Genomic DNA, 105615 nt, shown 5'->3' with positions numbered 1-105615 from the left:
ATAGTCCCCGATATAAGTCGTTTTTATTTTTCTGTGTGGTCTTGTGCCATGGTGTTTGTGTGGAGACCAGAGGACAACTTCCTTTCTTCTTCTTTTTCTTTTTGTTGTTGTTTTGGTGTTTTTCAGGACAAGGTCTGTGTGTAGCCATGGCTGTCTTGGAACTCACGCCGTAGACCAGGGTAGCCTTGAACTCAGAGATCTGCCTACCTCTGCCTCCTGAGTGCTGGGGTTAAAGGCATGAGTCACAAGGCCTAGCCTCAGAGGACAACTTTAAAGAGTGGTTTTCAGCTAAGTGGGCATGGTGACACACACACCCAGGAGGCAGAGGCAGGCGTATCTCTGTGAGTTTGAGGCCAGTCTGGTATACAGAGAGAGTTTCAGGGCAGCCAGGACTGCACAGAGAAACCCTGTCTTGAAAAACAAAACAAACAAGCCGGGCGGTGGTGGCGCACACCTTTAATCTCAGCACTCGGGAGGCAGAGGCAGGTGGATCTCTGTGAGTTCGAGGCCAGCCTGGCCTACAGAGCAAGATCCAGGAAAGGCGCAAAGCTACACAGAGAAACCCTGTCTTGAAAAACAAACAAAACAAACAACAAAATAGTTCTCTTTCCACCCAGTGGGTTCCAGAGATCAAACTCAAGTTGTAAGGTTTAGTAGCCAGCACCCTTACCTGATGAACCATCTCACTGACCCCAAACCTCTTCATTTCTAACTTAATCCCATCGTAGTTGAGAACAAGATTGTGTGACTCCTATTCAGCATGGGGACTTGCTGAAGGCCGACTCTATGGTCTGTCCCAGAATGTTCCATGTGTACCTTTGTTCTGTCCTTTGGAATGTTCTTCAGAACTCTTGAGTCCAGCTGGTTTACAGTGGCCGGGCTTTCCTCCTTGTGGTTAGTTCTGTCCACGACTGAGTATGGGATGTTGAAGTCTCTCTCCAACTAACATAGCAAGTTGTATAGTTTCCCTTCAAGCCTGTTTAGACTCCCTGACTCTGGGCTGTCCTTGGGAACACACCTGCTTGATGGCCTGATTGGCTGGCTTATAGACTGTTACAAAATGTCCTTGTCCCTAGTTAGAAACAAAATGTCCTCATCCCTAGTTAGAATTTCTGTCTCATACTTGGAATAGTCACCCTAGCTCACATGGTTTCTTATTCTAAACTTCCATTTTAAAAATTTATTTTTATTGCTGAGCCCGAATCCCTGACAGAAACAAGTTAATAAATAAAAGGTTTAGTTTGCGTCACAATTTCAAGGGAGTTCTGATCCATCATGGTGGAGAACACATCGGAGCTGGCTGAGGATAGCAACAAGCTGCTGGACCGAGGGCGCTGTGACCGACCGCCCAAGGCTTGCCTTTGGTCACCTGCTTCTGCCAGCCAGGTCCCACAGACTTCAAAATAGTGCTTTGAGTGAGTTGGGAACCATGAGCTCAAGAGCTGAGCCTGTGGAAGACAGTTGAATCAAACCATAAGCCAGGAATGGTGGCACACATCTGTAATCCCCAACACTCAGGAGGCTGAGACAGGAGGATTGCCATAAGTTTTGAGACCAGCTTGGTCTACACTGTGAGTTCTAGGCCAGCCAGGGTTACACAATGAGACCCTGACTAAAACAAAGCAAAACAAAACAACAAAAATCAAAATGCCGCTCCAATGTTGACCCAGCCCCTCCCCCTCCCCTCATGTCATACAAATCACACCTTTATGGACAACAGTTTTGCAATTATTGCTTTGTGTAGTGAGTTGTCTTTTTTGTCTTGTTTTTGTTTTTCAAGGGAGTTTCTCTGTATAGCCCAGTCTGGCCTCAAACGTAGAGATCTGCCTGCCTCAGCCTACCGAGTGCTGGGATTAAAGGCGTGCGCCGCCGCCGCCGCCGCCGCCGCCGCCGCCGCCGCCGCCGCTGCCGCCGCTGCCGCCGCCGCCGCCGCCGCTGCCGCCGCCGCCGCCGCCGCCGCCACCACCACCACCACCCAGCTGAATTTTCAGTTTTTCTTATCTAGAAGTATCTTCATTTGACCGTCTCATCTTTCCAGTCTCTAGAGTCTCTAGGTGTCTGCAGAAGGTCACGCTGTGAGGAGGGAGTCCCCACCCTCACCCCAACTCTGTCTCAACCTCACTCTGTGTCTGCTCCCTGGCTCCACAGCTTACTAACAGGGTGACCTTGGGAAGATACATCCTGTGCCATGCCTCAGCTTTCTCACATCCAGAAAGGACATCATGATGGCACTGAGCTTGAGGGTCGGAGGTGGGATTTAGGGCAAAGCTCTCAGGTGGGTTCTGAGCACTCAGAGACACCAGTTCTGAGCTCACTCAGGAGCTGCAGCTGCAGAGCCATGACTGAGGGGAACCCACAGGCTTACAGATACGACACAGAAAACGGGCAAGTCCTACAGTGTCCTTTGGTGATGCTGCTGGGCCTGAGATGCCTACGGTGACAGCTGGCTAAGTCTCCTGGCTGTGGGGTAGTATCTGAGGCCACTCTGAAGGCTTGAGAAACAAGGAGCCTCTGCAGGTATTGCAAAATGGGCGCCTGGGGGCCTCTTGCTGATGTTGGGATGGAAGTGTGGGGACAGCACACCACCCACTCTGTGTGCCTGTCTCATACCAGTCTCCCAGGACACAACAAGCCACCAGAGAAGAGATTTCCTCTACCCTGCCACTCAGCCCCGCTACCCTCCTCACAAGGACATGGATCTCACCATGTCCATGCCAACGCTGCCATGTCCCTCTCCCCATCAACAAGCGAGACGCTGGTTCAAGCCTGAGAAAGGCCATTTATTTCCAAGATATAGACTGTACTTTTAAGACAGGACTTTCAGAAGCAGGAATCTTAGTTATCGCCTAGAGAGGTGGTGTGTCATGGACACAGTGGGAGGAGCCATGCAGACGTAGGGGCTTTATCCAACACTGTTACAACACTTTTTAAAATGAGCAAAACATCTTTAAAAATCCTTATAAATTCTTTATAATATGTTACACATTAGAGACAATATTTACAGTAAGGGAGAGGGGGAAGAGACTTTACAGCAAATCCTTGCAGAAACCAAGGAGACCGACAGACGGGGGGGGGGGGGGGGGGGCAGGCTGGCAACCCCACCGGGCTTCCCTGGAATGTGGGGGGGGGGTTAGGACAGTGCTCCAGGGTTTATTTACAATGTGGGGGAAGGGGGGCTGGGTCCCACCCACCCTGCAAGAACAGCCCAGCTGGGACCCTCTAAATCAATGTGTTCTTCCTGACTGTTCCCTTGAAGGGAGAAGGTGAGTCTCCTGCTAAGCTGTGGAAAGAGGGTGAAATGGAGGAAGGTGCCAGCCAGCTGCAGGGGGTCCTGGACACTCCAGAGACTGGGGAGCAGGCAGGTCCACAGGTCAAAGAGCTTAGAGGGGTGACTTCAGAGGTTGGCAAAGGGTGTGAGGAGTGACTTGGTAGTGGCGGGGTTCAGTCTTGCCTCTGGAGGGGCCTCAACCCAGTCTCGGGCTCTGACAAGCTTGGGGATGAGGTGCCCACCAAAGGTCCTGGCTTCGGGACAGGTGGGGAAATGAACGGGTTGGGGCAGAAGTTGCTACTGGAAACACCTTTGCACAGTGACTACACACACTCACACACACAAGCCCCCTCTCCCATGGACACCCAACCCTACACATCCGCTCCCCAGACATTCATCCTCCTCTCCTTGGCTAGGAGCTAATGGGGGGGGGAGAGGAGGGCAGAGGACAGACACAAAAACCCGGCTCCATCTTTCCTTCAGTATGGAGAGTGGGCGGTCCACCCACGCTCCACTGTCAACAAGGGTCCCTAAGTGGACTCACAGAAAAGGGCCACTCAGTCCTTTATCCAAGGGACACGAATCCCAGCAGCCCCTTCCCTCTTCTGAAGACTCCCTCTTCGATTCTCCTCTGCCCATCCCACCAAACTCCAGCCCGCGGCACCAGCCCCGCTCTTCCTCCCCACCCGACCACCGGACAGGGTGTCACAGACACTGGTGGAGGCGGGCGGCGGCCGAGCGGCGCGGGGGCAGGCCCTGTAGGTTCCCTAGGTCCCCCGATGGCAGCGAGGCGGCGGATGAAGCCCGTGCCTTGGTGGACTCCAGGCTGCTGAGGCCAGAGTCCTTGTTGTCACTGTGCGGTCGAGCGCCCGCGGGCTCCGGGGCGCCCCCTCCGCCCAGCTCCTTCCACTCGTTGAAGTTGAGGTCGGTCAGCGGGCTCTGCACCACCACCGTGTGGCGGCGCCAGCTGCTCCGGCGCCGCCGGGTCTCGGGCGACAGCGGGCGCCGGAGCCGCACCGCCAGCATGTCGTCGGCGGTGCCGCGGAGACGCAGCCGCAGGGCTTCCACGCGCGACGGTCGTGATCCGAGCGCCGGGGCGGCCGCCGGGGGCCGAAGCGACTCCTGGCTGCTGGACGACGCCGAGCCTGGGGGCTCGGGACCGCGGGGACCCGCCCGGGCCGTGCCCGCGCCCGGACTCTCTCCATCCGCGCGGCTGCGAGACAGGCGACGGCGCGCCAGCGTGTCGCACGGCATAAGATGGTGTGAGCTGAAGGACGGCCGGCGCGCCAGGCGCCCCCCGGGGCCCGCGCCGCCCTCCGTGTCCGTCTCCACGTGGCTCAGCTCGCTGCGCTCGTCGTCCGCCTCGTCGCCGGCGCCCGCGCGCCGCCCGCCGGTGCCCGAGCACACGCTGCGGTCCATGGTGGACAGGGTGGAGTAGCCCGAGACGATGGAGCGCGTGTCCGCCGCAGGCCGCTCGTCGGGTGCCGTCGGGGGGCTGAGGCGACCGGGGGCCTCCTCGGCTGCGGGGCCGGGCAGCTGCTCCTCGGGTGGCTCCTGCGTCCCTGCCGCCGCAGCCTTGTGTGCCTCCTGCTCGGAGTCATCATCGGTGCTGCTGCCCAGGCCCCGCGCCTCCCGCCGCTTTTTCCGTTTGCGGTTGACCGCAGAGATGAAGGAGATCGCCAGCATCTCCCGGGCGTAAGGCTCTTTCTTGGGGACCCACGAACCCTGTGGCAGGAGGCAATGAGGGCAAGGAGGGACTCATCACCTGCATCACCTTGCACAGTCCTACTCCCCACATGGCATCCAATTACCATGTCCAAAACAAGCCAGTCCCCACACCAGTAGGCGAGAAGTTTGCCGCCCACTCCGTGCCTGCTGGAGCGTCACCATCAACCAAGGATCACCACCGCCTGCTCTCCGTAAGTCAGTATCCTCTCTGATCCGGGAGCTGGGGAGGGTCCTCTCCAGCCACTTCCAGATACACTCTTCAGACACTCCTTGTCAGTGTGTCTGGTTATGGGATGCCCCACTGTAAATGCTAATGCTTCGAGCACACTACTCCTCAGCTGGTCTTTCCTTGGCTACAAGCATCTATCCTTCTCACTCTCCACTCACCCCACCTGAGATCCTTCCTTTCCAGGGCACCACCCTGGTCACTTCTGCCATTTCACCCGCCAGTCTCCAACCCTAGATCAATTCAATGGCTTCTATGTAGCTCTGGCTGACCTCACTCTGTAGACCTGGCTGGCTTTGAACTCAAGAGATCTGCATGCCTCTGCCTCTCCAGTGCTGGGATTAAAGGCGTGTGCCACCACGACCAGCTTCCAACTCTTGAGTTCCTTCTTTCTTTCGTCTTTTCCTTTTTTTTCAGATTTATTTATTTTTAGTTATTTGTGTGTGTGTGTGTGTGTGTGTGTGTGTGTGTGTGTGCGCGCGCGCGCGCGCGCAGCTGAGCTCAGGTGCCTTAGGAGGTCACAAGCACAGAAGCCTCCTGGAGCTGGACCTGTAGGTGTTTGTTAGCCCTACAATATGGGTCTTTCCAGATTCTTTTTCTTAATTTTTTTTAAAAAGATTTCTTTTATGTGTTTGCGTGTGTGAATGTATGTGCACCATCCATGCCTCTTGTTGTGGAGGACAGAAGAAAGCATTGGATCCCCTGGATCTGGAGTTACAGTGAGTTGTGAGCTGAAGTAGAGATCAAAACTGGGTCCCCCAGGGCATTCAGCAAGGAAAGAGGACATCTGCAGATCCCCTTGATGACCGAGAACATGCCCAAGCTTGCCTTGCCTATCTATAAGTGAGGATGGAACAGAACTCAGAGGTCTAGTAAAGATGGCATGGAGTTGGTGTGAGTGGGTGGCTGCAAATGTGAACTCACACACTAGTGACTGAGGAACTCACTAGAGTCTTGGATGTCCAAGTCAGTCTATACGGATACTTTCTGAAAAGCACGCTGTGGATGTTCAAGGCTCTGTGGCTAAGCAGGGGCCTCCAGAGGAGCCACCAGCCTAACGCAGGGATTAAGGAGGCCCAGAACCTGGGGAGGTGTCATGTCGACTGTGGACAGGTGTGGTCACGGGGGATAATGAGGAGGACTTCTGTCCAGGGCCTCTTACAGAGGACGTCCCTATCTGGCACTGAGCTAGCTAGGCAGAGCAGTTGCCTTCTGAGGCTTCGTCAGCCCACTTCAGACTTGACTCGGCTGAGGCCCTCACAACCCACCACCGGGGCCCTAAGGCTAGCCATGTTTCCTCCTTCCTGTTGCTACCCCTGGGGGTACCTTCTCCTGCCTCCAGGAGGGAGGTGGGGGTCGGGGGCTGGGGTATGTACCTCAGCCCCACCTCTTCTGATACAAGCCTCCCTCTACCCACAGGGCTTTGCATTTTTGCTCTGAATTCGTCTCAGTTAGGCTTCTCATGTCTGTTCATGCATTCTCCCCACTCCCCATCCCCCAGAGATCTGAATTCCACCCAGCTTCTGCTCCCACAGTGTCCCAATAACCTACCAGCTAGTGTTGTTCGCTTATTAGTACAATGCTGGAATCCAGATAAGCCCTGCTTGGATAGGAATCTAACTGCTCTGCTGTTTTAATTCTTGAAGTGTGTGTCTGTTCTGTGGTGTGTGTGTGTGTGTGTGTGTGTGTGTGTGTGTGCCTGCCTGTGTCTGTAAGTGTGGCCTGTGGGGCTGGAGAGATGGCTCAGAGGTTAAGAGCACTGTCTGCTCTTTCAGAGGTCCTGAGTTCAATTCCCAGCAACCACATGGAGGCTCACAACCATCTGGCGCTCTCTTCTGGCATGCAGGTAAACATGCAGACAGAACACTGCATACATAATAGATAGATAGATAGATAGATAGATAGATAGATAGATAGATAGATAGATAGATAGATCTTAAAAAAAATGTGTGGCCTGTGGAGACCGGAAGAGGGTGTCAGATCCTGGGACCCAGAGTTACTAGTGGTTGTGAGCTAATCAATGTGTGGGGACTGGGAACTGAACTCAGGTCCTCTGGAAGAGCAGTAAGTACTCAACCACTGAGCCGCGTCTTCAGCCCCTCAGCTCCTTCTTGTATCCTCAGCATTTGGTACAACGAGGCTATGGGAGGTTCAGCTGAGATCTGTGGCATGACTCCTGACAAATATTTCTTAGATATTGGGGAATGCCAGTGTTACACACTGAGCTGAGGAGTCCTGCCTCTTCGACCCCCTGGAAGAGATTTTGGAGAACTGGTAATAGGTTTTTGTGTGTGTGTTTCTTTTTTAAATTTTATTTTTTATTTAATATATATATAAAATTATTTAATATATGTAAGAGCATGCCTGTATGTTCACCATTGAGTGCAGTGCCCAAAGAGGGCATCAGATGTCCTGGGGCCAGAATTACAGGCATGTGTGAGTTACACCCCAGCCGCCATGTGGGTTCTGGGAACTAAAGTCAGGTCCTCTGCAAGAGCAATCAGTACTTCTAATCTCTGAGACATCTCTCTCCAACCCCTGTGGTATTATTTCTATGTAAGCAACATTTATTTAGATTTGTTTTTATTTTTGTGTATGTCTGTGTGTGCCCGTGTGTGTGCCCGTGTGTGTGTGTGTGTGTGTGTGTGTGCCATGTCTGTGTGCGTGCACTTACATGTGCGTGCATGCATGCAGGAGCCTGGAGGCCAAAAGAGGGTGCCAGATCCCCTCGAGCTGGAGTTACTGATGATTGTGCGCCATCAGACGTGACTGCTAGGAACTGGACTCTGGTCCTCTGAAAGAGTAGTCCATGCTGGACAGCCGAGCCATCCCTCCAGCCCCGATGTCCACTTTAAATAAGTATTTAAATACTAGACAAATACAGTTGTGGGTCACTCCTAGTGGGGATGAACTCTAAGAAACACGTCGTGAAGTGATTTCATCCTAGTATGTACTTACATAAACCCGACAGTGTTAGCCTGCTACACACACAGGCTGTATGGAGCCACTTTTGTATTACGTGGCCCACTATTGACTAAGACGTCACTGTGAAATAGGAGACTTCTGGGTTTTTTTTGGTTTTTTGAGATAAGGTTTCAGGGTTTCACTGTGTTCACTGTGTAACAGCCTTGGCTGTCCTGGAACTCCCTTTGTAGACAAGGCTGGCCTTAAACTCATAGAGATCCATCTGCCTCTGCCTCCTGGGTGCTGGAATTGAAGGTGTGCATCACCGTTGACTTTTAATTTATATTACTGTGGTGGTTTGAATAAGAATGGCCCCATCGGTTCATGCATATTTGAATGCTGAGTCAGCAGGAAGTGGCGCTATTTGAAAGGATTAGGAGGTGTGGCCTTGTTAGAGCAAGTGTGTCACTGGGGGTGGGTTTCCAAAGCCCATGCCAAGCCCTGATTTCTCTTTCTGCCTGTGGATCAGGATGTAATTCTCAGCTGCTGATCCAGTGTCTGCCTGCAGGCCACCATGCTTCCTGCCATGATGATAATGAACTAAACCTCTGAAACTGTAAACAGCCCCCAGTGAAACGCTTTCTCTTATAATAGCTGCCTTAGTCATGGTGTCTTTTCACAGTGATAGAACAGTGACTAAAACAACTATTTTATAACTAAGAGTCTATAAAATTGGATAAATAGATTACTTATTTAAAATTAAAAAAAATAAGCCAGGTGTGATGGCATACACTTGTAATCCCAGTACTCAGGAAAAAAGCAGGAATTTGGACTACATAGAGAGACCCTGTCTCAAAAATGAATGAATGAATGAATGAATGAATGAATGAATGAATGAATGATTTGGCAGGTAAAGGAATTTGCCACCAAGCCTGAGGACCTGAGATCAATCCTACAGGACCCACATAGTGAAAAAGTTGCCCTCTGACCTCCATACACACACCATGGCATATACACTGCAATGCTTAAGTGTGCACAGACACACACAATAAATAAATGTAATTAAAAAATAACAACAACAAAAAAAACCAAAACATTTTCCACTTAAAATATTTGGTAAAATTTACCACTAGAGCCATTTGGACCTGGCATTTTCTCTGTTGGAAGGTTTTGGGGTTTTTTTACACTTTGTTTTTTTTTTTTTTTTTACAATTAAATGCAGGACTATTTAGGTTATTTCTTATGCAACTTTTGGTAGTTTGAATTCTTCTAAGAATAGGTCTATTTCTTTTAAGTCACTGAGTTTATGGGCACAGAGTTGCTTATAGTATTCTCTGAGTGTCTGTGTGGTCTGTACTGATGTCCTGTGTGGTTTGTACTGATGTCCTGTGTGGTCTGCACTGATGTCCTGTGTGGTCTGTACTGATGTCCTGTGTGGTCTGTACTGATGTCCTGTGTGGTCTGCACTGATGTCCTGTGTGGTCTGTACTGATGTCCTGTGTGTCTGTGTGGTCTGCACTGATGTCCTGTGTGGTCTGTACTGATGTCTGTGTGGTCTGTACTGATGTCCTGTGTGGTCTGCACTGATGTACTTATGTGTGGTCTGTAATGATGTCCTGTGTGTCTGTGTGGTCTGCACTGATGTCCTGTGTGGTCTGCACTGATGTCTGTGTGGTCTGTACTGATGTCCTGTGTGGTCTGCACTGATGTCTGTGTGGTCTGTACTGATGTCCTGTGTGGTCTGCACTGATGTCCTGTGTGGTCTGCACTGATGTCTGTGTGGTCTGTACTGATGTCCTTTGTGGTCTGCACTGATGTCTGTGTGGTCTGTACTGATGTCCTGTGTGGTCTGCACTGATGTCCTGTGTGGTCTGCACTGATGTCTGTGTGGTCTGTACTGATGTCCTGTGTGGTCTGCACTGATGTCCTGTGTGGTCTGCACTGATGTCTGTGTGGTCTGTACTGATGTCCTGTGTGGTCTGCACTGATGTCTGTGTGGTCTGTACTGATGTCCTATGTGGTCTGCACTGATGTCCTGTGTGGTCTGCACTGATGTCCTGTGTGGTCTGTACTGATGTCCTGTGTGGTCTGTACTGATGTCCTGTGTGGTCTGCACTGATGTCCTGTGTGGTCTGTACTGATGTCCTGTGTGGTCTGCACTGATGTCCTGTGTGGTCTGCACTGATGTCTGTATGGTCTGTACTGATGTCCTGTGTGGTCTGCACTGATGTCCTGTGTGGTCTGTACTGATGTCCTGTGTGTCTGTGTGGTCTGCACTGATGTCCTGTGTGGTCTGTACTGAAGTCCTGTGTGGTCTGTACTGATGTCCTGTGTGGTCTGTACTGATGTACTGTGTGTCTGTGTGGTCTGCACTGATGTCCTGTGTCAGTGTCTGTGTGGTCTGTCGATGTACTTATGTCATCCTTAGCATTGTAATTTGTGCCATCTCTTTATTCTGTCCGTCTGGTTAGAAGTTTATCAATATTACTGATTTTTTTTCCCCACAGAAACAGCTTGTAGTTTCATTGATTTTTCTTAAAAAAAAATCAATTTCATTGATTTCTCACTCATCTTATTGTTTTCTTTCTTTTACTTTGTTAAGCCTTCTCAGACAGTGCCACACCCCACCCTTTTTGGTTTGGTTTTGAGACAGGATCTTGCTATGTATCCCTGGCTAACCTGGAACTCAGTATGTAGCCCAGGCTGCCCCTATCTGCCAAGTGTTAGAATTACAGGCATGAGCCACCATACTCAGCTTCCCTTCCCCTAGGGACCTTAAAGCATATTTATCACAGCAGACATATTTGCTATTATTTCCATTTTACAGAGCAGGAAGCTGCAATCCAGAAAGAATTACCCCAGCATCCTAAATCTGAGTGGTGAAGCCAGGACTCAAACTCAGGATTTCCTGCCTCCAGATCCTATTCTGATGACACACTGCCTCTCAGCCACCCAACTCTAAGGTCAACCCTTCTTTACATCAGATGCCTCTCCAAGCACCACCAAGGTTAATATCTCAGCTTCCCCTGGACACTCAGTATTTCCCACCTTCCTTCCCACGGGACCCTCAACTTTCCCTCTGGGTCTAACTACCATTCTGATTCTCTTGACCAAAAACCAAAGTGGGCCACTTGTCCAGGCAGAACACATTTAAGGAGTCTCGGCACTAACCTTGGACTTGGCTGAACTACAGGTGGTGGAATCTGTCGGTAAAAGAAAGGAAACCGAATGTCAGACCAGGAAGGACAAGTGCGGGTCATAGTAACACATTTTCCTCGCCTCCAAGGTCAGAGGTGAAGGTGTTCTCCCAGGCCCTAGGAGTCCCATTGGTTCTGCTGGCATTTTCTGTGGGATGGCCCAGAGCAGAAGATGATGTCAGCCACCACTTCCTTTAGAGGCAGGAAGTGACATCAGGCTGTGGGCCACTGAGTCTTCACTTGCCCAGGGTTAAGGACAAAGGGGGCTTTTCTTTGGGCCTGGCTCCCCTCCCCCCCTGCCCCGTCACTCTGAAGCACTGGAGAGAAAATGCCAGTATCGGATGCAGTCCACAGAAATCACAATGGTGCGACACAGCACATCACAGATACTCTGAAGACCATGGAGACCACACAGTGCAGAAAGAGGTGTGTGCCCCACTCCCACCACATGAGAAGGAAGAGGGACCCGCACCAAGTGATCGAGTGAAGGAGCAGAAATGAGGTGGGAAAGACACGGGGGACAGTGGACTGATGACAGAGCCAACATCTACCTGCCCCTAAGGGGCAAGGTCCCTTTTAAAGCCAGTCAAAACCGGTACATCAGGGGGACTGGAGTCCCACTCCTTGGTGTCTCCAGGATGGAGAAGGAACCAGATAACAAAATCCGGCATTGCGAGCAGGTGCAGTTAATCCACACTCTCTGGCAGGCAGGTTAGCGGCCCCTCCCCAGCCCCCTCCCCCTGCAAACGGTGAGAAGAGCAAGATGGCTGACCACACTTTGACACACATGGGGCAGGCCGCAGCGGGTGATTAGAAGAGACGGGGGCTCGTCTACCACCCCACTCCCGGTCCCAATGTCATAACCAGGGCTGCTGTGGGGCCCTCTCTCTGGGACAAGAACTGGACTTGCCAGGGCAGTGTAGCCAGACATGAGCTAGTGTCTGGGACCGAGAAGAAAGGGGGCTATTCATTTGCCTCTGAGCGCAGAAGCCATCCTTCCTCTGGACCAGGAGTTCCAGGATGAGTGTCCAGGGCCTGACCTGAGATAGGAGTTGTCATTTTAGAATGGCTTCTAGGGGTGGTATCGCTGGTCCCAGCAGAGGCTGGGTCCCCGGACAAGTTTTGCTCATCTTGGTCAACCGGAAGTGTTTGCTCTGCACAGGGAAGGCCACGGAGCTGGGGGCTGGGAAGGGGAGCCAGCTGGTGGCGGGGCAAGAGGTCTGGCTTCCTCCCAAGAAGGGAACACAGGGATAGGAGGAAGCAGGGTGGAGCCACGGCCCGCTGTGGACCGGCACTGCCAACTGCTATGTCCGGCTGGGGTCCTCACTGCTGGGGACATGTCTACCACTCACGCCTGCCCAGCCTTCTTATAATCACCCGCCACTGTTAGTGACCGAGGCCGCGACACCGCACTATACCCTTTAAATCTCCAACAGGTCCGCTGGAGGAGGAGGGCAGGAGAAGAAGAGGGAGGGGGGGACGGAGGTGGTGGGAGGAGATTGAGGGGAGAAGAAGAGGAGGGACAGGGTGCAAGGAGAGAAGGAAGAGAAATTAAAAAAGAGGAATGCACCCAGAAGAACGCCGCCAGCTGTGAAAATGAAGACTCAGGAGAGAGGCCAGTGAAGACGGCCAAACACAGCCCCGCCCGGGCCTGGGGATGCTGAACACACAGCGGGATTTTCCCAGAGAGGGGAAAGCCCACTATGGCTCATCTTGGGGTGCTGCCAGGCCGGGACCCTGTGGGGGGGCAGGGAAGATGAACGTCTGGCCAGATATCTGGGACCCCCTGGAAGGCAGAACCACCCCATCTCTCCCCTCTCAGGTTCCTGCACTCACCTGAGCCTGGATCACTGGGGGGCACTGTCCTGCCAATGTTGGGCAGGAGGTATTCGATGTTGGGCACTGACTGCGGCTCCTTGTCATCAACAGGGGTCTGCAAACAGGAGGAGGGGTCAGCCAGCCGCCTCCCAGAGGGCTAGCCCGCAGCTCATCAGAACCTCATGACGGGATCCACCACTCCTCCATGGTGGGCCGTCTCCTCAATGGGAACATCATGAGACTAGATCTGACAGGTCCCATGGTGCTGTTAGGTGTCGCCCCACCAGGATGGAACCCCAAAGACTCCCTCAGCTGAGAACAAGGGCCTTGTCTCTCCCATCAGACTGGACTATCCTACACGCTAAATACTGGGTTTCCTCAGAGTCTGACCTGCATCTCCCCCCACAGACTGGTGCTCCTGAAGGGAAGGGCTGTGTCTCCTCCATCAGACTGCAGGTGCCTTGGCCCAAGGATTCTCTCTTGCTTCAATCTTTTTCTGTTTTGTTTTATTTTTAAGATTTTACTTTATTTTAACCTTTTTATAGGTCTAGGTAGTTTGACTATATATATCTGAGTGCAGATGGCTGTGAGTGGCCACTGGGGTCCTGCACTCCAACCTGGGTCCTCTGGAAGAGCACCAGATGTTTTTAACCACTGTGCCATCTCTCCAGCCTTGTTTATTATATATATATATATTTAAGACAGGGTTTCTTTGTGTAGCCTTGGCTGTTCTGGAGACAGGCTGGCTCACAGAGATCCACCTGCTTCTGACTCCCAAATGCTGGGATTACAGGCGTCACCACCGCTCAGCTGCCTCTTTTATTTTTAATTACATGTAACTATCTGGGTCTGAGTGTGGGCTTGTGCACTTGAGTGCAGTGTCCATGGAGGCTGGGTGTGTGGGGTGGGGGTGGGGGGCATCAGAAGTTCTGGAGTTGGAGGTGGTTGTGAGAACTGACTGTGGACGCTGGGAACTATATTCAGGTCCTCTGCAGGAACATTGGGTGTCCTTAACTTCTGAGCCATCTCTCCACCGCCACACCCATTTGAATCTCTCTCTCTCTCTCTCTCTCTCTCTCTCTCTCTCTCTCTCTCTCTCTCTCTCTCTTTCTCTCCCCCCGCCCCACCCCCCGCCCCGGGACAAGGGTCACCTCAGACCATACCCCACCCACCCTCTCATCACTTACTCTCTCTCCTTTGTCCTCGTCATCACTGAAGAACCAGTCTGACTGCAGAAGAGACAAAGGACAGGGTGACATTAGCAGGGGAGTCACAGTTCCACAGCAGCCCTGAGGGTGGCCAAGTCCTAGGAGAGAGGACTCAGACAGCTCCACAGCTGTGAGAAACCCTTAGGGGGAGACAAAGGGGGGCCACCATGTGGGAGGGAAATAGATCAGAGCTAGGGAGAGTCCACCACAAGCCACTTGCTTACAGGCTTTTCGCAAACTGGTCCTGGGTCCCTCACTATGGCATCCGCGCCCCCATAGCCAGACAGAAGGCCTGGGCAGCAGCGCCCTCTAGTGGGCACTGGGTGCACTGACTGTGTCGGGGAGCCAGATGGCAGCCGTAGGGCAGCATCTCCTACCCTACCATCCCTGCCTGGCTAGGCACTGACACCTGGGTGTCACACTCTATCCAGTGAAGGAAAATACCTGCAACGGTCTCAACTTCCCTCAGAGACAAAGAGGCAAGAGCTTTCTCATAAATGCCAAATACACTGGACGTGGTGGCTCATGCCTGTGGGGAGCCTGGGGCTAGAGAATTGAGTTCAATGCCAGCCCCGGCTACACTGTGAATTCCAGTCCAGCCTGGCTACAGAAGTCCTTGTCAAACAAAACAAAACAGGTTAAAAGATAAAGTTAAAAACAAACAAAAAACAAAAAACAAAAAAAAAAAAAAAACGGGATCTGAGAATCCAGAGGTTCAGACTACTTACAAATGACCGAATTACATTTCCAGCAGCAGAAGATGGAGGAAAGCAAGGAATGTTTCCTCTCTGTGCTGAAGGAATACCATTTTGAAACTAGAATTTTTATTTATTTTTTTAAGGGTTTCTCTGTGTAGCCCCAGCTCTCCTTGGATTCTGTAGCCCAGGCTGACCATGAACTCACTGAGATCCACCTGCCTCTGCCTCTCAAGTGCTGGGATTAAAGGTGTGCACCACCACAACCCAGCTGAAACCAGAAATTTTATATCCTCCAACAATCTCATTTAAATTTTATGAACAAAACCAGGCATACTGGTGCATACCTACAAACCCAGCACTAAGGAGGCAGAGGCAGGAGGATTGCCACAAGTTTGAGGCTAGCCTAGTCAGGCCAACTAGGGCTACATGAAAGAAAAAAAAAAAAGGAAATTGTAGCATATATGTTGTCGTTTTTTTATTTCTTGAGACAAAGTATTATGTAGCTCAGACTGGCCTTCAGCTCCTGAGCCCCTGCCTCCACCTCCCAAGTGAACCACCACACCTGGCTCTAAAATAGCTTAAAATACTTGAAGGACAATTAGGGGCTGCAAAGATGGCTCTGTAGATAAAGTGCCTGGCTGACACAGTGAGCTCCAGGTTCAGTGAGAGACCTTATTAATAACAATATGGAGAGTGATAAAGCAAGATACTGTCCATTTCTCATCTCCAGATGTGCACACATAGGCAAATGCGTCAGCACACACAGATAACAACAGCACACAAAGATTCACAGACCTGCAGGAGACTAGAAAAGTATACACAGGGGTTATAGAGATGGCTCAGTGGTTAAAAACACTGGCTGCTCTTCCAGAGGACCCAGGTTTGATTCCCAGCATCCACATGGCAGCTCACAATCTGCTCTAACTCCAGTTCCGGAGAATCTGGTGCCCTCTTCTGGCCTCTGCAGGCACTGCACACACATGGGTACACAGACACTCATGCAGATAAACACCCATACATATAAAATATTAAAATACATATATGCAAAAATATTGATTCCTTTAGCAACTCAATAGACAAATCTGAACTAGTGAACATACTTGGAACCTTGCCCTCAATTAGAGAAGATACATTCTTTTAAAACATAAACCCTGCAGTGGTGGCATACGCCTTTAATCCCAGCACTTGGGAGGCAGAGGCAGGCGGATCTCTGAGTTTGAGGCCAGCCTGGTCTACAGAGCGAGTTCCAGGATAGACTCCCAAAGCTGCACAGAGAAACCTTATCTTGAAAAACAAAAAATCAATAAAAACATACACAAATCATTCAAAAGTCAAGCCTACCCTGGGCCAGTGTGGGATTCCAATGGCGCTTCAGAGTCTGAACCGCACAATCCGTATCCTCTACTCACAATGGAGGAAAATAAGAACTAGTGATAATTTTAGAAGCGCTAAAGCCCCTTCCAGACTTCGCATATGGAGAAACATGTCAAGTACACAGAGTGACATCAGAACACCATTACCCATGAAAACCCAGGAAGAGAAACCCTCGATGTCCTTCAGTCCAAATGGCACTTAGACGTATTCATGAAAGAAATCAGTGATAAAGTGGAGTTTCTGAGGAGAAGTTTCTCTCTACAGAAGATGTTGAGAGTAGGCAAAGACCAACGACAGAGCAGAAAAACATATTTGCAAAGAGACAGCCATAAAGGCCTCATATCAAAATACAAGACTCTTCAACAAACCTGGAAAATAAACAGACGTGGGCCAGACCTGGACACCCCACCAAGAAAACACAGATGACAAGGCAGGGGTGGGGTGGGGGGTGGGGGGCTCGGAGGCAGAGCCCTTGCCTCGCATGCGGGAGGCCGTAGGTTCAATGCCCAGAAGGCAAACTTGTGAATGAGACCCCACATCAGACATCCTCGGGACCCGCAGATTAAACAACACAGTACCCATGCGGTTGTCAGAAGGAGGCCAGTGATCCTGACAACACCCATACTGACAAGACCTGCAACAAGGCTCGGTGCGGCGGGGTAGCTGAAGCAGGAGGATCCCTGTGAGTTCTGTGAGGCTGCCCAGTTCAAGACCAGACAGGGCGGGGACGAAAAACAAAGGAAGGCTAGAAAAACAGCCGCTTTCGGCTTTCGTTCATTGCTGGGACGAGATGGCAGGCCACTCTGGATCGCACTCCTGGTTGTTTACTAAGCCAACTACACTCTTCACGTGACCTGGCAGGTGTGCTTGCGTGTGTTAACCCAAGGGATGGAAAGCTTAAGTCCACACACAGGTGTGCACAGCTGTCTGAAGCAGCTGTGTTTGTAATGGCTAAGACTCAAGGGCAGTCAAGCTGTTTGCTGTGGTTGGGACAGGTCCCTCCTGGGCCCAGGCAGTAAAGGAAGGCTTGGTCTCAGCTGGCTCCACTTTAAGAGGTGGGGCCTTGTGGCACACCCCTGCAGGGGAGGGTGGCACCCAGCCTACCTGTCTCCCTCTCTCTCTTTGCCCCTGGCTAGTAAGGTGAGAAGTCTTCCTCCTCTCTGCTCCAGCTACAGTCACAGTGTGGTACCTCGCCAGAGGCCAAAAGCAACAGAGGTACTTACATGAACCGAAAACCTCAGAACCGGGAGTGAAAATAAACTTCTCTCTCAACAAGTTAATTATCTGCGATATTTCACTACAACGACCGAGAGCTGACTAATAATATCCTTCAGGAGAGGAACACATGCACAAACCATCATATACCCAATGGGATTTTATTCAGCAGCAGAGCCAGGGATGCTGGTAATCTCAGCACTTGGGAGGCAGAGGCAGGAGGATGGATGCAAGTTCCAGGGCAAACTTGGCTTACTCATCAAGATCTTGTTTCAAAAGCAAACAAGCAAAACAGCAAAAAGAAAAGAGGTACTGAGTCATGAAAAGACTCGAGGTGACTCGTCTGCACCCCGGAACCGCTGCTCTGTCACCAGTGGGCTTCCCAGTTACCAGTGACTCCGGCTACACAACAGTGTGGAAAAGGCAGACTGTGGGCACAGTGTAAGAACAGTGGTTACTGGGTTGTAAGGGGGATGCAGGTCAAGCACACTGGAGGGCCAGGGCTCTGGCAATGACTATGTGATACTACAATGACGGTCACATGCACATCTGTCCAGACCCACAGCACATACCGGGGGGAACTCTAATGCCAACTATGAATGCCAGGAGGTGGTTAAGATGAGCTGTCCGAGTCTCAGTGGTGCTGGGCATAGAGCCCAGGGCTGTGAACTGAAGTCTTCTAGTAGAACCGGGCTCAATACCCAGCACCCACAGGGCAGCTCACAACTGTCTGTAACTTCAGTTCCAGGGGATCCGACATCTTCACACAGACACACACGCAGGCAAAACACCAATGCACATAAAATTAAAAAAAAATTTTTTTTATTTTATTTTTCAAGACAGGGTTTCTCTGTGTAGTTTTGCGCCTTTCCTGGAACTCACTTGGTAGCCCAGGCTGGCCTCGAACTCACAGAGATCCGCCTGGCTCTGCCTCCTGAGTGCTGGGGTTAAAGATGTGCACCACCACCGCCTGGCTAAAAATAAATAAATTCTTAGAAGAAGGAGGAGGAGGAGGAGGAGGAGGAGGAGGAGGAGGAGGAGGAGGAGGGGAAGAAGAAGAAGAAGAAGAAGAAGAAGAAGAAGAAGAAGAAGAAGAAGAAGAAGAAGAAGAAGAAGAAATAGTAAACTAAAGAAAATTGTGACCTTGTATCCAGTTGTCAGAAAATAGAGGCAACTGAGGCAGATGAGCTAAGAATCCTACTTAATGGAGCTAAGGGGTAAAAACCAGAGACTCCTGAAGATACAAGAGATAAGAACAATCTTAAAGTGGGCAAAAGTAAAGTGTGAAGTAAAAAAACATTGAATTTTTGTTGTGGTGGTTGAGCCAGGGTCTTACAATGTAGCGCAGGCTGGCTTCAAAGTCACAGACATCTTCCTGCCTCAGCCTCTGGAGTGCTGGGATGCAGACATGAACTACCCAAGCATACCAAAAGATGTTTAAAATGAGATACACAAATCTTTGACAAGTGTGATCAAGACAAATGAAGATGGGCTGGAGAGATGGCTTAGTGGTTAAGAGCACTGGCTGTTCTTCCAGAGGTCCTGAGTTCAATTCCCAGCACCCATGTGGCAACTAACAACCACCTGTAACTCTAGTTCCTGGGGATCCAACACCCTCTGCAGACATAATTCAGGTAAACACCTATGCACATAATAAACATTGGAAAATGAACAACTGAGATATGCTGGAGATTAAGCTCAGTTGCAGTACTTGCTTAACATGTCAAAGTCTTGGGTTTGATCTCTAGAAAGGCATAAACCAAGAGGCAGGAGGACCAGAAGTTCAAGATCATCCTGAGCTACTTAGCAAGTTGGAGGCCAGCCTGCTTATGGGAGACAAGTCTCAAAATATAAACATCCCGTGAAGCCTGACAACAAGGGGCGATGCCAGTCAGGGAGGCTGGATTTGACCCCCAGTCCCAGGGTAAGAACCCCAAAAGGCAGCTATAGAAAGCCAGGGAGTTGACTGTTAACAGTCTAAAAAGTGGTCACATTCCAGAGGCAGAGGCAGGCAGATCTCTGAGCTCAGGGTCAGCCTGATCTACAGGGTGAGTTCCAGGACAGCCAGGCTACACAGAGAAACCCTGTCCTGAAATAAAACAAACAGACAAACAAAACAAAACAAAAACTCCGAGTCTGAAAAGTGAAAGTGGGGGCTGCTGTAGGCTCAGTTCAGGCCAGAAGCACAGACCCCACCCTCAGTGGGAGCTGAGAAGAAGCCCTGAGCCTCAGATTCACTCGTGATTCGTCTCAGCAGCCGCCTGTCTGAATTCACTGCTGCAGAACCTGAACTCCAAGGCGTTCCTTCACATCAGGAGCTCCATCCCGCCAGCAGGGGGAGTATCGCTGAGGAGGCCTTAAAAGGTGGAAGAGAGTCCTCCACCTGGGCAGATCTCTGCACTGAGGTTACTTCCCATACCCCCAACAAACACATCTGGGAGACCCCCACCCTAGGGGTCTCAAGAAGGCTAGAAAAATCTGCCCATCCCACAGGTGGCAAAGCTAAGTGTGGCTATAGACGGGGTCAACTAAAGGGAAGAGATGCTCTGGCAAGAGCTTGTCCAGCACAGACTCGATCGACACCAGCGTAAACCCTGGGGAAGGCAGCTGACCATGAGGCCAGCCGACACCGCCTGCCCAGTGCAGAGAACTGGCAAGTTCCAAGTTTTGGGGAGCCAGGAGGTGCTCTCTTTAGTACCCCAGTTTTTCCTTTTAACGCTTCTGTGCTCCCCACCAGACGCCTCATCCCCCACTCTTCTTAAAAAACAAACAAGCAAAACAAAAAATTGAAACACAAGATAAAATCAAAATGCTACCAAAAAGCATAGAGGAGAGCTGGGTGGTGGTGGCGCACGCCTTTAATCCCAGCACTCGGAAGGCAGAGGCAGGTGGATCTCTGTGAGTTCGAGGCCAGCCTGGTCTACAGAGTGAGTTCCAGGAAAGGCGCAAAGCTACACAGAGAAACCCTGTCTCGAAAAACCAAAAAACCAAAAAACAAACAAACAAAAAAGCAGATAGTAGAGGAAAACAGAACAAATGGGAAAAAGAAGAAAGGACACGGAAAGATTACTCATCATAGAAAAGAAATGTTGCCGGGCGGTGGTGGCGCACGCCTTTAATCCCAGCACTCGGGAGGCAGAGCCAGGTGGATCTCTGTGAGTTCGAGGCCAGCCTGGGCTACCAAGTGAGCTCCAGGAGAGATGCAAAGCTACGCAGAGAAACCCTGTCTCGAAAAAAACAAACAAACAAACAAAAAAAAAAAAAAAGAAAGAAAAAGAAATGTGCAAACAAAATTAGAAGTGTGTGGAAAGGAATAAAAGATAGAAGCATACTTTTTAAATACAATGGAGAGGACACTGTTGGAAGTGTGCTGAGAGGAGAAGAGGCGGGCCAGGCAGCACTCTGGCCCTGCCCCGCGCACCGCTCCCCGGCAGCGGCAGTGAACTCAGGAATCTGTCCTCATGTTGCAAAACAGACATCTTGTCTGAAATAAGTCTTGGGAGAGGGCCAGGGCGGTGGCTCCCGCTCTCTGAGAGAACAAAGCAGGAGGGTTCATTGCAAGCTTGAGGCCAACCTAGTCTGCATTGCCAGGGCTACACAGCAAGACCCTGCTTTCTGTTTGTTTGGTTTTGGTTTTTCGAGGTTTCTGCATAGTCCTAGAACTCACTCTGTAGACCAGGCTGGCCTCGAACTCACAGAGATCCACCTGCCTCTGCCTCCTGAGTGCTGGAATTAAAGGTATGTGCCAATTTTTTTTAAAAGCTCTTGTTTTCTTCTTCTTCTTCTTCTTCTTCTTCTTCTTCTTCTTCTTCTTCTTCTTCTTCTTCTTCTTCTTCTTCTTCTTCTTCTTCTTCTTCTAGTTACCTGATATTTATTTATTCATTTGTTTATTTATTTATAGTTTTTAGCACAGAGTTTCTCTGTGTAACCCTGGCTGTCCTGGAACTCCCTCTGTAGACCAGGCTGGCCTTGAACTCAGAGACCAACCTGCCTCTGCCTCCTGAGTGCAGAGATTAAAGGAGTGAGCCACCACCCTATCCCACCCCACCCCAGCTAATTTTCATTTTTTAAAGATTTGTTTCTTTTTATTTTATTTGTATGTTTGCCTGCACACACATATGTGCAATTAATGTTTAAAAACATTGTGTATTGTGTTTGTGTGTGTGTATATATTAGAGAATATTTTGCGGGGAGTCTATTCTCTCCTTCCTAAGGATCCCAGGGATTGAACTCAGGTCTTCAGGCGTGGCAGCAGGCATCTTTACCCATTGGGCCATCCCACTGGCCCTGAATTTGTGTTCAAACTTTCTTAATATTGGGAAATCTTTGTATTTTCTGTGTCTAGCATGGTTTGATTTGCTTTGTTTTCCTTGTTTTTGTTTTTTGTTGTTGTTTTTTGAGACAGGGTACCTCTGTGTAGCCCTGGCTGTCCTGGAACTCGTCTGCAGATGAGGCTGGCCTCAAACTCAGAGATCTGCTTGTCTTTGCCTCCCGAGTGCTGGGATTAAAAGTGTGCACCACCACGGCCTGGCTTCCAGCATGGTTTGACATTGTTGCTTTTACAGTAACTGTTTCCTCTTCTCTTAGTGGCACTGGGGATTGAGCCCTCAGGGGATCTTCAAATAACCCAGCAGTGACATCCAAAACACAATACAGAAAGAAACCAGGAAACATGAAAAAACTGCCAATAAACTTTTCCAAATGCAGATATTCTGAAATAGGGCTGGAGAGACGGCAGTGGTTGGGGGCACTTGCTGCTCTTACAGAGGATCTGGGTTCAGTTCCTAGCACCCCCATGGCCAACACCTCTGTAGTTCTAGTTCCAGAAGCTTCCATACCCTCTGCAGGCATGTGGTGCACATACATACAAACAGGCAAAACATACACATTACATATATAGTATATACATACATATATATGAATGAGATACTGTAATAGTAAGATGCTAGATAAGTTAATTAGAAAAAATAATCAGTTATTGAAAGAGGACGAATAACAGACAGATAAACTCAATTTAGGATCTGGTGAGGAGAGTCAGCAAAGGAAAGGAAAAGGTTAGCAAAAAAAACAAAAACAAAAACAAAAACAAAACCCAAACAAACCAAACCAAACCGAAAAAACAAGCCGGGCAGTGGTGGTGCACACCTTTAATCCCAGCACTTGGGAGGCAGAGGCAGGCGGATCTCTTGTGAGTTCGAGGCCAGCCTGGACTACAGAGTGAGTTTCAGGAAAGGTGCAAAGCTACACAGAGAAACCCTGTCTCGAAAACCAAAAAAGAAAAAAAACAAAAACCAAAAAACCAAAAACGGATTTGGGAAAAACAGAACTGTTGGAAATGAAAACCCGATGAAAGCCACAGTAGGAAGCCGAGCCGACGGACTCAGTGGAGCAGAGAAGGAGCGTCAGGGATGGAGGATGCGCAGGCTAGTTTATGCCAACAACACAAACTAGAGGCACTCTCAATGGAGAAAACGTCCACATAAGATTGGCCTATAGGCAAGTCTGTTGGGCATTTTCTTGATTAATGATTGATGTGGGGAGGCCCAGCCCACTGTGGGTGGTGCCTCTCCTGGGTTCTATAAGAAAGCAGGCTGAGCAAGCCATGGGGAGCAAGTCAGTAAGCAGCACTCCTCCATGGTCTCCGCTTCATTTCCTGCCTCCAGGTCCATGCCTTGACTTCCTTTGATGAAGGACTGTGATGTAGAAACGTCAGCAAAACAAGCTCTTCCCTCCCCAGGTTGGTCATGGTCTTCCATCACAGCTACTGACTAAGACAGAGGACAGATGGACAAAATACAACAGTCTAACAACAGAGGAAAAACCTGAGCATGACCATAATGGCTAGGAACCCTGACTGGTGATCAAGAGACCAAACCAAGGCAGTCACAGGATAGAGCTGAGATTAAAACTCAAAGCATACAAACTCTATTCCTTGAATGCAGCAGACAATTGCCAGATCCAGAGAACAAATGGACACCCAAAGAGAAACCCAAAAAAGCGGGAAGAACCTCTTCAAGATAGATAGATTACAGGCAACATGTAAACATAAAAAGAAACAATACTGTACGCGGTAAGGGGAAATGTGAACTCATCTACATCAGAAATACACAGACGCTCTCACCAGCTAGCCAGAAGCGAGCAAAGCATGGAACTGTGCCTGTCCAGCCTGAGAAGCATGTAAAGAGCGGCTAACGGGGGCCCAGCAGAGCTACTACTTACATTAACAGGAAGTAAGAACATTTCAGGATGCACACACTACAGCAGTTCTTGACAGACATGCCAGCGCTGCAGTAGACACAGGAGTCCTCTCCACAGAGGGGAAGAGAGCCTCAATTAGGGGAACACACGAAAAAGTAACTCTCATGAGGAAGAGATACACAAAGGTCCAGCAATAAACCTGAAAAATCCTTAATAGTACTGGGGAGCAAAGACAAACAATAACCCAAGCCGCCAAATGACAAGAATTAGTAAACACCACTCAGTTATAGCCTTTCATGTAAATGATCTCAACCCATTAATAAAGAAACAGAGACTAGCTGGCTGGATAAAAAAAAAAAAAAAAAAGATCCAGTTATCTGTTTCCAAGAAACACACTTCATCGGCCAAGATTACTACAGACAGAGTCAAAGGACAGACTTCAGTCCATCAAGCAAATGGGAGCTGAAAACACTAGGGTAGCAATTCTAGTATATACTAAGTCAACTTCAAAACAGAGTCAGAAGAAACAAAGAAGAAACAGGCTGGGTGGCTGACTCAGTTGGCAGAGCGCTTACCCAACATGCACAAGGCTCTGAATTCATTACTCAGCGTGGAAAAAAAAAAAAAGCCACTGTCTTTGGACCAGAAACATTAATAATAAAAATTATTTGAGTTGAGGATGTAGTTCAGTTGGTAGCATGCTTGCCTTGCATGAATGGGGCCCCGGGTTTGATTTCTAGCACCACAGAAACCAGACATGTAGTATACACGGAGGTTCAATGTCACCCTGGCTATGTAGGAAGTTTGAGGGCAGCTTGGGCTACATTTTCAAGGGATCCAACACTCTCTTCGGACATTCTTGGCATAACATCCATACACACAAAATTTTTTTTATTAAAAAAGATGGTCTAGCTGGGTGGTTGTGGTGCACACTTTTAATCCCAGCACTTAGGAGGCAGAGGCAGGTGAATTTCTTCCAGTTTGAGGCCAGCCTGGTCTACAGAACAAGTTCCAAGACAGCAGAGCTACACAGAGAAACCTTGTCTTGAAAAACCAACCAAACAAACCAACAAATAAATCAAAAAGAGGCTGGAGAGATATCTTGGTGGTTAAAAGCACTTACTGCTCTCCAGAGGACCTGGTTTGGTTCCATTACCCATGTTGAGCAGCTCACAGGCACCTTAACTTCTGCAGACCCTACACCTTCTTCCAGCCTCCATGGGTCTGTGTGCACATACACACATAAACACACATGTACACATTATTTTTTTTTTAAATCTAGCTGAGCATGGTGTCTTTAATTCCAGCACTTGGGAGGCAGAGGCAGGCAGATCTATGAGTTCAATCAAGGCCAGGCTGGTCTGCAGAGTGTGTTCCAGGACAGCCATGGCTACACAGAGAAACTCTCTCTCAAAAAAAAAAAAAAAATCTAGAAAAAAAATTTAAACAACACTATAGATCAAATGGGCTTAACTGGTAACCACAGAATATTCCTTTCAACAGATATGGAGGACACCTTCTTCTTATGGAGCCTTCTCTAAAATGGACTACATTCTAGGCACAAAGCAAGTCTTAACAAATATAAAAGATTCAAAATAATTACATATATCTTATCAGATCAAAATGCAATAAAGATTGAAATCAACAGTAAAAGAAAAGACACAGATACTTGGAGGCTGAACAATACATTGTCTAGTGACTCACTAGGAAACCAGGGAGGGAATCCAACTCAATTTCACACCAGGCGGTGGTGGCGCACGCCTTTAATCTCAGCACTTGGGAGGCAGAGGCAGGTGGATCTCTATGAGTTTGGAGCCAGCCTGGTCTACAGAGTGAGATCCAGGAAAGGTGCAAAGCTACACAGAGAAACCCTGTCTCGAAAAATAAAACAAAACAAAACAAAAAAAGGAGAAAGAGGGGGCTGGAGAGATGGCTCAGAGGTTAAGAGCACTGACTGCTCTTCCAGAGGTCCTGAGTTCAATTCCCAGCAACCACATGGTGGCTCACGACCACCTGTAATGAGATCTGGTGCCCTCTTCTGACCTGTAGTCATACATGCTGTATACAAAATAAATAAATAAATCTTTAAAAAAAAAAAAAAGGAGAAAGAGAGAAAGAAAGAAAGGAAGGAAGGAAGGAAGGAAGGAAGGAAGGAAGGAAGAAAGAAAGAAAGAAAGAAAGAAAGAAAGAAAGAAAGAAAGAAAGAAAGAAAGAAAGAAACTTTACAGCAATAATAAGTAATAATAAGTACTTCATTAAAGATAAGAGGGTGCCAGCAAGATGGCTCGCCTGGTTAAGCTGCTTGCCATGCAGACCTAGTAACCTGAGTTCAGTCAACCGACGGGACCCACCAAAAGAGAGAAAGAAGGAACTGATGCTACAAAGTTGCACTCCTACCTACACACACACACACACACACACACACACACACACACACACACACACACACACACACCACAGCACCTGCGCACTCCCCCCCCAATAATAGTAATTTTTTTCTAAATCAGAAGGATGTGCCTCAAGGTCTTATGCAAATGAGAATAATCCAAACACCAAGCAATGGATGTCAACAAATGATGCAGATTGTAGAGAAACAAATGAAATAGAGACTAAAAGAGCAAAGGGATGGATAAAATAAAAAGCTGGTTCTTTGAAAAAGATAAATTAGCCTGGTATGGAGGCACACCCCTGTAATCCCAGAGGATCAAGAGTTCAAGGCTAGCCCCAATCACATAACCTGGGCTACATAACACCCTTTTCAGGAGTGGAAGTAAAATTTATACAACTAGGGAAAATCTAGAAGAGCTTAGGAAGTACCTTTGAAAACTTACATTCAAACAAACAGACTGGGAACCACAAGATGATATAAACAGATCCATGAAAACCATCAGATTGAAGCAGTAATAAAATGCCTATCACTGCCAAATTCTACCAACCTTTTAAAGAGCTAACAACACTCCTGAAACGGTTGGTCCCCCAAATAGAAAGGGGAGAACACCACTGATGTCACCCCACAAAGCCAGAATATACCGATAGCAAAACGGGGCAAGAATCCAACACAGAACACAACTACAGACCAATCTCCCCGATGAGCAGACACAAAAACTCTCAACAAAACACTTGCAAGCCAAACTCAAGAATACATTAAGAAGATCACATACCATGACCAAGGTGGTTTCATCCAGATGTACAAGGGTCAACATGTGCAAATCAATAAGTGTAATACAATGTGTAAATCTATAATAAGGACAAAATGATGTGATCACCTCAATAGATGTAGAGAAGGCCTCTGACAAAGTTCAAGATCCCTCATGACCAAAGTATGGCACAAACTGGGAACAGAAGGAACATATATCAACATAGAAAGTCCATGTGTGACACACATAGAGCCAACATTATACTAAATGAGGGAAACTGAAAGCCGTTCCCGTAAAATCAGGAATGCAATGAAGTGGCCATTTCATCACTCTCATTCAGTATAGAAGTTGAAGTTTTCACTAGAGCAATAAGAGAAAAAAATGAAGGGATACAACCATGAAAGGAAGATGCCAAAGTATTCCTATTTACAGGCAATATGATCCTACATTTAAAAGTCCCAATAGACTCCACCAGAGGACTCTTGGATCGGATGAACACTTCTAGCAAATAATAAAATGAACAGACAAAAAGCAATAGCCAGTCTATATATCAGTAATGAACTCACTGAGAAGAAATTCTGAAAAAAAATCCATTTAAACAATAAACAAAACAACAACAACAACAACAAAAAACCCAAAACACCAAAAAATCACCAACCCTAGGAGGGCCCGTGAGATTGTTCAGAGGGTAAGCCACCAAGGCTGCAGCCTGAGTACAGTCCCAGGGACCCACTTGGTGGCAGGAGAGGGCTGACCCCAGCAAGCTATCTTCTAACCTCTACAAGTATGCAGCGGCACACATGCCATCTCCTGCCCCGACACACAGGTGGGCACAGGTGCTCACTGCCAACCCTGACAATCCAGGTCCAACCCCAAGTGCCCATGGTGGAAAGAGACAGCAGACTCCTCTAAGCTGTCCTCTGACTTCTGTACGCATATGCAATAGCACACAACCGTGGCACACATATGCCCATGTGCACACATACACACAAATTATTTAATTAATCATTTTTAAAACTCTAAGAATAAACGCAACCAAGCAGGTGAAGAAAGATCTCTACAATAAGAATGGTAAGACACTGAAGAAAGACCAGAAGATACTAGGAGATATTAAAGGTGTTTTTGTGCTGATAAATTGGCAGAATTAATGCTACAAAAATGGCTGGGTTACTAAAAGCTGTGAATAAATTCAACACAATCACCATCCAATTTCCAATGACATTCTTCAAAGAACCAGGAAAAAAATAAGTATAAAATTCATATGCAAGCCAGGTGGTGGTGGCGCGTGTCTTTAATCCCAGAACTCGGGAGGCAGAGACAGGCGGATCTCTGTGAGTTCGAGGCCAGCCTGGACTACAGAGCGAGATCCAGGACAGGCACCAAAACTACACAGAGAAACCCTGTCTCAAAACAAACAAACAAACAAACAAACAAACAAACAAGTTCATATGCAAGTACAAAAGACTCCAAATACCCAAAGCAATCCCAAATAGAAAGAGCAGTGCTGGAAACATCACAATTCCTGATCTCACACTATACTCCAGAGCCCTAGTAAGGAAACAGACCAAGGATAGGATAAGAGGACCCAAGTGGGCAATGTGGTGCATCCGTATGACCCCAGCTCCGGGAAGTAGAGGCCGGAGGATCAGGAGTTCAAGGCCAGCCTCAAAAAAAGAAAGGAGGAGGAGGAAGAAGGAGGAAGGTTGAGAAGAGGAAGAGGAGGAGACAAAAAGCAACCAGTACTGTTGAGGATGTGAGGAAAGAGGCTTCCTCACTGCTGGCGGGGACATAAACTGGTGCAGCCACTTCAGAAGTCAGTGTGGAGATTCCTCAGAAAACATAAAACTGAAAACAACTTGCATAGCCTTGTTTACCACTGCATTTTTTCATGATAGCTAAGAAAGGAACCAGCCTGGATGTCCACTACCAGATGAATGGATAACAAAAATGTAATACACACACAATGGAATTTTATCTAGTCATAAGGAAAATAAGAATCATGACATCCACCAGAAAATGGATAGAAGTGTAGTTTTTTGTTTTGTTTTGTTTTTAATGTTTGTTTGGTTTTTTTGTTTTGTTTTTCAAGACAGGTCCTGAGTTCAATTCCCAACAACCACATGGTGGCTCACAACCATCTGTAATGAGATCTGGTGCCCTCTTCTGGCCTGCAGGGATATGTACAGACAGAACACTGTATACATAATAAATAAATAAATCTTTAAAAAAAAAATTCTATGAAGTCCAGGATGGCCTTGAATTTGCTCTTCCTGCCTGGCACGGGCCTCTTTCCTATTGTCACAATTGACGAGACAGCCTGGCATGGAGGGCTGGGGGCCACTCCCAACACTCAGGAGGGCACAGTCAGACTGTGACGCGGCTTAGTGGGAGAACTCTGCCATAGCACGGCCAAGGCCCTGGGCACCATCCCTAACACAGGAAGAAGACAAAAATGCCAAGGCTGAGAAGTGTTAGGGTCCCACAGTGCTGGATAAAAGACTAAATCCCCCACCACAGGCTCTGGATGCCAGCTGACTCGGGAACACAGCAGGGCTGTGGGGTGACCTCCACCAAGCACCTGGGGCTGCGCTCCTCTTTGCTCTGTGGAAGTCTTGTTCACCCTTCACTTCCCACCCTGGATGCCTGGAGACCCCTTCCTGCTGGCTGCTCTAGGCTTCCCGTGGTGACAGGAGCCCCTGTCGGAAGCCATTTTGGCTGAAACTCCAGGTAGAGTCAATGTTACCCACTAGTTCCGGCGGTCACTGTCTGGCCAGGGCTGACCAGCCTCTACAGCCTACCCCTGCCAGGGCTCTGCCGCTGCTGTAGAGAGCCCCTGGACTCTCAGGTGGGTGGCCGAAGGGGGCTGCAAGGGCAGAGCCTGCTCAGCATCAAAGATGTCCCCAGGCCTGGGAGGCGAGAAGGGAAGGTCGCCAGCTCAGCTTTTTGTCAGAATGAATCCCTGGGTGGAAAGCCCAGCCGGCCGAGCCTCAGAGATCCACTCACTGCTGACTCATTCGCTTAGCAAACAGAGCGTTCACCAAGCACACCCTAGGCCAGGCGCTGAGACCGACATGCACTCCTGTGACCCCATCCCCCACCCCAGGCACAGACGCTGCCTCTGGAAGAACAGGCTTGCTAAGGGCCTGCTTCCTCTCTTTTTTTTTTTTTTTTTTTTTTTGGTTTTTCGAGACAGGGTTTCTCTGTGTAGCTTTGCGCCTTTCCTGGAACTCACTTGGTAGCCCAGGCTGGCCTCGAACTCACAAAGATCCGCCTGCCTCTGCCTCCCGAGTGCTGGGATTAAAGGCGTGCGCCACCACCGCCCGGCCCCTGCTTCCTCTCTTAAGGCTGCTGTTCCAACTCCTGTGTTGACCACAGACCTCAGGCCTCTGGCAACTTCTCCAGACACCGCACGGCCAGAAGCCCTCCTTCCCAACCATGGCTCCTCTTGTGGGAGTCTCTGGAGAGCCTGGTTCTCGAGAACAAAACCTTCCCAGGACACAGGAGATTCGTGGTACCGACAGCAATTTTAGGCTGGGTGGGGAAGAGGCCACAGTGCTCACTCCTGCAGCCGTGGCCCTGACCACGGGGTGAAGGATGGATAGGCAGGCCACAGAGTCAGCATGATCCAAGTCCGCTGCTGCCTCATTCCCTGACCTGAAGCCTCATTCCTCAGCTCTGGAAGCGGGGAGGTGGGAGGGAGCACAGACTTGGGTAGACAGACCTGTTTGAAGTCCTGGAGATGCCATCTTTTGGTGCGCGACCTGCAAGTCACCACCTCCCTGAGCCCTGATTTCCTCATCTATAAAATGGGGTTAACAGGGCTTCCTTCCTGTGACCAATGACTAACCTTACTCCTTCTGCAGAAGAGGACTCTGGGCCCACACTTTGTGGCTGTCACAGATCGGTAAGTAGGAAATCTTTTGATTCACAAAATCATCCCTGAGTCCCTAGAAGGCAGCAAACTACCTTTTGGGTGGGCTTCAGAAGACAGAGGCCTCTATCGCCCTCTGCTGGCCACTCTGGTTTCTTCATCCTTCCTAGACAAAAGCAAGGATCCACCATAGTGGTTCTCAACCTATGGGTCACAACCCTTTCATGGGGTTACCTAAGACCATCAGAAAGCACATATATTTACTTTATAATAAATAACCGTAGCAAAATTACAGTTATGAAGTAACAACAGCATAATTTTATGGTTAGAGGTCACCACAACACGAGGAGCTGTATTAAAGAGTCACAGCATTAAGAAGGTTGAGGACCACTGATGTAGCAGAATACAGGGGCTCCCTGGACCCTCCAGGAGTCGGAAGGGAGGTCAAGCAGTGACTTGCACCAGAGCACCATGGAGGATGTGGCCTTGGTCCCTGCTCCATTTCCTACACCATCTGTGCCCCCTGACCCAGCGGGTGTTAGGGCCCAGACCTCCTGACACCCGTGTGCCCAGTTCTGCTGGCCACCTCCACCAGAACAACCTGAGGACCCTCTGCAGCCAGTCTCCACTGTCCCTGCTCCTCCCTGACTCTGATTCCACCCTGTTCCTCTGCTAACTAAGGACTTGGATGCAATGCTGTTTTGCCTTGATGGCATCCTGTCACTGCTGAAGGCCATGCATCCCCCAGCAGTATCCTCTTGGGCTGCAGGTGCTGCTGCAAACATCCTGGGGTACCCAGACTGGGCAGGAGCAGAGCCTGGCCCTGGGCACCCAGGCTGGGCAGGAGCAGAGCCTGGCCCTGGGCACCAGGCTACAAGTACACAACGGGCACTTACGTGCTGGATCAGCGTCTCCACGATCTTGTATCGGTCCGGCATGTGGGTCACCATGTCTGTCATGTTGTCCTCAGATGTCCTTACCAACGTTGGCCCGAAGACCAGAGCCAGGTTCCGGGGCTCCATCTGGGTTGGGGAGGGGAAAATCCCAGGATCATTGCTTTGAGCACGACCACCGGTACCCTTCACTCCAGGTCACTGAGACTCCCATCCCCCACCCTGATCTGTCCCAAGATTAGGGGCTGAACATCCCACATGGGCATGGAGAGGTTTGCCAGGTGAAGTACAAGCCAGATGTTTAGCCTCTCACATTTCCAGGCCTGGCAGCCATGATCAGTGCCGACCTCACACACCCATCCAGGGTAGCCCTCGTGGTAAGTGATAGTATGGGGATTCTGGTGTGGGAGACATGTTGGAGACTCTAGTGTAGTTTAGAACAGGGAGGAATCCCTTCATTCCTCTCCTTTTCTCCACTGCAGAACCAAAAGACAGAAAGAACTGGATTAGGAAGATGTAAAGGGAAGGGATTGGTGCTGGACCAGAGGACAGATGCCACTTGGCATGGGGCACAGTGGCTCTTGGCCTCTACATGGCCCTCAGCAACTCAGGAGCTGGCTCTGTGAGGGAACGGTGCTGGCCCAGCTGCAGGCTGATGCACTGGCCCAGTGTGGTAGGCATAGACTAACAGCCTTGGGAGATGGGGATTACGGGGCCTCAGATCATGCTGAGGAGGCGTGAATTCCATGCAGCCAGTGCTTCCCAGACTCCACCAGGGAACTACACACACCTTGTTTTTCTCTGAGTGGTCAGCAATGGTCTTGAGATGGCCCACGAGGAATTTAAGCGTTTCATAGTAGTGTCCTGGGAGATCCCGGATCTAGGGGACAGGAGGAGGGAAAAGGGGCCAGGCTGTGGTGATCTCTCCAATCCACCCTCCACCATGCTCCAAAGAGACTCCCATTGCCCCACCACAGGGAGCTGGAATCCACCTGCCAACCCCCTTCCTTGGTTCAGATGGGGAAACTGAGGCTATCGGTGGAGAAAGGCTTCTCCAAAGCCTCTGGGGGGATGGCACCAGGCTGCCCCAACTGCCTGGCAGGCTTCTGTCCTCACCAGCTTCCGCAGAGTCTTCATCCTCTCCCTGGAGTCTTCTATCCGATTGGCCTCAATGAAGTCATTGTATTTGTCTAGAAGACAGGAGAGATGCTCAGAGGTGGAGGCAGCCCCTTCCTCACTCTGGGAGCTGAGGATTCCAGCCAGGAGGAAGGCTTTGCTGCAGGGAAGACCTGGGCTTTTTGCTGATCCTTGCAAAGGGACCCCAGCCCTGTCTTCAGGCCAAGGATCTCAAGACTCAGTAGGTCAGAAATAAGAAGAAGGGTCTTCAGACACCTCACCGACCTCAACAGTCCTCAGCTTCTGAGGTTCCCAAAGATGTCCCAGGAACTTTAATACCGAAGCCCTTTTTCCCATGCTCCCTGGGGGTGCAGCGTCCATCAGGTTAGCTGGGATGGAACTTCCAGCAAATAAGGATTTAGCATGGCCAGGCCCTCAATACCATCCCCAACACCCCAAAATATAAAACACAGTTCGTCCAGATGAGCCATCTGTAAGGATTGCCAAGAATATGGTTTAGGGCCAGGGACATGGCTCAGCGGGGGACAGGCTTACTGTACCAGCATGAGGACCAGGATGCTGGACCCGCAGCACCACATGGAAAGCTTACTGTGACGGGGCTGGAGAGATGGCTTGGAGGTTAAGAGCACCAACTGCCCTTCCAGAGGTCCTGAGTTCAATTCCCAGCACCCACATGGTGGTTCACACCTGTCTATAATGGGATCTGGTGCCCTCTTCTGGTGTGTAGGCATACATGCAGACCACAGACAAAGCACCCATATTCATAAAATGAACAAATAAATAAACCTCAAAAAAAAGTGGCAGCATGCCTTGTCACCCCAGTACTGGAAGAGGGGACAGGAGGACCCCCGGAACTCACTAACTGGGAGCCCGAGATTCAGTGAAAGACCTTGTCTCTGTAAGTTAGGTGTAGAGTGATGCAGGACGACACTGGATGTCAATCCCTGGCTCTTGAAGGCGTGCACATGGGGCTCAGGGAGGACTGGGATTCCACTACAGGACATGCGCAGTGGGGAAGGATGCAGGCATGCCCGCATGCCAGGGACCATGAGAGAGCGTCCACTGCTACATCACACAACACCAGCTAGTTTAGTTCCGTGACACAGAGCCTAATATACAAATCAAAATACCAAAGGTGAGGGCCTACGAGGGGGCTCTGTGGGTAAAAGTGCTGGCTGCCAAGTCTAACGACCCGAGTTCAACCCCCGGGTCCCACATGGTGGAAGGAGAGAACTGAATCCTGCAAGCTGCCCTTTGACCTCGACATGAATGACTTGGCAAGCTTGTGTATTCCTTCCCCATACTAGATAGATAGATAGATAAATGTAATGTAATTATTAAAAGATCAAAGGCAAGCTGGGCATGCTGTTTCATGCCTATAATCTCAGCACTCAGGAGGCTGAGACAGGAGGATTTCCCTAAGTCTAAGGCCAGCCTAAGTTAGAGCAAGAACCTGTCTCAAAAGGAAAAAAAAAATCACAGAAGAAAATATTTTTATAACCACAAGGACTAAACATGAGATATTCAACCCATTAAAGTGTTTAGACATTTAAAAATATTGTGTTGGGGGTCTGTGAGACGGCTCAGTGGGTAAATGAATTTGCTGCAAAGCCTGACGACCTGAGTTGGATCCTCAGGTCCCACCTGGTGGAAGGAGAATTGACTCTAGAAAGTTGACCTCTGACCTCTACATGCGGGCTATGGTTTCCTCCCCTCCATACTCAGTAAGTAAATAGAGCCAGGCAGTGGTGGCGCACGCCTTCAATCCCAGCACTCAGGAGGAGAGGCAGGCAGATCTCTGTGAGTTCGAGGCCAGCCTGGTCTATAGAGTGAGTTCCAGGACAGCCTGAGCTACACAAAGAAACCCTGTCTCAACAAAACAAAACAAACAAACAAAAAAACAAATAATAATAATAATAATAGGAAGAAGAAGAAAAAGAAGAAAGAAATAATAAAAATAGGAAGAATTTTAAGATTTTAAACAGTTTTCCATTTCTTTTTCTTTCTTTTTTAGATTTATTTATTCATTATGTATACAGAAGAGGGCGCCAGATCTCATTACAGATGGTTGTAAGCCACCATGTGGTTGCTGGGAATTGAACTCAGGACCTCTAGAAGAGCAGTTGGTGCTCTTAACCACTGAGCCATCTCTCCAGCTCCAGTTTTCCATTTCTAAACTGAAAAGTCCAAAGGGAAGTGGCAGCTGGCTGTGATGGTATAACCTGTAGTCCCAGCATCTAGAAGGCTGAGGCAGGAGGATTGCTTCAAGTATGAAGTTATCCTGGGGTACATAGCAAGACCTTGTCTAAGAAAAAAGTGAAAAAGGCAGGGGAGGGGAGGATGCCACAACAAATAATTGTAAAGATCAACAAGGGTTAATGCATTTGTTCCCACAAACCAAGAGGAAAAAGATGACCCAACAGAAATATAGGTACAGAGCAGGAAGACTCAATTACAGAAGAAATGGAGAGAGCCAATAAACCAAGGAAAAGAGGCTGCCTCTCCCTAGAAATGGGGCAACACAATGAAACCATAGCAAGATACCATCCCTCCTACTGATCAGCAAAAACTTCAAACACTTCGAACAAAGCTGAGGCTGCCATCCCAGTGCATGCCCAGCATGTACAAGGCCCTGCATTTGATGCCCAGACTGCAGAAAAGGAAAAAACCAAACAAGGTGTGGTGGTACCTGCCTGTAATTGCACATACTCAGGAGGAGAGGAAAGACACAATCAGACGCTGAAAGCCAATCTGAGTAACTTTCTGTTGCCTCAAACCAAACAATAGGAGGCCAGAGACTTGTTGCTCTTCCAGAGGACCCAAGTTCAATCCCCAGCACCCACATTGTAACTCCAGTTCTAGGGGATCTGGAACCTTCTTCTAACCTGCTCAGGCACCAGGCAGAGGCATACGTGCAGGCAAACACCCATGCACATAAAGTAAACAAGTAAACCAAAAGAAAAGAGAAGTGAAGGCTAGGCGGTGGTGGCGCACGCCTTTAATCCCAGCACTCGGGAGGCAGAGGCAGGCGGATCTTTGTGAGTTCGAGGCCAGCCTGGGCTACCAAGTGAGTTCCAGGAAAGGCGCAAAGCTACACAGAGAAACCCTGTCTCGAAAAACCAAAAAAAAAAAAAAAAAAAAAAGAAGAAGTGAAATAAGTGTCTTACTTCTCACAGGAAGACACTGACCTACCACCCCACATCTGAACACCCACCTACAGAAGAGGGCCAGTCTTGTAAGGACAGACTCAAAGAAGGGCCTGGAAGGTGGAAGGCGATCTAAACACCCACCAGTAGAGGAGCCATCAGAAAAGGCACAGGCTAGAATCTGATTTTGATCTTATGTGTATGAGTGTTTTGCCTGTGTGTATGTCTATACCACGTGTGCACCTGGTGCCCAGGAAGGTCAGAAGAGGGAACCGGATCCCCCGAAGTGGAGCTGCAGATGCTGTGAGCCACTCTGCAGGTGAGGGTCCCCTGCAAGGGCAACCAGTGCTCTTAACCTCTGAGCCATCTCTCTCCAGCCCTGAGAACAGATGCTGCTAAGAACAACTCAACAGCAAAGTCGCAGCCTGCTCACACGGCTCCGCAGGCACAAGCAGTGTCTCTTTCCTAGTCTGTGTTGGGGACACCAGGCCAGCGGCTTGAATAAGTCACAGTGAGAATATTTACACCGCAGACATTGGAAAATGTAACAAACCAGGACCCTCTCCTGTAGAGTGAGTCGTGAACACTCATCCACCCCACCCCATGGTGGTCTGGGGGGCTCACAGCATAAAGGTCAGGAAAGAAACAGCATGGCAGAATTGGCTTGTCTGCCTGGTTATGATTTTTGTTTTGAGTTTTGAAACAAGGTCTCTCTGTAGCCCCGGCTGTCCTGGAACTCTGTAGACCAGGCTGGACTCCAACTCACAGAGATCTGCCTGCCTCTGCCTTCCAAGTGTCGGGACTAAAGGTGTGCGCCACGATGTCTAGTTTGTGATTTTGTTTTTGAGACAGGCTTCTGTTTTATAGCTCTCCGTGTAGCCAAGGCTAGCCTCAAAAGTATCATCTTCCTGCCCCAGCCTCCTGAGTGCTGGAATGAAAGGCGTGCACTGCTAGACCCATTCAGGCTGTTAATGACACGCAGCTGAGTACATGGGCTCTCGACGGGTTTGGGTCCAGAAGCCTGAAGTGGAATCCTGGCTGTGCCACTCACAGGCTGGGTGACCTTAGCAAGTCACTTTACCTCTCTGAACCACTGTGTCTTGGTCCATGAAGGAGTCTGATAACAGTTCCTCTTTGGGGAACTGTTTCAGGGAGCAATGCTAGGCTACAGTGGATGCTCAGAGCATGGCCATGACCTCAAGGAGGGAGGACAGCGTGGCAGGAGGACAGAGCGACAGGACTGACACATGGCTGCACAGACTCCATGTCTGACATGCGCAGAGTCCTTTGGTGTTTTTAAAAATAGAATAAAAACAAATACATATAAAATACAACTCAGGCTAGAGAGATGGCTCAGAGGTTAAGAGCACTGGCTGCTCTTCCAAAGGTCCTGAGTTCAATTCCCAGCACCCACATGGTGGCTCACAACCATCTGTAATGAGATCTGGTGCCCTCTTCTGGCATAGTCATAAATTCAGGCAGAATACTGTATACATAATAAATAAAGAAATCTTTTAAAAAATAATAAATAAAATAAAACTCAACATTAAAACCAACAACCAAGAGTGAGAGGGAGAGAGTGTACGTACGGCAGGGAGTGGTGAGCGATGGCATGGACGGCATGTCCCCGTCCCCGTCCCCGGTCCGCCCCCGCCCCCTGTTCTGCCCACTACTCACCGTCAGTGAAGAGGGGCTCCGGCAGCTTTCGGAAGAAAGCCTTGAGCAGGCTGCTGATCACGTTGAGGTCCTGCCAGCGCTGAGGAGGAGCAGAGAGGTCAGGACAAGGCGTGCTCACCCCAGGTGCCCATGTCCCCCTCCACACCAGGTCTAGGAGCAGCCAGGCCACCCAAGTGCCCAGGCCTCCATGTCTGTCCAGTGGGTTCAATACTGCCTACCACAAAAAGCAAAAGGACCCAACCTGGGGGAAGTGAGGGAAGCGGCCCCACAGAAGCATGCCTGGTGAATCCACACGTGCCAGGGTCAGCCCTGCCTCCCGACGCTCTCCATCCAGCTAAGAGTGACCCTCAGACCACCCTTTTGACCCACAGTCCAAGTGTCCACAGCACAGGCCTCACATGCTGCCCCCTTCCGTTCCTAGGTCCTTTGCACATGTTGACACTGCTGGAACTGAACCTCTGCCCTTCACAGGGCTGGTCCCTCACCCTGTCTCGCTCCCAAAGCCCAAGCAGCCATGGATGCCACTACCCGGTCATCTGCACTGCACTCCGACTTCCTTCCAGGTGTTTCTTTTGTTTGCTTGTCACTACCTCCTGTGAGGCTGGGCTCTGTGAGGGGCAGGGATCCAAACGCTCTCATGGCCCCCAGGAGTGTTTGGCAGTATCTGGGAGCACCGCACACATGGATGGATAGAGGCCAGGGATGGTGCTAAATGACCTCCAGTACAATACAAAAGAACACACACACACACACACACACACACACACACACACACACACACACACACACACACACCCTGCATCAATACATAATTTGCCCCAATGGCCACTGAGCTAGGTGTCATTCTGTCCACCAGGGGGCACCAACACCCTACATGCTGTAGCTAGGAACTAGGCTTAGGTACCCTCCTGGGAACCACTCAGAACTAACTGCCTAGAAACCATGGGAACGCGGTCAATAGAAGATGCAATCCTATGCACACTTATCACAAAAAGCCTCAGCTTAGTGCCAGGTGGTCCCCAACATCACCCTCTCTCCACGGGCTCCACACAGAGCCCTGACTTCCTGCACACCCCAAAGGAACCAGTGTGACTGATGGCTGCCACCAAACTGCAGTCAGCACACTGGACATGCCTGCTTGACCCTGGGTCAGGCCGGCCGTCCCTCCAACTCTGGCTCCTCTTCTCCCTGGCTAAGGCGAGCTGATGTATTTCACTTCACGCTGACCCAGTGGAGTCTCTCCTAAGGCCTCTCCCCCCCATTCCTTACCTCTTCCCGGTCCTGAGGAGCGAGCGCCTCCCATCTCCCGGCTGCCAAACCTACGACCTTTCTGCTCAGGTCTGGTCTCCTGTGACAGGGCTGCTAAGAGCCCTGTCCTTCTGCCCTTCCAAGCTGGTGCCAGATTGCTTTTCCCAGACAGCAGTCCCTTGGTTCCAGGCTGTCACATGACCCCACTCAGTCAGGGGCTGAGGATCCTGTCAGCCCATACAGGTGATGTGCATCACCCCAGATTCAGTGGGGCCACCATCTGACCCACCCCCCCTCAGACGCTCTTCAAGCCACTCTCTTCCTCCTGCAAGCGGCAGCTCTCCCTTACGGTCTCTGCCCCTCGTTCCTCCCTCTCTGCCTCCACTTACCCAGGGCCCGCTGTAGCAGCCTGACCTTCAGTGACCCCACACCTCAGGGGCCTCTTCTTCCCCCACCCTCTGCTCTTCCTGCTCTCCACTCGGCTGTCACGAAGCCTCAGGAGCACTCTGGCACTCTTGACTGTGCCCCCCGAGTGTAAGAACTACAAAAGCTCCCCACTGTCCACTGGCTCAAAGTCAAAGGTCAGCGTAAGAACTACCAAAAGCTCCCCACTGTCCACTGGCTCAAGGTCAAAGGTCAGCGTAAGAACTACCAAAAGCTCCCCACTGTCCACTGGCTCAAGGTCAAAGGTCAGCGTAAGAACTACCAAAAGCTCCCTACTGTCCACTGGCTCAAGGTCAAAGGTCAGTATAAGACCTACCACAAGCTCCCTACTGTCCACTGGCTCAACATCAAAGGCTCCAGGAACCCATCACATGCCCTGGGCCTTACTGTCTCCACCCCCAGACACAGAGGGTGTGGCCACCTTGCGTCCAACCTCAAGCCCTTCCATGAGTTTTGAACAAGGCTGTCATTCCCTATGAGGGCTACCCGCCTGCTCTCCTCCACCTCAGGAACTGGAGGCCACACCCCTGCCCCAGCCCTCAGCAGTACCTCCTCTTATACACGAGCCCTCGATGACAGATCACTCTTCCCCTGGTCCCTGATGCCACATCTACTTGTTTTCTCTTCCCATCTCAGGGACACCAAGACTCTGTCCCAGGGTCTACCCTGCCTCCCTAACCAGATTCACGACTTCCACCCAAAGCCCTGTTCAGCAGAGGCCCTTTGGTCAAACGGAATCCTACACAGACATCCGAGGCGGGCTAGTGAGAGGCTCAAGAGGCAAAGACATTGGCTGCCAAGTGATGACCTGAGTCCAGTCCCCAGGGCCCACATGGCGGAAGGAGAGAACCGACCCTACAAGTTGTCCTCCGACCTCTCACATGTGCCATGGCATGCACAGTACATGTGAGCCCCTCAACAAATAATAAATAGATGTGAAAAAAAATCCAAGGTAACATTCAGAGCAAAGCAAGATGGCTATGTCCTAGCAAAGGGAGGGGGTCTTGGCCTGCGTCAAAGCCCCTCTGGGACCCTCAGACTCTAGGAATCATCTGAGAACTACCAGCCACGCTACAAGCTCTTTGGTGAGGAATCACCACCTCTACAGGCCGCTCTTAGCCTCAGCTTCCCTTTCCAGGCTATGGCCTTGGTGGCTGGCCACCCTGAGAGCATGGCGCATCCCCTTCCTGCAGGCCGGGGCTCTGCGGGCCTCAGTGGTCCATGGACTCCAGCCCGCACCCCATTTCTTGTCCAGCCTGGTGCTAAAGGATGGCAAAGAGGAGTGGGGGCAGGAGGAGGAGGGAGGAGGGGTGGGGGGTGGGGGGTTTAGGTGGGGTGGGGAGAACTCAGCAGAAGGCCCAAAAAAATGCACACTAGCCGGCTTTCTTGGAAGTTCAGTTCCCAGCAAGTGTTCAGCCCTCGCTCTGCCCATATTTGACTGTAACTGAGTGAACTCGGCCGTCCCAAGTGCTCATGTAAAACCTGTCATCCAGCCAGGAGGCCAGCTGTCCTGACGGTGGCACATTTCTACCATCTTAGCACTTGGGAGACAGAGGCAGCAAGATCAGCCTGGGCTACACAGAAGACCCTCTCTGAAAAAACCAAACCAAACCAAACCAAACCGCCTGCCTCTGTCTCAGCACCCACCACCCATGGGGCTGGCTGGCTGGGCAGGCTTTCTCCCGCCCCCTGGACACTCCGGCCCACCGTGAGGGCCACGTGACAGTCCACGGGACTCTACAGGCAGCCGCGCCACACCCACCTCATCCTGCAGGTTGATGTCGCTGGGCCCACGGTTGAGCTGTTCCTGCAGGCTAGAAACCACCGCGTTGTTGCCAGGGACCCGGTAGATGCCAGTGGATTCTAGCCCCCGCGCCTCCACAATCCGACAACAGGCAGCCACGATCAGGGGGACCCTCTGGGGGCGCAGACAGGGGAGAGGGGTTAGGGATAGGGCTGGAAGTTGCAGAAGGCTGATGTGAGGAGAGCACACAGCCCAGAGCTGGTGCAGGACACCCGAGAACTTCGATGAAGCTCTGACTGCCTCCTCCCTTCTAAGGGTCAGAACTAACAGGAGCCTTTCACCACTGACCTAGAAGGGACAAGCGAGGGTGGGCCTCGGTTCAGTAGGGCCCTCTGCAGGACTCGGGGATCCCCTCTTGGAGTTGGCCACGAGGCTGTGTGTATGAGGAATAGGCTAGTGCCATATTCCTAGAGTTCTGGTTCCCTGGCTGGGCCTTCCATGCACTGCCTGCTTCAATCAACGTGGGCACCCACCTGGTTCTCAGTGGCAGGCTGGCACTCTTCCAACCGGATCCCAAACGCCCTTGGGGCAGCCTTCTTGTTCTTCTTGATGATGTTGATACCCCAGGGGGTTTTGGGAGCTGCAGCACTGTCTTCTGGGATGAACAGTGGTAAGAAAACTGGATCAGCTGGAGGAGCCCAGAGGGTCCCACGCATTCAATGCCACAACCACACACTAGGACACAGGCTTCGCCAAAAAGCCACGGTGTTGAAAATGACATCCACTGAGAGAGGGTTTAAAAGATGAGGTGCTTAGCCCTCAGGAAGGAGACCACGGCTCCATAGTGGTTCTTGTTGGCCTCAAGGACCGACCTGTGAAGTGGCAGTGTGTTGTACATTTTGTCATGACCAAAAGAAATGCTTTCTTTAAAAAAAAAAAAAAAATTCTCTATGAGATCGAGGCCAGTCTGATCCACAAAGTGAGTTCCAGGGTAGCTAAGAATGTTATACAGAGAAACCCTGTCTCAAAAAAACAGGGAAAAAAAATCACAAAAACACACCACCATGGCTGACATTTACAGGAAATTATGTGTGTATGCATGGGTTGTGTGGGTGTGTACAAGTGTAGGTACCCAGAGATGTCAGAGATGTTGGGTCTCCTGAAGCCGGAGCTACAGGTAGTTGTGAGCTCTTGGAACCCCAACTCTGGTCCTCTGGAGGAGCAGTCAGTGCTTTTAGTCACTGAGCCATCTCTCCAGCCCGGGAAGTGCTTCCTAACAGCCCAGAGCATAAAGATGGGTGCTGCCTGCAAGTGACCCTCTCATTCCCAAAGGACGCAAGCAGAGACCAGAGGACCATCCAACTGGGGTCCAGGAACTTCCAGCCTTGAAGCCTTGAGGATCCAGACCCTCGTGGGCTCACACTTAGGACAGACATGCGCAGTAACCCTGGACACACACCGCCCAGCACAAGCACACAGTGTGCCCAGCCCTCCTACCCTTGCTTCCTGCAGGCTGGTCCTGAGTCCTGAGGCCGCGGACTGCAGTCTGCTTGAGGAATTCAGACTTGAGGCCTCCCAGGCCCCGAGAGCCTTTAGGGGAGGAATCGGCTTTGGGCCCAGAGCTATGGCTGCAGAGGGAAAAAGGGAGGAGGAGGAGGTGTCTTCATCTGGGGTGACCAGGCATGCCATTCTCACTGGTCTCCATCCCCTCCAGCTAGAGACGATTCCCCGGGGCCGTCTGAGGATGGGAGATCTCTGCCTGGGGACGCCCAAGCTTGCAGGCCTCCTACCCCACACCACAGGCTCCCCTAGAGAACAGGCCTCACCTCACTTTGCGATAATCATTAAGCTTCTTGCTGATCAGAGCTTGGTTGGCAAAGCCGGGGTCCTGAGCGGAGGAGAAGAGAGACGCCACGTCAGCGCCCGCAGACCACCTCCACCAAGGCTCCTCCCTGGCCCCCGCCTCAGCCTTGCCTCTATCCACCAGGTGGACAGCACTGACCCTGGATGGCCAGAGGCCAGGGCTAGACTCCCTGGGCAGCTGTGTGACTTTGGGTAAGCCATCTGACATCTCTGAGCCTCAGTCACCTCAGCAGGAATCACAGTAGCTAGGACACAGCAGCCCTCTGGGTTGGGTGCGGAACTCTGTAGCATTCCTCTCAGGCAAACCAAGAGAGGCAGCTACTGCAGTGACTGAGGAGAAAGCTTGGCCAGGCCTCCAGAACAGGGGACCCAGGCTCCTCAGGAGGGGAGAGCCCATCAGCGAAAGTGCTTGTCCTGGGTGGAGCCTAGGCACACCACCATTGACGGACACAAACCTCCTCTGCACAGGTATGGCAAATGACCTCTGGGCAGATCAGACCAAGGGAAGACATTGGTGATTCCCAAGAGAGATGCCAGCGGCTTTTCTGTTGGTGGTGTTTTTTTTTTTTTAGCTGTCTCCAAATCCCCACCAAATCACTTGGCCTAACCCCTGCCTACCTGCTGCCAAAGGCTAAGCCTCTGTTAAGGTCAGCGTGACTGTCCCCCAACTTAGTACATCTGGGCAGGACAGCTCATTCCGCGACCCGTTCCATGGGAGACTGTCCACTCTGTCCTGCCAGAGGCTATGGCCAGCCTGGAGCTGACCTCTCTGGGGCAGAGCTTGCCCAAGGCAGTCCGGACAATAACAGTAATTACTGTCCTTGCCGCGGTTGTTATTGTGTCTGCTCGTCACTGGACCCTGAGGAGGCCAGCTGTCCTACAGTCACTGTGTCTGTCCTCACACCCAAACCCAGGGAGGCGGTCCCAAGGTGGACTCTCAATAGCTCTATTTTCTAGGAAAGGGAATGGGGCTCAGAGTGGCCACCCCAGGTCACAGCAGCTGAGAGGAGGCCTGCCTTGCCCTGCCCCTGCCTTGCCCTGGTGGCCCGCTGGGCACGAGCCCAGGGCCTCACCTCGCCCTCGGCCCTGCTGTTCTCCCGGATCGCTCTGATCCAGCCCAGCATGTCATCCCGATCCTCAGCCTGAAAGAGATATTCACAGAAGTCAGCGGTGGTCAGCCGGAACACGTGCCTCCTCTTGGTCTCGCTGTAGGAGATGTCCACCAGGCAGGAGCCGATGCAGACGGGCGCCGCCTCGTCCTCACCTGCGCCGGCCGCCGCAGCCCCCGCAGCCGCCGGCCCGGGCTCCCTCCGCTCCTTGCTCAACGAGAGCGAGCGTGCCCGCAGCACAGCATAGACACGCTTCCACTGGCGCAGGCCGCCGCCCGCTTTCTGCAGGGAGACACGGGGTGGGAGAGACAGGGAAGCGATGAGAGCCAGGCCTGCCACGGGTCTGCCCGAGGCAGCAGCCATGGACCACAGAGGAGACAGACCCCGCCTCCCACATACACCTGGGCAGCCTCCAGCCAACAGCCCAGTGCTGGGCTCTGCCCACTTGCCCAGACCTCTCCACCTACCACTCAGACCCCCGAAGCCAACGTCTTCCCACTCCAAATGCCAGCACTGAGAAGGAACAGGGGCTCCAGACAGCACCGAGTCCTTACATCCCCTGTGTATACCCCGAGTCCTTACATCCCTGTGTATACCCCGAGTCCTTACATCCCTGTGTATACCGAGTCCTTACATCCCTGTGTATACCCCGAGTCCTTACATCCCTGTGTATACCCCGAGTCCTTACATCCCCTGTGTATACCCCGAGTCCTTACATCCCTGTGTATACCCCGAGTCCTTACATCCCTTGTGTATACCCTGAGTCCTTACATCCCTGTGTATACCCCGAGTCCTTACATCCCTGTGTATACCCCGAGTCCTTACATCCCTGTGTATACCGAGTCCTTACATCCCTGTGTATACCCCGAGTCCTTACATCCCTGTGTATACCCCGAGTCCTTACATCCCTGTGTATACCCTGAGTCCTTACATCCCTTGTGTATACCCTGAGTCCTTACATCCCTGTGTATACCCTGAGTCCTTATATCCCCTGTGTATACCCCGAGTCCTTACATCCCTGTGTAGACCCCGAGTCCTTATATCCCCTGTGTATACCCCGAGTCCTTACATCCCTGTGTGTACCCCGAGTCCTTACATCCCTGTGTATACCCCGAGTCCTTACATCCCTGTGTGTACCCCGAGTCCTTACATCCCTGTGTATACCCCGAGTCCTTACATCCCTGTGTGTACCCCGAGTCCTTACATCCCCTGTGTATACCCTGCCTCACATGTCACCCCTCAATAAAAATGTGATGGTCAGGAGCTGCCAACAGTCTTGGGAGGCTGCCCTCCCCCAGTGTCTTGACTCTCCCTCAAGATTCCACAGAGGGTGTCCTGTCTGGAAGCCATTCTCAGGGTCACCTGGGATCATAATGTCCCCAAAGTCAGTGGCTATTTCTGACCCTTGCCTCACTACTCCATGGCAGCATTTGACTCAAGCAGCCTCCTCCTCCTCCTCCTCCTGTTCTTCTTTTTCTTTCCTTCCTTCCTTTTTTTTTTTTTTGAGACAAGATTTCTCTGTGTAGCCCTAGCTATCATGGACCTCACTCTGTAGACCAGGCTGGCCTCAAACTCACAGAGATCCACCTGCCTCTGCCTCCCTGGTGCTGGGATTAAAAGCGGGTTCCATCATGCCTAACCTCTCTTTCCTTTCAATGCCTCTTTGACAAATGGGGTCCGTGTTATGGCCTTTTTCCTCAATCTATTTCTCTCTTGGGCCCCTTCATAGTTTTTCGTCCATGCTCTATACCTGTAGTTCATTTTCTTTTACCCCATTTTTATTTTATGTGTATGAGTGTGTTTGTACATGTATGTGCACCATATATGTGTTTGAGTGTGTTTGTACATGTATGTGCACCATATATGTGTTTGAGTGTGTTTGTACATGTATGTGCACCATATATGTGTTTGAGTGTGTTTGTACATGTATGTGCACAATATATGTGTTTGAGTGTGTTTGTACATGTATGTGCACAATATATGTGTTTGGAGCCTTCAGAAGTCAGATCCCCTGGACCTGGAGTTACAGATGGTTGTGAGCTGTCATGTGGGTTCTGGGAAGTGAGCCTGGATCCTCTGCAAGAAGAACATGTGCTCTTAACCACTGAGCCACGTCCCCAGCCCAACCTGTAGTTCTTTCTTACCCAGGATGAACTGCCACTTGGAGACATTTGTCTGGAGACATGGTGGAAGGGAGAGACGTGCTTAGCAGGGGGTAGCCAAGGACGGCACTGACCATCACCTATCCAGACAGCACCCCACAGGACGGCACTGACCATCACCTATCCAGACAGCACCCCACAGGACGGCACTGACCATCACCTATCCAGACAGCACCCCACAGGATGGCACTGACCATCACCTATCCAGACAGCACCCCACAGGACGGCACTGACCATGACCTATCCAGACAGCACCCCACAGGACGGCACTGACCATGACCTATCCAGACAGCACCCCACAGGATGGCACTGACCATCACCTATCCAGACAGCACCCCACAGGACGGCACTGACCATGACCTATCCAGACAGCACCCCACAGGACGGCACTGACCATGACCTATCCAGACAGCACCCCACAGGACGGCACTGACCATGACCTATCCAGACAGCACCCCACAGGATGGCACTGACCAGCCACCTATCCAGACAGCACCCCACGAGGACGGCACTAACCATCCACTTATCCAGACAGCATCCCACGAGGACGGCACTAACCATCACCTATCCAGACAGCACCCCACAGGACGGCACTGACCATCACCTATCCAGACAGCACCCCACAGGATGGCACTGACCATCACCTATCCAGACAGCACCCCACGAGGACGGCACTAACCACCCACTTATCCAGACAGCATCCCACGAGGACGGCACTAACCATCACCTATCCAGACAGCACCCCACAGGACGGCACTGACCATCACCTATCCAGACAGCACCCCACAGGACAGCACTGACCATCACCTATCCAGACAGCACCCCACAGGACGGCACTAACCATCACCTATCCAGACAGCACCCCAAGAGGACGGCACTGACCATCACCTATCCAGACAGCACCCCACAGGACGGCACTAACCATCCACCTATCCAGACAGCACCCCATGAGGACAGCACTAACCATCCACCTATCCAGACAGCAACCCACAGGACGGCACTGACCATCCACCTATCCAGACAGCACCCCACAGCAAATCATCAGTCCTGGCTCAACAGGCAACAGAGAACAAGAAGGAGACCTGCCTGGCACAACAGGGCCCTAGGGCTTTGTCCTGAGCCCCCTCACCCTGCACACCTCCTGCAGGGACACCATGCACACCCGTGACCTTAAGCAGTCGACTGCTCACGGCAACTCCCATCCGTACAGGGCCAGCCTGCAGCAAGCACCAGCCCAGTCTTGAATGGCTCACAGCCTGCTCAGCAACACCCCCTCCCCAATTTGCATGTCACATGGGTAGGCCCCATGCTCCTTGCTCATTGTAGCGCATGAGTCTCTGCCCTGAAACCTGTTCTCCACCCTCATGTCACCTTCCCAGCTCAGTCAATCCACCCAGTTGCCCGGAACCTGGGAGTTGCCCTTGACACCCAGCTCATCAGAAATCAGGGCTCCTGCTTTCAGAGTAGCACCTGTGCCCACCCAGTACCACATGTCCCCACCTGGAATGCTGCCATCCCGCCCGCCCGCCTCATTGACTCCTCATCTGGACAACAGTAACGACCTTCCCAGGCCCCCAGGCCTTGGCCCTCCAGGCAGCAGCCCCACCATAATTTCTACAGTGAAAGAGCTTGCCTCTCCTTTGAGCGGCCCCTTGAACCAAACAGAAGGTCCTGAGGTCTCATCGTGACCCTCTCCAAACTTATCTCCCTGCTTCCTTGGTCTGTCAAGCCACTGGGCCTTTGCCTACCAGTGACTGGCCACAGCCTTCTGTTCTCAGGGCCTGTGCACCAGCTGCTCTTCTGTGGCCTGCCTTCTCTCTCTCTCTCTCTCTCTCTCTCTCTCTCTCTCTCTCTCTCTCTCTCTCCCTATTTATTTCATATGGGTGGGGAAATGTGGGTGTGTCGTGGCATGCTAGCAAAAGTCAAAGGCCAGCCTGCAGGAAGGCGTTCCCTACCTCCATCAGGTAGGTCCCAGGGATCAAGCTCAGGCTCGGCAGCAGGCACCCTCACTGCTGAGCCAAACAGTCAGCCCTCTGCCCTTTTGGTCTCTTCTGTTGTGTTAGAGATGGAACCCAGGACTTGTACATGCACATCAGGTAAGCCTTCTCCACTGAGTTGGATTCCCCAGCCCTTAGCCCTGGCCGTCCTGGAATTCTGTGTAGCCCTGGCTGTCCTGGAACTCTGTGTATCCCTGGTTGTCCTGGAACTTGCTCTGTAGACCAGGCTAACCTCAAACTCAGAGACCAGCCTGCCTCTGCTCCCCAAGTACCGGGACTACAGGTGTGAGCCACCACGCCCAGATGTACTTGAATTCCTAATCTTCGTGCCTCAGACTCCCAAGTGTTCAACTTCTCTCACTTCTTTCTGTGGCTTCCTCCTTCACCCGGCTCCTCCACATCACCAGCCTCAGCTGCTTGATAAAGCACCTCTGACTACCATAGTGCCCTGCAGACAGCCCCATAATCTCAGGTTCTGGCCGTGAGTTTCCTGGGTACGTGGCAAGCTGCTGGGACAAATGCTCCAAGCCCAGGGCTGGGTGCAAGCCAAGTGTTCACCGTCCTGATGGTGGGGGCTCCAGGGCCCCCCAGAGAGCAGGGCTGAAGCAGGCATGCCCAGCTTCCCTTAGGGTAGATCCCAATGTATGAGCCGAGCGTACCATGCCAGAGCTGCTGGGCCAAGACAGTGCAACTGGAACAGCCCTAACGCTAATGTAATAAAGGAGACTCCCGATCCAAGAGAATGACCGTGTGAGCAGGAGGTGGTCCCCAAGGGCCCCTCTGAGACTAGACCAGCTGGATAGCCCTGAATAAGTCAAGTCTCTCCCTGGCATCAATGTCGCTGCTAACAATTACTGAGAGCTAAGCGGCGAGTGTCCATGTCCATGTCCCTCCAACTGGACCCTGGCCTAAGGAGTACCACATGCATGTGCCCACCCTCTGCCTGGCCACTGATCTCTAAAGCAGGCAGAGGGTGGGAGAGTGAGGCTGGGACAGGAGGTGACAAAATGGGACCCCAGACAGACCCAGGGTCTGCAGCTGACTCCAGGATGCTTTTCTAGTTCCTAGGCACGGCACCAGGTAAACAAGTGACATTGGGTTTAGGTCAGCAAGAGAGGGGAAGGAAGCCCCTCTACTTCAGGACTGGTCAGTGAGCCAAAGAGCCAGTGCCTTTCCCTGCCCAGAAAACAGTGAAGCTGGGCTGCCAGGGTCCACCAATGCAGGGGCCAGGCTCTTCTCTACCATGGTCTTAAAGGACGTTTCCACACTGGGCTCTGCCTGCACAGTTCACACAGACACCTGCCTCTCCTAGTCCACCTCTTCTTGGAGTGACTGCCATTTTCCTGGGTCTTTTAGGTTTCCTGGCTAGCCTTACCTTCCCAGATCCCATTTCCTGTCAAGACTCTGTTGTGGGGCTGCTGTGGGATGTCTTTCTGTACACTGTGAATATGGGTCACTCTGATTGGTTGATAAATAAAGCTGTTTGGCCAATGGCGAGGCAGAATAAGGTTAGGCAGGACATTCAAACTGAGGAGATGGGAGAAGAAAGGAGAGACGCTAGCCCACTGCCCAAGAAGCAACAAGATGCCAGCAGACCGGTAATGCCATGCCCATGTGGCAACATATAGATTAACAAAAATGAGCTGAGTTAAGGTATAAGAGCTAACTAGCAAGAAGCCTGACCTATAGGCCATACAGTGTGCAAATAATATAAGCCTCTGTGTGAATTCTTGGGACGAATGGCTGCGGCACACAGACAGAAGAGATTCGTCCCAACAGTGGGTCTGGGCAGGACGGGAGAAACTTATGGTTACATGGGGTTGGTCTTTAATCCCAGCAATGGGAGGCAGGGATCTGAGTTCGAGGCCAGCTTGGTCTACAGAGCGAGTTCCAGGACAGCCAGGGCTACACAGAGAAACCCTGTCTCAAAACAAAACAAAAGACTCCCTGGTCCTTGTCTCCTTCTCCCTGTACCTGAGGCCACAGATACTGGTGCACACCTGGTGGACTAAGGTGACCTTCAGTTGGGCCTCCCTGTATGCGACACCCACGTTTCCATTCACAGGACCTCAGCCAGAATGTGTGGAGGGTCACAGAACTCCAACAGAGCTTCCTCTTCCCAAGTCTGCTCCTGAGCCAGAAACTCAAGGGGGAGTCCCTCCTGCCAGCCATGCAGGAAGCCAGGAAGCTCAGCCTGTCCTCTGCCTCCCTCAGTCACCCCCTGAGGCCATCAGCCAGCCTTTCCCTAGAATCTCTTACAGACAGCCCCTGGTCCCATCCCATAGGCAACAGCAATGATACCAACTCCTGCCAGCACGCACACTAGTCTCCTCCCCACGCCACCCCGTATTCAGGACAGGAAAGTGCCCTGGGTACCACTCCACTTCACCTTCTTCCACCTTCGCTGGGTTCTCTAGGTGACCTGGCTCCTGGCACACTCCTCTGAGCCTCCCTCCAGCCCTTAGTGAAGGGGGCTCCCCCAGCATACTCCCTCCCACCCAGTCTCTCTCTACTCCAGACTCCCACACGCCTCCTGTCTCAGCCTCCTAGACATGCTACACCCCACCCTGCTCAGTGTCTAAACTCCGTGGGCTGACAGGAGCGCTCCTGTCATTGAGGAGCAATTAGCACTTTCCCTGTGGTCATCAACCCCAAGAGGACAGGACCAGGCGAGCTGGCTCCCTCACTTAAGTCCTCAGAAGCTCCACAGACCCTCAGGAGCTGGAGGCTGTGTGTCTGTAAACTCCAGTGCTCTCTGACTCATCTTACAGCTCGGGGAAGTTAAGGTAGCTCTCCTGAAGCCAAACGCATGCAACATGTGTGGGAATCCAGCTGTGTGGGAATTCAGAGTCTCACATTTTCAAAGTTTATCCTTTCCAGGTACCACCCCTGGAGGCATCCCTTCTACAGGTTCCATAACCATGGACTGAACCAACCAGGGATCAAAAAATTCAGAAAACAAACCCTGCATCTGTCCTAAGGGGCGTAGACTTTTTTCCTCGGCATTCCATAAACAACCCACTGTAACAACTATTTACATGGCATTACATAGTATGAGGCAGCAAATGCCATCCAGAGATGACTTACAGAGCATGGGAGGATTACGTCAGCTGCATGCAGATGCTAATTTGCTTTATAAAAGGGACTTGAGTGTCCATGGATGTCTGGTGCCCATGCGGGCTTCTGGAGCCATCCCCCTCTAGATATTGAGGGATGTCTGTAATGGCAATAAAACATCAGCCCCCAAGTGCCAGGTTATGACAGCCCCAGCGCCACTTTCCTCCACTCTTTCTGCAATGACAGGAATGGAGCCTAGGCCCTTCCATTGGTGTGTGTGTGTGTGTGTGTGTGTGTGTAGTGTGACTAAGGCTTAAACCAGGTCCTCATGCCTACTAGGCAAATATTCTACCAATAATCTACATTCCCAGCCCTTGGCCCACACTTTATTTATTTGTTTATTTATTTATTGGTTTTTGTTTTGTTTTTGTTTTTTTGAGACAGGGTTTCTCTGTGTAGCCCTGGCTGCCCTGGAACTCTCTTTGTAGACCAGGCTGTCCTTGAACTCAGAGATCTGCCTTCTTCTGCCTCCTGAGTGCTGGAATTAAAGGCATGCACCGCCACCACCTGGTCACATTTTATTTTGAGAAAGAATTTTAGTAAGTTGTCCAGCTGTCCTTGAACTCACTCTGTAGCCTAGACAAGTCATGAACTCTCCATCCTCCTGTCTCGGCTTCCCAAAGAGCTTGGGCTACAGACCAGTCAGTCTCATCACACCTAGTATAGTACACTCTTTGTTCAGACCATGTCTTTAAACGCCTAGCAGGAGGTTAGGAAAAGTATTAGTCAGCGCCCCTTAGAGACACTGAGTCACAAACACGAGGGACCGGCCCTTCAGCAACAAGCCCTGCCATCAAGAATCAAGGCCAGGTTTGTCTGAACCACTGGCCTCCTTTTTCTCCCTCTTCCCAGCCCAGGGCCTCCAGCCTGGGACTCAAGTTCAGGCCTGGGAGATCAGAGCCCCACCTTCTCTTCTGAATCCCGCCTGTCCCCTCCTGCCCATCTGTCCCCTCCTGCCCATCTGTCCCCTCCTGCCCAGCCGTCCCCTCCTGCCCAGCCGTCCCCTCCTGCCCACCTCCTCAGCCACTCCCGCAGACCCTTGTCTCTCACCTGGATCTTGTGGTGGCTTCTAAATGGTCTTCTTACTCCAAGGCATCCCTCACTAACTCATCATCCCAGGAAGCCACATGAGTATTTGAACTCTCTAACTCTCCCAAGTTAAGCTAGCCTGCACCCTAGGACTTCCAGGGCCCTGAGAAAACTGGCTTCTGCTTCCCTCTTGGGCCTCAGCAAGCCCCAGGCCTTGCTCCTTTACCACAAGCCCCAGTGGCCATTCAGGGTCACTGAAGAATGGTTTGGTCAGGATTCCAAACACAGCTTGCTGTGTATTCCACAGCGGGGAGCCCCTCTCTGTTACTCTCCTTTTTAGGGGTTCGGTAACCCCCTCTCCCAGAAGCTCTTCCTGGCATCTAACCTTGAGTTGTCAGGCCAGAGCCTAAGGCGGTTTTTTTTCTGGCTCCAGAGGCTTCAGGACAGGTATACGAGGACCTGGAAAGTTCTGTCAGAGCCAGCTTCCATCCAGCCTGGACCTCCCTCCTCAGGCCACCTTACCTTCCCCTTCCTGGTGAGGATCTGCTTATAACACAACCAGCCTTCTCTCCTGATGTCACTGAAGGCTGCATCGGAGAGGTCAGAGGTGGAGTGTCGCTTAGAGGGGGCCTCGGCATCTTCAGAGGTGCCCCAGCTGTCTAGAGACTGCGGGGAGAAAACACAGGGCGACTTAGGGCGGCTCCCACAGTACCGGCATCTCGGGAAGCCCATGGACCACGGGCGGCAGCCACGCAGGCCTGGCGTGCGTCCGTGCTGTACTCTGATGTGCTGGGTGACCTCATGGGCCTTGCTTGTCCTCACTGGACCGTTTGTGTTGAGGTCATGAGACCTTGTGAAGAAGCCAGGAAGAGGAAAGGCTCCGATCTGCCAGCAGAAAGCATGCCTCCCCACGCTGGAAAAGACAACCTGGGCCTTCCCTCATCTTTACAGCCTTGAAGGAATTGAGGAAACAGGGGAAGCGATTGTGGCAATAAGGAGGCCCGTAAACAGGGGAAGTGGGAACATCAACAAAGACTGAGTAGTGATGGGACAGGCAGTCAGCCCCACCAGGAGTCCATCAGGAAGTGGTGGTGGCAACAGGAATCCAGCCTCAGAGCTGGCACATCCAGGGGGAGGTTGGCAAGCTGAGGAAGTGATGAGGGCAGCCGGGTGGCCATGTCTGTAAGGTGCTAAGCCAACAAGAGACACGTGCGTGCGTGCGTGCGTGCGTGCGAGGAAAGTGCACAAACTACTGAAGAGCGACAGGAAACAGCGGGGGGGGGGGGGGGGGGCGGCTGCAGCTTCAAAGCAAGCCTCAGAGGGCCGCAAAAGCGCAGCAGGGGTACAGTTCTCCTAGAACTCAGGAGGCTGAGGCAGGAAGGTCCCAAGGCCAGCCTGGACCCAAGCCCTGTCTTCAAGGCCTATCAAGACCCTGTCCTAAGAAAACTGAGGGCTGGAGGGACAGCTCAGCAGTTAAGAGCCCTGGCTCCTCTTGCAGAGAACCCGGGTTCAGTTCCCACCACCCACATGGCAGCTCACAGCCATGTGACACCAGACCCTGGGGAACAATGCCTTCTTCTGACCTCCACAGCAACAGTCATGAGCACAGAGCACAGACATACACAGGCAAAACATGCATACACATGAAATAATCAACAAATTTAAAAGAAAATTAAGAAAAAGAACCTGGTAAGACCCATACTGTAGGGCTAACAAACACCTACAGGTCCAGCTCCAGGAGGCTCCTATGCCTCTGGTCTCCTCATGCACCTGCGCTCAGCTGCACACACACACACACACACACACACACACACACACACACACACACACACGTGCTTTGCTGGCTTACCCCATCGGTGAAGAAGCTCCGTAGCATCCGTAGGCTGGGTACCCGGTTGGGAAGGCGCCTAGGGAGCAAGGACCCAAGGTGAGGGCTGTGGACGGCCCTCATTCTCATCACCCACCCAAACCCATGGCCCAAACCTAGAAGAGCAGAAGCCACCCCACCCTAGACAGACAGGGCCTCACCGGAACACTCGGCCCTCATCACGGAAGGTGTTGAGTCCGTCATCACAGGACTTGGAGCGCTCTGTGGTGATGGCCAGCAGGTAGGAGGAGCGCCGGCCTGCCTTGATGCTGCCTGAAAAGGGGCCCACACGAGGCCTCAGGATTAGCAAGCAGATTGGGAACGACCCTACGAACCCTCCCTTCCGGTCAGGGTCAGGAGTGGGCTCTCCCCTGGGGCCCCAGAAGACCCACAGGGACCGGGCAGCAGAGGAGGGGTGACACAGGACGGAGATACTCACTGCAATCCTGGGAGTAATGGCGGCTGAGGGCAAAGGTGAAGGTTGGTGAAGACGGGCTTGTGCCCAGGACAGGGGCTGAGTTCATGGCACTGGAGACCACCGCAGAGGCAGGGACATGCTTGGCTTGGAGGTCAATGCTGGGGCTGGTGGGCTCATCTGCCAGCAGAGGACAGAAGGTGTGAAGGACACGAGCTGCCTGAACACCCCAGTCGGATCAGGCTTTGGGCACACACAAGCCGCAAACCCCTCAACCCTTCCCCACGAGGGCATCTCCGGGCACATGCCCACTGCGCGGGGTGCCTCGCCCACCAGACTGTGGCCAGGGAGTATATCCTCTTAGCAGGGCTGAGCTTCCCCTTGCATCAAGGGCACCAAGGAGTGTGACTGAGTCACCCCGCTTGGAGCGAGCTCCTAAAGCACAGACAGTAGTCCACCAGTTTGGTGGCTTCTGAGGACAAGCCCTATGTCTCCCCACTAGACCACTGGATGGGGGCACCTGACAGCGGCCCAGCTGGATCCCCACTTCAGGCTGCTGATGGCATCACATCATCCTATTTAAACTTCCTCTTCAGTTCCCAGGCTGCTCAGCTCCAAACCCAGCCCCAGGTCTTAGGCCTAACATCATCATCTTGCATTCCAGGCTTTCTCCAAAGCCCCTAACCCAGCCCAGCCCAGCCTCCATCCTCACAGCCCTAACCCTTTTCATGTTCTTTTTGCACTCCCACCCCCAATACAGAGATGAGGCGCCACCCTCCAGGCAAGCCAGGGAGCTGGGGATCCCCTGCTCTGCCTTCCTGCTTCCCACCCCCACTCTATAGCCATCACAGCCTCCTTGGTTCTTAGGGTGAAATCCAAGCTTGGCCTTGGGCCGGAGAGGACCACATGGCCTGGAAGAGCATCCTGCCTCTCCCACTGCAGGCTCAACACAGTCCCATCTTTCTCTTTGAATACTCTTCCTCAGTCTACCTTGAATCCTTCTTAACCAAGTGTTTTTCCAATATTTCCCAGTGCCGACCACACCCGTTTAGGCCACAGGGCCCTTCCCCATCCCTAGAATCTGTCCCACTTCTTTCTGTCTGACCTCCATCCCCCAGGGAAGCAGAAGCCTAGCACAGTGCCTGACGTAAATACTTGTGGGAGGAATGTAGGACAGGCGGGAAAAAACAAAGACTGAAAGACACAAAGAGTGAGAGGAAGAACAGAGGAAGGAAGGAAGGATGAAAGTTAAGGATGATGAATGAATAGACAGAAGGAATGAAGGAACAAAGGAAGGCAAAAAGAAGAGGAGAAGGGTGAAGGAAGGAAGGCGGAAGGCAGGCAGGAAAAACTGGCTGGAAAGATGGCTGGAAGAACGGATAAGTGGGAGAAAGGATGACTGAAGGATGGGCAAACCCAGAGGAGCCCAGAGTCATGGCACAGTAGACAGGTAGTGGGGACACAAGAGGACAGAGACTGGGATCCTTAGCCAGCTGCCTGTAACACCACTCACCAATGAAGGGAATGGAAGCCAACGAGTCTTCTGTAGCGGCCAAAGGGGCCACCTTCCGGCCTGGGCGCTCCCCTCTGGGCTCCGGCTCTGGGGACTCATCACCAAAGCCAAGGTTCATCTGCCTTGCCGGGGTCAGCTGGACCTTGCGACCTGTTGGAGGCTTCTGCCTCAGGACCACCTCATCACGGTGATCCTCTGTGGGAGGCTCCAGGGTTCGGCTGCTAGGTTCTGGCCGGACGACTCTAGGTGGTTCAGAGGCCTCTGGTGGGAACGGTGCAGGAGACTGGGCCAAGTTGAAGGTAGGGAGTCCCCCAAAAGGTGAGTCCCGGAAGGAGAGAGCATGCAGGAGACCAGTCCGGCGCTGGAATGATGGGCTATAGCTCCGATATCCGATGTACCCAATGTCATCCAGGCCCTGCAGGCCAGACGGGGGAGGGGCCTGGGACCCTTGAAGGTCCCGAGAAGGGCAAGCAGAGGTTCGGGCAGACGGCCGCTGGGAAGCCCAACCACAGCGTTCAAGGCGAGGCGACACCAGCGCTCCAGGCCCCAGGGCTTCGGCAGAGCGGGTAGCCCGGCTCAGGTAATCGTCTGAGCGAGCTCGGTGCCAGCCCTCCTGGCCCAGCTGGCTCAAGGCATCCTGGGAGGTGGAGCAGGGCCATGGGTGGTGGGCAGTCACATCCTCCAACCGGTCCTGGGAGGCACTGCGGGCCCGGGGTGGCATAGCTGGGCACCGTCTCTCCCCCGCCCTGCGGGGTATCTGATTTGACAGCCAGTGTGACAGAGCCTGCTGGCACTCCAGTCTGCTGGGGAGCACCCGGCTACCGGGCTCTGGGAAGGCACGCGGCGTCCGGGACTCTGAAGGGTGGTGGGCAAAGGCACCAGGGCTTGGGCGGGGCTGGCTCATCCCCAATGAAGAGTTGTCCAGTTGGGCACGGGTGGCAGATGGGACACGGGACCCTGGGTCACTCCAGGCCGCGGGACTCCGGGGATCCGTGGGCAGTGCTAAGATGGGCTCAGGCACCATAGTGGCCCAGGCAGAGGCCCGGGTCGGCGGGGCATAGGACTTCCGTGGGTAGCAGAGTGGAGGTGGTTCTGGGATGCTGCGCGCCTCTCCAGAATACGGCTCGTTGCCCTTCAGGTAGGCATCCTGGGAGTAGGCCTGACCGGAAACAAGAGGCATAGAACCGTGACCAGACTGGACTCGGGACAGAAATGAGACAACCCTAGGATGCCAAAGTCCTCAGAAGGGAATGGAAGGGAGACATCCTTAAGTAGGGACATCCTGAGTGGATGAGTACATGCTCCAAGGAGAGTCCTGAGGGAGGACAAAGACACTCTCTCTCTCTCTCTCTCTCTCTCTCTCTCTCTCTCTCTCTCTCTCTCTCTCTCTCTCTCTCTTTCTCTCAAGAAATAGCCAGATTTCTCTAAGATTTATAACAAGGACATCCTTTAGCCACAAACATTCCAACAGCTGTTTGCTAGGGGCCTCCCCCATCCTGTCCTCGGCCGCCTACTGTTCCTTTATGTCCAGCAATGCCCACAGCCCCTGGAGGACACTGGGAAATGGGCAGAAATCTGTCAAAGTGGAAGAAGACAGTAGAAAGCTGGCTAAGGGGTGTGTCCAAGGAGGGGTGGGCAGAGGGTGGGCAGCGGCTGGAAGAACCCACTGCCCCTTTAATACAGGGTGGTGTGAGCTGGGCCCCAGGGCTTGAGCCTTGGGGTGAACATGACCACTTCTTGCTCCCCAGTAGCCAGCTTAGAGAAGGGGCTGGACTGGCTAAGGGGCCTTGGGCCACCTCCGGCCACCCCCAGGCCTGGAATTTGGCACGGGCTGCTAAAGCTGACGCTGCATTGCTGAGGAGGGACAGGGCTGGCGCCCAGGCTCAGCCTAAAAAGGAGGCAGCCCCCCAGGGACAGCAGTCCTTGTGTCCCTAGCCCAGCCCAGCGCTAGCTGAGCTGACGGGGACTGTCTCAGGATGAAGAAGCAAAGGGTGGAAGGGTGAGCCCAGACACACACACACTACACCACATCACAGAGACGGCAAGATACACACCCTGACACACACATGCAGCACACACAATGAAATACACAAACAACTACCCCTCCAGTCCCAAACACAAACATCATGTGACAAGGACCAGCTAACCACACCCCCGCACACTCGGCCCCTCCAGCCTGGCATACTGGGCCAGCAACACATACCTCTCCCTCCTGCCATCCTGCCGGCTCCCGGGGCTCCCAGCATCACGATGGTGGGGGCAGCATCCCGCGCCTGCTACCCTGCTGCCTCTCACCGCAGCCCCTGCCCTGCTGATCTGGGTCCCTCAGTCCCCTCAGTCAGCCCTCCCTGAAGCTCCCCCTCTTCCCCACCCGGCTCTCCTTCGGCTGCCTGGCGGTAGGAGGAGGGAGGATGGGTGTGGAGGGGACTTGCCGCGTCGGTGGTGGCGTCAGCAGCTGCCGCCGCCCGATTGGCCTCCAGCCTTGGCTCCCAACCACAGGAATGCCTGGGCCCCACCCTCAGGCTGGCTGGAGATGGCGGGGTAGTGGAAGCTCCCAGATGTTGACATCTGGGGCTGGCAGCCCACTTGGGTCTAAGTCTGGCAGAGTTCAAGGCTGCTGCCCTCGCCACCCCTTGGATCTGAGAGCTGGACTGAGCCCGGGTACCCCAGGGTCATGTCCTGCTGCTCTCTCATAAGTGGCCTCGCCTCAAGTCTGGCACACAGGCAAGCGCTTTAAGACTTGGGGTGAGCCATCCACATCTCTGAGCCTCCATTCTCTCCTCTTCATCTCCAGGAAGAGCAAGGGGACATCTGAGGTCAGGAATGGAGGTTCCCAGGGAGGCATCATGCCAAGTGTGGCCCTGTCATTACAGTGACAGAGCCACAGCCAAAGCCAGCGCAGCAGCGCCGAGCCTCTGGGGCTTGGCCCTCAGCCATCCTCTGAGGGGCAGTGACCTAAGGAACAAGCAAGCTGGCGTCTGCATAGGCTTCAGGAGACCAAGACCAGGGCACTAGGCAACAGGGAGCGTTCCAGGCTCCAGGCGCAGGGCTTTGGCTTTTACTTCACACAGCACATGTGGGACGTGCCTTTTGGGGGGCGGCACCCTCCCTATCATGTTCTGAGTGTGCTGAGGCGCTGGGGGCGATGGGCTCAGAATTTATATCCCCATGTGTCTGACTTTGGGGTCCGGTGCTATCACTGAGCACGGGCGCCTGAGAGGGGCTGCAGCGTGCTGTGACGGTTCTGGGCTGCACTGTGATAGCACGCAGTGTGTGTTTATGTCACGGCAGCACAGAATCCAGATGTGTGCAGCGTTCGTGTTACAAGACCGAGGTGCGAGTGAGGCTGCTGCTATGAGATCTCGCTGTGTGTTACACAGGTGTTGTGGTGCACTGGCCTGGAGAGTGAGCCGTGGTGACAGAAACAGAGAGAGCATCTGTCAGCCTGGGCCTGCAATGCTGTGTCTTCCATGGAGCTGAGTCATACAGCGCTAGGCAAGGGTGAGTGTCCTGATCTATACTGAGTGGCATCTGTGACTGTGAGATGTGTTGAAAGGTGATGCTGGGTGTGTGCATGTATGGACACATCCACAGAGCCACGTTCCCTCAGGCCAAGTGGGTAGGGGGTGCAGGGAGCAGGCATCTCTCACAGGAGCAGACAAGAACATGCCAGGCTGGCAGGGCCCGCTGGGCCACCCTTTCAGATACCCTGGCAGGAATCCTGCCTACCAAGGCCAGCAGCAGCTCCTGCCTCCCTAGCACAGAGCAGCCTGGAGTGTGGCAACAAGCAGCCCCAGCCCAGGGATGGGCCTGGGAGCCCCAGTTGAGCAACAAAAGGCAATTCCCTCCTCTTTTCTCCCACAGGGGCCCAGAAGACCGTGCTGAGCCCAGGCCCTCCATGCAGACCGAGGGACTCACCAGCTGGAGGATGTCCTCATCCTTGGGCATGATGGAGAGCTCCAGGGTGTCATCACTGCAGAGACAGGGAGAGAGTCAAGCCACAGGTGACAGGGTCTGGGGGAGAGGGATCCAGTTGCAGGGCCCAGGTTGGGGGAGGGGAGTCTGCATGCTACCCTGGAAGGAAGAAGGTCGACTGCTCACCTGTTCTGGATCAGCCCTATGACCTGGGAGTATGTCTTCCCAATGACGCTCTCCCCGTTCACCTTCACCAGCCGATCTCCTAGGGACAAGGAGTGGGGCCACATGTCAGAGTCCAAAGCAGAGGGTGGAGGGTACCCCTGCACCAAGCATGAACGACAGTGAGAGGAGAGGAACCTCCTCAGCGTCTGGGTTCAAGAACCCCAACCCAGTTAGAAGGAAAGGGAGCCCCAGAGGAGTGTGTTAAACCACTGGGCAGGCTTACCTGTGCGAAGCCCCGCCCTGTGGGCGGGGCCACCATCCTTCACATTCTTCACAAAGATGGTGTCCATGGGCTCCAGGCGGTGCCGAGGGGAGGGTCCTGGTGGGCATCAGCCAGGTTAGCTGGGGGTGGCTGCTGAAGGCCACACCCATGCACAGCTACACACACAGGACACACACTCAGAGGATGATCACATACAGACACAAGCATGCAATGACCCGCACTTCCACAGGACCTATGCCCACAGCCATGAGCTGAGTCCCTATCCTGTGCTAGAAGCCAGGCTACACAGGATGTGTGGACACACACAGCCTTGCCCTTCCAGAGTTCACCGTCTAGCAGACGTCACATACAATTCACAAGACAATGGAAGGGTGCCATATGGAAGGCCCCTACGGCGCCCACAAGTCAGTTCAGTAGGGAAAGACGTTTGCATGGTCTGAATTCAATCCCTGAAGCCCACATAAAGGTGGAAGGAGAAGCCGGGCGGTGGTGGCACATGTCTTTAATCCCAGCACTCAGGAGGCAGAGGCAGGTGGATTCTCTGTGAGTTCGAAGCCAGCCTGGTCTACAGTGAGTTCCAGGACAGACACCAAAACTACACAGAGAAACCCTGTCTCGAAAAAAAACAAAAACAAAAAACAAAAAAAAAGGTGGAAGGAGAGAGCGAACTCCACCAAGTCGTCCTCTGATCTCTGAACACTCACTCGGCATGGTACACTCTGGCATTAACCGAGCACACACACTGATAATGTTCAGCCCTTATCGGGGCTGGAGAGGTTAAGAGCATTGGCTGCTCTTGCACAGGGCCTGAGTTCGGTTCCCAGCACCCACGTGGCAGCTCACAACTGCCTGTAACTCTAGTTCCAGGGGATCTGATGACCTCTTCTAACATACTCAGGCTCCTGCACACACATGGTGCAGAAACATACTTACACCCAGGCACACACAAAGGTAAAATATTTTTTTAAGTGCACCTATCAAGTCTTGAAGATGCAAGCTGTGGGAGACCTCACGTGTATGGAGAGATGACATCACACAGGACCAAAAAGATACCCAATATGTCTCCTGCCCTTCTTCCTTCTCCAGGGTCAGGGGCTCCAGGCAGAAGCCTGAGAGCCCTGGGATGGGCACAGGATGGATACTAACTCCGTCACGTGCCAACAAGACTCCCCTACTGGAGCCTGTGCTGGGACAGTGGCACGAGAACCCAGGAGAATCATGTCCCCATGGCTGCCCACAGACAGAGGTAGGAAAGCTGCCTATTTGGGGAGTTCAACTTTAAATACTTGGGGAGCTTGAGAGCCAGCAAAGGACCCTTAAGGTAGCAAAGGTAGGCCGGGCTGTGGTGGCACACCCTTTTAATCCCACAATCGGGAACTCTCTGAGTTGAGGCCAACCTGGTCTACAGGGTGAGCTCCAGGACAGCCAAGGCTGCACAGAGAAACCCTGTCTCGAAAACAAACAAACAAAAAGACAGCAAAGGTGACAATTAGGCGAGCTAGGCTCACTTTAAGACACGCCTTAGGGCCTCACTATTCCTTCCGGGACCTCACTGTCCACTCACAAAATGAACCCATGCTTAGTACGCCCCAACCCTGATCCACAGGCCCTGTTGCCTTAGCCTAGACTTTTTTTTCTTGGAGAAAGTAGTGGGAGGGGTGGGACCAGATGGGGATCTGTCACCCAGAGTACTCAGAATCAGATGGCTGTGGGAGGGACAGGCCCATAGGAAGACACCGTGAGAGGGAAAAAACGGGAGGGAGAACAGAATGAGGAGGAGATGCCTGGAGCCAGCTTAGCCAGGAACAGAGAGGAGAAAGACTAGACGGGGACAAGAAGAGGGTGGGGCCCACTGGGTGCCAGGGGAGAGACTGAAGCCCGGCCCCACCCCAGCTCCACCCCCTTACCTCCTCCTCGGCCTCGGCCTCCATTCTCTTCCTCCTGCAGGGAACAGAGAGATGGGTGTGGCACCTGTGCAGCCCCAGCCGCAGCAGCAGCATGCTGCACCCCAGCAGCCCTGCGGAGCCAGCCCCACTCCAACCCTTGTCTCCTTCCAACTAGCCAACAGCAAGGAGACGGGAGAGTTGTCAGAGCAGTCCCGGGTCCGAACAAGTATCCCAGCAATACATACACCCTATTCTCAGACCTGTCAATCCCACCACACCAGCATCCCAGGCTTCCAAGAACATCCATTCTACCAGGGATCCAGGCCCTCTTCCCCTAGGGAGGCTGCAGCCCAGGGGAGGAGGTCCCCATCACACAGGCAGAGGAGCCAGGAGGACAAAGATAAGGAGCCTGAAAGTGTAAACAGGGCTATCTCTCTCGAAGAATGGGCTGGGAGGTCCGATTAGCAAGGGGGAGGGGTGCACACTGGGGGCTGGATGTGCTGAGCCAACAGCAGCAATAGCAGAAGTCAGACTACAGCATTCTGGTCTGCAGGGGGAGAAGAGGGGCCAGGAAAAGTTTTCTGATAAGCAGAAGTGGGTGTCAGGCAAGGAGCAGGATTCTTGCAGCTACCTGCAGGGGTGAGGGTCGGCTGCTGGGAGGGCGGGGTCCATCTTGGGGAAGGTATTGGCATTGGGGAAGAACCAGAAGAAGGACAGAGACAGGCTGAGCCAACGACTATAACATCTCAGAGTTGACAGGACCTTAAGGGTCATACTTCTGTGTCCCGTTCTCCCCCACCCCCACCCCCCGGTTCAGCAGCAGGACCAGGACCCAAACTCAGGACTCACTGGTGGCCCAGTCAGGTCAAGGTGGGCCAGGAAAGTGTCGGAGTGCTGTTGGAGCCCGGGCCTCTGCCCAGCTCCCCGTGGGAGGTGCATGCCCACTGATATGAGCTGACAGCACTGGCAGCGGGTGGCAGAGGCAGACAGATGCATTTAGACAGCTCAGCTCACTGCAGGCTCCCAGGCAGAGCACTCTGGCCTCCTACTGCCTCAGGAGGAGAGCTTCTCTCAGGCCGGGGCAGGTTCTAGAAAGGGAGGGAGCCATCCTGGCTTGTCTTGCCCCAGAGTTGGCCAGTGGCCCACGAGAAAGAGAGGCCACCATGCTAGACCTCGGTCTCTGTCACAGCCCCTTCTCCACAGTGTCCTGAGAGAAGGTGGCAGGAGCTAGAAAGGAGGAAAGGAAGGAGGAGGGCTTCCAGGAGAGTCGGGGTTGGTGCCCTTGGTCACTTGACGCTTAGGCATGACATGATGGTCCTGGTGTCAAAGTGTGAAAGCCATAAAGCATGTGACAGACATGTACATACACCACAAACCTACAGACACCACACACACACACACACACACAGGCATACACACACACACACACACACACACACACACACACGATACACACAGACATACAGAGAAACCTAATGCTTTGGTATGGGGCAGGTGGGGTCAAGGTACCCAAGCGATAATCCCCCAACAGTTGTGCAGGTTGATCCAGCCTTGGGGGCAGGAGAGAGAGGGGTTCATAACTTTTATAGAAATCTGTCTCCTCTGCAGGAAGAGAAGTTGGGAACCCGATTGCTGCCTGGTTACCCGCCTGTCTTCCACACTCTTTGCTTTCAGGGACCCTCTCTCCAGCTGGTGCCCTGTTTGGATCTATGATTCAGAGAGCCTCGGGCGTCTGTATTAGGGCTGGAAAGCTCTTAGGGATCAAGGCCCTCAGGAGAACTCAGTCACAGAGGGATGAGATGGCACTAAATCCACAATGACCAAATCCACAACACAGGATTGAGTTAGGATTAAGAGTCGGGGCCCTAGACCCCTCCCCCAGGACTCTTTCCAGGAAATAAGGGGGAGGTGTCCCTGACCCCTCAGCCAGGGGATGGAAAGAGCTGACCCAGGTCAAGATCCAGTGGACAAGCGAACAAGGAGCCCGTTACCCAAAATGAGCATTCCCTTTCCAGAGACTGCACGCGTGTGCGAGTGTGTGTATGTGTGTGTGTCTGTGTGTCTGTGTGTGTCTGTATGTCTGTGTGTCTGTGTGTGTGTGTGTGTCTGTGTGTGTGTCTGTGTGTGTCTGTGTGTCTGTGTGTGTGTCTGTGTGTGTGTGTCTGTATGTCTGTGTGTGTGTCTGTGTGTGTATGTCTGTGTGTGTGTGTCTCTGTGTGTGTCTGTATGTCTGTGTGTGTGTGTCTCTGTGTGTGTCTGTATGTCTGTGTGTGTGTCTATATGTCTCTGTGTGTGTGTGTCTGTGTGTGTGTTGCACATGCGCATGCAGCCCTGCACGTACTGACTTCTCACCTCTGCATCCCCTTGTCAAGACCCATTCCAGAAAAGTTAGGGACTTTGTCCACAGTCAGGAGTCCTAGGCACAGCGGGCGCTGCGTCCCTACAGCTCTCCTCTTACACAGTTCAGAAGGGAGCCAGGCTGGACGCCTCGAGGGACTCCTCTGACAGGCCACTAGGATAGGCCAACCAGCTTTTCTCTCCCATCAAGCTCCCCGCGTGCCCCCCATCCCCTCTGCCCCTACAGAGTGGCCGGGACTGGCAGGCTGGACGACGACGACGTACCTTCAGGCTGCAGTGAATGGCTGACTCGGGCGGGTACACGATGAAGTGACGCAGGGTGAAGCCAAAGCCGTCCTGCAGACTTTTGCGCAGCAGCAGTGTCCTCGGCCCCTGCCAGGGGAGGGGGCGCCGAGAAGAGCACCCATCTCGTGGGCCCAGGGGAAGCTGCAGGAGCACAGGGAGACAGACGGATGAACATCGTACAGCCTACGGTATAGCCTATGCGCATGGCTCCGCACCTGCCTCCAGCTGCCCAGGAGCCGAGGACCTGACGGGGACCACCAACAGCCATGGCCACGGCCACTGCCACAGCCACTGCCACAGCCACTGCCACAGCGTCCAGGTCCCTCCTGGGCCCTGACCCTGTCACCCAACCCTTCCTCTCTCACTCTTGGAAGCCTGACAGCTTCTTCCCTCTGAGTTTCTCCTTCAGTCTCCTCATGGCCTCCCTGGAAACTGAGCCAGTACACACTTACTGTGTGCCAGACACTGCACACACAGCTTTTCTGCACAGGAAGTTGTGCATAAAACTATTGCACATCCTCACACATACACTGACATGCATGAACACACTCAAACATACATACAACATATGGAGACATACCACAAATAGGAACACCAACAAATGTGTACACATAAGCTAGACAGTGGTGGCGCACGCCTTTAATCCCAGCACTCAGGAGGCAGAGGCAGGCGGATCTCTGAGTTCAAGGCCAGCCTGGGCTACAGAGTGAGTTTCAGGATAGCCAAGGCTATATGGAGAAACTCTGTCCCGAAAAACCAAAAATAAACAAATAAATAAATGATAAAATAAAAAATAATAATAAATGTGCATACAGGCAGACTCACAGAACCATATGTATGCACCATGTAGGCACACTGGCATGAGCACAGGTACACATAACCAGTCTTGCATACATGCAGAGCACAGAGCCACATGTCTGCACAGACTGGCACAAAAATGCACTCTCCAACAGCGTGGGATCAAAAGCCCCAACTGGACACCAGGCCACCAAAGGGACTTGCTGAGGTTGCAGAGCTTAGCCCAGAGGCCAGGCGGGTTCACCGGAAAGGCAGATGGCAGATACTGCCCTCTGTCCATCCTGCCAGAATGCTTGGGATTCCCCTGGATGTCATGGCAGTTTATCCAAAGACAAAGAGTTGAGGGGGCCAAGTAGGACCATATCTGGAGCAGGAGGCAAGAGACGACAGACAGAGAAGACTGTCTTGAGTGTCTTTGGACACGCAGATAAACAGCCAGTAACGAGTATGAGATAAATTGTATGCAGAGAGGCTGACAGAAGAGACTGGTGCCGGGCGACAGGCCGAGAGAAAAGCAAGAAGCCTTCAGCAAAGCCTCAGACCCCCCCGAGCCATTGGGCAGCCTGAGCTAGCGTTTGCCTCTGATCCAAAGCCCTCAGGATGCCAAAAGCTTCCCCTCAGCTCTCCTTCCACAGGCCTCCACCCTTGCTCCTCCTTGGCCCCCGCAGGAACCTGAAGAGATGAAAGGCCCAGGTGGTATGGACCGTGGAAGTCCATCAGACCTGCTGTAAGGAGCGCCTTCGCATGGGAAGCTGCCCTTCGGCTGGCTGGAGAAAGCTCACAAACACCTGACCGCACAGGGATGCTAAGAGGCCCCGCTGAGAACCTGTCCACCCCTGCTCACCTAGTTAACAGAGGGAGAGCATGTGAGCATGCTCAGCCTGGAGGCTTAGCTGCCATCCAGCAGGTTTAGGAGAGAGCGCAGATTCTCAAATCCCAAATAAATAAAAGAAAAACGAGATCGACACACTACGTTTACGGACTGTAGTCTCAGGGAACAGAACCAGGTGGAAGACAGAAAACAGCTGAATGAGGCTCCAGAAAAGGAGACATTCCACAGACTGAAAAACTATAAGGGTTAGGTCATGAGCTCTCCATTCCCAGAAGGGTCCAAGCAAGACCTAGACTACTCCTGGTCCCAGTCCTTAGCAGGGACCCAATGATGTCCCCTCAGCCCCATCTACTTGTGGTTACACCCTGGCCTCTTCCATGAGCCCTACATTCATAGGGTTCAAGGGGCCTGGAGAACATTCACTGGAAATTCCTTGAGATTTGAACACACCCCTCCCTGATTTCCCTGATAGGAAAGATGATCTCATGGGCCCCCAGTGCCCCTCCCACAGAACCCCTGTTCCCCTCTAGTGCGGGCTGCCCTCCTTCCCACTCCCACCCAGGCTCAGAGCTGAGGGTGTTTGCAGGGCCCATTGTTTTGCTGGTGCTCTGGATTAAGGTTTAAGCCACCAGCTGCCCCAGTGATGTGAAGCGGCTGGGACAGGTCCCCACATGTTCCCCTCCCCTCCCCCTACACACACACATCCTGCCAGCTGCCTGGGGGTGCCACTCCCTGAGGGGACCTGCCTGTAATCCAGGACAGTGGGTATGTCTTCCTCCCACTGGTCTCTCCTCAGCCAGCGCAACAGCTCCCCCTTCTCACTTATCCAAGCCTCCCCACTTCCTCTGTCTTTCCTTCCAGGTCCAGTCTCTTACTTCTTCCAATTAGTCTCTTGAGAATGTCAGTGCCGCCCCCCCCCCCCCCCCCGCCGCCACACACACACACACACACACACACACACACACACACACACACACCCCTATCAGAAGAGGTGACTCCACAGGCCCAGTCAGGGCTGGCTGCTCCCCTGTGGGAAGTCCTTTCAGACTTAGCCTCAATCCCTCATGTTACCTTTTATGCGGGTTTCTCCCCTCTGACAACACTGAGTCTAGTTTTCCTCTTGAGGGCGAGAGGTGCACAATACAGAAGGAGAGAGAGAGAGAGAGAGAGAGAGAGAGAGAGAGAGAGAGAGAGAGAGAGAGAGAGAGAGAGAGAGATCCAGCATTGAGAGCTCAGCTCCCCTAACTGTCTCTCTGACACAGGCCCACAGACAGGGCACAGAGAGGGGCCACAGGCATTGTTGATTAAGCCCTCCTGGCTGGAATCTATTTGTAATCACTCTCACCCTCTTGTCTGAAAATAAAGAGACATCCAGAAACACCAACTGTTGTTTAAAAAAAAGGGGGGGGGGGCAACAGCCCAGGGAACACATCAGGCAGAGGTGGCCACTCGATGGATTGGTCACATCAGTATGATCCCCCACCTCCACCCCCGCCCCAGCCTACCCTAGCATAAAGAGGTCATTGCAGAGAACACAGTATTGAGGCTGGGCATGGCGCCCACTGTGACTCACGCCTACCAGCCCGGCAGATCCCGAACATCAGAAATACTGCCCCCAGCTCGGCCACTGCCCGCCCTGGAAATCACCCGCTGCCTGCTGGGGGCCATTCTGTCACCTCAGCTTCCTCTGGCCACTAAGAAACCCTTATGTGCCTCTGTGTCAGCGTCTCTGCTGGTAGGAAAGAAGACAGGAAGACAGAGTGGCACCCACTGTTCGGGTTAGTGACCCTATGCCCAGCTCTTACTGGGTCTCTGCCAGTCTAGATTCCTAGATATGCCAGCGACTCCTCCAGTCATCAGCCCCCATTCCATCCTTCCACTGCCTATAAAGCAGGAGTACTGAGTCCACAGGTACCATTACCCAAACTCCAGGTTCCATCCATTGCCCTCGGGGAAAACTCCCACACAAACGCTGCCACCTCACCCTGACTCTCAACCTTCTCACGCACACACTCCCCACTGCAAGGATGTCCGCCTGGGAATGGAGGACGCTCTGAGCTCGAGAGGGGGTAACCTGAGCGCTCACAGCCCCTGACATCCAGCTCCCGCCCGGCTCCAAAGCTGTTTGTTGCTCACCCTTGCCGGACGCAGCCCGGGTGCTCGGCAGTCGCTGTGGCTCAGACAGGGCAGCCAGAGGCAGCGCGGCTCCGGGGCGCTGCAGTCCACGCCGACGGCGCGCTCCCAGCGCCAGCCCCCGACGCCCGCGCGCTCCACGCGCCAAACGGCGCTGCCCACCAGCGCGGCCTGCGGGGACCCCCGAGTGCGGCCACAGTCGCGGCCCCGGCGCGCACCGGGCCTGGCTTCTGGAGGGGGACGCGCCGTGCGGGACTCGGCGGCTCGGCGCCCGGCGGGGGACGTCCTCGGACCCCCGCGCGGCAGGCGGAGCCCAGGGGTTCCAGTCCGCCCCCCAGAGCCGCGGGCTCGAGGCCCCGAGGCCCCGAGGGGGCGGCCGGCCCGCGCGGACGGTGGCAGGACGGCTGGAGCGGGGCCGCGCCTCCCGCGCCGCCCGGGTGAAGGCGCCCGCCAGAGCCGGGCAGGGACACGCCGGCAAGTCGTTGGGACAGACGCCTCCCCCTCCGGGGCGGCCCCGGCGCCGCGCCAGCTCACCCTCCGCCCCACGCCAGAGGCTTCGAGCGGTCCCTGCTCAGGCACAGCACACACCGACGACACCATGCAAACACAAGGATTCACACTGCCGGGCGATCACACTGTGTGCCCACTGGCTTCACGTTCCTGCAGAAACATGTTCTAGCTGTGTGCCTCACAGCATCCCGTCCACTTGTTCCCCGGGGACACGCTTGTCCTCACAGACCTCAGTGTGGATATCACGCCTTTGGACATCCTCCCATGCAAACATCCCTACCCCACGGGGAACACATGTAAGCACAGCCTTTGAAGGTGTGCCAGACCCTTACAGCCCCCACAGAGATGCCCATTTCACCACATACAAGCAGGCTGGTGACAAGCGCATACCGCTCAGCACTGCTTGCCTCGGGACACTGTGCTCTTCGAGCGGCATGCACACTGCCAGCCCAGGGTGAGGTGTGACAGAGTGTAAGATGCACCCTCAGGCTACAGAGACCCCACTCCGGTCTCCCAAAGGAAGCATGTTCATTCCTCTTCCCCAGGACCCTTGCCCATGAACCCTGGCGTCACCAAGCTGAGAGGAGGCTCCAAGATGTTCACTCCGCCTCTGCCACCTCCAGAATGTGAGTGAGATGGGACTCTGGCTCTCCAGGTCCCATCCTTTGCCTCAGCAGAGGCAGGGAGGCAATGGGCCTGGCTGGTCTGTATTCTCCACTGTCCTTCACACCCCGTTCATGAAGGCATTTGTCACTACAATCCGGCTATAGAACAGTTTGTGCACAGAGAGGGAAATGCCCAGCAGAAGGGGACACAGGCCCAGAGCCCACCTAAGGGGGAGGGAGAGCCACAGGGCTGGCTGGCTTGCAAACACTCATCTGGCCAGCCACTGTCCTCACTTGCCAGGAGGGTGGCTCATGTGAGAGGTAGCTACAGAAAGGCACAGAGGAGGAGGAAGGGAGAGAGAGAGGGAGCGGGTGGGCAGGATGGCGGGAAGGAAGAACAGAGGAGGAAGGGTGAGGGTGAGGCCCGGGGGGGGGGGGGGGAGCGAGTCAGTCAGGGAATGGTTTTGTTCTTCTGTTTCCTGTTTGCTGCTTGTGGGGCCCATGCAGGAGCTGGACCCCCACCTCCACCCTGCGGAAGCCCAACGGGAAGAGCAAGGCTGCCATGAGCTGAGTCAGGACTCAGGGAGAGCAGGAAAGGACCAGTCAGGGACAGCGGGGCAGCCAGGGACAGTGAAACTGACCTGCATGTCTCCCAGTGGAGAACTCTGGATCTGACCATCCTGCTCTGCCCACCTTGTCACTTCCTCCCCAAAGCTGTACCTTCATAGACCAGGTGGCCATCCGCCAAGATGTCCTCAGCCATGTTGACTCTGGGGCCCAAAGTAGAGGGCAGACACAAAGATGTCCTTGACTCCATCAGGCCTCTTCACTAAGTCCTTCCAGGGGCCTAACTGCCACCTTACGTAGCCCTACCTGTCCTGGAACTTGAGACATAGACCAGGATAGCCCTGATCTGCCTGCCTCTGCTTCCGCCACCCTGTCAGACTTTTTTTTTAGGTATTTATGTGTGTGTTCATGAGGGCATGCATGCCACTTCCCTAGGGAGGTCAGAGGGAAATCTCCAGTGTAAGCCTTCGCATTCATTCCCCTTTGTGGCTTCTACATAGACTCCGAGGGTTGGGACCCAAATACCAGACTTGTGTGGCTTCTACATAGACTCCGAGGGTTGGGACCCAAATACCAGACTTGTGTGGCTGGCACCTTTCCGTGCTAAGCCATCTCCCCAGCCGCCAACTGCCTTTTTAACCTTGCTGCAAGCCCAGGCCTTACATTTAAGTAAAGGGTTTCTTCATTCTTTTCACCCCATGGGCCTCTCACAGCTGACCAATGATGAGGGTCTGATTGAGACTTGGAGTGGTCTGGGTGCTATAGGGAAGGCAGAGGCATGTGACATTGTGTCCAGGCCTACAGAGACCTTGAAAGAGACCAGAATCTCCGAGGTCCACTTTCTGTCTTTTAACCTGGCAGACTTGGAGAAGGCTGCCTCAGAAGAGAGACAAGTGGGGCGGACGGGTGTGTGGAGCACACAGCGGGGCCTCAAAGGTGGGCCACAGCTAGAAATGATCTTCCAGCCTGGGGAGCCAGCTCTCCTGTTTCCTCTGGGAAAGGAATGTGGGGTGGGCCCCAGAGCCCAAGGGGGAGGGGCAAGCCTGGGAAATACCAGGCGTTGCTGAGATTCTATTCCAAGCCTTCCTGCCCAGTGTCCTCCCCCCACACCCTGCCCGCTTCCTCCCCCACTGCCGGAATCACGCACCCGCCAGCCCCTCCCAGCCCCCTAAGTGGACCAGCTGGCAAAATCTATTCCACTTATCTTCCTAAGGGTCCCTGCCCAGGGGCTCAGGACAGCACCCCTAAGGAAGGGCACCCAGAATTCTAAAAACTACTTCTAACTGTGACCCTTCTCTTAGTGCTAGATATCCACGATGGATTTTTTTTGGGGGGAGGGGGCACAGGATATTACTATGTGGCCTTGGTGGCATAGAACTCTGTATACAGCCCAGGCTGGCCTTGAACTCACAGTAATCCCTCTGCCTCAGCCTCCTGAATGTTGGTATTACAGGCATTTCTAACCATTCCTGGTTCAGAAAGGGTTCTTAGTACTTTATTCACTTTTTTGAAGACAGGGTTTCAAGGCTGGCCTTGAACTCTCTGTATAGCTGAGGGTACCCTTGAGTTCCTGAGTCTCCTGCCTCCACCTCTCAGAGTACTGGGATTATAGATGTGCGCCACCATACCTGGCTCCCATTTTTAAAAAAGACTTATTTTTATTTATTATTTTTTAAATTATATGTGTGCCCTGGGAGGACTGGATAATACAGACAGTTGTAAGCCACCACATGGGTTCTGGGAAACAAACTCAAGTCCTCTTGCTGGAGAGACTCTGCTCTTAGCCACTGACCATCTTTCTACCCCCCACCCCCCACCCCAAAACACACACTTTTCTTTTGAGACAGGGTCTCAATATATGGCCCTAACTGGCTTGGAATTCATTTTGTAGAGTAGGCTAGCATTGAATTCACAGAGATCCACTTGCCTCTGCTTTCTGAGTGCTGGGATTAAAGGTGTGTGGCACCATGCCTACCCCGCGCCAATTTTTTTAATTATAATGACACTCAAGAGGGCAAGGACAGAGAAAGGGAAGCCTCACTGGTGTGTCGCGCAGCTGTAGCCCAGGGCTGGCCCCACCCTCAAACCCCTCTACATTACCTTCTGGGTTATCCATTCAACCACCACACCTAGAGTGGTGTCTTGGGCCAGGGTGAGACCCTCTTATAAACTTAAGGTGCACACAGTCCCGGCTAGCAGGGCCCTTCCGTCAGGAGTGTCTCCCAGCTCTTGAGGCCTCCGGGGTTCCCCAGCTCCAGACTCGGGTCCAGCCAGCTGCTCTCACTGCCACTGGTCAGGCAGTCCTCACACACAAAGGGGGCTCCTTACATGACATCAGGGGCCTGGACTTCTGAGATGGGCAGTCATGGGCTCCCAAGCTAGCCCTCCAGGAGAGGAGGGCTGAGAGCAGAGGAACGGAAGCCTGTATAACCTAAGCCTGGTCACCAGGAACCAGGGAAAGGGAGGAGAGCTGTCCCGGAGCCCAAGGGTCAGGGACAGAAGGAGGGAAGCTGATAGCGTTCGGAGCCTGCAGCTCAGGAAGCCAGGGACAGGGCTCAAGGTCAGCCCCGCCTGCTCTTCCTTCCTCGGCCTGCTCAGTGCCTCCTCCCAGACCTTAGGTCCCAAACCACAGGTGACCAACAAGCGCCCCCCCCTCCCCAACCATCCATCTGGTCTCTTACACCACCAAACACAGACCCAAAGCCACCGGAGACCTCACACACAGGGACAAAGCCACAGTCGGGCTATCCTAGGCATGTGGGCATGTGATAAACAATGCCGGCCCACTGGCCTCGGCTCCTCCCCCAGGGTAGTGCCTCCCGGTCCTCCTCCACCCTTTAGCCCCATTCACATCCCAGCTCCCAGCTTCAATAGAGCAGAGGCCCCCTCCTGACATGCCCTAACAGGCCAAGTTGACAAGCAGGCCGGGCAAGCCCAGCCCAGCGCCCCCACTGACATACCAGCAGCGGCTGGGACCCCGGCTGCTCTAGACAGCTTGGACGAGGTGACCCAAAGGCCTCCCCCACCCATGCTGTCCTTCTCAGACCCTGTGCCCAGGGTTGGGGTGGTCTGTGGACACGCCATCACGGCCTGCCCCTCTCAAAGTGGGTCACAGCCAAGGAAGAAGAGGGCTGGGGCAGGGGGCAGAGAAGGGTTTTCTATGCCTGGCATCCAATCTGTTCAGGAGAGAGAGGGACAATCCCAGACAAGGGTCAGCACATGAGCCCGGAGTCCTCAGTGATAAAATGGAGGTGGATAGAAACTTTCACCCAAAGGATGTTGGGAAAAATAAGTCAACTAAAGAAAGTCACGGGGGTTGGGGATTTAGCTCAGTGGTAGAGTGCTTGCCTAGCAAGCACAAGGCCCTGGGTTCGGTCCTCAGCTTCGACAAAAAAATAAAAATAAAAAAAATAAAGAAAGTCACTGGGCAGTGGTGGCACACGCCTTTAATCCCAGCACTCGGGAGGTAGAGGCAGGTGGATCTCCGTGAGTTCGAGACCAGCCTGGGCTACAGAGTGAGTTCCAGGGCATGGTGCAAAGCTACACAGAGAAGCCTTGTCTCAAAAAAAAAAAAAGTCTTAGTTGGGTGTGATAGTACATGCCTGTAACCTCAACACTGGGAAGGCTGGAGGACAGTGTGGGGCTAGCCTGATCTATACAGTGAATCCCAGGCCACACACGCCTATACAGTGAGACAATTAAAAAAAAAAAGTCTCAGTAGGGGTCCAGAGCACACAGTAGGAGTTTGCAAATTTAAGTTTTTGGATAACCAGACATGTAGATACTCAGCTAAGTTTGTACAAAACATCGTGATACAGCACACGTTTTCAGAGCTGGACACTCAGCCGCACACAGTGGCACCATGGCCCCTCCCACAGCTGACCCAGCCTTTTGGTTTGTTTGAGACAGGGTTTCTCTGTGTAGCTTTGCGCCTTTCATGGAGCTCACTTGGTAGCCCAGGCTGGCCTCGAACTCACAGAGATCCACCTGTCTCTGCCTCCCAAGTGCTGAGATTAAAGACATGTGCCACCGCTCCCCACCACCTCCACCACCCCAAGCTGACCTGATGCTTTTATGGGCTGAGAAACACTGCCTTCCCTCAGCGGGGAAGAGAGGCCCACAGACCTGGCTTACTAGGCCCTTTGGGAATGGGCACCATGAGTCCCCAAGTGAAGGCTGCTCCCAGCAGATGTGGAGCGCAGAAAAGGTGCCAGGCTGGCAGGACTACCAGCCAGCGGGAGAGCCATTTCCAGCCTCAGTGACGCCAAGGGAGAGGGGCCCAAAGACAAAGTCTTTGCTCATGGTGGGAAATGAGCACTTACAAAAGAGGGTGAGCCTGGAGTCGGCCACAAAGTAAACACCCGGGCCATTGCCAAGGCAACCACAGGCAGTGTGGGATAGGGCCCACACCGTCCCCTCCACCCTCATCCACTCCACCCAGATGCCCCTTGGCTGTCTGAGGTCTTCTGGGTGTCCTCTCCGGCTATGCCTCCTTGAATCAAACGGGCAGCTCCCTGAGAGTGAGGACTTGTTGCCTCGCAGCAATGTCGGGGTCTCTGGAAGACCAGGCCAGCATCTATCTGTCCTCGGGGTACCTCTGCAGCCTCCCTAAGAATGAGGGTCATTGTTTTTCAGAAATGGATTTGCCCTAGAGAGCCTCTGTCCAGGGTAGACTTTCAGAAAATACTAGGCTGGCATGAGAGTTCAGGCAGTCAAGTGCCCACCTTCAAACATGAGGACCCAAGTTCAAGCCTAAAGAACTTCAAAAAAAAGAGTCCAGATGTGGCAGTGTGTGCTCATAATCCCAGTGCCGGGGAAGGCAGAGACAAATGGATCCCTGGGGTTTGCTGGCCAGATGGCCCTAGCCTACCTGTTGAACTCCAGGGAAAGGAGAGATCCTGTCTCTAGACACTTGCTGTTCTTGCAAAGGACTTCAGTTCAGCTCCCACCAGCCACAAGGTGGCTCACCAGTTCCAATTCAGGATCTGACATCCTCTCTGGCATCCATGGTCACCAGGCAGACATGTGGTGCACATAACAATACCATGAAATAAGCTGTCCTGGAACTCACTCTGTAGACATGGACAGGCTGGCCTCAAACTCAGAGATCCACCTGCCTGTGTTTCCCAAGGGCTGGGACCAAAGGAGTGCATCATCATACCTAGCAAATAAATAAATCTTTTAAAATAAAACAATTTAAAAAAATGACTAGGTATACAGTGACCAAGAAATGGTAGCCAGAAGTTGTCATCCAGACTCTACACAAATGCACACACGTGTGCCTAGATACACACACACACATTTTACAACAGGAATGTTATGCCAGCATTCAAGAGGTAAAAACAGGGAGATCACCGGGCGATGGTGGCCCACGCCTTTAATCCCAGCACTTGGGAGGCAGAGCCAGGCAGATCTCTGTGAGTTCGAGGCCAGCCTGGGCTACAGAGTGAGTTTCAGGAAAGGTGCAAAGCTACACAGAGAAACCCTGTCTCAAAAAAAAAAAAAAAAAAAAAAACAACAGGGAGATCAGAAGTTCAAGTTTATCCTCAGTTACATGATGAGTTTGAGGCCAACTTCTGGTACTTGAGATTCTGTGAGCATGGGGCAGGGGAGGAAGAGGATTGTTTGGATGTTAAGAAAGGATGTGAGGAGCTGGAGTGATGGCTCAGTGGTTAAGAGCACCAACTGCTCGACCAGAGGTCCTGGGTTCAATCCCAGCACCCACATGGCAACTCACAACTGTCTGTAACTCCAAGATCTGACACCCTCACACAGACATACATGCGAGCAAAACACCAATGCACATAAAATAAAGATAAATAAATTGTTAAAAAAAAAAAAAAAAGAGCCAGGCAGTGGTGGCAGGTGGATCTTTGTGAGTTCGAGGCCAGCCTGGTCTACAGAGTGAGATCCAGGAAAGGCACAAAGCTACACAGAGAAACCCTGTCTCAAAAAACCAAAAAAAAAAGGATGTAGGGAAATTGAAATAGAGGGTGTATATATATATATATATATATATATATATATATATATATATATATATATATAATGTGTGTGTGTTATATATTATATATACAATGCAGCTGATGTGGGGAACAGTATGGAGCTTCCATCAAAATTTCAATCTAGAATTACCATATGACCCAGGAATTCCACTTCTGAGTACAAACTCAAAAGCACAGAAAACACTATCTGTAGTCACATGCTCACAACGCTATTCTTGGCCAGGCATGGTAGCATACGGCACTTTATTTATTTATTTATTTATTTATTTATTTATTTATTTATTTATTTATTTTTGGTTTTTCGAGACAGGGTTTCTCTGTGTAGCTTTGAGCCTTTCGTGGGACTCACTTGGTAGCCCAGGCTGGCCTCGAACTCACAGAGATCCGCCTGGCTCTGCCTCCCAAGTGCTGGGATTAAAGGTATGCGCCACCACCGCCCAGCGAAAGAAGAGATTCTTATGAAGTACATTTATATGTCATGCTTAGATTCATAGAGATAGGAAGTAGAATGGTGGCTGCCGGGGACTTTCTAGTGGAGACTAGAAACTTACCGCTTTAATAATTACAGAGCTACAGTTTGAGATGGATGGTGGTGACAGGCCAGTGGTGGCGGGGACAATGTAAAGTCACTAATGTCACAGAGCTTACACTCAAAAATGGTTTTGTGAGGACTGTAGACAGCCTAGCAGTTAGAAGTGTCCACTGCCTTCCAGAGGCCCAGGTTTGGTTCCCAGCACCCATCAGGTGGCTCACAACTGCCTGTGACCCCAACTCCAGTTAGAACTGCCACCTCTGGTCTCCACGGGCACTTGTACTCAAATGTACATGCACACACCCCACAAAAACACAGACACAATCGTTTAAAAATCTCTTAATGTGCTTTAGATGTCAATTTTTGTAGGCCTGGTTGGCCTGGAACTCACTATGAAGCCGAGGCTTGCACAGAACTTGTGGGGCTCCTCCTGCCTTTGGCTCCTAAGTGCCGGGATTAGCATCTGGCTCATAAATTTTATATAAATTTGCCAAATTGAAAGAATTGGAAAAGTCAGAATTCAAACACAGGAAAAATGGATTGATTTGGGGTTTTGTTTTGTTTTTTTTGTTGTTGTTGTTGTTTTCCAGACAGGGTTTCTCTGTGTAGCCCTGGCTGTCCCGGAAGTCGTTCTACAGACCAGAACTGGCCTTGAACTCACAAAGATCCTCCTGCCTCTGCCTCCTTAGTGCTGGGATTAAAGGTGTGCGCCACCAGTCTGACTGGGGGGAAATGTTAATAGCAGCTGGTATGAATTACCACCTTACATCGAGGAGCAGGTGGCCTAGGATGCTACATACACCTGGCCTAGAAGGCCCCTAGCCTAGGTGGCCCTGAAGGCCCTGGGGCTCCAGTATGCATCTTCTCAGGACTGCTACCCTGCTCTTTGGGGTCCTCCTGGGCTGCCAGGGACCCTGACACACACACAAAGTCCCTGCAATTGGTGCTATCCTTTGCCTTGGAAACTGACCCAATGGCCCTTGACACTCCTCCCAGCCCTGCCCCGTGCTGAGGTGGTGGGGCTATTGAAGAACGGTTTGGCTCAGTGTGAGATCTAACCTTCCAGAGCACACACAGTCTGTGCTACGCCCCAGTGAGCCTACAACCACCTGTAACACACACACACACACACACACACACACACACACACACACACACGGGGGTGCCCACATAGTCCCAGCCCTGTCTTTGTGAGCTCCAGGGAGGGGATCCTGACTATACACTGCAGGACGCAGCTTGTCAGTGTCACAGACAGCAGAGCCCCCTGCCGGCTCATGCATGCCACATCAGGTCATGTCTCTTGGAAATGAAAGGGACAGGGTGTCATTCCAGTGGCCTGTCACCCACCCTGCATTCTCTAGGACTCTTAGCCGCTGAGGCATAACCCTCCTCCCCCCGAAAAAAAAAATCCCTTACAGGAGAAGGTCTCCTGCAGGACAAATCCTATAAAACCTTGAAGCCTTCCTTTGGTCCAGGAGTACCAAGGAGGCCTAATCCCCTCTCCTGAAGAGACTGTGAGACATCAGTCACTCCTGAAGGCAGGAGCTGCCTGAAGAACCTCCTCTACAAAATCATCACACCCATTCCATCACTGGACAGCTCATTTGAGACAGACTAGAAACTCCGTGTGAGTCACCCTTCTGTGCCCCCCCCCCCCCCGGCCAGCTCCAGTTCTTCCTGTTGTCTAACCACCTGGGCAGAGACAACAGGTGCTCTCACTGGTTTCTTTGAGGGCAGAGGGATAGCTCAGTTCCAGTCCAGCTGAGACCACGTTCCCTCAGAGGGCAGGTTTCAGCAGATTCCTAACATCTCCCCCAGGGCATGTGGGGTTCTCTGCAGGAAGAGGCTGTTAACCTCACCTCTGAAACCGCCCACCCCCTCACCTTAGCCCTGCCCAACCTGCCCAGGCTCCCTCTGCATTCCCTGTACGCGGGCCCTGCCTAATGTTTATAATGTTTACAATGTCAAATGCCTTCCACTGTGCTCCTGACTATGCCGGGGTTGGGGGAGCTTCTGGGTTGGGACCCTCAGTCAGAAAGGGACAGAGGGTGTCTCTTATGTCCAGACCCTCGCCCTCAGTCAGCCCAGCTCTGCCCTAGACATGTAACTACAACACAACAGAAGTAGATCCAGGTCCTCTGCACACACAGCGCCTTGTGAACCTGAGCGGTGGCAGCCATCACCACCTTGTTCCCTGATCCAGGCCACACATGGATAGGGACGTCTACACTCACCCATGGGATACTGAGGAGACAGAAGGCTGGGAGGAAGGCCTACATCCACCCCAGCATTCAGGAGGGGACACTCTTAGCACCTGCATTCACTTTGGGCCTTTTCTAGATAACATCAATGTTGTCAGTCGAGTTCACACAGGTTTTCTTTGCTCAGCAAAGTTACTGGGAAGGCATTCTAGGAACGACGGATAGGTGGGAGGTGTCATCCACCTGGCCTCCTGCCCACCATTAGGGTGGACCCTGCCCCCCAAAGCCAGTGAGCCAGCCCACTTCCCACTCACACCCACTCTGGGCTACTTGGTTTCCCTCTGGGAGGTCAGTCTAGGCGATAATATTTTGGCCAGCAGGCCCTGGAGGACACACCTCCAGCCTCCACACACACCACACCCCCTTCCATGTGCTACAATCACCCTGGCCTCTGGCCTCCTTCCAGTTCCCCAGAGCGCTCTGCACCCTCCCAGCCTCTGACCGAGGCAACACGCTGCTTTTGGAATGCTCTGTCGCCTTCCTCTCCCTTCCTGCTTCCCGGGCCCTCACTCAGACCCACTTCTACCCACCTTGGAGCTCCCAGAATTAACGTCTAGCACACACCCGCTCCAGGTGGCTCGGCTGGTAAAGACACTTGCAACCAAGGCTGGGACCTGCGTTTAATCCCTGGGCCCCACATGATGGAAGGAGAGAAGTGACCCACAAGTTATGCTCTGACCTCCACATGTGTCCTTCCACTCCACACAAAATAAAACTTTCTTTAAAAACTCACTTCACACACATGCTGCCTTGTGCTCAATGCCAGGTCTCTGGGCACCCTCTCAGGACATATATGTTTATGAGGCTATTGTCACCTGTATCCCCCTTTAGCTGGGAGTCCTGGGAGGCCAGGACTGTGTCTGCTGTGAAGGGACAGCATGTGGTCCAGGTGGACAGCAGCACAATGTTTCTGAATGGGGGAGGTGGGGGATCGGGTAAAGAATGCTCTCATTGCCTGGTGGTGGTGGTGCATGTCTTTAATCCTAGCACTTGGGAGACAGGGGCAGGCGGATCTCTGTGAGTTCAAGACCAGCCTGGTCTACAGAGTGAGTCTCAGGATAGCCAGGGCTATGCAGAGAGACCCTGTCTCGAAAAACCAAAAAACAAACAAACAAAACCCACTCTCATCACTAGGGTGACTACCCCTCTTCCCTGGGGGCCCACCCAGAACAGAGACTGCTTCAACTCTTTATGTTGTTTGTTTTGAGATAGGGTTCCATGTAGCTCAGGCTAGCCAAGGATGACTTTGAACTTCTGATCCTCATGCCTCTAGCCCTCAAGTATTGGGGGGTGCACAGGCTTATGCAACCACGTCCATGCTTCATCTTTTTGTCCTTTCTTGATGGGAACCACGTCCAAAAGTGGGAGCAGTGGAGTACAAAGGTAGGAGGCGGGGCACACACAGACAGGAAACCCACTTCCATCCTCTGTAGGCAGGCTTTGTCCTCACATTCCGTGTTCCAGCCACCAGCCCTCCTGACCTGGCCTCAGACATGCTAGACACAGCATTCATGCATCTCTCCCTCAGGCCCCTGTCTCCTTCCTAGGACCCCTGACTGGCCTCCCCATCCTCAGATATCAACCTGGCAGCTGAGGGGTGGACCTGGCCAGGTCCCACCGTGTGTCAGATTCCTGCCAGGGACATCTTCTTTGGCAGGCCAAGCCTAGACTCTTGGCCACCTTATCTCATGCCTCTTCACTGCCAGTTTTTCCCTCTAGGCCCAGAACAAAGGGACACTGGCTGTGGGGCTTTCCTTCCCCTATGTGCACAGGCTACCAGGAGGCAGCTGAGCCAGCAGATAACCCTAGAAAGGCTGCGGGATAAGGTGGGAGAGCGGGGAGGAGGGGACAGAGGAAGGCAGAGGGATGGTCCAGCCAGACGTGAGGAGCGACAAATATGCCAAGTACGCACGCCCCGGAGCTATGAATAGTGCAGCCAGCCTGCCAGGCGGGTCGCAGCCTCCCGCCCCGCCCCACGGAACGAACTGCACCGGGCCTGAAACGAGGTGAGCGCCCAAGGGGCCGAACCTCCTTCTGCGACGGGGCTGAGAAGTGAACATGGGAGGCGTGGCCGCGCAAACCAAGAACAACAGGCACCTCTGATTGGTGGGTCCCTGCCTATCTGAAGTTGGCGCAGAATGGACACTCTACCCAAGGCGAGGCCCATAAGCTGGAGCTTCCCAAGCCTGCCCGTCCCTTAAGATCATCATCAGTCACCAGTCACCTCAGAGCAGAGCCTCAGTGGTGCCACGGGACTGCTGGAGACCTCCCCGTTCCTATCACTGCCCAAATAAGGCTCTGCTTCCTTGGGACGTCATCCCTCACTACCTTAGCCCCAGGTCAGCCTCGCTTTCTTGGAGTTCACAAGTCTGAGCACACGAACAGCTGAGCACTTAGGAAATGACATCGAACCAGCCCCTGCCCCAAAGGTACACACGTTAAGCTTAAGGACAGGAGAGTCGATCAGTGGCCCTACCCTGGTCCCTCTTTGTCCCCAAACAATTCAAATTTCAGAGACTAATCTAGTACAATGGGAAAGTTATCACCAAGTGGTGCTCTGGGTGGAGGAGTTGGCGCTCTGGGTAAGGAGCAGCCTGGGGGCTGGGTCTCCACTGTGTAACCTGGCCTCAGCCTTTCCCTCTCTAAGCCTCCACCTCCACAGCTGTGAGGGCTCCTGCAGGGGACTCAGCTGAAGGCCTGGCATCCAGGAGCTGCTCAGCAAATTTTAGTTCAGCAAGTCCCAAAGGATTTGCAGAAATTAAAAGCAGTCCAATTTTATAAAGATCAAAGAGGTAGACATGCAATCCACAAAGCAGATGTGGACACAGTGTTCAAAGAAATGCCTAAGCTGGGGATGTCTGTACCCCAGAACTGGGGACGGGTGTGGGGACAGGGGTCACCGAGAACTCAAGGCCTGGGACACATATCGAGTTCCAGGCAAGCTTGGACAACTTAGACTCTGTTTGAAAAAACAAAAACAACGGGCTAGAGAGATGGCTCAGTGGTTAAGAGCACTGCCTGCTCTTCCAAGGACCTGGGTTCAATTCCTAGCACCCATATGGCAGCTCACAACCATTTGGAACTTCAGTTTCAAGGGATCCAATTCCCTCTTCTGACCTCCTCAGGCACCAGACACACACATGGTACACAGACATACAGACAGACAAAACACCTGCCTGCATGTATCAATAAAAATAATAAACTTAAAAAAAAACCACACCACCACCTAAATAAATAAAAACATAAATGTATACATGAGCTCAACCCCTAGAACCCACAAGGTAGAAGCTGAGAACTGCCTGACCTCCATTTATGTTCTGTGGCACACACACATAAGCACAAAAAGTATATAAACATATTTATAAACACACACACACATTTAAATGTTATACCTGTCCTGTGGTCACTGCCATATTGCCTGGCACAAAGGTACAGGGGAGGGGCTGGGTGTGGTGGCGCAGGCCTTTAATCCTGGCACTCAGGAAGGAGAGGCAGGAGGCTCTCCTTGAGTTTGACGCCAGCCTGGTCTACATAAGTGAGTTCCAGGACAGCCAGGGGAAGATGTCACCACCGGCGGCTCTAGAGAAGACCATGCACTCCTTGTGGCTGCAGACAGGGTTTGTTCTGCATGGGGCCGGGGACCTCAGGGTTCTTCTTTCTTTCTTTTTTAAAAAGATTTATTTATTTATTATGTATACAGCACGTATGACTGCAAGACAGAAGAGGGCACCAGATCTCATTACATACAGTTGTGAGCCACCATGTGGTTGCTGGGAATTGAACTCAGGACCTCTGGAAGATCAGCCAGTGCTCTTAACCGCTGAGCCATCTCTCCAGCCCATAAACAAATAAATCTTTAAAAAAATAAATAATTAAAAAAAAGGATATTCAAGGGCCACTACAAGGTGCCTGGATGTTTAGATTCAAAAGTGAGCTCCTGGGAGGGCAAATAACCTGTAACCCCAGAACCCAAGAGAGAGGCAAGAGGATCCCCTCAAACTCCAGCCTGACAAAGGTTACACGGACCCTGCCAACTGAAATAGTAAATAAATAAAAACACCACCATGTAAGGTCACCCAGGACCCAAATTGAAAGCCAGGCCTTTCTGAATCGATAATGTGTGTCTGTCACCCACCTTGCCTTTAGTCCCCTCTCTGTGTCTGCTCCACACTGTTCCTTTGGTCTGCCTGGGTGTTTTTCAATACAGGTATTTTAGGGCAGGGGGCCGTGAGAACACTCTGGACTGGCAGGTAATGGAGATGGGAATCTCACAAGCCGTGTTTGTGAAATCTTTGTGGAGTCTTTTTGTCTGGCTTTTGGGCAATAGGAAACACAGACAAGGAACCCCTTGAGGGCAGGGCTGTGTGGAGCCCAGGGTTCTTACAACTAATGATCACCCACGAAATGAAAGCTGCTTTGCTTGAAGATATGGCCACTGCCCACTTTTTCCCAAGCACGGAGCCTCCTCTGCCGCCCCAGGCTGTAGTCAGGGGGAGGACAACAGGAACACTGTGCCAGCCATTCCTGAGAACGTCCTTGGCAGCCCCAGGCCATGCCTGGCCCCTCAGATGAGCTAGTCCCCAGCACTGAGGAACCTGGGCCTCTGGGACCAGGTGCAGGAGTCAAAGGCTCCAGGGGAAGGAAGTGAGGTGACTCTCACGCCAGCCCGGGTGACCTATCCCATGGCCCCCTTCTTGTACAGCTGCCCACCCTCAGCTGTCCCCACAACTCCCCCAGGTGCAGCAGGGCACGGGAGCCCAGGGCCAAGGTCTCATTAGAGCTAATGAGAGCTCAGCTGTGTAGATGCCAGCTCAAGATACAGGGAGCAACAAAGAGCGCCCCACCCCCTCTGGGAGAGGAACCCAAGGCCACACCCCCAGGAGACTCCTCAAGTCCGAGTGAGGGCAGTTCACGCCGCTGAAGACACTGATGAGGACGGTGGCGTCACTGGGCAGTTTCCGTGTGTGACCATCACAGCCTGCTTGCACGTCTAATCTCTCCAGCTTACTCTGAGGCAGAGTGACCTGGTGGACGCTCTGACATACACTCCAATCCCTTGTTGACCCGTCACTCACGGTGACTCCCATGGCTACGCAGTCAGTATGCCAAGAGAGGCAGCGTACCATCAGGCCGGGGCAGGGAGCTTCCCTGGCTGGACGCAAATTTCCCCTGCCCACCGCTCAACCCCAATGCTCAGGGTGCCCCTTCCTCAGGAAACCTTGGAAACCCTGCTCCTTCTTTACCTAGATGTCATCTTTTCTCTTTCTTCCATTCTTTTTTTTTTTTTTCTTTTCTTTTTAATTCAAGCCAGGTACAGTGGCACAAGCCTGTAATTCAGCACTCAAGCCTGTAATTCAGCGCTCGGAAGCAGATCTCTGTGAGTTCGAGACCTCACAGAGATGGAGCTGAGGGTGGTCTGAACTCGTCTCCCTGTGTCTACCTCCTGAGTCCTGGGATACAGGCAGGCACTCACTGCCACACCCAGTTTATACAGCTTCCAGGATCGAACCCAGGGCTTTGTGCACACTAGGCAAGCACTCTCCCACAGAGCCAGCCCTTTTCATTTCCAGACAGAGTCTCAACTAAATTGCCCAGGCAGGCCTTGAGTTTGTGACCCTTCTGCCTCAGCCTTGTGTGTCACTTCATGTCACCAGACCTGTCTCTCCCATCAGCCCTTGCGGTCCTGTCTCCCTCTCTGCCTCTGGTCTCCCTAGCCTGCCTTTTCTCTAGGTCTCAGTTTCCCTAAAGGAAAGGTGGGGAGACAGGGAAGGGAACCCTACCTGGCTGTTCCTCTCTCCTCCCTCCTGCCCTCCCCTGGGCAGAACCATCACTGTCTCCTCATGGATAAGGAACTCTGGCGAAGCACAGGGTCTCCGCTCAGAGGTGGGGGTCTCTGCTCAGAGGTGGGGATCTCCGCTCAGAGGTGGGGGGTCTCCGCTCAGAGGTGGGGGTCTCCGGTCAGAGGTGGGGGGTCTCCGGTCAGAGGTGGGGGTCTCCGGTCAGAGGTGGGGGTCTCTGCTCAGAGGTGGGGGTCTCCGGTCAGAGGTGGGGGTCTCTGCTCAGAGGTGGGGGTCTCCGGTCAGAGGTGGGGGTCTCTGCTCAGAGGTGGGGGTCTCCGGTCAGAGGTGGGGGTCTCCGCTCAGAGGTGGGGGTCTCTGCTCAGAGGTGGGGGTCTCCGCTCAGAGGTGGGGGTCTCCGCTCAGAGGTGGGGGGTTTCCACTCAAAGGTGGGGGGGTCTCTGCTCAGAGGTGGGGGTCTCCGCTCAGAGGTGGGGGTCTCCAGCCTTTTAGAAGGTCTAAGGAGCGGGGGAGGCCCTATGGCCCAGATCCCCAGATCCCCACTCCACCTCTCCCTAAGCTCCGGGTCTCCAGGTCCTGCACTCCTGTCCTAGTCTCCCGAGCGGCTCTCACCTCAGTGGTAGAAATTAACAAGGAAGGAGACAGCGCTGGTTTGGGAGCCTGGTGTAGCCAGAGCCACACTGCTGACTGAAAGAAGGCCGGCAGCCGGTAGAACGAACGCTGCCCTTCCCGGAACTGACACCCCTGTTTGTCAGTGAGACCCCCAGTCCTTGTCCTCCCACAGGCTCCTACACGTCCCCCAGCCCACCACATTCCTGGGGCCCACAGGCCTCCTGCCCTGTGTCCATGCCACAGAGGCCAGCACACCCTTTGCCCGGTCCGTCCAAGCTCTCTCTTCCCAGGATACAGAGACTGAGCTTTGAAAGGGTCACTTCAAAGGGGGCCAGTCTGTGGAGAACCCAGCCAGACCCAGGGCCAGCTCCTCCACCAGATTCCTGGCAGCTGTTGACAAAGGCCCCACTGTTTCCCCCGACCCCCAGACGCCCCCAAATGCACGGGACATTAAGGCTTTCTTTGCCCAGTTCCACTCCTACAGGCCAGACTCTGCTCCAGCGAGCAGCTGGGGCCCCTGCTACATGAGAAGGCTGTGCTGGTGGACCAGGGATCTCTCGCCCTCGCTTGGTACTCAAACCCAGGATGATCAGGTAGCCTCCAGGACCAGTGGCCCAGGTACCTCCCTGCTCCTGGTCATCCAGTCTTCCTGGCTCTATAGTGGCCTCTCACCTTCTCCAGCCCACTTCATACTCACACCAGGCCTTCCAGGTGACTTCCCAGCAGCCGGTCAGGGACACCTGGCCTCTGAGGGGCCACTCAGCCGCAACCATAGTGGCCAGCCGTTAATACCTCTTCCAGACCAGGCAGCTGGCCCCAGTCTCCCAGTGCACACGAGCCCAGGAAACAGCTTTTACTACTGTAACAGAGCACAGATCTCCAGGCAGGGCCCCCGGGGGTTCTGGGCTGACCTTTAACTCAATGCCAGAATTATCACTAGTCCAAATCATTATGCACCAGGGCCTGAATACCTCCAGTGATGGAGACCTCACGACTTCCATGGAAGCTCACTTCCTCTTCAGATAACTCTGACCATAAATGTTTGTTTTGTTGGTTTATGATGGTGTCTTCTGTAGCCCAGGATAGCCTCAAACACATTATGTAGCCAAGGATGATCTTGATCCTCTCGCCTCCACCTCCTGAGTGCTTTGTTTATACACCATTGTGCCTGATAAAGGCTGGAGATCAAACCCAAGGCCTGTGCATGCTACGCAAGGACTCTGCCGTCTGAGCTATATCTCAGCTCCTCTGTTTGTTTGGTGTTTGGGTTTTTTATTGTTGTTGTTGTTTATTTGCTTGGTTGGTTGGTTTTATTTGCTTTTGAAACAGAGTCTCACCCTGTAGCCCAGTCTGTTCTGAAATTCACAGTGTAACCAGTGTTGACTCTGAACTGGTGGCAAGCCTCCTGCCTCCCATCAGCAGGGCTTGGATTGCAGCTGTGAGCTAGCACACCCGACTACAGGGCTCTAGTGAGCCAGATGTGCTGGGGTTACAGCTCACGGACTCCAAGTAAGCTGGGTTCTCATTTCCACCCATTGATCATTATTTGCCTAACAATGGCTGCTACCAATCGAGACTGGCCTGATTCCCCTCACTCAGGCCTTTCAATAAGGCTGATAGATTATATCTGAGGTAAGAAAATGGAGGTCAAGAGATAGGGTAGAGCTCAGTCACAAAGTGCTTGCTTAGCACACATAAGCTTCATGCCCAAGCCTTAAGTCCACATGAAAGAGAAAATGGAGGCTAGTGTCCCGAGCCACACAGTAAAGATGGGGTAGAACTAAAACGAGAGCTAAGAAGGATAAGGCCCAACCCATACACTCAACCACAGGGTGCTCCAGACTCCCAAGGCCCTGCAGGGGCACACCAGGCCCAGGCCCCAGTGTCTCCCAGGGCCGGTCTGCTGGGTCAGAAGATAGAACGTCAAATACCTCCTAGTACGCAAGTCCCTAGGAGCAGATGAAGTTGTAGCCTGGGGGGTGGGGGGGGCTGACTAATGCTACTTCAGACCAGGAAAAGAAGAACAGAAAGGAAGGTGACCCAACAGCCCAGGCATGTAAAGGTCAGAGGAAGCTGGAGATGTCCCTGGGCCCAAGGTTTAGGACAGATGGGAGCTGGAAAACCAACACCTGTTGCTTGAGAGATAAACAGTTGATAGCAGCCAGGCTGGATGATAGAGGACTATAATCCTGGAGCTGACACACAAGGATGGACTTTTAAGGCCTGATCTGGCTACAGAGTGAGTTCAAGGCCAGCCTCCTTAACTTAGCAAGATCCTGTCTCAAAATAAAAAGTAAAGGGGCTAGACAGATGGTTTAGTAGTTAAGAGTGCTAGCTACTCTTCTCGAGGACCTGGGTTTGATTCCCAGTACTCATATGGTGGCTCATAACCATCCATGATTCTAGTTCCAGAAGATCCGATGCCCTTTTCTGACCTCCACAGGCACCAGGTCCACATGCGGTACAAGGACATAGACGCGGGCAAACCCTTACACATAAAATAATAAAAATAAATTTAAATAAAAGTACCAGACAGCGGTGGCACATGCCTTTAATCCCAGCACTTGGGAGGCAGAGGCAGGTGGATCTCTGTGAGTTTGAGGCCAGCCTGGTCTACAAATAGAGTTCCAGGACAGCCAGGGCTGTGTACACAGAGAAACTCTGTCTCAAGAAACCAAAAATAAAGAAATTAATTAGATTAAATTAATGCAAAAATGGGGCCTAGGCATGTAGATAATGAGAGAGCACTCGTCTTAAATGCACAAGACTCCAGATTCAAATCTCAGTTCCAAATCAGGTGTGGTGGTACCTGCCTTTAATCCCTGCATTGGTGAGGCAGAGGCAGGAGAATAAAAATTGATGGTAATGGGCTGGACATAGAGCATGTAGGCAGTGTACCCTGATATCAATCCTGACTGAGCACTGAAAATGAAAAAAACAAAAAACAGTTAAGGTCTAAGACAGGCCTTGTCCTAGACACACTCAGACCACCTCCAACTTGACAAGAACAGAACTTCCCACTGCCTGAGCTAAACACCTGGGGCTGGGATGGAACACAGGCCTTCGAAACCTCCCTTGCCTGTTTCCCAGCACCTTCCCCTCAGAACTCCGAGAAATGAAGAGCCAAGGAAAAGCAAGAGAATCCAGGAGCTTTGGTGGCAGTGGTACCAGGTAGCCTTGGAGGGCAAGTGGTGACAGAAGCCACCAGAGACTTTTCCCTTCCTCTCTAGGTTTGGCTGAGGTGCAGACAAGACAGCCATACCCCCAGGCTGTCTTCCTGAGACCCTAACCCCACCTACGTGGACGCTGGGTTACAGGGTTCTGTGGGTTTGTCACACATTGTCTCACCATTCATGAATCCAGTTAGTCAGTCAGCCAGTCAACAAATAGTCTCTGGGCTCTGGCTAGGTGCCAGGTTGTGTGGTAACAAACACGACACCTTTAGGCCATTGGAATGAGGTTAAGAGCATGGTCAGTTCCTTAGCTCTGTCACTCACTCGTGTGACCGACCGTGGGAAGTCATGGAATCTCTTTGTATCAGCTGGGCTGGCAATAACACACCTGCCCAGCATTAAGGCCCATGGAGAGATTCTAGATTGTTTTCTTGCCTGACTGACAGGTCTCCCATCCCAATGCCAGGGAAAGAGCCAGGCCCAGGTCACACTGGGAGACCAGTGGGGGAGGCTTCTGGCTTGCACTCTACAAACATTTATGGAGGGCTGCTCTGTGCCAGGCACTGTGCTGGGCACTGGGGACACAGATGAACAAGACACATTGTCCACTCATCCCTGCCACACCCCCAGGACTCAGTCCCAGAGGCTAGCACTGGTGTGGGGTGGAAGGACACAGTGCCACGGACAGCACCCCCGGGAGCCTGGGGCTCAGAGGACCTAAGTACTCATCGGCTGCTCCCAGTCTGAGGGGCATGACACAGTCTGGCATCCTTTAGCATGAGAAGTTAAACGAGATGGGCCCTTGGGTTTTGACCACTCTGACAGGTAATGAATAACACCCCCCTCCCAAGGGCTCTAACTCTACCCATGTCCAAAGCCAAGGCCATCTGGGCCTGATGTCTCCCTGAGATGGTGGAGAAGACTCTCCCGGCACTGCCTGACACTGCCCTGCTGACACACTGGCACAATTTCATGTGGGCCTAGATCTGAAGGCGGGTTGTTTGAAGGGGGGGGGGGGGTGAGCGTAGGGAGAGGCAGTGCCAGCTCCCACAGGCCCTATTCATGACAGAGTCCGGGTGGCAGACCAGAATAATTAAGACCAGGCTTTGTCTAAATCCCTGACCAAGCCAATACCTCACCTTTGAACCCCTGCAGCCAGCAGAGTAGGGCGGATGCGCCACCAGGAGAATGCCAATGGACGGCCTGCCACAGGCCTGGAGCGCTTGGGGCGAGCCTGGGGAGGTGGGGAGGGAGGCTGAAGATCGAGGAATGGATGCCCCTCCCACAAACACTGAGGGACACCTGAGGCTGTGCCATCCTGATGACCAACCAAGAAAAGCAAGCAAGCTCCAATCCGGCAGGAGGAGGATTCGATGTAGGCTCTACCAAGTGGGCACAGAGCTGGGGGCTGGGCAGTGAGGGCCAGACGTGACGCTAGAACCCGGGAGGGGGGGGGCTTCCTCCCTGACTCTGTTCTATCTATCTATCTATCTATCTATCTATCTATCTATCTATCTATTTATTATGTACACAGTGTTCTGTCTGCATGTATGCCTGCAAGAAGAGGGCACCAGATCTCATTACAGATGGTTGTGAGCCACCATGTGGTTGCTGGGAATTGAACTCAGGACCTCTGGAAGAGCAGTCAGTGCTCTTAACCGCTGAGCCATCTCTCCAGCCCCTGACTCTGTTCTTTATGAACATCGCAGCTTTGGTCACACTATTAGCTCACTGTGCCTCGGTACCCTCAACTGTATGATGGGACAATGACAAACAGTACCAACCTCGAGGTGACACTGTGACAATTAAAAGAACAAGCTATTCAAACCCTGACCCAAAACACAGCTATCACTGAAGAGGCTGAGACAGACAGTCAGCCTAGGCTACACAGCAAGAGTCTCTGGCAAAAAAAAAAAAAAAAAAAAAAAAACCTCTAGCATTAACGTATTTGCTCGTGTGAATATATTTGCATGTTCTCTGGATCTTTCTAGACATCTGCATTGGAATCCAGCATCACAGGAATCCACCTACTGGAGGATATATCCCTGTACCATCTCCAGGCTGCTCTAGGGTGCTGTAGCTCACAAACCTGGCCCTGGAAGTTCTTCTGAATAGCCAGCCCCAGTCTCTCACCTCAACACTTAGTCCAGTCATCTACTCTGTAGCCTCGAACTCACAGAGATCCACCTGCTTCTGCCTCCTGGGTGCTGGGATTAAAGGTGTGCGCCACCACCACCTATCATTATTATTATAGACAGGGTCTCTCTATGTAGCCCTGGCTGTCCTGGAACTCCCTACATAGACCAGGCTGGTCTTGAACCGCCTGCCTCTGCCTCTGCTGGGATTAAAGGCCTGCACCGTACCGGCTGTAGTCTGCCTTTTAACTCTACACAAGAAGAGAAGTTCCAAAGTATCCTTGCAATGAGGCATGAGGCAACCCGCTGCCCACCCCCACACTGCCCTGCTCTGTAACACCACACCCTCCCTCACTCCCACCCCCAGCCATGCCAGCATCACTGCATCCTTTCGTCATGAGTTCAGGGTTGCCCTGAGAGAAGACACAGAAAGCCTCATGCACACTACCCACACAAAAGGGTTGTTCCCCAGGTCCGGCTCCTTCATCTCCAGCTGGGAACCACACAACCTGCCCCACCCCAGCAGTATACAAGCTTTCTTCCTAATAACCCATCCATCCCCAGACTTTATTTTGTACCCACCAGAACTCAGGTTCCAACCCAACAATACCACCAAACCTTTAGGTCAGACCCTATCTGTAAAACAGGCACTAACATTGCCAGGCATGATGCCTCACACCTCTAATCACGGAGGTGGAGGCAGGTGGTTGAATCTCTGAGTTTCAGGCCAGTCAGGGCTACAGAGGGAAACCCTGTCTGGAAAAAAACAAACTATAAAATAGGCACTAACACTTTCCTACACACTCACGAGGGCTCTGAGGGATCCACTGTTCTCACCATGTGAAAGGAGAAGGTAAGGGCCTAGGACACAGGCCTTGGGGTTCCCAGCCATCCGGGGGTGGATCGAAACATACGTGGGCAATGGGAAAAAGCCACCAGGGCTGGGGGCCTTTGGGCCAAGTTTGCAGGCCAAATGATTGGTTCTGCAATGGGGAGATTCAAATCTCCTGCCGTCAGCGTTGGCCACTTTGGAAAACATGGAATCAAAGGCCACCCACCAGTAGCCCACAGGGGGGTAGGGGTGGAGACAGTAAGGGGTCAGGGATGAAGTACGCGCTATTTGTGGAGGGAGAATCCATCCGAAGGACTCCAGCCTAATGACCTCCCCTCCCGCCCCCTGTCCATCCTGAATTTCAAGTTTATAATTAGGAAACACACATTGGCTGTAGGGAGGGGTAGAGAAGCCGACTGAGGGAGAACTTTAATACATGCAGTTCAGACACCAGAGTCTCCTAAAGAGTTTGCGAAGTACATGCCCGCGGGCCCAACACCCCGAGGACAGGAGCCCGCTGGAGTGTCAAAAGGAGAAACTCAGTTCTGGCCTCGACCCTCAAACTGGATCCCAGGGAACGTCTTTTCCAAATCCAGGAAAACTACTGGCCAGACAGTGTACAGCTTCAGCTTGTACTGCCACTGTGGGCTGGGGGGTGACTGAGCGGGACCAGCAGCCAGGACTCCAAGGCAGGGGACTGACCCTGTTGGGAAGGTGAGGGCCCCTCCCCAGCCTCAGCAGCTGGTAGATGAAAGAACCCAAGCAGAGCAGCCCAGCGCTGAGTAATGCCCCTGGCACCCCACTCCCGGACCCACCCACAGCCGGAGCGGGCAGAGGGGAGGAGGGCCGGGCAGGGCTTGGGGTCCCATCCCGAGCCCCCGCAGCCCACAGCGCAGTCCCACCCGGAGGGGGCGAGCCGAGGACGTCCCGCCCCAGGACCCCTCCCCCACTCCCTGTGGCTCCAGCTGTGCGGGGGCCTCGCCAACGGAAAACGAAAACTCGGGCAGAGGAAACAGCGGCGGGCGCCCCGCCTGAAAATCCCGGACAAAAGGCGCGGGCCTCCCACCCCTGCTGCCCGGCCGCCCAGGGCCTGGCACCACCACCGCCTGGGTGGCCCCGGGCCCGGTAGCCCCGGGCCCATCGGGGGAGCCCCGCGCGGCGGCCCCCGCCAGCCTCTGCCTAGCGCAGCTGTCCCTCCTGCCACTCCCCAACGGGACACCAAGTTCCCGCAGCGGTGCCCACCGACGGGGGCGCAGTGACCCCAGCCCGGACATTACCCCTGGTCCCGCCCCAGCCTGGCCCGAGCCACGAGCCCTCACCTGGGGGGGCCGGGGCTCCGGACGCGGCGGGATCCCGACCAGGCAGAAGGCGACTCCATTCATCGGGCCGCAGCGGAGGCTCTGCGGCCAGGGCACTGTTGGGGGCACGGGCCGGGGCCCAGGGGGCGGAGGGCCGGGGACAGAGGGGCGTGGTCCCGGAGGGGCGTGGTCTGTGCGGCTCCTCCTACCTACTCCCACCCCGCCCCACAAGCCACGCTCCAGACCCGGCGCCGGCCAGGGCCTTTCCACAAGCTACGCAGAAAAGTCAAGGGAACCAAGACTGGGATCTACGCGGACCGTGAAGCCAGGGGCCAGAAACGAACCTGGCCCAGAGACGAGGTCTCAGGGAAGCCTCTGGAGAGAGGGCTGCAGGGGGCCTGCTCTTTCCATAGTGAGCATGGAAAGAGGATGAGGGCACCGAACCCAGTGATAGCACCAGGAAAGGACGCTAGAGAGGGTCGGGAACGGACCCCAGAGGTCCAAAAAGCCTGTGAGTGGCCGAGACAGGATGAAGCCACCTCACCTCCGACAGGCTTGGGGCGGAGACTCTAGGGACTCATGGAAGTTGAGGCACAACGGATGTGGTGTGAGGTATGACCCCCGTCCATCTGGAAAACCTCCTCCCAGGAAGATTCTTAGACAGGATGCCACGATGGTAGCAGAGTCGGGGCTGGGCGGGAGTTCTGACAGACGTCCCAGGCTTTGTGGGACGTGAGTGCAGAGCCTCAGACCTCTGGTCCAGAGAAGATCTGCTCTGCAAGGGCCCTACAAAGAGACGCGCCCGCGCCCACCCCCACCCCCAGCTACCCTGCTCCACTGGGAGTTAGGCCTAAAGAGACACACTCCTGGCCTGAGCCAGCCACTCATTTCCCAGTCCTCCAACAGAACCCCACCCTGTTCCCCCCCCCGCTCACAGGCCCCCCACACGATCCAGTGTAGTACCTCAGTCCTCCACTGAGCTGGAAAGTTCTTTTTGCTACCTAACCCTCATCCTTCCTCTTCCTCCAGCCTATGCTGACCTCTTCCTGAGCTTTCTTACAGGATTTTTTGTTTGGGGAGCGGGTCTTTCTCTTCCTTCTCTCTCTCTCTCTTTTTTTTTTTTTTTTTTTTTTTTTTGGTTTTTCGAGACAGGGTTTCTCTGCATAGCATTGCGCCTTTCCTGGAGCTCACTTGGTAGCCCAGGCTGGCCTCGAACTCACAGAGATTCGCCTGGCTCTGCCTCCCGAGTGCTGGGATTAAAGGCGTGCGCCACCACCGCCCGGCTCTCTTCCTTCTTTTATAAAATATGTAGACTTGGCAGGCCTGGAACTCACTATGTAGACCAGGCTGACCTCCAACTCACAGAGATCCACCCGCCTCTGCCTCTCGAGTGCTGGGATTAAAAGGGTATGGCACTATGCCTGCCGCCTGCCCGTTTCGGGTTTTCTTTGGTGTGACTTGATGGTTTTGAGCCAGAGTGCTGCAGACTGGCACTGAACCTTGTCCCTGCCTCAGTTCCCAGGAGCCACCACACCTGGCTCCTTCTTGCAATTTTAAAGGTTTCTGTATTCCTTTCTTCAGATTATGAGGTAGGGGGAAAGCCGATTTCCCCACGAAATAGTAGTTGATTTCAGGGAAGGCAGGCAAAGCATAAAGAATAAGTGTCCCCCAAAGACACCACTCCCTGAACCCGGAGACCTCATAAGGACGCTGGCTTTACCAACACCACCACCACCACCACAGACCCACGTCGCCAAGCCCACCCCTTGCTACTTGTTCAGGCTCCGGAACGCAGGCTGTGGGAAGGGGGACATCAGTCAGGCCGCCCCTCCTCCTGAGAGCCGGAAGGCCACGGATAGACCCGCACTGTGTGCTTTAAGTCCCCGGCACTTAAAGAGATTCTCTTATAATGACCTCTCTAACTTCTTTCACCCCATCAAGGTCAGAAGCCAGAATTACCCCCTCCTCCTAACAAGTCCCTCCCACCACCTAACTGTCATCTGTCACAATGCCTGGATCTTCTCACTTTCAACAGAGTCCCAGTTCCTGCCCCTTCTGCCTGGAGCTCCCTCCGGTTGTAGCAAGGCATATTGGCCCCCTGGCACAAGGGTCCTTTCCTCCCAGAACAAAGGGTTGTCTCTGTAAGGAGAGCAGATTTGAGCCGAGGCTGTGGGGGCAGGGAGGAGGGTGGTGGCCCCTGGGGTGCCCCTGGCTCACTTTTTCCAGAGCCAGATGCCCTCAGACCCTACAGGAGGCGGTAAGAGGAAATGAGCTCACGCTGACCGGCAGGCCAATTCCTCCCTCCACAATGCACAGCACGGACCTCCTCCATCCCTCCCACTTCCCAGAAAGTGCACGCTCCCCCACCCTGCGGCCCCTCCCACCTCTTCCTGCACCTTGACCTGCGCCCCCCTCCTTCCAGTCATGCTATCCATCTCCTCCTCCGGCCTCCTTCCCCCACCCCCGCTCCCGTCTAGGCTCTCCGGGCTCCCCAGCTCCTCTGTCTCCGTGTGACTCGGCACATCCCACTATCTGGTCCAGGATCCACTTTCTTCCTTGTAGGCTCTTCTATGGAGTTTGGGACAAGTGCACCCTCCCTGGATTACCATCCTCATGGGGGATCCCCTTCAAACTCATCCTTCTGAACCCCTCCACCAGTCCAGTCATGGCTGTTGACTCAGAGTTCTACCCCATGAAGCATGGGACCTGCGAGGGAGTAGCAGGTGGCCCTGGGGATCTAGAGATCAGGTCCTGCTCCTTCCCTTCAGTGGCCTGATCTTGCTAACCCATGAGTCTATGGCGAGAGCCCAGAGCAGCCACGGAAGGCTGGAAACAGGAGGGCCGCCTGATGGAGTTGCCTCTGGCCCTGTGGGGCTTGGTGACTGAGCAGACCTGGATGCGGGGGATGGAGAGAAGCTAGCTGGGGAGAAGGTTCCCCGTGAACAAAGGCAGGGGGGGCTCTGGTGGTGTGTGGCAGGAAGTGTGGAGGGATGAGGAAGGGAACAGGAGGATGTAAGGCTCAGGCACTTAGGTTTTGGTCCGGTCTGGCAGAAACTTGAAGTAGTACTGTGTTTTGTTCTCTCAGGCATACGGTGAGGACAGGAACCAAGGACAGTAAGAAAGGAGGTTAGGGATGTGGGACCAGCAACAAATGTCAGAGGCTTTGGTACTTGGTAACCTACTAGGTGAAGGGGAAGGAGATGGAAGAATCTAGAACAATTTCAAGACAGTTTATATAGGATGATCCCAGGAGAGTAAACAGGTCAGGCACCAAATCGTGAGTTCTGCTTTAGTTAACGTTATCAAGGTTTCGCCATGCACAGTATTTACTATTTTGTTTAATGGATAAGGAAACTGGGGTTCAGCCAACTTAAATACATTTATGGTTTTTGTTTTTTGGTTTGTGTGTGGTGTATGTGTATACAGTGTGTGTGTGTGTGTCTGTCTGTGTGTTTGTGTGTATGTCTGTGTGTCTGTATGTGTATGTGTGTGTATGTGTGTGTGTCTGTGTATGTGTATCTGTGTGTATGTATGTGTATCTCTCTGTGTGTGTATGTGTGTCTGTGTGTGTGTCTGTGTGTGTATGTGTGTCTGTGTGTGTATGTGTATCTGTGTGTGTATGTGTGTCTGTGTGTGTCTGTATATCTGTGTGTGTATCTGTATATCTGTGTGTGTGTCTGTGTCTGTGTATGTGTGTCCCTATGTGTCTGTGTGTATGTGTGTGTGTCTGTGTGTATGTGTGTGTCTGTGTATCTGTGTGTGTGTGTCTCTGTGTGTCTGTGGAGACTAGGCTGACACTATCTTCCTCTACTCCCCACATTGTTTCCTGAGTCAGGGTCTCTCACTGAACCCAGAACTCTGGAGATCCAGCCTGTCTCTACCTCCCTAGCACTTGGCTTACAGATGTAAGCTGCTGCCCCCAGCTGTACCTGGATCCATGGGCACAAGGGGTCTGAACTCAGGTCTCCACACTTGCATGGCATGCGCTTAACCGAGTCATCTTACCAGACTCCTTTTACTTTGCCTTTTATTTTTAGACAGGTCCTCAACCTATAAGCTTAGTCTAGCCTGGAGCTCACTAAGTAGCTGAGGCTACCCTTGAACAAATGACCCACTTGCTTCAGATTCTCAGGTATAATCTCAAGATTATAGTCATTCACCACCACCTAAGTAAGTATCTCATGCAAACCCACACAGGATTTGAACCGGGCATTTGGGCTCCAGAGTCCACATACTTTTTTTTTTCCTTTTCTTTTCAAAGCAGTATTTCTCTGTGTATGCCTGGCTGTCCTGGATCTTGCTCTGTAGACCAGGCTGGCCTCGAACTCACAGAGTTCTGCCTGCCTCTGCTGGGATTAAAGGTGTGCACCAACACCTCCCTGAGAGTCCACGTACTTAATCCACACTTGGTGGAATATTCACTGGCTGCTTAAGTCATGGATCCAGTCCCTCTCCAGAAGACAGTCTTGATTGTGGAAGTCTAGTGAGATGAGGAGGTAGTAGAACAGTCTCTAGAGAGAGGAAGGGATGAGGTGACCACATGAAGGACAGTGCCTGGAGGAACACCAGCCTCTAGGGGCAGGCAGATGGGTGGGAGCCAATGAAGATCAAACTGTGCATACAGGCAGAGCTACAGGGAGGCTGGCTGTGGGCCTGAGCAGGGTGGTGGGGTTGGGGTTGGGCAAAGAAAGCCAGGACACTTGACAACCCAGGTGAGCTCAGGGCAAGGCAGTCTGATGTTTGCGTGGGACGATGAGAAAAATCATATGAGAACAGGTACTTGAGAAGACATGAGGGATGGGCACCCTGAGCCAGGCATGGTGGCCCATGTCTGTGATCTCAGCACTTGGGAGGCTGAGTCAGGAAGATCACAAGTCAGAAGTCATTGTGGTCTAGACAGCAAGTTTGAGGATAGCCTGGGCTACATAATGAGACCCTGTCTTCAAAAACACAAAAAACAAGGAGTTGACGGGGAGAAGCAGGAGGGATGGCTAGGCAGTTAAAAGCACCTGCTGCTTTTGCAGGAGATCCAGGTTTGGTTCCTAGCACCCACATAGCAACTCATAACCCCCAGGACTCTAGTTCCGGGGTCCAGCACCCATTTTTTTGCCTCTGGGTATGAGACACAAACGTGGTACACATACATATATCCAGTAAAACACTCATCCAGCTGGGCGGCGGTGGCACACGCCTTTAATCACAGCACTAGGGAGGCAGAGCCAGTTGGATCTCTGTGAGTTCGAGGCCAGCCTGGACTACAGAGCAAGATCCAGGACAGGCACCAAAACTACACACACAAAAAAAACCCTGTCTCAAAAAAGAAAAAACACTCACACATCTAACATTAAAAATAACTGGGTATGGTGGTGTACACCTTTAATTCCAGCATTGGAAAGGCAGAGGCAGGTGGATCTCTGTGAGTTAGAGACCAGTCTGGTTTGCAGAGTGAGTTCCAGGACAGCTAGTTTTACACAGAGAAATCCTGTCTCAATAAACAAATTTTTTAAACCTGTATTTGAAGGGTGGCTGGAGAGATGGCTCAGCAGTTAACAGCACTCGCTCTTGAAGAGGACCCATGTTCAGTTCCCAGCACCCACATGGTGGCTCACAACCACCCACAACTATAGTTCAAGGGGATCCAATGCACTTTTCTGATCTCCATAGGGACCAGGCACACTTGTAGTGCACAGACATACAAGCAGGCAAAATACCCAGATGCATAAAATAAATATATCTTTAGAACAATGTTGTTGTAGTTTTTAATATTGGGCCAAGCGAAATGGTGCAGCAGGCTAAGACACTTGCCTCTAAGGCTAATGCCTGAGTTCAATCTCCAGAATCCTCATGGTGAGAAATAAGAACAAACTTGTCTTTTGACCTCCACAGGTGCACAGTGGCAGGTATGCATGCCTGTGCACACAAATATATACACAAAAATCAATCAATCAGTAAATGTTTTGTTAAAAACCAACATCAGCCGGGTGGTGGTGACGCATGCCTTTAATCCCAGCACTCGGGAGGCAGAGCCAGGCGGATCTTTGTGAGTTCGAGGCCAGCCTGGGCTACCAAGTGAGTTCCAGGAAAGGTGCAAAGCTACACAGAGAAACCCTGTCTCGAAAAAACAAAAAACAAAAAACAAAAAACAAAAACAAACAAACAAAAAAACAACAACAACAACAACATCTGAAGGCTGGAGAGACAGCTCAGTGGTTAGGAGCACTGACTGCTCTTCTAGAAGACTCAGGTTCAGTTCCCAGCACCCACAACCATGGTGGCTCCCAACCATCTTTAACTCCAGCTCCTGGGGATGGAACGGCCCCTCCTGCCCTCTACTGGCACCAGATACACATGCAGTACACAGATTCACATGCAGGCAAAACACCCATTCACATGAAATAAAATTAAAAAATAAACCAAGCATTTGAAAGCATGTGCCTGGGAAAGAGACTGAGGACACACAGGAGGAAGCTGAGTGGCTGGAAGAAAAGCATCCCGGGACTGACAGAGACCAGGAAGACCACAACACAGCACTGGGACCCTCAGTGCCGGGCCTGGTCCTGAGTTGGCAAGGAGTTTAACAGTGCCATCAGGGAGCTGGAGAGGTGGCTCAGAGGTTAAGAGCACTGGCTGTTCTTCCAGAGGTCCTGAGTTCAATTCCCAGCAACCACATGGTGGCTCACAACCATCTATAGTGAAATCTAGTGCCCTCTTCTGATGTGCAGGGACGCAGGCAGAACACTGTATACATAATAAATAGATAAATACATCTTTAAAAAAAGTGTCATCATAGGAGCTCTGAGCTGAGATGCCCAGTCCCGTTCACCAGGTAGTTGTCTGACTGAGGACAAGCACATTCTCTGAACGTCCCTCTCACCCTTTAAGGCCTTGCCTCTCATCCGGCTGTGAGTGAGAGAGGCATGGAGGATCATTTAACAACAGACCGGAAGTACCCTGGAACTGTAAGGATGCTCCACTAATGCACAGTTCCATTTCCATTGAAAACATCCTAAGTGCCTTGGTGTGGTAGTCTATACCTTCAGTCCCAGCACCCACCGGGGAGGCAGAAGCCGGAGGATCCCTGTGAGTTCTGAGCCATCCTGGTCGACATTGCTTGTTCCAAGCTATCCTGCAGAGCACCCTGATTTAGTCAAACAGTTCGGGGTCCAGATTGTTTCCCCCTGTGGCAAATTGTGCTGCCACAGAGGACCTGGTTACACATCATCACCTCAGGAAAAAGTCAGGGTTTAAAAGCTGAAATACAAGCGTGGAGGATGGAACTCAGTTGGTAGACTGTTCCCCTAGCACACACGAAGAAGTCCTGGATTCCATCTTTGTGAATTGGGTGTGGTAGTGCATACTGTAATCCCAGCTCTGGGGAAGTGGAAAGAAGAGGATCAGATGTTCAAGGTATTCCCCAACCACATATATAAAGTTATCGGCCAGTCTGAGCTACATGAGACCTTATTTTTAGAAAAAAAAAATGGAATGTGGTTTCTGCTGAAGTTATATTGCTTTTACACTATGGTAAAGTCAAAACCTTGTAAACTGAATTGGGTGTGGTGGCATATACATGTAATTCAACATACAGGAGGCTGATGTAGGAGGATTGCCATCAATTCAAAGCTAGTCTGGGCTACAGTGCAAGTATTGGATCAGCCTTGGCTACATAATAAGGCCTTGTCTCAAAAAAAAATTAGGAAGCCATCACTTGAGCCACCATATATTAGGAACTGTCTATAAAATGGCAACGATGGATTAAAGGGCCAAAGGGCCATGAACTTGGCCTCTCCAGCAGCCCTTCCAATAAAGGAAAACGAGCGCCCCCTGGTGGAGGAAGAGAGGAGGGCAGGGCTAGACCGGAGAGCTGGTCTTGGCACCCTGGATCCTCTAAAGTCTCCCAAAGGAAACCCTGTCCTCTGCACAGTCTGTATCTCCAAAGCATTTGGTGGGGCAGTTTAATGAAACAGAAGGTGTGCTTACCCTGAAGGAACCCTTATTCTAGGGAGGGTGATGGACCCCCAAAGGATGCTCTGGGATGGGGCTGCAATGGAGGGGCAGTCACAGTCCCGAGAAAAACGAGAGGCTGGGTACTGAGAAAAGAAGGCAGTGGCCTTTGGAGGCTAGCGTAGACCCTTGAAGGCCCTTGACTGGCAAAGAGCTGAGGAAGGAGGGAAATAGTGGGATGCACGCTCTGGTAACCCCATGAGTCCACTCCGCAGACCCATATCCTTTTGTTTGCTTTGTTTCTTGAGACAGTCCACTATGTAGCCTTACCTGGCCTAGCACTTGCTAGACAGACCAGGGCTGTCCTCAAACTGATGGAGATCCACCTGCCTCTGCCTCCTGAGTGCTGGGATTAAAGACTTAAAGCATCACAAAGAATATTTGGGGGCGGGGGATTCAAGACAAGGTTTCTCTGTGTAGCCCCTGGCTGTCCTAGAACTCACTCTGTAGACCAGGTTGGCCTAGAACTCACAGAGATCCACCTGCCCCTACCTCCCGAGTGCTGGGATTAAAGGCATGCGCCACCACCGCCCGGCTATCACAAAGAATTTTTAATGGTGTCAGTGGGGAAAGTATTCATTCAAAAAGATGCCAGTTCCTACTTGATCCCTGCTGCCAGAAATCCTATCCGACACACTCGGGAAGTGTTAAGGACCTCTGGCTAAATTAGGGCCAAGGCATTAGGGACTTGCCAAACAGCTGGGGCCCCTAGCCCAGCACCCCTGGACAGCTGGCTAGGAGCAGGAGCAGGAGGATGCAGTTTCCCTGGGCTGGCAGCAGCCACATGAAGCCTGGGCAAGTGTCACAGCAGGAGGTGATAACCCTGCTCCATCTGAACTGGCTGACTATTAGGAAAACCTATGGGGTGGCACAAAGAGATGAGGCCCTGGGTGGGGTCCCTGTCCTGCAACAGGGTCCTAACTGTACATCATCAGCCAGTGAAGCCCCTGGGCCATGGCCTGAGTGGCTGAGCATGAGAACAATGCTAAACAATGGCTCACAAAGGTCGCAGTACCCTGGAACACCAAGACGGAGGGGAAAGGGACGGAACTGGGTTGAGTGATGATGACGTCTCACGGTCTGTCTCATCTGATTTCATTCAACTCCATGAGAACACTGTAAGACGGATATAATTAGGTCCACTGTGTGAATGAGGAGACAGACTCAGAGAGGTTAAGTAATTTATCCAGGCTTTCCCAGCTCAGACTCAGGACTCCAGCAAAGTCTGATGGTAAGTCCGAGCTCTCTGCCGCAGGGCATTGTGGGAGCCGAGGGGTATCAGGCCAGCCAGACCCTTCCTGTTCCAGGGATTCTATAGTTCTGTAAGAGGACCTAGACTCTGCCTAGCCCCCACATAGGAGGGGTCCCGCTTCGTTCTCATGCCTCCCTCCTGGAAGGGTAGACGGAGCGAGGAGTGTAGAGGGAGGGGGCCGAGGAAAAGGAAAGAGAGGGAGGGAAGGAGAGAGGAGGAAGGGGTGGGTGGCTCCCACCTCCCCCTGGAAGCTCTGGAAATCCCCAGCAGCTGCCCCTCTCTCCTTTGTCTGGCCCTGAGCCAGCCCTGGGTGGAGAGAGGGGAGTCCAATGGAGAGGAAAGGGGGCGGAGCTGGAAACAAGATTGGGGGAACCTGGCAAATCCAGCCCCTGGGAGAGATTCCAGACAGGCTCCCCTTTAGGAAACCCTACATGCCAGAATCCACACATACCAAGCCGGCGCACCAGGGAGGCTCCTGCACTATAAAAGGATTCTCTGCTACAAGAGGGGCTCGGCACATGGGAGACTTAAAATAGGAGCTGCTGCAGCTCTGGTTTCAGAAACACCCCTTTACAAACCATGCTTCCGGTGGCTTCGAACACCAGCCACTGGCAGAGAAGTTGACAGGGCCCTGGGCATTGGGTAACCCCAAGGTCTTAGACATGTCAAGCCGTACAGTACCTCCACCCTGCCTTCACAAATCCCACCACCCCACGCCCATCCTAAGAGTGAGCTCACATTCGGAAGGCCGTAGGCTGAGTAGCCTTGCTCTTCCACAGAGGCCATCCCTCTCCATAGCTGGCAGCTCTCATGAGCAGCCTGGAGACACACATTCCAGGCCTACCAGCAGTGTAGAGCCGGGCCAGAAGTCCCATGGCCTAAAGCCAGGCCCACACATCCACTCCTGTAACACTAGCACTAGGGAACCCAGCCCGGGCTACATAGGGACACCAGAAAAAAAAAAAAAAAAAAAGAAGAAGAAGAAGAAGGAAAGAAAGTCCAACGTCCTGTTGTCCTGTTCTCCTCCCTGGGAGGGATGACAGTGGCCTTGGTAAGGCCTGTCCTTTGAGAAAAGGGAAGAGTCTGGAGCAAAGGTCACCTGGAGGAGTACCTGGGTGGGGGCTAGAAGACAGGAACAGTGGCCCTATCCTTCCCTCCTTAAAAAAAAAAAAGGAAGTGAAATTCATATAACATTAAACTTATATTATATTAAAGAATTCAGCAGCATTTAGTAACTCCCCCGCCCGGCCTTTTTAGTGTGCTCATCAGTACCCAGCAATAAAAAGGAGGAGCTGTGTCTCCTTCCCCCAACCAGACCTAGTGCTTGGGGAGCTGCCACTGGCCATTTAAATTAATGGCCAAGATGCCAAACAGGCCCGGAGACCGGAGCAGCCCATGACCCCGCCCCAAAGCTCTCAGCCGGCCCAGGAAAGAAACCCAGGGCACTGGATGCCTCCCAACCCTCCAGAATCTAGGCTCATCCATCTGCTGACTCTCCACCACCATAGGTAGCCCGTGCCTGAACCCCTATGCCAACAGTGTAGGGGGCCTGAGCTCAGTGGGAGGGGACGGATCTTGAGGGGCCAGGACCCCACACCAACTGGTGGAGGCTAAGCCCCTGAAAGGAGCCTAGAGCAGGGAAAAGATGCTTATGTGGACAGGTTCAGCACTTCCAGGTACGCACATCTATAGTGACAGAAAAGCCAACTCCACCACTCCAAACCCCACCCACGGACCTCATACAAGCAGCATCCTTGGGAGCATCGAGGGCACTCCACCCCCATCCATTGCTGCCCCTCTTAGAGTCAGGGCTCACAGCCCAAATCGGGGCCCCCTGCTCACTGACCTGAGTGGCCAGGCTCTCTGGGGCCGCTACCCCTGGCCTGCACCCTCAGTGCCCCCAGCCAGGAACCTGGGTTAAAGGCAGGCAGCCGCCCACCTGGCCAGGGCTGCAGTGCTGCATTTGGGGCGCATGTGGCGAGCCTCCTAGCCCACCCCATCTTCTCATTGCCGTGAAATGGTGGCAGCAGTTGCTGCAGCTGCTGTAACTGGGAGAAGAGGCAGACAGGCTGGGAGAAGTCCCTTGACACGTAGGGGGAAGGGCCGCTGTATCTTGAGTCCCACTGGAGGGTGGGGACCTGGGGGACAACGGAGTTGTACGGCTACCCCTTCCTTCTGCAGAGCTCGCGTCCCCTCAGGCCTAGGTTTAGCGAGCAGGGGCTGGGGGCTTGCCCTCCCGACTGGAGATGGAGGTTTCTAAATGTGAGGGGGGGTGTAGAGTGCACCCTCTGCTCGTGCCTCCCTGGCTATCCGCGATGGGGGAGTGCCCCCGAGAGCGCGCGTGTGCATGTGTGCATCAGCTCCGTGTCGCACGGCCCCATCCCTTTCCTCCAGCTCGGCCCCGCCCAGAGCTCCCGCGCCCGCACCCCTCCCTCGGAGTCCGGTCATCACTCCTGCCTCGCCCACCCTCGCCGGGTCACCGCTCCCGCAGCCCTGATTCTCAGACACACGCCCGTACCCGGCATCCGCTGACCTGCTCCATGCTGCGTCCGCTATGCTGTCCTCCGCTCGCTGGCCCCAAGGGGCGCAGGGGGCGGCGGCCCCTCCATTCACCCTGGCCGGGCAGCTGCACCCGGCGACCACGAGCCACGCCAGGAGCGCCTGGACTCGGCCGCCCGAGCCCACCCCGCCGCGGGCTCCGCCCCGCCGCAGGCTCCGCCCCTCCGCGGGCTCCGCTGTCTCCCCCGGCCCGGGTGGGGGCCCGCGCTCCACGAGCTCACACTTCACACACGCAGACACCGGCCACCAGCTGCGCGGAGTCACACACTCTGTCACACACAGCGTGCATCCCAGGGCTTCACACATCCAAGGGCTCCTCCTGCCTGTCCTGGGATCTTTCCCGTGGAGAGAAGACTCAGGCTCCAGGGGAAGACCCTTGTCACTTTCCTGAGGCTAGCCCAGTCGAGAGGGTCCCACCTCTCCTTTCACGGGCTCCAGAAAGGAGCTTGGCCAAGGGAACCAAGAGGCTTGGTGGCAGAGCTGACCCGATGGCCCAAATGGTAATGGGCCACTTCAGAGACTGAGAGCCAGCAGACATACCCACGGAGTGCCGAACACAGGCAGGCACTGTGCCACTCTACAGGGTAATGGTGGTGATAACAGGCAGCTGGCAG

The 105615-nt window shown here is 52.9% G+C and overlaps 1 protein-coding gene across 7 annotated transcripts; it reads right to left on the bottom strand.

Annotated features, from left to right (window-relative positions):
* Positions 1-2759: 2759 nt before the first annotated feature.
* On the bottom strand, positions 2760-105105 carry Arhgap23 (Rho GTPase activating protein 23). Of its 7 annotated transcripts, XM_076543268.1 has the most exons (25): positions 93208-93391; positions 65075-65236; positions 62474-62507; positions 60567-60662; positions 60305-60383; positions 60122-60176; positions 56204-57362; positions 54715-54870; positions 54437-54548; positions 54258-54315; positions 52931-53074; positions 44068-44385; positions 42958-43019; positions 42629-42759; positions 41665-41786; positions 41150-41305; positions 37696-37774; positions 32852-32925; positions 32526-32615; positions 31739-31864; positions 14329-14370; positions 13160-13256; positions 12742-12764; positions 11298-11329; positions 4895-4993 (listed from the first exon to the last, which is right to left on the bottom strand). In XM_076543268.1, the coding sequence occupies exons 1-23, from the start codon at positions 93268-93270 to the stop codon at positions 12745-12747; spliced, it is 3435 nt and encodes a 1144-aa protein (XP_076399383.1). In that variant the 5' UTR covers positions 93271-93391; the 3' UTR covers positions 4895-4993; positions 11298-11329; positions 12742-12744. The 7 variants fall into 7 exon arrangements, with proteins under 7 accessions (XP_076399380.1, XP_076399379.1, XP_015864362.2 ...); XM_076543265.1 differs by lacking the exons at positions 12742-12764; positions 93208-93391 and adding an exon at positions 104976-105105 and having other exon boundaries at positions 2760-4993; XM_076543264.1 differs by lacking the exons at positions 12742-12764; positions 93208-93391 and adding an exon at positions 104961-105102 and having other exon boundaries at positions 2760-4993.
* Between the last annotated feature and the right edge of the window lie 510 nt (positions 105106-105615).

Source organism: Peromyscus maniculatus, chromosome 8, assembly GCF_049852395.1.
Source record: "Peromyscus maniculatus bairdii isolate BWxNUB_F1_BW_parent chromosome 8, HU_Pman_BW_mat_3.1, whole genome shotgun sequence".
NCBI lineage: Eukaryota > Metazoa > Chordata > Mammalia > Rodentia > Cricetidae > Peromyscus > Peromyscus maniculatus.
This window is presented reverse-complemented; position numbering and strand designations above follow the sequence as displayed.

Excerpts from the sequence above, each read along its gene's own strand:
- Arhgap23 (XM_016008876.3), bottom strand. The coding sequence starts at position 93,270 with ATGAATGGAGTCGCCTTCTGCCTGGTCGGGATCCCGCCGCGTCCGGAG. Across the intron at positions 62,508-65,074 it reads CCATTCACTGCAGCCTGAAG|GAGGAAGAGAATGGAGGCCG; the intron begins GTACGTCGTCGT and ends TGTTCCCTGCAG. Across the intron at positions 60,663-62,473 it reads AGGCCGAGGCCGAGGAGGAG|GACCCTCCCCTCGGCACCGC; the intron begins GTAAGGGGGTGG and ends GATGCCCACCAG.